Here is a 118,132-nt window from a genome sequence, read left to right on the forward strand (position 1 = left end):
AGAGAAATTAACTGACACCAGCACTTGAACTTTTCTAAGCAGAAGTCTTGGTTTGTAGGTTATCTAAGTGGATAACAGTGTGAGGCACTTCAAACCTAACACAAGTTCTGGCAACTGGAACATGTACAACTTCTTTAAACACCCCTCCACCCACCCACCCTTTTTTTTTTTTTTTTTGGCAACAAGAACATGTGCAACTTCTTTGTTTTCCCTATTTATGTTTTTCTTTCTGGCTTTACTATCTTAAAGGATGCAAACTATGGCTTGCTTACAATAACTTATTTCTTCTTTGGATGGAAGGATCTACTACTTTCACATGCCTAGGTTAAACGCCCTCCTTAAGGGTACTTAAAAGTGATTGATAATAGGTCCTCAGAAAACAAATACAAAATCAGAGGCAGTGGCAGAGAGAGGTCAAAGGCAAAGGGCCAGTGGAGTTGAGAGTGGTCAAGTAAAAGGGGGTGATAGGCAGAGGAGTCTGCATGAATGAATGTATGTGTGGGGAAAACTTTCTGTTGGATCATCTGTAAGTCTTTTCAGCAAATTCTGCTGCTGGACCAGAGCTTTTCCTGGACTTTTATAGTTAAATCCTAGCTAACACATGTGAAAGTACATTAAATGAATATTATACATTATCATGCCATGTTGCACATTGAACACTGTAGACACATGCAGAAATTCATATAGACTTTTTTTCTGTGCAACAAAACTTCTGCTTAAAGAAATAGTGAAATAAGTACATTAAGGTATTACTTGTTAAGATTCTTATAAGCATACTACTCTAATTGGGATTTATGATGTTGGGAAGCAAGGTAAGTGGGAAGCATGGGCTAGATGCATTGAAATGGGAGCATGAATGAAGTCAGACACTGTTGTTTAAATCCTAACTCAGCCGGTAGAAAATGAGCATTCTGTGAAAGAAGGTTTTTGTCAAGAGAGAGCAGGCCCTGAAGCCAAGATAGACAGCTTCAGGGAAATTACCTGGTGCACACTTCTGCTTTTCAGTATCAAGATGTGTAAATTGAACCATGGAGTTGGAATGTCGAGGCAGAAATATGGAATGAGCTAACATCTTTGATTAAAGAAGTTACCGACCTTCTGTGAAACCAATACCACCAATGGGTCTGGGTCTGCCTCTGCAGTAAATACGGTTTGTCTAACAAAGCCTTTCTTGGATAATTTGCATTAGCTTGTGCTGAAGTGTTTACTGCTAGTGACTCTTAGTGGCCCAAATACTGTAGAAATGCTCTTATTACATGGTAATAAGCTATATCTGAATGTCCAAATGAATATAGATGCTCATTGACTAGCATTGCATCTCATCCAAGAAAAAAAATCAGAAATGGCTCTTAAAAATGGAAGGGTTTTTATGGCAAAAATAAAGGCTGTCCGAGAACACAGCGCAGAGAGTGGGAGTGCAGTCTGCAATACTGGCGTCAAAGAATATGAGTGGAGTCAGTTGAAAAAGAATCTTAAAATACACAGAGCACTTGTGTGTGGTCCACAAGATTCAAAGGGATTTTTTCATGGCAATAGTCACTATTCTTTTTATTGCTTGATCAGTAAAATGGGAAACGCTGACACTGATAAGGAAAAGGGGAAAAAAATGTTGATACTATCCACAGTAAAAATGATTTTTTTAAAGGCTATTTTAACAGAAACAGACCATTCAAAGTACTTTTGACTACTTTGTACATGATGAAAAACACACTTGATAGACAAAAGATAGAAAACAATTGGCTGCATTAACAAGTAAATATTCTTTAAATTAAAATTCTTGTTTGGTGTGTTTGATAAACTCTGAGTACAAGAGGATTTATCTCTCTGCAATGTAAGCCAACCTGTATTTTGCAAGACTGCAGTTCTGATTGTGTAAAGACATATAGATAGGTAAATAGGTATTTAGATATATCTAACAGCAACTTTGGAAATTATTTTAAAAACTTTTCTCCTAACTGCAAGCTGGGACAAGTGACAGTTTTCCTCTGACACTAGGACAGGGCCCATAGTAGGCACGGGTGTATTACATACGTTGGAGATGACATCTTTCAGATGAGAAATACTTAGGTTGCAGCCTGTGTGGTTATTAAAGACGATGTCACATGCCTCACCCCTCCATTAAATCAATGAATTGCGTCTACCTATTTACTTCTTCTGTGAAATCTTTATTTTGTTGATGCTTTGGTTGACTTGTTCAGGATTTTTAACCTGTATGTGAGTAGCACTAAGTTCTTTAAGTGAGAGACCTTCTTTGCAGCTCAGATAGCCCTGGGAGCTGATGTGGTATCATTGTTATATGGAAAATGTTTCTCTCAGTCCAGCTGAGTTCAGTAGGATCAGAGGTGACAGGCAGGATATATGTTAGTGCTTACATTTTTATATTGTGAGATTAATATTACTGAAAATTTTCTTAAGCTACCCATGCAGGTTAAGGATTAAACCTTCAGAATTAAACTTCATGGATTGCTTAAGAAAAGAGTTTAATAATTTTTATATACCACTGAGTTGTTAGCAGCACATGCAAAATGCCTTTTGGAGCCTGGATTTTTTAGTATGGACATGTTCGTATTTATTTTCTTTTGAGAAATTGCTCAGGTTTTTTTTCCTTCACCTCACATGATATTTAAGACCGTAACCAGAACGGTATTTATAAAATCAGTCACATCCTCATTCTCCCCAAACTCACTGAAAGAAAAAATCCCAAACCCCTTACTTAAGAAAAAGTAGAAAAGCATCTAGAAGTCCTTCAAGAGAGCAGAATATGGGCCTTTATATAAACTAAACTGCAGTTTTTGTGCTTGCCACTGCACAGAAGTATACAAAGAATGTGTGTGTGGAGAGTGTGGTGGTCTGAGGTTTGACTTTTGAGGTCATGAGTTCAGTTGTCCTCATTTCTGTTCTATGATGCAGCAAAATCCTGCTGGTCCACAACTTGATGTAAATTGAGATAAAACTACCCCTGCCGCCTTAAGGTTTGAATTTTGCCCAATGGTCCACATTTTCTAGAATCCAGTGGTGACAGGAACAGAGCAAGAAGAGGTACAAGAAAAGGGCAAGGTCAGGAAGAGAAAGGAATGGGAATAAACACAAAGCTTCCACAACACTTCAGTTTTAAATTAAACTGAGCAATCCCTGCTTTCTTACCCTGAAGTCTTTCCATCTCACCACTCCCAAGGACCTGTGAGTTCATTTGAACCTAGTCCCGCACACAAAAAAAGACTGCCCTTATGTTAAAGAGGTGTCAAGTAACTACTTGCTTCTCCTAACTGCCTACTTTGGAAGGTTGCTGGGCCTCCTTCCCTCTGGAATAAAAAGTGATGGATGTGGGTACACAAACATATGCATGCAGGCCTTCTGCATCCTGCTTTGTCAGCACTTGGCTCGCTCATACATCTCCTGGTGACCTCGGCGTCCTTCAATCAAGACCACAAAAAGCTGTGAAATACAGAATGGAATGGGGTTTTTAACTTGTGCGTGCTGTAATGCAGGAGAAGTTACAGGTGCAACAACAGAGAGCAGATATGAACTTTCTTGTGTTGGTCCCTTACATCATTACGACTTTTTTATAAAAAAAGGAACTGTGGAAAATAGATAAAGAATATTTATCTCTTACCTGTGGTTGATTTTTGCGTGAAAGTGAGAGACTGCAAGAGCAATAGTTGACACGTAGAGAAGTATCTCTTTTGACTTAGAGATATCAAAATACATTGTGCTCAGTATCATTCTTTTCAGGGCCACTCCAAGCCTTAGAAGAATTGCCACTTTTGCAGTCAAATCCAAGTAACATCTGCTCTATGCAACCAGTCAATATTGTGGAAAAGTTCAAAGAATGAAGATCATTAGTAGTGTCAGCTTTACAACCAGAAGGTAATGGCGTTAAAGTGAGCAAGTATAATACCCAACAATACCAGGCTCATTAACCAGTGATTTATCATGATGAAAAGACCTGTTTAACCTTTAGTCTTCACATGCTTTCTGTTTTTAACAAAAAGACCTATTATTTCAAGTTGTCAAGTGATAATTTGTGGGTTGTTAAAGGGATGTATTAAATTATACTTTAAACGATTATACACAATTACACAGATATTGCATTTGCAATGGGATAAGTTGAAGCTGATATTATTTTTCCCCCCCTCTCCTTTTTTAATTTTGTTCATCCATTTGGAAAATAAAATGAAGGTATTATATATATTAAGGATACCAGTATGTGACTCTTATGCCAGTTAAACTGAGTTTGTTGTGTGCAGCAAGTGACAACGTTGGTTCACAGAAGCAGCAAAATCTACATGAAATATTTTGAGGGTTGTATATACCAGTGCAGAAAGCTTGTTCTTGCCTCTGAATAAACAAGCACACACGGCTGACTGTCCTGTAAAACTACCTTTTGTTTATCTGTATGCTGGGATGTTTTATTAATTTAATTCAGTTTTTCTTGGGAAGGAAGCACTGTTGATTCTGGACAGCTTTTGACAGTTGCCGTGTAACCTTGCTACAGCAGATCAGCCAACACAACTTATTCTGACCTACAATATCTGTGCCTTGCCAGTCATACGCTTCTGAAAATGTCTGTTCTGTCAAACTGTGCCAAACCTTTGTGATGTAGACAAACATCCATCAAGGACTGGAAAGACCACAGGACTCATTTCAGACCTAATTAGATCATTTGTGATCTAGTTCAGATTTGCATTACAGGTTGCTAGCTGCACCATGTCATCTCCTGTCTAGTTTCACATTTTTTCTATCTATCTATTTGGTTCTGTCTCTCCTTAGTATAATATGACTAAATTTATAACTGATTCAGTAATTCGCCAAGTATTTCTGTAGAAAAAAGGATTCTAGACACACAAACTAACCTGCACAAGCAGATAAAATAGAATGGGTGTGGACTTCACACCTTTTGCGCCTACCTTTGGAATGTCATACATTCAAATACATCAAATGTATGGATGTTTTGTATACAAATTGGAGAAAGGTTAGCATTTAAGAAGTTAGTTAGGAACAATACAGTATTGTTAAACATGGTAGTAGAGAGATCATATACAATATTCAAAATGAACAGTCCAGAAGGATTTCTAATCTATGAATAGATTTTGTGATTTTACAGTTGGAAGGCAGCTTGGTAATTTACAAGTAATGCAGTGTATGTGACAGAGCTCTGAAGCAGCTATGTAGCTGCAATACTTTTAAAATGAACAGAGATATAAGACATTTTCTTTCCCCTGAAGTTTTAATATAATTTTAATTTAGTGTTGAGAAAATGGCTAGGTACGCTTTTTAAATTACAGAAACTCTAGATTTGTCAATGTCTGTAGATCTCCTCTCTCTGCTTATCTACAATACTAGAATATTGATCTCTCTTTTCTGCTGTGAACGTTACACAAATTTTTGAGGAAAACACTGAGAATGTCTCATTCTTGGTGATGCTGATCCTCATCTCCTTGGTAATCACTTCTAGGTCTGGATAAACATTTGGGGGTGTATTACTGTCTACAAATTTGGCTGTAGAATAGGCTTGGTTGTCAAGAAAATATTTGAAAAGGCTGCTGCATTTGAGAAGTTTAGACTGAAAATTAAGCTATAGTGATTCCTTTTTATTCAATATTGTAGTAATAGCATATTTCTGGAGTGCTGGTTTCGGAGTTTCCTCAATCTGGAAAAAATCAAGTATTTGTCTTCCTTCTGCAGAGGAAGGAAGGTGCTTATGCCCTAAGCACCACAGCATAAAGCGATGGAGAGGGTGAGGTGAGCTGAGCTTCCCTTGTTTCTTGCAGGTGGTGCTTCACTATGTGTTAAATATTCAGTGAGATAGGAAATGTAAAATAAGACTTGAAGAACCTCATGATTAGGGCACTGATCTCAGAGAAAAGATACTTCTGACTCCGTGCACAATGGAACTGCAGCAATATGAGACACTGGCAATCATATAGCACCCATGTCGTCGTATATTCTGGTGTGTTTAGTGCGTTCTGTAGAAGCCCTTCAGGTTCTTCTGAAGAAAGGGAAGGACTAAAACCAAGTTTTCTGTGTAAATGACCTACTAGGCTCCTGAAGGGGCTGCAGATGTTTGTCAGTCAGGATTTCTCTGAACAGATTCATTCTCTTTCCTATTTTCTTCCTTCTTACATATGCTTCATTGCAAATCATTTAGCTGTTAATGTTTTTGATATTTTTATGCTTTATTTTTCAGCAGGAAGCTAGAAAACCCCATGAATCTGAACTGTATCTTTGTATCAGTTAAACTGAAAAGTCAATTACTTGTGTATTTGAGAGGATCAGGCTCCTAACAGTGAACGGTGCTTTTAGTAGGATTAATTCTCAGCACCTTTCCAACCATCTAGTACCAAATGTGGATCCTTCCATCTTTATGCAGCAGTCACTGATTTCTGTGTTTGCTGCGGGACTCGGCAGTTTGGGTGAAATTCAGCCCTCACAGAAATTTTGCCATTGACTGCTCCAGGAGCAGGGTCTCGGCTTCTGTCTTTCCTCTGCAGTCTGATGGGGAGGGGGAGGGCAGGAAGGCAGACAGTCTCTGAAGGAGAGAAAAACAACACCAATTCTTTTTTTTTTTTTTTTTTTGAGGGGTGTGGGGAGGTGGTGTGTCCAGTTATAAGATTTGAGTGATTGGCTGAAATATCTTTACAAAAGGGGCAGGATCTCTGTTTCTTGGTTTGAAATTTAGCCTGAAACAGAGCTTTCAATACATTTTTGCCTGTGGAAAAAAGCTTATGGTACAAGATGTGAATATGCATAACTTGTCATTTTTCTTTGAACATATGGAAAATACTCAAATCTTGTGTTTGCCTTTGAAAAATCTGTGATTGATCTAAAGTGTGTTACTTATCACAGCGAGTAGGAAAAGAAGGAAATCAGAATTTGGTAGGTTCGGTTTTTGTATGCAACTGTTTGTGGCACTCTGGTGGTGATACCAGTTAGTTTCACAGCTGTAACAAATATTTGCTCTTTCGGGGTTCTGTTTTGTGAGTTTCTGAATGTTCTATCTCTTATGGACTGAATTTCTTCAGGGTATGTTATCTCAGAGGTAACCCATGTGTACCAGGGTGTTCCTTCACCTGGGTTGAAATACGCACCGCTGTGAAGAAATAAATGGTACATGACATCAGAAGCAGCATGGTTCCTGTAGCGGGGTCGCTCAGAGACTGGGATGTGGTTGAAGCATCATCTGGACTTTTCTTTGGCGATGTCGACCCAATTAGATGGGTTTATAATAATTTTGCAACACTGAAAAATGGATATTTATTCTTACTGAGAAAAAGCATGTAAGAGTTGATGTTATTTGGTTGTTTTCAGTCTTACTCGCTCTAATAAACCAAAATTGTACTATAAACAGCAGGAAAGGAAAATGACTAGAAGACGTCAAGAAAATGGAAAAAGATGGATGTATTTGAAAGATAGGTTGCGCAACTGCTTTCAAAGAGAGCTTAAAAGCAGCACAGAAACAGAGAGTGAGTGAGCTCAGTGGCTTGGCACATCGCGTGGTGTATATCTACATACACATTAAAATGCACTTGGTCTCAGAACGGGCTTTCTCCACTCCCTCTACCCCGCTTCCCCCCCCCCCCCATTCTGTGCTGCCTAACAAAGGGTTTTCAACAAAAGAAATTCTTCCTGGTTTGTAAAACAGTTGTGTAAAACTTGGACTGTAAAGCCACAGTTGACTGCTTTAATGTGGAACAGTTGGGAGGGTGGGGAATCGCTGGCAGGTTGGGACAGGACACAGCAATGGTGCCCCTATTCTGTCGAGGGTCTACTTAGTCACACCACCTGCTCCCCCTATTCTTTCAAAGGCAAACCAGTCATGACAGTATGAACAGACGGATGTTTAGCCTCAATACCTTGGACACACAGCACCAGACGGAGCAAGGGGAGTTAAGAAAAGATAAATTAAGTGATCAATAAAGATAAGGGACCTGTTTAGCAGTAAATGGTGAGGACAGAGCAGACAGAACAAGGAGCGAACGTGTGTTAAATAATGCAAGTGTGTGTTCAGCTAAACTCAAACTTTCAAATCCATGTACTGTTCCCCAAAGAGCCTTTTTTCCCCAGCGTTCATTGATTGTGTTTTAGGTAGATATGAAGTGTCTGTAGACACATACAGGCTCCCCAGTATAAGGAACTTGAGAGTCAGCTGTGCTGGTTGGTACTTGGCGGGAGTGTGAGGAAGGGGAAGAGAAAGGGGTCTGTGTCTGGGGCTGAGTCGGTGACCCATTTGTACCTCCCGCCTTTGTGGTATAAGGCAAAGCACAGTAAGGAGCAATGAAGTTCTGATAGAGAATAAGTAGAAGCACTTTGACAGCTGACTGATAGTTAAGTGATCCAAAACTGTGGGCTTATTTTAGCTGGCTATCACACTTTTCATCTCAAGGGCGTTCTTTTTTGTGCTGTCCTTCTGCCTAGCTTAGCAGAAGTCTTGACTTCAGGCTTAGACTTCTAACCCTGCTATATTTCAATAAGAAGATTTAAAAATCAATCTACAGTCTTGCTTCACATTCAGTGTAAAAAAGCTCATGGCTGAGTTGCTGCAGAAAGATTGTGCAGGTTTATGTATCAGTAGGCTGCGCCACGAAGAAGGTTCTTCTACCTGTTGACGGCTGCAAAAGAAGCTACTGATGTAATTGATCAAGCCCAGACGAAATAAGAATTATTTTTTTTAATACCAGTATGTCTATTGCTCTCCTCTAATGCCCCAAAAAAGAGGTGCTTTTCTCTCTGGGAGATTTGAGGTTGAGGCAGGTAAAACCATTACTGCAATACCAGTGGTGATGTGTCTTACTGTGCTTCAACTGGTCTATGGTAGCAGCATACAAGTGAGAAGTTACGCGGTGTTTAGCAATAGGAAACCCCGGAGTAAACATAGGTATAGAGCAGGGGTCCTCAAACTACAGCCCATGGGCCGGATAGGGCCCCCCAGGGTCCTCAATCCGGCCCCCGGTATTTACAGAACCCCCCCGCGCCCCCCCCCCCCCGCCCACGAGGGGTTGAGGGGGAAACCAAGCAGCCGCAGATGACTGCCTGCCACTTCATCCACGTGCCGGCCCCCTGTTTAAAAAGTTTGAGGACCTCTGGTATAGAGGAAGGTGATACAATGCATTGTAAGTTTATAACTTTGCTAAGGCCCCTTGTTCTTGTGTTTAGGCCACCAGAATTGCCCACTCTTTTGGGAAATTTCACTTGAAGTATTACTAGTCTTAGAATAGTTCTGTTGGAAGGGACCTACAACAATCATGCAGTTTAACTGCTTAAGTGTCAGCAAGCCACATGTTCAGTGGGCTAGGACCTTGTGGCACTCTCAGCTCGCATTATGGTTCAAAAACCAAAGAATATGAATTGCCTGTTCCAGTCCATTAAGTTGATTAACCTTATTTTCTGCTAGTTGTTGTTGCAATATGATTAAAGACATTGTAATTCTGTTTAAATGGGTAATTGCCAGACCTCATCAAATAGGCTCTCCTGATTGCATTTAGTCTAGTAGATCACATAGGTCCTATGGCCTCAGCTCCCATCCTTTCCACTATTTCCTGTACTTGTTGCCTAATATTAAAACAATGGTGCTGTACAATAAACAGTAAAGTGCTCTGAGTTTTTAAGGCGTCACTAACCAAAATGTCCCAGGGTATGAGAAATAAATTGCAGTGGTGCAATGGGGCATAGAATCTACTTCTGTGTTATAAAGGTGTATAAAAGTCTATTCCTTTTCACTAGGCAAAAGGAAACGCAGACCCTTAGAAGTCACTGGTAGGTAGACTAAAGGGACAGGGAGAAACAGTCAACCCAAAGAATTCAATCAGCTTTGGTGACTTGATGGTGGTTTGTAAGTGCAGCTGAGCCTCAGCTGTTCTCTCTAGTGTCATCCTGGACTGACACTTTGATTTTCCTTTTAGAGCTCAAATGATTCTCACTGAGTGTCCTCCACAGCTGATCTCGTGCAGCTGTGGGGACTTGAGCAGTGGGAGCCCATTTCCTAAGGGGAGAGGGGCCAGCAACAGCTGCACGGAGACAGCTGTGCGGGTCGGGTGGTTCTCACCACTGTGAAGACAGAGGTGCCCTCCATACACCATTCCAGCAATTCAGGTTGCCACACGTGCCTCCAGCCACCTTGCCTGTTCCACAGCAAGCCATTCACAGGAAAACCTGCAGGGCTGTGGCAATGCTGGCTAGCTTAGACTGGGAGGTTTCCTGTGCTCCAGGCAGTGCTCTGCAGCCCTTCTCTGATGGCCACACCAAGGGGTACAGGCTCCAGGGGGAGCTTGCTGGGGGCCTGCGTGGTGCAGGATCCCTTTACTTTTGCTGTATGCCAGTTTTATTGATCATGAGAATTCCAGGATAAGAATGGAAAATGAGGGTAACCTGGAGAAAGAGCCTTCTGCCCACGTTTAGATGTCAGCCACAGGCCACCGTAGAGATACCTGGCTATATACATTAGTGATGGAAAGCCAGATAAATGCTTGGAATTACTCCAACAGTGTGGGAGTTAATGATTCTGGACCAATGTCCTTGATGTTAGTCCTTCATCTTTACGCAGCTTCCCCCCCCCCCCCTTACTGAGACAGTGGAGCTTTCTTCCAATGTGTGTTTCTTGGCTGCCCAGAATCCCTGGGCTCAGCAGTGCTTTGAAGACATGCCTAGGCTAGAGTTTTTCACAGTATTTCCCCACTTCTGTTTTTAATGGGGTATTTTTTGCGTGGAGGTAAAGGGAGAAGAAGGTATGAAGTGGACTGGGACTGAGGGGTATGAATGGCTTTTTGCAGTGTTGTTAAACCCCATGCCACAGTAGTGCTTGAAAATGGGATGGTGAGGCTGACTGGAATCAAAATAAATTGTCAAAGCTGGTAGAAATTAAAAATGTTAGCAAATAACTTAGTGCTAAATTTTTCCACTTTTAAAAGTGATTCCAGTCTTCATACGCAAAGGTTTGAAGTGAGGAAAAATGCAACCCACTGCCCTCATTCTGTACTTTATTCTGTCATTATTCACAGGGAACAAATTGGACAAATAGGTAACAACTCCACGTGAGTCAGGGTCTTCTCCCGATTTCAGAACCAGGCCTTGTTAAGTACAAGCATGCAATCAGGATTCTTTTTGGTTCTCTTTCAAATCATCATCGATGTTGAGATGTCTGCATGTATGCTAAGCAAAAATGACAGGAAAATGTTCTTTGCAGGCGGTACATTGATAGCGCTGTGATGAACGTGAGTTGGCTGAACACTCTTGTTTTATTAGGACCTGATCCTTGTGGGTACAGAGGAATTTCAGCAGCAGGCAGCTGCTGTCTGCTTTGTGCAAAAAGACGATAATCTAACCACATACACACAAACTCCATAAACCAGATCCTTGGTTTGTTAATTACCTTGATACATTCTGTGATTAATGATTTGCGTCTGTGGGATTATCATTCATGAGCCCAGCAATAAAGCTGTTTATTTTTATGAGACATTTTATAATTCCAACTCCAAGAATGGCACGGTACATTAGTGTTGGTACATCAGCTAAATGTGCATGCAGCATCATATGATGATTCAAACAAACAACTGGGAGCATTATTATGTGCTCTGGAATTTACCACAGTGCAGCCACAGCTTGATTTATTTGGCAGCCTTCTCCTGCAGCTTGTTGCAGTCATTTTAGAAGGCTGTGGGTCTTTTTCCATAGAAAATCAGCTTGATAGTAAGATGTATCCCACGAATAAAGTGCGTGATCCTAAATAGTAATAATACTAAGCTACTCCAAAGTCATTGTAAATTCTTAACAAAAAATGATGAAGAGGGGCTGAACTTCCTTCACTTTGGGACACAAAGAACACTTGTTTTCCCCAAAGTCATTTCATTAATTTACATAGTTTTCCTAACTCCATGAAGTCTGAGTTTTTATTTTCTGGAAAGGCACAGCCGTTGGGCTGTGTCTGATTTAAACGTTCCCCTCTGCATCCAATTAGAAATACGGTAGAGTTTTCTGGCTTTGTAAAATTCAGGTGAAAGGCAATAAATGATCACAGGTTCATTAAAATGTGTGTCACTATACTGACCATACATGGAGTCAGTAATACAGATTCAACTGCTGCTTAATTAATAGGGTCTGTGTCATTATAGTTTCATGCTGATAAAACTGTTCCAATGAGGAAATCCTGGAGTATCACAAAGGACAAATCACACATTATTCCTTAACGTTGCACTGCCGCTGTGCATTTGGTGGTTCTAAAACTTATTTAGTCATAAAGACTAGAATATTTTCAGTTTTCTCACATCTCTAACTAAACGAACTTCTAGTTTGTCTTATTTCATAACTAACTGCCATTGTTTAGGATAAAAACACATAATAAAAAGGTGATGTAAAACAAATTGAGATTTTACTACCAAAATTCAAGGAAGTGTGATTAATAGAATGATGGTGTTAAGCTTTGGAGACAAAACGATATTTAAAAAAAATCAGAAAAACATGGTACCTGTGGGTATCGCTTCTGTTGTTATTATTATGTTTTAATAGTCCCATCTCCTCTGTGCCCCACAGCTTCATGTATGTAGTAATTTTTCAAATGTTAAACTATCAAGAGCAGAAGAAAGTGTTCTCCAAGTTTTTGCTGAAATGATGCGACCATGTTAGAACATCTCAAATATTCCCCCCCAAAAACCATTGTGTCTCTAATTAATGTCTGTTGTGTATAATTGTGCCTTCATATCCCGCCAAGCCTGTCTTTGGCATCAGGCTTTCCTGGACTGTTCAGTGTGTTTTCTTCTGTGCTGCCATTGAAGGTGCAGTGTTGGTGCTATGGGAGAAACAATCTTGCAAATTTTTTTATTTTTTTTTTTTTTTTACATCATTGGTCACATAGAGTAATTACTCCAGCTGTACAAATAATGTAGGAAATGGATTTTTTTTTTTTTTTGCATTAGAACTATGCAAGCCCAGCAAATACTCTCAACAATTGCTCCTTAAGTCAGTGAAATTTCAAGCCATTCAGTTTTCTTGTAAGGAGCTCACGGCTTCTTTGATGATGAGGTTTGTTAAGCCCAAATGTGGAGAACTAATAAAATAATAAAAAGGCTCCAGAGGTGTTTATAGATTTCAATTATCTCTTGCTTTCTCTCCCAGGATTGGGCTAGGCAGGATTGTGCTGCCCTCAAGTAGTACTTGAGCCTAGGCTGCATTTTATGCTGGCTGTCTCCGAGGTTTCTTCTTTGTGGCTGAATCGCCTTAGCGTGGGTAGTGTACAGAGGTGCTAAGGGCTCGCCTAGACAAAGCAGCCATGCTTCACAAAGGCGAAGGAGCAAAAGGAAGCAAAATTGAATCTCTAGCACCCAGCTCCTGGGCAAACAGACAAAACTAATGGATCCACTCTTGCTCCTCCCATCCAATTACTGTGATCCAGTAGAGAGAATATGGCAACATCGGTTCACACAAACTCTAATACTCTTAATCCCTTCCATACATATAAACCTCACATTCACCACCGTTACTTCATTATCGAGCCACCCAGGCAGCCGGAGCATCGGAATGGACCCACCGGCTGCAAAAACCTGCCTCCTTCAGGTTTTAATCAGCTAATGAGGGATATGCAAATGACAAGCTTATGGGATTATGCCTTGTCTAACAGCAGCCCTCCTCACAGTGATACAGTACTAATACAGGTGTTAGTAAACTGGTTATTAGGCGCTGGCTAATTTAGGCCCATTCATGCTGGGATTGTGCTGGCAGCCCTGTCATTTGTACTGGTGTTTGTGGCCCAGTAGGAGATCTATTAGGGCTGTGGTGGGTCTGACAAACTCCTCGCTGCTAGATATGAAGTTAATAAATCCGGTTGGTTTGGTCTTTAGCCATACACAACAACTCATGACCGCAATGGGGATTTCCCCCTCTACCCCAGCTGCCTGGGAAATTGCCACAGGAGGGCAAAGGGGGAGTTTAATTAACAGCTAACATTTATATGAACTTTTCACATACTTTTGAATAAAATGTAAAGCATAGCAGTATGATTAACCTATATTTTCTCTTGGTCGCAACTAGCCAACACTCTCTTCCCTGAAAAAAAACATGCAGCCTGGAAATATACGGTGGGAACAAAACACACTGCTTCTGGGGATAAGAGATCTCTCCGGGGCTTTGGTTGTTGCAGTGGTTCAGAACAACTTTCTGCTTTTTAGTTTTTCTTATTTGGTGATATTACTTCAAAAAGTTCCTTCACCATGCAAGCAATTCTACATTGCTGTGTATTTACTCGCTGTGTCAGTGGAGAAAAGTGGTGTGACACCAGTAAGGTGTTCACAGACCACAGCATGTGATGTCAACAATTTGTTAGCTCATACTCCATATATGCGGTTGTCTAAAATTTGCTTAATTATACTCATTTTATAAACAGCAAATATTCCATATGCATAAATATGTGTTGCCAAGTCTACAGCAATTTTCAATATTCCCCCAAAGGGCTTTGGTGCCAGTTTATACAAGCCTACAGTAGAAATTAAGATAGGATTAGCAAATTAATTTAAAATCTCTGCTTTATGAGCAATGAGGTACAGAAGCATAGCTGCTTCCATGTACCAGGGACCCAGAATATAGCAGAAATCCACAAACACATCATCTGAGAAGTGCCAAAATTAAATAGAAGATGCCCAATGAAGGACAGCTTTTCTCCTGTCAGCAGATAAAGGAGGTATTTTAAAGTAAATCTCAGTGTAAGGCCCATTTGAAGATTTTGCCGAAAAAGATGGGATGTTGTGGGATTTTGGTTTTATTACAATAGTAATACCTCCAATGACTCTTTCCTTCATTTAAATATTACTTACAATTCAAGGACCTCACTAGAGTGTTGAGCTGTCCCAGGAGAAGCCAGAAATTCAGGGGCCCAGGTAGTCTTTAATGAGTTCAAAGGTTTGATTTCATCTTCAAAATGACTGAGTTGGAATTGTCATCACTTTATGTGGGGAGATTGAGACAAAGGTTTAAAGGGTAAAGTGTTCAAAAGTGGGTCCACAAATGTAAATACGTAAAGCCTCTTAGATTTACTGCATACATACCTATTGTTCATCTATTTGCTCTGACTGACCCTAACTAAATGTGTATCTTTAAAGGAAGGTTCTGCATCTGAACTTTTCTTGTGCCTTTCTACTTTAAGATGTTTGAAAATCAAACACAGGTCCAAAATTTGCAAAATTAGATCAGTGATCAATCTCTTTAACCTAAGGATTCTGTCTAAATGAGGCTGGCTCGTTTGCTTATATGGCACTTACATTAAAGTCGCCTTGCTCTCCTGGTCTGTAAACTGGAACCTGAGGTGGCCTGTGGACACTGTCTTGTTCAGGTTGTGCTTGGGATAACCTGTTGCTGTGTGTAATGAATTTGCAAATGGTGACCTGGATCTTCTATAAGCTAAAAGGCACCAATTGATGGATGGGGAAAAGCCAGGCGTAGTGGAATGGTTTAAATGGAGCATGTCTTTTTGAATTACTTATCATTCTTCCATCCTGCTCATCCTTCATCCTTTGAAATATCGTGGAGGAAATGATAAGGAGAATTTGAATCACATTGCTCACAGCCCAGTAGAGTCCTGCCCACAGAATGTTGTTGTGCCTCCTGTAGATAACAAAGGGACCACTCTCTGTTTATCCTTATGCTCTATATCTGCATGCAGTTGCTTCAAATATTGAGAAGGTGAGGAAAGTTTATCAGGTTTGGACCTATTCAAAATCCCAGGAGCCAGAATCCCTGAATGTTCACAAAGGACATAAATCTGCAGAAAGATTAAGGAACCCTTTAGAACAAGGGAAAAATATTTATCTTTTAATAGATATTTCAGTGAAACAACTGCATCTCTGGGTGCTGACGACTGTTCTACTTGAGAGCTAGAGGGTGAAGGATACCTAATTTATGAAATGCAATGTACTTAAGTGAGTGCGAAAGACATGGCAGAAAAAAAGCCTGTTTGTACTTGAACAGACCAGGTCAGAAATATTACTGAAACTTTAAAGAAAAATATCTAATTTGGTAATAGCATTCGTAATAGTTGCCACAAGTGGGAGCAAAAGAGGTGTTTCTAAGAGTGCAGTTAAACAATAAATTTTCCGTTTGTTTTTTTTTTTTTCTTTTTTTCTTTTTTTAAAAACCAGGATGATTACTTGACTACTTCTAGCACTTTGAGGAAATACACACTGCATCCAAGAAAAAGGTTATTCCTTGCTTTGGTCAAGAAAGTATACCAATATGGTGTTCAAAAATGAATGTGTGTGTGAAAATGTGTCTTGTAGAGAGGAACGCATGGACTAAGAATGTATACGTGTTGAGGGATGAAACAGTGGCAGTAAATATTAAATTAAAGTGTAATTAAATTAAATTAGGAAGAAATCCATGCTGATTTCCACTGGATGACAAAACCAGCTGCCAGGTGATGTGCAGCCAGCAGTGCACCGCTGGCAAAGACAAACAATTTGAGTCTGTGAGGTTCTGAGGCTGGTCCAAACAAAAGGACCATCAGGCTTGAAAGATGAATGCTGGCCCCTGTGGAAGTCTTTTGCAAAAAAATCGTTTTGACTTTGCTGGGATCAGAATTTCACTCAGAGTCATTAAGGGACAAAATAATTACTGCCATGCAATGTTTCTTGTTTGCTGAATATGTATAGGTCTATTCAAATAGGAGATAGAGACATTTTGTTATAGAAGGTATGACTCCAGCTTGCTGTTATATGTGTTCCACAGCAGGGTCTGTTTTCCACTGCAGTTAAGCCCTTGAGACTTTCCCCACGATGAGGCTCCTCGGATTATCTTTATGATTTGACACGTAGCAATCGCTTGCAGTAAAGAAGTTAGTAACCATACTTTGCAAACAAACCCAATATGGTACTGGGAACTTAGGCAGCTGCCAGTCTTGCCCACCAGAAGAGTAAGTCTTAGAGGCTGGAAGAGAAAGGAGTATATGCCTCAGCTTCTGTCCAGGCCCCGCCATCAGCCTAGCAGCAGTTTAATTTGCCAGGTAATGTTCATTTGTTTTATGGAAATGAACCCTTTAAATGCTAAGCATCCTTGACTGCCACATACGTTGTAACCAATGGACAGTGATACTGCAGCTTCAAGTATTTAATTTTATCCTGCTTTACTGCAAATGCTCTTTGAAATCTGCTGCTTTGGCTCTAAAACAGAAACGGCACAGTGATATTGCCAGGCTTTGTAGAAGTTTTCATTTAAAGAGCATCCTTTTCTAGATTTCAGTGAAGTAAGTTTTTCAGCCTGCCATTTTACTTATGCTTTAGATTATAGGTCTCTCCTTGGTCACCCCTGAAGTCATATTTGTTGCCCATAGAAGTTGGTGGTTAGATGAATCATCCATCTTTTTTCAGGAACTCACTGTATAACATTTATTTCCCATATATGCAGAGTAAATAATAGTAAAAACCAAAACACAAACCACCCTTATAAATAGGAGACTTAGCTTTGTATGAATTGGACTCCCTGAGAGTTTCAGTTTGAGTTTCAGATGCTGGGATCTGTCTACGGCTGCTGGCTTTTCTGCGAGTAATTTTAAAATTATTTCATGGAAACAGACATATTCATAGAAAAGATAATCCATTTTTGCCCTCCTTAACTTTGGAGGTTACTAACTCCACCATGCTAAGGGGAATATATTATTCCCAGGCTACCAGAATGTCTTTAAGAACATCTACTTTGTAGGACCATCAGAAGCGATTGTATGTTGCTTAAAGATATCTTATGGTCTGCTCACTAACACAGTAAAATAGTTCTGACAAAAGACAAAAAATGAAGAGATGAGATTAAGATAACGTTGGAGATCCTGACAAAGAGTCCTGCCTGAGCCAGCTGCGTTTTGTCCTGAACTGTCTCTTGATGCGGCCCGTAAGCAGGTGGCAGAGAGGGATCAGCAGAGCAGCTCACCTGCTCTGGGAACTTCCACGCTTCCAGCTGCCCCACTTGCTTTGGCCTCATTCCATGTTGTGGTTTCAACAGAGCAGTTGGAAATACAGTTCGTGAGAAGGTGAGACCAAAATATATTGCAGTGTTGATGGTATTTTCCAGTACCACCGGAGGAAAGTTGTAACTCTGCAGCCTACATGGTAACTTAGTTCATGTACGGTTCACAGCCCCTCTCAGCACTTTCACTTTTGCAGCCTAGATGCAAGATAACTGATAAGTCTGACTTTTCTTATTCAGAGAGCCTCAAGTGGTACGGTAGAATTATGATTGCTTTTTTTTTCAAGCACATTTCCTTGTCTGTCTACAGCAGCTATATTCTGTACTCTAGATGGCCATTTTCTGTTACATAAAAGTATTACTGCATCTGTCTGCATTATATAAGTTTCTTTTTAGTTCCCTGCATAAGGGAGGTCTATACCTAGCTTTTCACCTTTCCCAGTGAATGGTTTCTGGTCTCTTGGGAAAACTATTATCAGAAAGACCAGTTGCCAAAGAGAGCTTACGTCCCCCATGCCAGGGAAAGTAAATATGGCTTCTTTCTTAAGCCCTTCTGAATCCTAAACTGTTTGCAAGTTTTTTCTGGAAAGAATTCTCAGTTTCTCTCACTGCTAAAGGGGATCAGAAAATGGAAAAAAAAAATGTACCATGAAAAGTAAGTTTGTTTGGATTGTTGTTTAAGGAGTTATTTGCAAATGCAAAAAGATGTGAGAAAATTACCTCAAAAAGTTACCTTCAGAAAATCCTGAAGTCAAATAGCCTTAATGCTACTCCTTGTGTATCTTTACAATGAGAATTTTAAGCGGATTCCTCCTGCATGGCAGTACATAGGGTTAAAGGTTAACAACTGACCAATTCCTTGGACAAGGTGTTATTCAAAATCAGGTCCTTAAGACATTTGCTAGAGGACTTAGCCATTATAGCTGTTTGAAATCAGTGCATTTTCCAGCAGGGAAAGTATTTAGGGGAACAAAAAGAGTGTGGGAGATGGGGAATTCCAGAAAGCCTGTCTCCATATAAACTACAAACCACTATTAGAAGCTGAGTTTTCTTTACAAAAATCTGACAGTATCCAAATACGTTGTATGGAAATTGTGGTTGCTAGAAAAAGATGAGAGCATTCTCCACAAATACTTTAGCTTGGCTCTATTTAAGCTCTGTTGTCAATGTATACGCGACTTTTCTCTTCCCATGTTGCTTTCCTTTGATGTAGTTATGCCTCTCAAGATCTATCTGGCTTCTTTTTTAGAGCTTGTAAAGTAAGTGATAATTTTACAGTCAGATCTGAATCAAAGGAAGAGCTGTTGGAGGCTCCTGATCTTGCACTGTTTGAAGCCATATCTCATTGGGGACTGGAGTTTACTTGGGGGAATCCTGAAATAACAAAAACTCTCTAGGTTGCACTGTCCTATATTGAAGAAGAGTTTATAGTGTAGGTAGCCAGAAATATTTGTATTATTGAAGCAGTGAGTGCAGCTGTCAGATCTCCTTTCTGTTCTGGGTTGCAGGGTTTCTTTTCTAAATTTTTTGTGTGTGTTCCTGGATCTTCTGGCTTTTGGAGCGATTGACTGTTATGGACAATGCAGCTGTCCTCTTCATTGGATATGAAAGCATCCACAGTGGGTTTGAGTGAGATTTAAAGAAAAGGCAGGCACTCTTGCAGCCTTAAGGGACTCATACAGTTCTCAGGACTACAACTGTGTGTGTGTATAAAGGTGAACATACTGGATTCCAGTAATACATTTACAAAAATGTAAATATTGCATTCCACTACTGTCATGCGGGGTGGGGGGAGATGTACATTCCACCTTCTGCTAAATCCCTGGTTTGATTCAGGGAGATAAACAGCTGGTGTCCTACTGGTTGCATTTTGCCTTCTCTGTGGTGGATCTATGCCATAGCCTCCTGGTGTGTAAAATAGCTTTTAGCTCCAAGGCAATTATGAGGCTTAAATTAAAGGCATCATGTTTGTAAGGAAGAGGAGGAAGCGTTAGTTTAGATATGTTTGGACAGAAAGCAATACTTGATAGCAATGCAACACATACCTTTTGGAGAACTGAATTTAGAATTGGGTGGATTTTTTAATGTGCTTGCTTTAATGCACGCTTTTGTACTTGGAGGAATTTTGAAACCCCAGTCAAGACAGCTGTGTCTCTAAACAGAATATAAGAAGACGATTTGAGCTCACACATGATTCAAAGACTAACTAAACAATGGCAGCCTTGTGTAGCTTTTAAAACATTTTAATCTCTCTCTTTTTTTTTTTTTTTTTGTCTCAGACTCTTCTCATTGTGGAAATAAAATTCCCAATATGCGTTTCAATGAGATTCTTTTAACCTGCTTATCTCTTCTGACTGCAGATGTGAAAAAATTGATAGAACACCAGTCTTAGATATGACATTTAAGAGCTGGTATTGTCCCACTGGGCATTCCTCAGTAGCCTTTGGTTTCATCCAATTTTGAAATGCATGCTGTCCATTTTCAACAGATTAATTAAAAAAAAAAAGCTAGAGTGATTGTTTAAAAAACGTGTATTTGTAGGAGCACTACTAATGATATTTATCTTCATTTACTTAAAAATATTTTGCAGAGGAGGACATTGAAAGAAACAAAGGAATGGCAGAGGTGTTATTTACACAGTCATGTATATGTATCTATATATATATATACCTCAAATACACATATACTTTATATCTATCTATCTATCTATCTCAAATCAGTGCTGGGGCCAGGAGCAATAGCTAGATTTTACAATCAGTAACATACTCCTTGTCTAAACAGCTATTAATTGTGACAAATAAGATCAGTGCGCCCAGTCTAACCAAACACAGCAGAACAAGGAGGGGGAATGTGTTTGGAGAAAAGATAAAAAGGAACTTCATCTAACAAGCATTAATGCTTTTAACCTGTGAAACAGGACCCGGGTCTGGATATTCCAGCTCCCTAAACTTGGATGAAGATTTGGGGTCTATCATATAAAAGCTTTTTATGTCTTCTGTTATGATGACCTGTAATTTGGTTTAGGTTTTTCTTTCTTTCTTATGGCTGAAGAATGGCCATCTGGAGGATGAAGAATTAAACCCAGGGTTTTAAAACATCTTTTTACTATTTGAGTTATGAAGATGGTTTGGTGGGAATTGTGGCCTGTAGTAAAGCCTGACAAGTTAAGCAGAATTTCTTGCAAAACGTAGCTAAGATTGTAAAAGGTCTGGTTTTCATCTAATGCAGTGGATGGATGCTCCTGGGTTTTGCTCTTCGCTTCAAAGAGCTCATGTGCATGAAATAATTTTTACCCAAGTGTTATCATGCCAGCCTGAGGTTTTAGATAAAACATGTGAATTACAACAATTGTGCATCCTCCTAGAGGAGAAGAGATCGCTCCAAGAGAAATCAGGATTGGACCGCTCTTATTTGTCTTGCAATGTATTTTCTTTTCCTATAAGACAGCCAGTTGTGGAACTGGAGAAGTGTGGTCAGAGGAAGGTCCAGTGGAACCGTGGATTTGCAAAGAGGGTGACGCCTCCTGTTGCCAGCTGCAGGGAAGAGGGAGGTAACACAGAGATCTGTATCATCTAAACACCTATTCCACTGCTGAAATAGATGCCTTCCCAGATGAACTGCTCCGTTCATAAAGTAATGCTATTGCTGTTGTACATTTACAGTGACAAGACAAAAACAATTTTGCATGTGTAGAAGACAAACTAACAAAAAGTAAGAATTATGTCCCTGTTCTCATCTGAGTGAGATTTATGTATCATTTGCTTCAATAGAAATCTCCTGGGCTTTAATTTGTGTGAATATCATTCAAGATTCAGCATTTAGCTCTCCTGATTGCCCACGGCAGTCATATATTTATGTTTCAAAAGTGAACAAAAGGAAAAGGGCTGCAGTATAGCAGTTCTGTCAGGAGCAGTTTTGTCCTCACGTCATGAAGAAATTTGTCATTATAAGGCACAGAATGTGGCCTTTCTCTTACTCTGTCACTTTAATCTAAACAACACACAAGAAGCCCCACAGCCACTTGCAGGGATGATCTTGGCATCATTGGAGCCTACAGCTGTGGGGTTGACACATCCAGCCCAAACTTCAAACCCACACAATGGGCAACCCTGCTCGACATGCAGGTGCTTCTGTGATTGCTTCTATGCTCCCACTGATGTTTTAAAGTGCTTAAACACCTTAAAAACTTGAATAGGAGACCAGATCCTCCTGGTCCTAATCTTGTGGTCTATGACATTGGTTTCAGTGTGTGAAGAAATGGGAGACATTGTGGAGCTAGGGCCAAATCCTGACACGGTTGGGCCAGACACCTCGCAACTCGTGCCAAGTTCTGTCTCTGAAGTCTAGTGGTGGCCTCCTCGATCACACTGAACTTCCCCAAGTCCTGTCCAGCCCTGAGCATACTGTATTTGTCCAGAAAATGAAGTATTTCCAATTGTGCTTGTTACGACAGTGTAATAAAACATTTCTTTAAGGCTACCGTTGTAAGAAAGTGCCTTCATTTTGTACTAAAAGCAGTGAAATAAATAAAGCAAGTCAGTTTTCACCAGCTGGGTCTTGCAGGTATTTTGCTTGCTTTCTCTGTTGTTCTTCCACATTATGAGAGGTATTAAATCAAGTTGGGGATTTTTTTTCCTCCTTTGGCTCCCCTGCTCCCTGGCAGAGCTACTAAAATTATGTATTCTTTACTGCTTTCTAAGAAGATTACTAAGCCAGCTGACCCAAACAGCAGTGGTACCAATTAGACATCATTCAAAATTAATAACCACTATGATAATAACAAATCAAAAGATTGATTCTTCTGATGGGAGAATAATTTTAATTAATTTAATCCTTGTTGGAAGATCAGCTGTGCACAGTCCTGCTCACCAGTGGGGCCCATTTGTCCCTGTCTGTCCCCGTCACCTAAAGCCAGTGAATATGATCAGTAGCCAGCACTTACGGAACAATAAGAAACAGATTGTACTGTCAGGCTTCATTAAAGATCATCATTAGTATTCCAATTTGGAAACAGTCAATCTATCCTAACCTTTTACCAATTCTTTTCGGCTGCTTTTGTGAAGTTTGGTTCAGCTGCTAAATGTGAAAACGCTGCGCAGGCTTTTTTAAAAAAGCAAGCTGGATCTCGCTGATGCCTGTCAGGCTGCAGCTTAGGGACAAAGCTCGGGGGAAATACGTGTTATGCAACTGGGCTCTAAATGATATCATGTGCAGCTGCTTATGATCTGAGTATTTATGGGCAATGAAACTTTCTTAAACTTGAAGCTTAACAATGATGAATGGAAATGAAATTGATATGGCACTTTCTTTCATCCCTCTGTTGAGACTTTGTTTTGGTCCCAAGGGTGTTTTTGCAGAGCTGGCTCGCTGGCTGGGCTCTCCCGCTCCTCTCGGCACAGGCTGCAGTGGGCATTTTGAGCATGTTGATGAGGGAGATGGAATTTGAGATTTGTTTGCAGTTCACTTTATCTTTTCTACCAAGGACAGACTGCTTTGTTTGTTCTTGATTCTGGTGGCTGGAAATAGTTATGGAGAAATGGATTTTCGGATTTTGGAGTATATTTCTGGATGGTCATCCCTTTATCCCAGTCATATTCTATGGCTGCGCAAGAGACATATCTTGAATCTTAGTTTTCAAAACAGTTTGTCTGCCAGGCAATGATCTCATGATTTTAATATGCTTGACATTTATTATTTGCTAACCTTCACAGTTGTCCAACCAGCTTCCTGAAGATGGTGGGAGGGCATGGATGTTTCAGGAATGCTTTGCCTGAAACACCAAAAGAAAAATCCCATCCTGTCATTTTGAATAATCTCTTAGAAGAGTACTTTAATAAAACAGGCTCTATGAATTTGAGTTTTTCTGATGTGTTCCTACATGTCAGGAAGGGTTTCACAGAGACTGCAAATGAAAGCAGAATTAGGCCAGTGTAATAGGGAAGGAGTGAAAAATTAGTTTTCACATTTCTTTTTACAAAAAAAGAACAACTCTCCAAATCTGATTAACAATTTAAAATGTTGTTAATTCTGTAACAGAATGACAGAAACCAATAAAAAAGTATGAATGTAGTCTCACTGTAAAAGCTCAAATAATTTTCTATCCTTTAGTACTACTGAATGTACTGAATGTTTTATACAGTTCAGGAACTTTCTTGGGGAAAACTATTTGCAGTGATTCGTTGCCCATTGCATCCCCCTGAAGATTTCTGCTCTTTAATTGCACAAATAAGTGCATTTGTCTATTAAAAAAATTTTTCACAGTAAAAGTAGATGTTACATAAAGGTGATTTAACCCAAAACCTAGTCCTGCCACCCTGGCGTCTTTACAGTTTTCCAAAACCAACCCAGTAATACTGAACACACTAATTTTTCATAGTTAGCTGCATTAATACAGAAGAAAAGAAAATAGTTTAGTAGATAATTGCAACTGAAGTAAATGTTGATGAAGATTCTATGTGAACTCGATCAAATTTCCTCTACTTTTATGCTTGCTATTTGGGGGGGGGGGGGGGGGGGGGGGGAGCCCAGAGGCATCATTATTCTTTTCTCTGAGAAAAAACAAAAACTTAATTTGCTGGAAAAATACAGTCCTGAGGTAACCACATTTCAAATGGTTTGCTGTACGCTTTTTGCTGTAAGTCCTTGTATCGTTTTTCTCTTTGGCAAGATGCTTTTAGTCAAAATTCAAAAGGAATCACAGATTTCATAGGTTAGTACTTATTAATTGCAATGGTATTGGTTATGTAAATAGCTATATAGGTTACATTAATTAGCAGCATATATTGCAGTCGTAACACATATATTGATAGGAAAGCAGATTAAAAATGCTTTATTTTTAAAAAAATTTAAATTTATATTTAAATAATTAAATATTTTAAAATAATATTTTAAACTGCAGGATGTCAATGTTTCAAACTACTAATATTTTGTGGCTCCTTCCTTTTCAAAATTAATTTACAATTTTCCAGTGACTGCTTTGATTATTTTGTTAGATTCTGTGTGACAAGCCTGTTAGAAAAGGAAAGGCAGAGGGAGCTGCTTCATATTTTTCTACCAGTGCAACTGAGTTTCAAAGTATTGGCTCCATGACTGCTTTTCGGTTGTTCCTTGAAGTTTTTCTTTTTGAAGTGGATCTTCTCAATTTTAGTCGTCTTTTTTTTTTTTTTTTTTTTTTAGGTTCTTGATTTTGCTGTGATTTTTCTTTTACCACTTCACTTTTAGCCATTTCTTCCCTTTTTTATGTCACATATACCTTCACTGGCAAAATATGCCATCAGAATAAGGTATATACACTGTGTTATTACTTTGATATTTTCAAATTGGGGTGGGTCTTTTTGATGGATGTAGTATTGTCTTGAAAGACTTTATAGGACAGCAGCCCCAGTGAAAGGCCCTCAGAATGCTGCAACTCACTTGAATTCAGTGGAAGTTGGTCTCAGGTTTACACCAGTCCAAATCTAAGATGTTGCTTGTAAGAGCAGTTCCCCCCTCCCTCCCTGCCCTTACCAGCACCCCCCTACCTCTGCTCCTTTTACCAAGATGTTTTTAGCCACATGTTGAGACAGTGCAAATAACAACCTGGCTGATGCATTTTTTGCAGGTTTACTTTTCAGATGAATTAGGTTTTCATTCATTTAAGAATGTGTTAGGGTGTGGTCCGAACAGGAAATGAGAAACAGAAGCAGGGTACCTCCTCTTTTGTCAGAAACTTGAATTATATTATTATTAATATTATTATTAATAATAATATTAATATTATTATTATTTTAACTTATGAGGTGTTTGTAAAGGTGGTTATTCTACAAGTATGTCTTCTATTTCATTTTTTAACTGATGAATGAACTACTTGAAACTACTTGATTTATTTTTTTGTCTGCCTTTAAGGAATCATAACATTATTTCATGCTGGAGATGAACCAAGGAGCCAAAATGAATCATGCTACATGATCATGTGATTTCTTGACAACACTTCAGTCTTAATACATAGTAAGCTGAAACTTGAAATACAGAAAAAGTAAATGCAGACATACATGTTAAGATAGAATGCAGCTCACTTAAATGTTAGCTAGAAATACTCATAAAACAGCAGTATAAAATGATGGCCACAGATACCATCAATGATTTCTACAATTTCTGTACATCTCCCTATGAGTATATATATTCCTAAGGAACAAAATCACCCATGAAAAGGATCAAACAGAAAAAGACTAGGGAGTGCCACAAATGGATGAGCCACCAAATGTAATGTTTTCCTAATGAATAATATTTTAGCAGAGGATCTTCTCTGCTGATGTGGCTACAACAGATTCTGTGAGACCTTGTGTAATGCCCCATACTCTGTGCATGCTAAACGGGACTGTTGGTAAAATATCACCCATCTTGTGTAGCCGTATGCTCTACGTGTTTCTTGGCAGTGTGGTTCGTGATGGGATCCAGACCCTTAGCAGTGCTGGGGAGGTTTCAAGAACACCCTGCTCCGCAGGTTCTGCACAAGGCAGGAGCCTGGTTAAAATCACTGTCCTGCTAACAGTAGACTTTTGTTCATGCTAAATAGCTGACTTCGCCTCAGCGTGCAGGGGGGAAAATGTGCTTAAGAAACCCATAATTATTGCACCAAACAGGGAAATCTTTATTGCCCCAAGCTACTTATTTACTTCAGTGACTATTTTGTTTGGGTGGTATTAGTCATTTACCTTGCAAAATGCCTTTTCAGTAGGGTATCTGGTTGGAAGGACAAGGAGGCTGGCCCCTCAGAAGGGATCTGAACAAATCTCCTGAAAGGGTTACCAGGAAAAAGTATCACCAATTCTTTTTCTAAGTGGTTACTTCTTTGACCTATTTCACACATTTTAAAACTATGCAGCTACTGTTTCTACCTCAAGTAAAATGTCTAAGACATATTTAGAGGTGTACATGAGTTGGCATCCTGACGACTTTTTTGTGATGCCTTTGAGTCCAGCAGCTTGTTCACGTGCGGTACAAAGAAGGGCAATGCACCAAACGAGCATGCTCACACTTGCAGAGCAAGACGGATTCACAAAGCTTGAGGAGAGCATTACAGGGGGAAACCAAAAGTCTGCACTGATGGGAGAAACAAAATGTGTGAAACCAGCTTTTGCCTGTGGAAATTTGCCCTCTTTTTCAGTTTAGTTTACAAGTTGCCGTTTTGGTTTTTTATTCATAACAGGATTTTTCAATTCCCTGTTGAAGACGATGTTAAATTGTGGGTGGAACTTTTAGTCTTTGTTTTCATTAAGCTATTAATTCCATTAGCAATGAGGTTTTGGTCCCCCCCCCAAAAAAAATCAGTACATTTGCTTCCTCTAGCACTGCCTTTTTACTACAAACTTAGTCTCTCGAAAGGCTCTGCCTAGCATTGCTTATACAGTCGTTCTTAAGATTTTGGAAAAGACTGAGACATGTAAGAAAGCAACTCAGTTTATTTTATTTTAATCTCAAACCCAGGTTGGGCTACTTTTGCTACAGGTGAAAGGCTACCGCGCTAACCCCCTGCCTAGTTGAAGTTGGTATTCAGCCCATTTATTACACATTAATACTGACTGCAGTCCGGAAGAAGTGTGAAGAGCTTTCAGAGCCACTACTTGGTGCCGTGTGGAAAGACCAATTTAGACACGCTTGGTCTGCTTTGGAGTTCAACCCAGGGAAGCCTGAGCACTTACAAATGGCACAGGTCTCCAGAGCAATTATGGGAAATCAGCACCTTCCAGAACTTAGTCCCCAGTAGCACGGGTAGATCCACTTCCTTACAGTTAGGGAATATTTGCTGCATTCCCCCTTTCTCGCCCCCTTTCTTCCTTCCCCGCCCCTCCCCCGCCCCCCCCACCCCACCCCCCCCCCCCCCCCCCCCCCCGCCTTTCTTTGGCTGTACAGATGTTTGCTGCATATGCAGTGGTTAAGGAAGATATATTTATAAAAGTGCAACTACAAGTGGGTTGCCAAGTGTAGAAAGAGTAGAAACTATCCCTTAACTGGAATGGAGGCTTTGCTTGGACTTGGGCTGCGGCTTATTAGATGTTTGGACCCAAATCAGAACTGCACTGCCCTCCTGTGTCCACAGCAGAAAAATCGCGTGTGGAAAGGAAAAGGTTTTGGGAAACACATCCCCATTACAGAGGAAGCGTCTAGTTTTGTACCATGAACGTTAAACAAAAAGAAAAAAAATACTATTCTGTGCCTGGCTACTTAGAAAAGCATATAATCAAATTAATTTTGCCTGCTCAGGGCAGATTATGCTCTCAGTTTTACCCAAAACATACAGAGAAAGTCCAAAAAGTTTGGAGTGTTTTTTCCAACAATGCATTCATAGCCTGAACATTTTGGAAGTTTTGCAAGATGCTCTGCTTTTACAGGCAGCCAGCACAGGTGCCAGTGTGTGAAGATGTTAAGGGTTCTGACCATTTTATAGCTGTTCACCTTCCAAAGCCATCGCTGACAATACATCCAGTGGTAGAAAGCTCCTAGCAAAAGAGGTTGCCCAGTTATTTCTTTTCACCACCCCAAATGCTAGGTTCAGCAATTCAGAAATTTCTAGAAAGCAGAAAGGAGGGGCTCAGGCTGAAACCTCTGAAAACCAGGATGTACAACACCAAGACACCCAAGCAGCCTTCGTATCACCTGTCCAGAGCTGGCACCACCAGCTTGCAGGGTTTAGCCGACGCATGGCAATGGCATTGGCTGTGTCAGCTATGGCTACATGAAACAGCCTGGAGGCTAATTCGAAGGGCTTGGCCAAGCTGGCCAGGGACATGAAATGCTGGGTAGCCAAGTGTGTCCCGGGTCACGGCTGGGTGGGCTGGTGTGCCGGTGGGTGTGCCAGCAGCCCCTTCCCCTCGTCCTGCTCGCAGCGGAGCGGGCTTGCGGGCTCCCACGGCAGCACTATCTGGGAAGTGTCCTGTCCTCTGCCTCTGTACCCGCACGGCAGCTCCAGCCACCTGCTAGTTTAGAAATAAAATGGTTCCTGAGCATCAGAAAAACGAGGTTGAGGCCAATATTTTCATGAAAGACTAGGACTAAGAAGAGCAACTCACTTTAAAATGAGGGTTGGTGCACTTAAAAGGGAACACAGTGACCTGCAAGAGCAAGTAGTACGGGGAAATCTATGCGACTATATAGAAAGTTGTTGCTTGTTATGGAGTGCCCTCTGGTGCTGTACACAAATCAGGGGTTCACTGGAGGGTCAGTCACTTTCTCATTTAAGTTGTTCAAGACACGCATTGAGTAGGGTTTCCCTCCTTCTACTATGCCACTGTATTTTGGTAATGTCTCTTCAAAATGAGTTGGTTCCTAGAAGGCAGGAACAGAGACCTGCACCAAACAGCACAGAAACAAAGCGTGCAGGCAATGAAAGTGGGAAACAGGAGACTGAGTACAAAACTTTGTCCTGTGTTCCTAAGGGATAAACCGGACAGCTGCTGGGCAGGGCAGATTTTGGATAAAATAGGACAATATTAGGTCAACAGAGTTGTACCAGGTTTACTGAAATGGTAACGGCAACAGAAATGTGTTAATTATAATTTTCTGAAGTATTTTGAAGACATAATCTTTCATGTTTTTGCAATCACAGGTTTCTTCTAGGGGATGAAAGTGAAAGTAATAGTAATAGAATTATTTCTTGTCAGATATTCCTCAGCATGGAAGCTGAAAGTCAAAATAAGCTACTATCTTTAAAGCCACTGAGACTCAATTTTAATTTTATTGAATTACTGTATATCCAGATGAATCTGCTTGGGAATTACATTCTCTGTTGGCTCAAATTCTACCTTGGATCTGGGTCTAGATTTGGTCTCAAGTTTCTCTGAGTGTCATGTTATTCAGTTCTGGGGTTTTAAAGCTCAGAAGACAAAACTTCAGCAACCAGATGACATGGCCATTACAGAAACCAAGTCATATCTGCCTGAACCCATGGTCAAGAAGCAAAAATGCCTGATCACTTAAACCCAAAACTGCCTAACTGCTATTTTCTGTGTGCTCTGTGTGATGCCAAAGAAATGAACCAGTGGTTTGGGGAACTTGAGCAAAGCATTAAACCCCCTTCTTGCTCGTGTAACTTGGGCAACAGCTGCTGAGAATCTGCCTCAACTTTCAGCTGTATGATTTGGCTACCAGTCAAAGAGTTCCAGTAAACAAGTTGGGTGACCTGAATTTTGTACCAGTGTGTGTGAGCACCAATGAACACTAATGCTCAGTTTGCAGAGACAGCTGACCCCTAGTACCAAATGAAATGTTAGAGGAAATACTCTAAATTGTGACAATTTGTAATGATTCACAGGGATTATTCCTCTGGGGAATAACTCTGGAATAATAGTGTGCTCAGCCTGACAACAAAAAATGTGTGTTTGCATCAGTCAGTGATTTTTTAGGAGCAGATCAATAAACAGAAGCAAGAGATGCAGAAGCTCTTACCACATCAAGTTTGGCCTTTCAATACTTACAAGGGAGCTTATAAGAAAGATGTGGACAGACATTTTAATAGGACCTGTAGCGCCAGGACAAGGGCTAATGGTTTTGAACTAAAAAGAGGGTAGATTCAAACTAGATATAATGAAGACATTTTTTTACAATGAGGGTGATGAAACACTGGCCCAGGTTGCCCAGAGAAGCTGCAGATGCCCCATCCCTGCAAATGTTCAAGATCAGGGTGGACGGGGCTCTGAGCAACCCGATCTAGTTGAAGATGGCCCTGCTCATTGCAGGGGGGTTGGACTGGATGATCTTTTGTGATCCCTTCCGACCCAATCCATTCGATGATTCTGAGTTGAAGAAGTTTATGCAGCAGATCAGATGTAGTCTGGTCCCTTGGATTCACTACCTGCACCACACTTGTGGAGCTGTCTGAACAAGCAGTCATCGGTTCAGACCCTCTGTTCTGCCGTGGAGTATATTTGGTGTGCACCCAGCAGGCAGACTCTGGTTTAGTGTCTTCTGAAAAGAATCTAGTGTGTGTCCACCAAAAGTCATCTGCAGATCCAAATGACAAATCAGAAATGGGAATCGCTTCAAAACCATAATGCTGCTCCAACACAAAACAAAACTCTTTGGTAGATGCAGCCACTGCAGTCTTGACATACAGTTGAGGCTGCAACCTGGCATTAAAATAGGCTGGACAAAAACAGTACTTGCAAATTTGTATCTTCTGCTTTCTGGAATAAATGAATTAAGTTTTTTTTCCTGTAGATAACATTGCGTTAAAAGCAAACAATTTAAGGACTTTTAAGACAAGTATTCTGAGCAAGAACTGAAAAGCTATCTGTCCTTGGTGTTTTAGGGTAGATTAAAGAGTGTAGAGTTTTGTGCAGCTCTGGACAGACTCCTTTTCAATACCCGAGCTGGCTTGTAGAGACTGCTGCAGTCTGGACATACCCAGACCTCACAGTGCAGCAAGAACGCCTTCTCATTTTCAGTCTTTAGCACCTCTTTATGATGATGGTGCATTTCTTACTGTGCTGGCAAAGAAAATCTTCCAGGTTTGATTCCCTGTGTGGTCTTAGATATTCTAATTTTCCTTACAGAATGACTAGGTGAAGATTAAGATATCAATGGCATTTTTTTCTTTGTTATTACACAAAAATGATTGTATGAAAAACCAGCAAACTCTTTGTCTGTTTCAAGCAGTGCATGCTATTGCACAATGCAACAGCTGATTTAATTATGATTCTTTAAAAAAGAACCACACTATTGTTGCTGTGCAGAATAGACAGCTTTGAAACCTTGTAAGAAATTGGACATAAAATATGTATTGCTTTATCCTAGAATTCAAGTGTAGTAGAGAGTGTTCAAATCTTAAATCAGCAATCGTTTTCTAAAGTTTACCATCATTGGCCTTAGAAATGTAGCTATGGAGAGGAATTGTGATCTACGCTAAGTACTTACTAGAGCTAGCGAGTATTAATTTTACTGTTGTTTCTTGTTAATTCTTACTGTTAAGAATACAAAACTGAAAACCACTTTTCAACATTTTAGGCCCTAGTTTTGCCCCTGATAAATGCAACAGAGTCATGCACAGTAGCCAAAGAAAGGGTAACAAAAGGTTGCTGTTTTATTTGATTTGGCAGAAACTTGCATGTTTCATTTAAAATGTCTGAGACTTAAAAGGTCAAGCTTTTTTTAAAATTCTGAGTAGGTGTATTTTTTGTCAGTATGTTCCAGTGTTTTGATGAATATTTTTGATAGGATAAATATTTCTTCTAATGCAAAAACCTGTTGTAAGAAGAGTTTGAAATAAGCCCATAAAAGATCTGAGCTTATATGAAAGGGCCATTTAAAACAGATGCTGAACAGTCACATTTGGAGTTATTTTAACACTGTGCTCCAAGCAGATACGTTCACACTAATTGTGCCAACTTTTGGGAATTACTGATTTGAAATGTTGCCTCTGAAACTTTTTCTGTTTCTGAACTGGTACTCTATTGTCAAGGCTGATGACTTAGGAAACCTATGTTTTGTTTCAATAGACATCTCAGAGGATTTTATCAGCTGAAATAACTTTTCCTCTTCTACTTAACATACAATTTAGGTATGTTAATCCATGCAAAGAAAACATAAAATGTGTGTTTAGTTTCATTTTGGGTTTTAGTTAACACCTTCAGTGTCAACAAGAACTTTTACTAGAGTTGTCTTGTACTGAAGAGTCAAGGCCACCCATGTCAAGATTTGTTTCAGGCAGGGTATCTTCAACATTGCTGAGGCATCAGCTTGCCAACAACTCTTCTTCCCATATTGTTGCAGAGGGAGCACATCTTACAGGAACAACAATTTGGCGGGGACGTGCAGAGAATAAACCCAGAGTTGCAAAGCTGGCACACCAGGCCTCGAAAGGCAGCATCTTGTTTCTGGGAGCTTCATACACTCTGCGTGTGCCTATCGATACTGCCTGTCTGCCTTGACCTGGTGATTTATACTACATCACATAAGTGAATTATCACTATATTTCCAGCTAACATGATCACATCTCCAGGGCAAAGGCAGGCAGACAAGTAGGCATAAGAGAGGATGGATAAATCCAAGAGGAAGCACGTTTGTAATGCTCTTCTCCTTGTGCCTCACAGGAGATCTCTCCATGACCCAATGTGCAAACAAAGGGATCATCAGAGTGTACCAGGCTTGCCCAAATCTGTGTCTGTGACTTGGACATGAATGGTACATCGTTCAATAGTGCAACAGCTAGCTTTGTTAGCATTTTATATATTGCAAATCAAAGAAGCTTACTTTTCTCCCTCACTCTGTAGTGCCCCAGCCTACAGACTAAGAAAGAATTTACCATATGGCTGTGAAAAAAAAAAAGGGAAGGCTCAGAAGCTTTCTTATTCTTAAGTTTCAAACTGATGGATTGAAAGTGGAGGAGCTAGTAAATCTGCTGAGGGTGTGGTGGCATAGGTTTGATCATGTTTAAACGGCAAAACTTTGACATTTTTAAGTGTCCAGTTAAAGGCAACATTAAAGACAACAGAGCTCTTTCACTTTTGTGGCTTTGCTTACCAGCTACAATGTCCCATATCGGAGCAGGAGGGTTGGGAGGAGAGGAGAAAATCCATCTGAAATTTAGCAGCTTAAAAAAAAAAAAAAAAAAACACCAAACGTTTATAATCAGCTTGAGAGCTCAGTGGATTTGTGAAATCGTTTGGGATTAACAGGCTATTGATTGCTAATAAAACAATATTTAGCTTTGTCTGATGAACAGCAATGGAAAAAGGTGTGGGCACCTTGTCAAACAAGACCCATTGAGGACGGATGATGGGTTAAGTGTGGGGGTCTGAGTGGCAGCGTGGGTGCCCGGTCTTCAAGGAGAACTTGTCAGTTGTTAGTAAGGCTGGTGAAAGGAAGGACGCCAGTGCCTGATGGCTGGGGTAGTATTGATGCAAGTTAGCTGACTAATCAGATTGAAAAAGTCCCATGGTATTTATGTCACTTTAATTTTCATCAAACAATTGGAGACGACAGCACTCTATTAAGAAGAGGTTGATCCAGAACTAAAGCTAAATAAATTAGGGTCTCAGTTTAATCAAATTATCCCTCTACTGGCCTTGGATTAACTGAGGGAGACAGCGTCGGTCTAGGCACTTTTGATTGGCTGATTTATTTATTTTTTTTTTTTAAAGAAGCTGGTACAAAGAATGGGAGATTTAACACACATAGCTACTACTCATAATACCTCAAACAAGCACCTTTTAAAGAAGTGGGGATTAATATTTATCAGGACAATTTGCAGTTTTAGTGAAGGATATTTCCATTTTTACGTTAGTTTTGTTCAGTGAAATGAATTGACAATGAGGCAAAAATCTGTCAACTAAAAAGCTAAACCGAGAGAACTTGTTACAAGCTGGCACAAAAATCGAAACACTCGCCTAATGCTGCTTAGTGACTTCTTGTTTGATTCACAATAGATGGTTTTACCTGCTTTAAAAATCTTTTGATTGCACATTTATGCTTTGCTGTGGTTTACTTGGATTATTTGTGCAGGGTAAGTCATTATTTTGCCTTCTTCCTACATTCTTCAGACCTCTTGGAGAAGACTTTGGGTTAGCTAGATCACCTCTGACAAAAAAATTTTCCCAAGTAGTCTGGTATCTTCTCCTGCAAAGTGCTTTCGTTAGAAGTTTACAGCAAGAGATGGTAACTATCTTTGCAATGCTCATAATATGTAGAAATCCTCTGTTTATAGATCCTCTACAGATTTAACTGAATTGCTGCAATGAATCTTTTAAAACATTGGACTCCTGAAATATTCCCAGTATGTACATTGTCAAAATCATTGTGTAAGTGTCTCCAGATTGCTAAATAAACAAAAGTAAAATAGTACATCCTTTGCTGCAAGCAACTAACTGAATTCTTTACTATGAAATTTATTTTTAGAAAATTAAATGTGATGGATACTCCCTTCCATCTTTGTTGGAAAAAGTAAAAATAATTTTGCAAGAAAACCACTGTCGATGGATGTGGTCCTAAGCCTGATTCTACTTTCTGATTTTTATCTCTGACTTCTAACTTAGGTCTGTTCGTGGTCATCAGTATGGTTCCTCATTTAGCTGGGGACGTCCTAACTTAGAGAGAGTGGAGCCGAACAAAGAAAGACTTGTATTTTTGTTACATCCATCAAAATGGAGACACTGGTCTGGGCTGTGATCTAATGCATGCTAGAGGTAAACCATTTACACTGCACATGTAACAGACTTGAGAAGTATGACTGTCTTCTGTTGGTCCATATTATTCTGTAATCTAAAAAATTTCATATTCTTCCTCTGCTTGCATTTCAGTTCTGTTCTTAAAGACACGCTCATCAAGCTCTTGGAAATCTAGGCACTATGCACCAGATTCCTTAAATAGCTATAAAAACATCTGCTAATGCTCTTTTCATTTATGATTTCTAGATTTTGCTTCAGCTATGATACAACTATTTCGAGCTCAATTTGACCCTTGCTTTTTCTGGCACACTTCGTTTCCACTGTCTTCAGACTGTTACTACTGGTGAACACAGATCAGAGCTGGTTCCGGTGGACTGAAATGTTCTCAGATGCTCAGCCCCCCAACAAGACGGGCTTTGGTTTCAAAGTAACTCATCCAGGTATTTACACCGGGTTTGCTAAATGCTTGACACCCACTGGTGTGACACTAAATATCTTGTACACCTTTAAAAAACAGTATGTGCCAAACAGTTGCTTTTGAGGGTTTGTTTTTAATGCACAGCCCTCCTGTACCACTAGTTTGACCTGTTAGCTGATCTGTATGCTGCCTGTCCTTCCTTGTTTTCTTACTGTGAATGACTAGAGATCATATATTTTCATGGTAAAGACATAGTCTAAGTCAAACATTTCATTTTACTTCACATGGGGATAGGATTGCTTTTGTAGTTTATCTTTACAATTTTTATCATTTACTTCAAGTCCAGATATTTTTTCCCTGTAGAAACACAGATATTAACAGATAGAGAACGCTCTGAATGAATTACAGATGATTTCTCTGTGAACACTGGTTTACCCTTAAGATGCTTATGAATTCTTTTATTTGCATTTACCTTTTGGGCATCAACAGTGCAAGTAACTCTGAAGATCAGTGATTTTCTAAGCTCTTAGTATTTTATTATTTTTTTTAACGTTATGTGATTGGAATTTTCTCAGTTGGGATCCTAGGGCTCTGTAGCTCCTGACATTGTCCCGTGTTCTTCAAGCTGCTGCACAATGCACATTTTAGGGAGGCACTTCTGTAGGTGCATAAATATCTTCTATCTCAAGGTGCTATCACTCCTTTTTCTGCACTGTAGATTGACCCTAATTGCAGAGATCGCTTTTGCTCAATCCTTCATTGAAAATGGTCACTCACAGCATTTGCACCAGCAGTGCCACATTTCTGGCTGGACATTCCTACTATTTGCTGTTCCTCAAAGCTGCTGAGTGAGCAGTGCTGAAGCGCGCTAGTTTAACTGGGCTGTCTGATAGGGATGAAACATCAGCAGAAAGAAAACAGCCCACCTAATCAGTTTGCTATTCAGATGCAAGAAAGTGGGGGAGTACATGGTGTTTGTATTTCCTTTGCCTTTCTGACAGGTTGAGAAATGCTGTTTTAATGTTAAAGCAGAGAAAACAGAGAAAGAATGGAGGGGACTAAAAATTATCTGTGTAACATAGAGTCCCATACTTCAGAATGTAACCCTAACCCTAGTTTGAGGGTGAGCTTTTGTTAAAAACAAAAAAACAAAAGAAAACAAAACCAAACCAAAAAACAAAAATAAAAACCAACAAATCCCCAAACTGAACCAAACAACAAAAAGGAAAAACCAAAACCCCCAAATAACCAAAAATCGCAACCAACCACAACCCGCCCCTGCCCACGTGAAAAAGTTGTTTTGCAGCCCATGCTTTCCTTTGACAGCCCCTGCCAGCCTCACACCAGCTATCAGCTGCAGATCTAGGCTTGCTTTCTCTCTCAGGCTTAAACCTAAATCTCCCTTCAGGGTGAGCCCTACACAGGGTCTCCTGGGCTTTGCCGTGACAAAAAATACCTCAGTCAGTTCAGAATTACACTACAGGGAAAATGGCCATCATTGTATGAAACTTTTAAGCTGACTGAGCGTGATGACTAAGCCTGTAAATTCTGCTTTTAATGACTTATTTTTCCTGGTGATAGGAATAGAAAATGTTTTTTGACTATATCTTGTTCCCTCTGTACACTAACTGGCACTCAAATTTTCTGATTTATGTTTCATTTATATCTTTCCAAGCCCTTAATTATTTTAATGGAGTCCAAATTCACCCTTCAGCTGAGAAGGTCATAAAGGAGATCGATCACTGGCATTAACAATGTTTTACTTGCAGTGATGCCCCTCTGCAAAATGTGTGGCTTGTGTACCATCTCTGTTGCACCCGTCACTTGCAGCTATGCTTTTCATTGCTGCGTGATGTTAGGCAGTGACAGCTTTGAGAGAACCTCCTCATCGCTGCACATCTGAAAGACTTAACGAAAAAGCCACTATCTGCTTTCAGATTGCTACAAAGAGTTTGCATCATTAATTTAATAAAAAATGCAGCAAGCTGGGCTGGGAGGACTGCGCGTAACAGGGTATTTGCGATCTTACTCTGTGCTTTTGGGAGTGTCATTCTCGGCACTCACATGTAGCAGGCTGGGATTAGTATCCAAGGAGTGTAGTGTAAAATTTCAGATGGTTTGGACTTTTAGATAGAAAACGCTTTTGAAAAAGTGTCTTCAGTCTTGTGTTTCACGGTTCTGTACAGTTTTCTGTTCTATTGGTGACCTTGAGTGGTTAGAAGTGAAAAAAAAGAAAAAAGTAACTCCAACTACATGACTGATTAAGAAGTTATTTGGTTTCTTAATATTAATTTTTAAAGTTTTTTTTTCTCTGTTCTCTAATATATTTTACATGGGGTAAAGTCACAGCCATTTAATAATAGTTTGCTAAAAAAATGTTTCATTTGCTTCCTACACAACTGCTATTAACGTACTCTCTTTGATTTTGAATAATGACAAGCACTGTGGTCACAAAAGAGTGACGCAGGTAGAGAGTAAAGTTGGCTTGGAAAGCCAGATGAAACAAAGCCCACAAACGATATGTTGATACCATATTGAACAGCCTCCCCAGTGTTGTGTTTGCAGATCTGGAAAAAAAGTTTGAAAATGCAGTACAAAATGGTAAATATTTGAAGTTTCTTCCCCTTGGCCCGGATTATGAAATAGTAATCCATTACATTGTAAATCTTCCTGTACCATGCAAATCCCTTTACAAGGATTAGGAGATGGTAACAAAGATGATCATATTTCAAGAGCTACCAGTTATACACTTCTGCTGCAGGATTTCATACAGTCTTCACCCAACATGTTACGTACACTGACCCAAATGAACAGGTGCTTTACATTTAGTGAGAATCTTAGTTCACACAATAATAAAAAAGAAGATTTGGTTCCAAGTCTGTGCGGCACATTCAGTCTGTTGCTCTCTGCGTGGACTCAACAATAGCCAAGGGTGTGCAATGGAGCAAAGACTATGCAATCAGTGACCCCTTGCCCCTTCAGTGGGGGAGAATTTCAGTAAAACACAAAGAAGCTGCTGTTTCTGCTTTTGCTCCTATCAGCCCAGGCACTACTCACAGAGCTGTGGCTGTTAAATCTATTTCTGCGAATAGTCACTTGAACAACGGTAGAGGAAAAGCGTATTTCATCCTTCTGCATTGCTTCTGTTTCTTCCACAGGACCAGACCCTGCTTTAGGAGAATAAGTCAGAAGCATCTGACTTGCCTGGATTTCTTCTGTACACTAAGGGTGTGCAGCATTTTGCCAGCATTCTGCACTAATACAATGAATAGCACTGAGTCACTATGTAAGGGGAAAAAATTCATGCAGCGCATTGGTTTATACCACAAGTAGCATTTGCAGAATCAGTGTTATATTGTTCTACCTGTAGAAGTAATTCTGAATGGATATGGAATTTAAAAGCAAACCACGAATAAGAATTTGTGAAGGTATCTGATTTAGTAGCTCTTAGATCCTTTTTCAAATCTGTCATTCTGGTCTTCTCTAACACCAGCTTCTGTATTTAGAGTTTTCATGTCCCTTTGGATTTGCTGATAACTAGGCAAGACTAATCTGTTTAATTAGTACCATACTTAAAAGCCATCTTTGTTAGCTTTGAGAGATAGGAGGGTAAATGAACGGGAAAATTAAGCTACACGGGACAGGTTTACAAGTACAGATTAGAAATCAGAGATTGTAATCCAGACAAGCAAACTCAGACTTTCAGGGCTCCTTCTTGCATTCTGCAACCCCCTCCTTTTTTTTTTTCTTACCAGTCAATTCTAATATCTGTATTTTTATATTCAGCAAAGACCACTGAATTTGCACTCTAAAAATGAGACTAGAATCTGACTCTTTGTTCCACCCCTCTAGAAATGATCAAAAACTGCGATGATGATGATAATGCTGGTGGTCCCTCTGCAATTATCTGTCTTGTACTAACCAGCACTTGCTATATCCATTTATGCTGAGTGCTACAACCAAGACTGAGTGCTGTTCCAGATTAAGCCTTTGTAAAATGAATCTAATGTAGAACAGCTTCTTATGAAAAACAAGACTGGAGATGAAAATGGAGGAGACTAGTGCCATGTCTGCTCTGGCATGTAGTGTGGTCTAGCAAGTGTAGCAAAATATTTGGTGCTGAAAACCCAGTACCTGGGTGCTTCAAGATTTTAACTTTGGGCCAGCAGCTGCAGTTTTGCCCTGTGGCCTGCAGTCCTGGAGCAGCCTGGTAGTTTCTTTTGAAAAAGGGACTCACTCGATGCATTCTGAGACCATGGTGTGATGTGAAGCAAAGCATGGGGATTGGGGAGTTTTGTTTATCGGCTTCTAAAGGACACTTTGGATCTCCTGAAGTGCCAAGTCAGAGGCACCCTCACTTTGCTAACTGAATGGGTGAAGAAAAAAGGATTATTTTTAACTTACTCACAAATACCTGATTTGATCTAAAAGTACAAGATGCTATTTAAAAATGACTGTAACTCTTTGCAAGGCTGGATCATTTGTTTTGTTAATTTGACATACATTAATTCATGTATGACGCCTAAGCAGATGCAGTTATCTAACAGCAGTGAGGATAAATAGATTTCTTATGTATGTCATATTAGGAAATAAACTGTATTTGTTTGGTTATAAGACACTGCACGAATACGGTATTTAGCCATCTGATTCAGGCCAGCGCTTGCAGGATGGACAGCAGGCCTCTGTTCTCACAGTTACGTAAGGTAGTCAGGTTCAAGGCAAAACAGCTGTTTCAGTAGTTTCGGAAATATTTGTAGTAGCACAAATGTGAATGTATCTGTACTTTGAGGGTACAAATTGGAAAAATTCTGGCTCTGACATTTTTTCCATCTCATCCCACTTAGGATCACCTTGCGAATCTGTGGAAAGGCACTGTTTGGTTCTGCAGAGATGGGGCCTTCTGTCAGGCACAAAATGAAGAGAACGAGGGAGATTTGATAACCCATCTAGAATGGCAACCAATACCTTTTTCAGATGATGACCCTCAAGCTTAGTTTTTCTACATATTTTTTGTTTAAAACCATTTCTTAACCTCTGCATCCAAATGAGGCCCTCCGTTACAAAAGGCCGTGGCTAAACTTTGTTTAAAAGCTGATATGCATGTGTCGTTTCTTTTAACTCCCCCACTGCAACCACGCTATTTGGAAGGAAGAGACACCCGGCTGTCTGGCCAGCCACCTGTCGAGCACTCAAATTATGATTTTGAGCTCCGAGGAGAAATAATCTCTTGTATTTTCGGCTGGCGGAGGGTGTGACCCTTTTAACCATTCCCCTGGTTTTCGCTTCTGTGAGGCTAGCAGGGCACCGAATGAACAGCGGAGGCCGCCTCGGCGAGGGGCCGGCGGGTGGCAGCGGGGCCGGCGGGGACGCTGCGAGCTCGCCGTGCCCCTCAGCGCAGCCCCCACAAGATGGCGCCGCCTCAGCCCCTCACAGCGGTGTGAACGATTACGTGCCGCCGCTGGCGGGAACCGCCAGGGCGCGCGCTAACGCCCTCGGGCCCGCCCCTGCGCGTTGATGTAGTGGGCGGGGCGGGCACCCGGAAGCGGCGCATGTGGGGCGGCGGCGGGGCCATGGGCTCTCGGGCGGCCGGCGCGGCTTCTGCAGGTGGGTACCGGGGCGGCTGCCGCCTCCTCCTCTTTCTCCCTTCCCCTGTCTTTCTTCCCCCACCCACCCAGCTGCGCTGGTCAGTAACGGTCCCCTGCTGTGGCCTCCACAGGGCCCAGCGGGCCGCCCGCCGAGGAGGAGATGCCCGAGCTGTCCGATGGCGAGGGGGCCTGGGAGGAGGAGGAGGAGGAAGGTGCTGCCGAGGGCCTGCAGACCCGCTGCCTCTTCTGTGACAGGTAGGGCGGCGGGGGCAGCCCCCCTGCCGCGGCGTGCTGGCCCTGGCCCTGCGCTCCCCGCCCGATGCGGGGCCCTCCCGGGGCACGGTCCCACCCGCGCAGCCCCGCGGGGAAGGGGGGCGGGGCCCGGGCCGGGCCTGCGGGCGGGGCCGCCGCGGGGAGGCAGTAACGCGTGGTGTGCAACAGCGCTCTCCAGCCTGGTCTGGTGCAGGGCCTCTAGAGCCAAAGAGGTCTGTTACATCCAGACTAAAGGAGGGAGTAAAGCAGAAAGCAGATAATCCTCCTCTCCTCGCCCTGAAGCTCCTCTCGAGTTCTCTGTCATCTTCTCCCATCGTTAGTAACTTGCTGTGAATTTTTATTTTCATGCAGCAGGTGTAGCTGGCCAGCTCCCCTCCTATATGTGTGGCCTGTAGATTTCAGGTTTAATGCTGTCGTTGCTTTCAAAGAGTTCATGAAAGTTAACCTCGTTTGTAGTTTTTTCCATCAAAATTTCTGTTTGTTACCTGTTGCTACAAAACAGTTTGCAAACAAGGTAGCAGCTTCTGTGTGAGGCATGAGAGTAAACAGGTGCCCGTTGGCGCTTTCTTAAAGGTAAAAATGATGTGTTCTGAATGTGTTGCTTAGTGGGCTGGAAAAGAGCATGTAAAATGCTTAAGAGTGTTATGGCTTCTAAACACGTTAATGCTGTGTATTTAATTGTTACTTACAGGCTCTTTAGTTCTGCCGAATGCGTGTTCTCTCACTGCAAAACAGAGCATCAGTTCAGTATTTGTGATGTGGTCAAGAAACATGGTAAGTTTTTTTCACAACTTGCCACTTCCATTTGCGTATCGGCATTTTGTTTAAAAAAAATTGTGAAGATCAGCTTGTTTCTGATTTCCTGGTTGTAGTTGAAGATTCCAAGATTAAAAAAGATAAGCTATTGTAGAAAAACACTTATGTGTTATCTTTACATGGACCGTTTCCCATGTGCTTTATGTACTGGTAAAGCGCTTGACTAGTAGCAAAAGTAAGATTGATCTCTGCTGGCTTGTGCTGAGTCCCCACTGCCTATTTGATCAACCTGAGCCAGCCTACTGCAGGCTGGAGTAAGAGCTACTTACCTGATCAGTTGGGAACTCCTGTCTGACTAGTTGTAGTGTTGCGTCAGTAGCTTAGCAGAGACCAAGAGGTCAAGTAACTGGGCTATACGGCTGGTGTCCTTTAAATGGCTGTTGGTAGTCTGGCTTTTTTACCCTCAGGTGATCATAGGAAGACATACCCTACAGTGTCTGTTTCCTTCTTTCCAAGTGGAGCTTAAGGTTGGCTTTCACTTGAAGCTGTCGTATATTTAGGTCAAGGTGGTGACTGAAGAAAGGTACATATAGGAGGATGTATGTGAAGTGGGAGGGGGCTTTGAAAGACTAAGGTAAGTACTGAACTGCTGAGCCTGAAATCCATATCTTATAGCACATAGAAGAAAACTGGAAAGCAGGTGAATGGAAACAGTGTTGGAGAACTGCTATTTTAAGAGTGCGCGCTAAAAAGGAGAGAGAGAGAAGAGGATGGGAATTATGTGAGGCATTTAGCAAATCTTACAATTTTACATACAGATTTTTCTGGTTTCTGTCTAAAATCCAATGGAAGACATTTTGAGTCACCGTTCTTGAGGAGGCTACATAATTATATTTAAACTACTGTTACTGCTGAGCAAGGTGGCAGTTCTAGACCCATATTGGTGTGTATTCTTGATGAGTGGGGTAAGTTTAAAATTTAGTAAGTAGAAAGCTAAAAATATGAATAAAGGAGCACAGCAGCCTAAAACATCAGCAAGTCCTGGTGTAGTTACTTGCCAGATGAATTAAATCCTTGTTCATAACCACGTTGGCATGTGTTCCATTCTTAATCTGTGGCAAATGTGTTTGTCCTGAGGATGAGAATTTCCTAGTTGAATCCTAAGAAGAGAAATGTGCATGGCAAACTCAAGATAGGAAGACTGCACTAGATAATGATGTACACTCCAAGGAGAAGCTTCCCAGCTGAACAAGTAATTAGTATTCAAGTAATTTTAAAATGTGTGTGGTTTGCTGTAACGCAGGCACTCTCTCTTTCTTTTCAGGACTTGATTTTTATGGATACATTAAACTAATAAACTTTATTAGATTAAAGGTAGGTGTGCCACGTTGCTTTTACGATCAGTGTTTGGAGAATGAGAAATCAAGATGCTGTGCTTCCAATTTGCCCGTTTTTAGTAACTATATGAAATCTTGATTTCTTATTTCTAGAAATAAAATACATGGGAATTGAAATAGCTGTTGATTGGTTTATTTAAATGTGAAGTTGTTTTCATTTTAAATGTATTTAATTAACATGAGTTATATTGTTGCCAGAAGAGGATGTTTAGACTTGCAAAAAGCCTATGCTATGTAGTATCATGTTGTTCTGTTAATTCATGTCTGCCTTTGACTCTGCTGTCTTACTCCAGCAATGGGTTCACTTCTTGATAACTGAAGTTTCTCAGTCCATGCCAGCGTGTTGGTATAAAAGACTCTTTACTGGGGATGTGAGCTGGCCAGACCCCTACTGCGCTGTTAGTAAGGTCTACACCTGCTCCCTTAGGTCACAGAACCTAAAATTAATCTCGGCTAAAATGACACCAGATTGTAGAAAGCTGATGGGAACCTACAGTTGTTAGACCTAGACATATTTTTTATATTACGTGACTTTGAAATAATGTTCTTTGGTTGTTCAGGTTTAGTCTTAATATCATCTTACCTAATTAATAATTTTTTACTTAAATTTTCAAATCCTGAATCCTCAAATAGATAGGGCATCACTAGCTATGCAAAGTAAATGCAGAAATAGAAAAACTGAAGTCCACAACATGACCTCTCCTTTCCTGACAAAGTATTTACTGGCTGGATGCAAACTGGAAAGAATATAGCATTCTTGACATTTGCCTCTACAGCGCTGTTTGTGTAAAAATACTTAGCATGATTCGTGTCTTGGTTTTGTTGATTAGCCCTGTTGTAAGCTATGAGTCTGATAGTTAAGCATCTGGCTAAACTTAGTTCCTAATAGCAGTGTAATCCTAAAAGTGTTTTTCAATGTCTGTCTTATCTGCTGTGCTTTGCTGCTTGTACTGAATTCCTTGATCCTGTAGCTCCCTGGGCTTTGGGACCCAGACGAGCTCACAGGCGTAGTTTGATGCTGTTCTCTGGTCACCGTGGTTGCAGCGTCAGTACGCTAAGAAGGGTACTTGCTGTCAGAGCCAGGACGGAAGCCAGAAGCTCATTTCTTCACTGTTCTTGCTAGTTAAGAAAAGTAGTAGGCTTTTACACCCTTTGCTACAAAACTTCTTTGATGCTACCCTGTTTATTTCAGTAGGTGGAAGAACAGATCTTTGCCTTATTTTCTTGAATGAAAACGAAAGGCTGGTGTTCTTAAAGAAGCGTAGCTTACACGCTCTTCCCATTCTGTCTAGAAACCAACAGGAGCATATTTGAGTTCTCTCAGCAGCCCGCTGCCTTGGGAAGGAGAGGAATATTTGAAACCGGAGTTAGAAGATGATCTCCTGCTTCAGTTTGGTAAATAAATAAATACATTTCAGTATGACTGTGCAGAATTCTGGGTTGAATGTCATATTGACAGAGTTTGTCATATGAAGCATCATCACTATTATTCAGTTGGCTTACATACATGAGAAGGTCCACATGCTAGCTGAAATAATGACACAAAGTCATGCTCTGAAATTTTTACTCTGGGTTGGTTTTTCATGACTGAAATTTCCATAGCCCTGTCTTGTTATCTGCATTAACTTGTAGATACGGTGTTCACAGCAGAGATGCTGTATGTAGTAATGAAGCAGGTTGAAGAGGCACTCCACCTAAGCCTCATTAGAAGATTTATGCAGCTTTTAAATGTAGGTATTTAAAATCAGATGCATTCATTTAAAAATGTATACTATAATGTCCTGGTTTTAGCTGGGACAGAGTTGGCTTTCTTCTTGGTAGCTGGTGCAGTGCCGTGTTTTGGATTTGGTGTGAGGATGATTTTGGTAACATACTGATGGAACTAGCCAAAGGGATATTCCATACCAGAAAATGTCATGCTGAGTTTATAAACAGGGGGGAGTTGGCTGGGGCCTGACGATTGCTGCTCAGGGACTGGCTGGGCATCAGTCACCAGGGGGTGAGCAATTGTATTGTGCGTAACTTAATTTTATTTTATTTTTTCGCTTCTCTTTGGATTTTATTCCTCTCCTTCCCTCTCCTTTTCATTATTATTATTTTATTTTTTCATATTATTTATTTTATTAAATTGTTCTTATCTCAGCACTTGAGTTTTACCTATTTTTCCTGATTATTCTCCCTGTCCCGAGCAGCTGTGTAGTACTTGCTTGCCGGCAGGGGTTAAACCACGATGTATAAGTAAGGAGCAAGTTATCTGCCATGTTGAAAATAATCTTGGTCTTTTATACAGGTTCTATTTTGGACCAACCTGGTGTAACATGCTGCATGTGCATAGAATTCTGCTTCTACAGTGGTTCTAAGTGAGCCCTGCTGCATGATAGCAGAAATAAAATGGTAGAGGACATTGGTTGGTTAGTTGAGGAATTTCACTGTATCAGCTCCTGCCTAATGTGTGCTTTTTGCCCAAGCTATAGGCTTTTGAGATGCTTTGAGGCACCATCACAGTTGCTGAAGTGTTATGGGGGTGATCTGAACCTCTGAAATCTTAAGTATCTGTGCTTTGTTTCAGTACCATGGGCCAAATAGTCTTCCACGATTAGAAGGAGTAGATATATGTTTTTTAAATGAAGTCTTTTACCCAGTAAGCTGTCAGTAACTTCTTATTATAGCCAAAACCACAGTAGCACCCTTTTTTTTTAATCTGCTGACATATATTGAAATCACCAGTTGGATTGAGCAAGAGGTGAATGGGAAATAGTGCTGAGTCTGAGATTTGGTAGTTAAAAAGCAATGTTTCATCTAGATTTACTCTACTCATGCTCTTGTGACTTTTGTGTGTTCAAAAGCTTTATAAAACCCTGAAGAATTAGTTTAAAAATTAAGAGTTAGTCTAATTATTTTAAAAAATGTTAAATTTCTATACTGTCTTGCTTTCTACCATCAGCATTATTTTTGGCCTCAGAATAACATAACTGGAAAAGTAGAGTATAGGACTGTAATTAACTTAATGACAGTCTAAACATAATGTTTTATTGATAATCAAACACTGGTATTTAAAGAAGCCTGATTGCTTTGCTTTGTTAATTTATAGCTTGCTTCTAGCATACTTGCTTTTACTGAGTGGTGTTGGATTCTGCAGTTAGTCATCAAATTCAGTGATGCTACTTGTGAAACAGACTTGTACAAATCATCCAAACACAGAAGTGGCAACACTGAAGCCACCATATGTTTATGAGCTGCTTTGAAGCAGTATGTGACTGGTAGGTTTGTGGGTTTTTTTTCCTCCCCATTTCATCAGATATAGAAGACCTTTGTGAACCTGCAAACATTTTGCCTTGTAATGGTATAAATGATAGCACAATGCTCCTTGAACAATTAAAACGTGCAGAACACAGAGCAAGACTTGCAGAAGCAGCCTTGGCTAGAGCACACGATGATCTTCAAAAAATGAAGTAAGTGTTTAAACTGAAGTTTTGGGGTTTTTTATTTGATGTGTTCTAGGTGAGGTGAGATGTTGATGTTTAAAGACCAATACGAATTCAAAGGAGAGGTAGAACATAACTATGGAAGGAAACTCATGACTTGTGTTGGGACTGCAGGTTTGACTTTTATCTTGTAGATGATTAGTAAATGTCTTGTAGCTGATTAATAGAAACTGCACAAATTGAAAGAGCAAAGTATGCTTAAGGAATACTAAATAAGCACATGGCCTGGAAACATGTATTCTGCTTCAGACCACTCTTTGTTTTTCAGACACTTTTTTCTACTAGTCCTTTTAGATATGAATTTAAACATTGAAGACGTACACAATGGAGAAGAGAGAGGTGTTGACATTAAATACAGGACTTTAAATGTGTTCAGAGATGCCTGCAAACAGTGGTTGTTAGTGGCAGATCAACTTACAGTTTGCAGAAACCCTCAATGAAATTAATAAAACAACTTCTCAGTCTCAAGTGCGGGTTCTGTTAGTTAGGTTATTCAGTGCATCACAATCAGGAATCAGGACATCCCCATAGCTGTACATGCTACTTATAAATCTTGAAGTCTTCAAAATAGGGATTGATGATGCTGGATAAAATGGGAACATAAACTTCTCATCTGGGCCACACAGGATGAAATCTTGTACAAACGTGTCATGTCAAGATCACACTGATCGGGCATCAAGTAACTGAAACTGTGTTTAAGTGAATTGCAAAAAATTGCGTTCTTTTGTGGAAATGTAAAGCAGCAAAAACCTTGTTTTGTGCAACAGATTTGAGGGCTCATTCTATGTTTTGAGAGTACATACTTTATGTTAGTAGTAACTAAGTGTACCAAAATAAATTCATGCATTCCAGTCCTATTGGCTGTGAACAACTACACATGTCAAAACCAAACAGTTTTGTCTTCAGTTGGATTTAGCTTACTGCAAATTGTACTTTATAGTGGACAGCACTTTTCTGATATGTGTACATTATGCATTAGTTCATCATAGATAATAAGAAAGAAAGAGTTTTGTGACCCTACTTGGAAAACTTGGATTTTTTTTCCTGTGTGTTGTCTTGTCTTATTCTTATGCTTATTTTCATTTAAAAGAAAGATCTTTTCAGGTCATCAGTAGTAATTTCTTTTCAGCTCTCTAAACTTTAATCAGGCTTGTATAGATTTCTTTTTGAGGTTAGTATATCAAATTGTCTGCTGTTGTAAAAGGGAGCCTTTAATTTTTCTTCATCAGTGCAGGCTTTTCAATTCAGCAGGGATTGGCTGGCAGCAAAAATAGCCAGATACAGACCTGATGAAGTAGCACAGTTTTAAATTATGGACAGATGAACCAGTCGCATTGTAGTAGTCTACATGCTGTATGTAATCATAGCGATACTGATCTGTGCTGGAGGTTACTCCACTGAAAGAGACCATCTATAGATGTTTTATTTCAGGTAAACCTCTGTGAAATAAAGATAGCTTGGAAGTCTGATGTGGGGCAAGAATGTTGTACAGGACCTTAATCTGTGGTAACCTGTTTTGTTTTCTGTCATGGAAATAGGTTTGTACTGGTATTTATCAGCTGACTTCAGCTTCTGGAGTCAAAAAGCTAGATCCAGGAGGTTTCTCATGCTATACCCATCTGCAGAGCCTTCTTGGGAGACTAAGGAACTGTAACTTACTTGAGTTACAACGTGGTTGCATTATGCAGGTCCTGATCTCTAAGATGTGGAAAAAATATTTTAGGTTTTTTAATGACTACCTGTTCAGGATCAGTCATGCAGCACCCTAGAGGTTGTTGCCTCCTGAGCCTGGGAATAATAGTGTGAGGATACTCACTAGCTGAATATGAAATAATTTTTGCAGAAACATTTTTCCAAGTTTGCTAGACTGAGTAGACTTGTAGAATTATGAGAATTGGAAGGGGTACAAAGCAAAGGCAGGTAGTTGGAGGCCTAGATTTAAGAGCATGGCTTGTACATCCTGAATTTTTTAATCCCCCTGGTTAGAGGTTATGGCTTTGGGTTTTACTTAACATCTCTAGAGTTTGTTTGGTACTTGTGCTGCACTCATAGACTGGGGGAACTACTGCTTGAATCCTTTTTAACTGATTTTACATTTAAAATTGGGTTTAAATGTTACAGAAGGCTCATTATACTTAATTGTATCTATTTCATGTAAGTTTTAATATAATTTTGATACTTATCTAAAGGTAAGGAAAATGCAAACTGCTGTGGTCAAAAGCAATATTAAAAATAAGATCCAGACTTATTGACTAACTTACAATATGAATTGACAGACTAATGTTGACAAACTTCTAATACGAATTCCTTTACCGCCTTCTCCTCCCCATCCAAACTAGTTAAGCAGAGGTGTGTTTGAGGTGTCAGAACTGAAATAGTATTTTTGGTTTTGTTGTTCTATAAGGATAGTATTGGTGATGAGATGTTACTGACGGCTTCTATAATTAGGTTCCTATTTAAGAAAGTATGGCGGCCCCTGAAGGTCAGCTTTGGCTGTCTTGGAGCTATCTAGGATGCAAGTGGTGTTGACGTTGCACTGTAGACCATGGAGAAATACTGTCTGGTTGAAGCATGTATGCTTTTTCATTTCATTATGGCTATAGTATGAGCTGTTTGCTTGCCAACTTTTAATTGCGTTTTCATGATAAACCCCTTGATTTGTGTAGTTTGTCATCAAAACGGCTTTGAAAAACGAGAAGTGAACATGCGTACTAGGAATGCAAGGCCGTGGAGGTGGAAAAATAAGCACCATGAAATTCAAGGAATTGAAATTTAGCTCTGGTTTGTTTCCACCCAAACGCCTCCGCTGCAAAGCGCTGTCTTGTACCTTCCGCTAGTCACGCAGAATGGTGTGGTTTGTTAGTCTTAGGCTGTTTGTTGTGCTCGGTGCATCACGCAGCCTAAACCACGTGTTGTTTTGACCGCTGCGGTACTAGCTTTTGTACGAGCAAGTGCAACATTAGTAACTCCTCTTTGAAACGAGAAACCCAGTCCAAATGTTGCACTGCCGGTATTTGCTGGCTGAAGGCAGACAGTAGGTATTGCAGGAGGGTGAGGGAAGGAGAACGGCAGTGCAGCAGCCGGGAGGAGCCGGCAGAGGGAAGATGTGCACGCTTAAATCCAGCCCCATTGTTGTCCGAGCCCCCGTGCAGGCTGGATTCCTCACCCCTTCAAGCCCCTTCTCCCCCCCTCCCCCCGCCTCTTTTTCACGGTCCCATAAACATGTCTCAAGGGCATAATTTAAATTGATTACAGACAATTTGCACAGGATTTTGTGATGAACGCAGATGTCAGGAGCAGCTCGTCATCCAGCGCCATTGCAGACCTTCAGGAGGATGAGGATGGTGTTTACTTCGGCTCCTATGGGCATTATGGGATACACGAAGAGATGCTAAAGGTTAGAAAGTCAACTGCATCTTAGTAGGACTAAAGAGGAGAGATGGAATGAAATGGGCTGTGTGCCCATAAATATACTGCAGAGCAGCTGCATTTTTAACCCTTTCTGTACACGATAGTTTTTTCTTAGGTGTTGGTTTGAGAGATCTTTTTTTCAGTTGTGTTTCCTTTGTATAAATTCTGTTTACAGGAAGCATTAGGAACATAAAATCATTTAATCTACAGATATGCTTGAAGATATATTACAGTATCTGTACCCCAACCTTACTTTGCCAAAAGCAGCTTTTCCCTGGGTGCTTAAGAGAAAGGATAAAACATGGTCCAGACAGTGAATATTTTTCTTGAGTTTATATTTTCCATAGGCAAACACATTTCTCAAATATTGTGGTTTCCTATTGCACTAGGTAAACAGAAGTTATTGATATTTGTGTACAGTGCAGCGTGTTGATAACGTGACATTGAACAGCTGGAAAAATTGTATGCTCCTTTTATATCATGAGATAAAAAATAAATGCTTAAAACTCTTCAAAGGCAAACCTGTGTGTGCCCTTTTAACTTAAAAAAAAGCCAACAAAACAAAAAAAAACCCCACCACAAAACCTTACAGCTTATAATTGACATGTAAATCAAAATTGCTTAATGCTTCCTTTTGGAGAAAGTGTCATAGTTGTGACAATCAGAAAAGAGAGTTTTATCATTTTAAGGCATAAATAAATAAAATTCCTGCCTAATATGGAGATAGAATATGGAGTTCTGAAGTGACTTTATCCATAGAGGTAGAATTTATGCTTTGTAAATAATCTAGTCGCCCCAATGTAGAAATATGCATGAATCTGTTGTAAGAGTAGTTATAAGCATGAGGTCAGTTTGAAGAGGAAGGATTTTAAAGAAGCACAGAGATGTCTGCAGCAGTACGTTTTCCAAAATGTGTAATCTAGAGAAATATAATTTAAGTCCTGAAGATAAATAAAAATTATAAAAGTTTGGTTTTGCGGTTGTATAAAGGTGTCATTTGAGATGCTATAGGATGAAAAAACCTTTCAGTTTCCTAGTAAAGCTTATAATAATTCTGCATCTCTGAACAAGGAGATTGGTAGAGAAGAATATTTTATTGTTTTCAGGGGTTGTTTGTCAGAATGCTTTTAAGAAGCCTTTTAATGTTCCAAACATACGAAAACAATTGCTTTTTATCATGTGTGCATTGAGTTTTTTCCTATATGCTAGGTATTCACTTTTTTTAATTACATTGGAATTTTTAAGGAAGCAGTCTTGCTGTCTGATTTTTAAGTCTGTTTCTGACAGTTTTGAAACCTTTTTTTCTTTATGCCTGGTAGTGGTACAGTAAAGTTTCAATTTGATTTTCTTTTGCTGCAAACACTTGAGAGGGTGAACGGTATTGTTACTTTACACTGGCCGAATGGCTCGTGTTTCCCTTGCTCTATTTTTATTGTTCAAGAATTTCTTGACTATCAACCTCATAAGTTTCCTTACCATTTTATTTAAAAACAAAACAAAAAAAGCATTACGTTGAAATGGCTAGTGAGAGAATGGCTAGAGATGCCTGAAGTGAGCAACGGTGCCTTACTCGAGCAGCAGTGCATATAGTAGTGACAGCAGCTAGAATTGTATTGATTAAGTTGGGGCAGTGCTGAGGCAGTATGAGTGGGCAGGATGAAAGCTTTGCAGCTGACTGCTTTCTCGATTGATGCTGAATATTCCAAATCTTTTATTTTTTAAAAAACTTTTTTTGGTTGTTTCAGCAAATCCTGTTACATACTGCAATAGAGGTGAAGTACTAAAAATAGTTGTTCTGAATATAGCATCATAGTAAGCCAGTATGTTTTTAAAGGATCCTCAATTTTTTAATTCATTTAAGTTATGTGTACTTTTAAAGCACAGTTATCAGAAGTTATCCCTAAATATTTCTTTGGAGTCACTGTGTGTGATAATTCTACTAAACTTGAAACTGAATTTCAGAATTTTCCAGCCTCAAAATAATTTGTCCCCAGAATTTTTATGAACATATCCTTTGTTCTCAGTCTCTGGGTTTGGTCGTCTTTTTTATAATAACAAAGACTTTGTTATTTCTCACTAGAGAAAATTTCTTTAGTGTCTGTATTGTTTCTAAAAATTTTTACCTGCCATAGTAGAAAATCAGTAACTAAATATAAGCAGTTGGATTTTATACTATACAGTATTATTTATAGACTTGTCTCTACTAGATAAAAATGGCTTAAAATTTTTATTTTACTTTGCTTTAACACTTGAATTGCATTTGGTTGTATTTGGAATTGCTGTTGCAATTCCAAAACATATACTTGACTCTCAATTTGTGTACCTCCTGATGCATATTAAAATAATAGATGCTTTAATAGATTACCTTGCTGGTAGATTGAGCTATATTGCTTGCTTTCATATACTAAGATGCTATAAATGTTTAGTTAAACACCTGAAAACATTCCAGCTTCTCAGGTTGTGTTGTATTACAGTTAAGTTTGTTTATTATAGCAGACTTTCATAGAATAGGCTGTACAGCTTCAATTACTAGCTTGTTATCAGGTTTGCAAATTTGCAGTTGGTTTAGAAATAGGAAAAGTTAATTTGATCCATAACTTTTTTTGAAGGAATCTGTGTGTCACAGGAGTGTCAGAGAATGAGATGATACAAAACATTCTGAGCTCGTGACTCGAATTTTTACCATGGTATAGAAGGTTGCTATGTAGAGCTGATGCCCTGTTGCCGCTCTATTACTGCTGTTCCTGGAAAGTGGTGATAGAGGTATTAAGAACTTTGAAACATCCAAAATCAAGTGCAGCAGATCAGGGAACTGTAAGCTGCTTTCTTATTTTTGCTTCAGAGGTTTTAACTGGCTTCACTTGCAAAGACAATAAATTCTGAAAGAATATTGTACAGGAAGTGTTGTGATTGCAGAGCCCTTCTAAGTGCAGTAGCCACAAAAATACCTTTAGGCCAAGTTAAAAAGCAATTTTTTGAGCATTTTTTGAACAGTATGCTTTACCTAAGTAGAAAAAGTGAATGCTTTTTTTTTATTCTTTAAATAATAGGATAAAGTGCGTACCGAAAGCTATCGTGACTTCATCTATCAAAACCCACATATCTTCAAGGACAAGGTAGGTAAAACAGCTCAGAAAATACAATAATTTCTGTGCTTTATTTTTTTTCTCAGGTGGTAGAAATCCTTCAGGTTGGCTGCTTTGTAGCTTTGGTAACAGAGTATCACATTGACAAGATTTGATTTAAGGTACTCCGGCTTTATTAGGTGCTAGAGTGCTATTCAACTGCTGGAGGGTGTGAAGTGCTGATAACAGCAGTGCTGATGGCTATTGTCATTGTTCTGTGTGCCATGTCGGGATGCTCATTAATTATGTTGGTGGGGATGAGCCTTGCTTGTCCAGTATATGAAGTGGAATCTATCTTAGAGGGCCTTATTACCAGAATTTAAGTGGATTTTAATTTGTGCCCGATACAGTAAAAACATCCTAGAAACACTGTGTGATTGGAACTGGGGAAGAATTCATATGCAACTGATCTTTACTGAATTAATGTTTCGTCTCTCCAGACGAGGCGGTTATTATTATTAAGGGACTTCGAACCAGGAATGAGTGTTTCACTTGTGGCGAGGGGAGATGGCACTGACGTTTCTTTATGATCTTACTATGGTTATGACCCCTGCACAGTTATGATGCTCTACTTGTCTTCTGTATTTCTGCTGGCTATTTCTGATGAGTTTGTTGTTTTGAGTTATGCTGTGCAGCCTTCTGTGCTGGGTTAGCTTTCCTCTGCTTAGTGTTTACTGTTCTTAAGCTGTGTATGGAGATTTTTTAAGGTGAAATCAGGATGGAAGGCAATCGATGTTGATTTTTTTAATTTGGTTTTGATTGAGACTTTGCTAGTAAGAGGTAGTAGAAGGCTTCAGAATGGTTGTGGAAGTAATTAAAGTGCACCCATCTGCTAACTCTTCAGCTGGAAATTTTGCTAGATATGGTGCATGGTCCTTGCATGTCTTGTCTTGGTTTTCTGTTGGTGACTACAGCAGAAAAGATACTAAGAAAAGAGCTTTCTTCTTTTTTTTGCTTTAATCCATGTCATAAGCCTGTTTCTACTGAACACTTATAAGCTCTTGAATTATGAGAGAACAAGCAAGTGTTGTAGAAACATAATGCTGCCAGGTACTTAAAAGATGAAGGTGACTGCATAGGTGGGTGGCACATCCAACAAAGCAGAAAGATCAATAAAGGAAAAAACTTCTGTAGGAGAAATTTATAGTCTCACAGCTGCCCCTAAAATTGATAACTGCTGGTTTTTGCAGGGCAGGGCCGTTCTCAAGTTACGTAGAATGACTGTCCTAGTGGAACAGTAACTTTTTTCAGCATTTTTTGTACTTCCCCTCTGCTGTATGGGTATACTGGTAATATTCAAAACAAAACATGGATGAACTGTTACAGACAGTGTTGCTTCAGCCCCAACTGTAGATGCATTTGCTGAGGAAACAGGAGATGTGTGTGCTTACTCTCTATTATTTCACATGAAAGCATTCCACTTCTAAAGAAAAGCTTGTCTATTATTGCAACATCTACAAAGTGGTTTCTGAACTTGGTGTTATTACAGCAGTGTCTTGATCAAGATTACCTCAAATTCATAGTGTATTCAAGCCTGTCATAGTGTGTTGAAGTTCAGTGGAAGGGAAGATTCTCAATTGCTTTGACATCCCATCTCACCTGCTTCCATCCAGGTTACTAACTTCTTAACTTAACCACCACTTAACTTCCTGTGTCTGACGAAATGTTGATGTAGCTTTCACTTGGCACGCTGTTATGGAGGATATATGGGGTTTCTTTCAGAGATATAGCTTTGAAGTGACGTGTTAGACTTCTGCTGAAGGAACTATTAAGATGTTTTGCTTAATTTATATATTATATAATGGTCTCAGAACCATATTGATGAGTGAAACTTCCAAATTGAGGAAATTAGCTGTTTTCCCTTAATGTCTGATTACACTTTAAAAAAAAACACCAACAAGCATGACTCTGATACCATATTTACTAGAACTCCCATATGGTATTCCTCCCTAGAAAATACATAGTGATGCTCTTTTTTTCCTGAAAGGACATTTGTGATGTGGGCTGGGAGGAGCTTGTTCAGATAGCTTAATTGGTTGTACTATCTTTTGATGCATATCTGCAGTATCCAAAAGAGTATGATTGCATGGTAAGAGATGGTGACAGAATATGTAGGTTTATTGTACATACTTTATTTAGAACCAGTAGATCTGTTTGTTCTCTCTCAGCTTTGAAAAGAAATTCTTAAAACTTGAATAAGTTCTGATGGCTGCCTTCATTTTCAGCCTGTCAGATATACTTGAGTTGGGAACAGGACAATTCAGATTACCTGGCAGGAGTAGTTAAGGTGGCCTTAATCAGTAAAAGGAAATACGATCAGTTTTACAGCAAGAGCAGTGTTTTGGTGGAAAAATAATTGGTTACTAAAGCGCTATTGCCATGCTTAGCTTTTGTTGTAGAATAGACGTCTGAGGCAGGCATCACTGTCATGTTGAGGGGGGGAAATGAGTTTTTAAACATTGTTCCTCCTAGAAATTCATTGATGGACTTAATGAGCTAAATTACCTGACCTCCTGTTTTTTTGAATTTGAAGTAATTTTTTTCTGTTAATAAAAGTTAGAATATCAGTTTTGATTAGACTGCAGAGAAAGATGTGATACTGCAGTGTATTATGGTATAGTCAAATCGCCAGTCCAGCTGCTCCAGATCTCTGGTGAGAGGCCATATGCGATCACCGCAAGAGTCCGTTAGCTGTAGACCCTTGTCCTTAGGCTAATTGGCGATCATTCTGCTTGTCTTTTTGTTCCTCAGATGTGTTCCAGCTTGTACATTTTCTCTCCCTTGCCTTTTTCTCCACCCCATCCCCTGCCGAAGGCTAGATGTGTTCCATCTGGGTTTTTAAGTGACCAGGGCAGTTGTCCAAAGTGGTGTCTGTTTTGATTTTTTTCCAATTTCTGGTGATTGCTCTCTTTCATACAACTGCACATCAAGATCATTCTTTCACAGCTTTTTTTTTTTTGGCTCGAACTTTCAGTTTTCATGGCTCAGCAATTTTGTTAACTACCACGGGTAAAGTGTTAGAATAGATGATGTTGGGGGGGGTGAGATTTCAGCAGCTGTAAGAACATTGATTTTTTTTTTTTTAATTTTTTTTTTCCTGGATCTAGAAGACTTCACTCTAGGGATTTCTGTAGCCATTGCGTACTCATATATAACTCGTGAATGAGTTGTAGAATTGACTGCTATTGGAACGTAGCTGCAAAGAGTTGCAAGCAGAACTAGTAACTGTCTGCAACTTCCACAGCCAGCCTCTAAGCAAGATGCTGTAAAAATATTCATCACACTAATGTGGGGGTTTCTCAGTCTGATTCCAGATTGGAAATTGCTCTGTGAAGACAGGTGGCAGTCAACTCCTCAGTCACTGCTTCCCAGTACACCAGAGCAGAAACTCACACTAAGGATAAATAGCTTTTTTTGTTCATGCTGGCTCCAGAATCACTGTTCTGTATCCATCATTGGAACATAGAGAATTGTGTGCCAGGGAAGGCAAGCAGACTTAATGTGCAGAGCATTCAAGTATTTACTTTCGTGCTGTTTGTCAGGTGAAATTTAAAAGTCCGCATGCAATTTTTTGTTGTGCCAAAGCAAGAATGCTCTACAGCTGATGCGCTAGAAGGTTTGTTAGTAGGGTTCATTATTGCCTTGAAACATTTTCTAAGATGGGGTTATAATTCTCAAGTATGGGGTTGATTACTGAGTGATGCTGCCTGTGGAAAAAAAAATTCATGACATGAAAGCTGTGAGGACAGGTTTTAGCACAGCATCCAGCGTTGTAAGGAGAGACGGTGAAATAAGTTTTCCTTTCTAATAATTGATTTTTATGATTAGTACTTCTGACTCAATGTTCTTGTTATCTTACAAGTGTTCTAGTAAATTGTGCTTACTCTGTTGTTTAGGTTTGTGGTGTGAGAAAGGAAGTCTGTCTTTCCAGTTCTGATTCTGTTAATGCTTGAATGCTATGCAGGATATGAGTGAATGTACTTAATGCTTAGGGATTTTATTTTGATTTTTCTGGTTTCAGAACATTTTTGGGTTTAGTGCTTAGAATATTTTAATGCCATTAGTAAAGCTTAATTATATGAAGTGGAAGTCTTAACAGTAAGATGATCTGGCCAGTGCAACAAAATGCATCCTCAGCAGATGTGCAGGTGATGCAAAACTGGGAAGAGTGCACAACCACCATGTGGTTGTGCTGCCATTCAGCAGGACCTCCACAGGCTGGAGAAATGGGCCAACGGGGCTGCTGTGCGGAGGGCTTGGGGCAGTCAAAGGGCAATGCAGAACCCTGCAGAGGGGAGGGAAGAACAACCCCGCGCACCCACAGAGGCTGAGGGCCTGCTGCCTGGCAAGCAGCTTTGCAGAGAAGAATTTGGGGGTCTGGTCAACACCAGGCGTTGACCACGAGCCAGCAGCATGCACTGCTGTGGCAAAGGCAGCCAACCAGCTTCCTGGGCTGGGTTGGGAAGAAGGCTTGTCATCAGCAAGTCAAGAGAGATGCACCCTCTCTTGTCCCCCAGGGAGATGACTTCTAGGGTGCTGTGCCCAATCCTGGGTACCCCAGTACGAGTCCAGTGAAAGACCACAAAGGTGATGAAGGGACTGGAGCATTTGTGATACAGGGAGAGGCTGAAAGAGATGGGGTGGTTTTGTCTGGGGAAGAGAAGGCTCAGGGGACATCATCTCGGGGTGTGTACCTGCCTGGTGGTGGTGGGGAGGACAGGAGGTGGAGCCAGACTGTTCTCAGTGGCTCGCAGGGACTGGACAAGAAGTGACAGGCACAGGATGAACTCCAGGCAGTTGCCTTTGAAGATGAGTAAACGCTGTTTTTTTTACTGTGAGGGCAGTGGCGCAGTGGCATAGGTTGCCCGGAGAGTCTGTAGCCCTGGACGTACTCAGAAGCCATTTGGACGTGGTCCTGAGCAACTGGCTTCAGTGGACCCTGCTTTGAGCAGGGGGTTGGACTAAGTGGTCTCCAGAGGTCCTGTTCAACCTCAACAATTCTGTGTTTATGTGAAAACATACAATATGAAACTCATAGCCTGAAAATCTACTGTAACACGTTCAAGATTAAAAGTGTCTGGTTTTAAGCTGTTGAGAAGTTTCCAGCAGTTAGAAGAAATATTAATGATATTGAGGCCTGAACAAGGCTACTTTGTAAAATCTCTGCTTTATGAACACTGCTGGCAGCTCAACTCCACTTGTTAATATATTTGGTACTATTTCTTAAGCGCTGTGCATTTTTAAACTTTCCTGTCTTCCTACAGTAGCTAATATGTTAATATGTGAGATGTCATAACCAAGCATTCGCATGAGTCTTGTTGCTATGTTGGGTGTACTTTTTTCAAGCATAGTGATGAAGTTCAGTCTTTTTTCATGGAAACTTGGGGATCCCATCTTCTTGGATTTTTTTTTTTTTCTTCGTCCTATTTTGATTATAAATGGTGTTGGGCAGAAGATATTTCCAGATGTTAAAACTGTGCCAGTTACCATTTTGGAATTCAGTCATTTTGAGCCATAGCCATTTGGAGGGACTGTGGCCATTTCCAGCGGAGGATTCCTGGATAAGTTTCAGAATAGACTGTTAATGAGAAACTGCAGTTAGAGTATGTTTTTTCAGTGCTAAATTCAGTTATTAGTGATTCAGTAAGTTAAATTGCTAAGGTTACAATTTCCTGTTTCTCCTATTCATGTAACTTCTTAGTTGTTGCCCAAATAATTGCTTGTAATATTCACTGAATTAATCTGCAGCTGGAGCTAGTCTGTTTTGTTGTCTACCTGTGAAAAGTAGTCGAGGGTGTGGAGTTAGAACTGCGGTTTGACTTGAATATCTTTGAATATGCAACCATTTGTTGTATATGGTATCTCACTGTAGCAGCAGAACAAGTAGAAAAATCCTAGCAAGGGGAATAAGGTGTTTATTTTTACCTCTGTGTATTTGTTTCAGGTGGTTTTGGATGTTGGCTGTGGAACGGGAATACTCTCCATGTTTGCTGCCAAAGCAGGTGCAAAGAAAGTGATTGGAGTAGACCAATCCGAAATTGTCTATCAGGCCATGGACATCATTAGGTAAGAAAAGTTTCCAGGGAAGTATGGTAAATGTTGCTGTAAAAAGTTATTAAAATGCTGTTAGTAGTTAACGATCCCCTATCACATAGTATGTGTTTCATTGAAGTCCTTCTTTGTCCTAAGAATTAACACAAGTTTTGATGTGCACTAAAGCTGTTTGCTCCTCTGGTAGGGGTAATTAAAACAGGGCTGTAGTTAAGGCAGGATGTTTCTCAGACCTTCCTCCTAATGTTAGCACAGGGCCACTGCTGCCTGGCTGCAGAGGTTCTAACTGACTGCTGCCAGTCTGGTTTCCATTCTTGCACTTTAAAGTCAGTACTGATAAAATTGTAAGTTTTCAGACAACAAACAGGAGAGTTGAGACGTGTTCCAAAAGGATGTAAGAAGCTTTTCCTGGCAGCACTATTTTGAATTAAAGAAACATTCCAATTTAGATAAACCTGATAAAAGTTGTTTAATTGTGTGTATATATAGTTGTTTAATTTTCTATTTCTGTATAGGAATTTTAAATAACAATACAATTTCTAGAATTTAATATTCTATGTTAACTTAAAATTAATTTTATAGTAAGTATTTTGCAGAAGTATAGAAATTAGGACTATAGAAAGAGACATTTTATTTTTAGAGAAAAATGTTCTGTTTAACTTCTACTCAATTCATCTAAAAGCAGATACATTTTAGATCTTGTTGGAACTGTTTTAAACAAAGGTTTGTCATGCTTCAGTTTTTACCAATTTTAGCACATAAAAAGGAGACATGTAATGCAGCTTTCTTTGGCAATCAGACCCTGTAACTATGTGGTATTTTAGTTTCAACTTGTGGAAAACTGTTCTTTAGTAAGGTTCTCTGTACATTGGTATGTTTAAGGAATAGTAAATGTATATTACCCCGCGTTTTGTTCCTTTAGAAATCTACTGACTTCTGGTTTTCATGCTAGTTGGAAAGTGATTACCATTGCACTGCAGTATTTTTCCTGCAGGTAGGGGTGGTGGGAAGCAAACCAACCAAAAGAAAAACTACCAAACCACAAACCCAAGAAGAGCACGCGTACAGATACGTGCACAGTCTGCAGAGTCACTGAGAACAGTTGTTTCCAGGAGAACTGCAAAGATGTGTCATGCCATGTAAACCATCATGGAGTAGTACAGGATCCTGGGGGAGTGTGGGGAGTGTCTGGTCTAGTGCTCCTTATCAGAGCAGAATCAGCTGCAATGAGTGGCCTAGGGCTTGACTAGTCAAGTTCTGAACACTGCACTTCTGTCTGAATTTCTCTGGAAAATGTCCTGCTAGACTAGCCTCACTCTTATTTTTGAAATATCGAATTGTAGCGTCCATTGTTTCAGTTTCTCTGTTGTCTGTCATCCAGTCCCTGTGATACAAGGTAAGAGCTTGGCTCAGTCATCTCTTCACCCCTCTGCTAGACAGAGGTAGGCGTCAGAAACCCATCCCTTCTTGAAGCTGAACAAACCCAGTTCTCTCAGCTTCTCGCCGTATGTCATCTGCCCCAGTCCCCCATCATCTCGGCGGCCCCTTCACCAGACTTGCTCTGGTGGTATGTCAGTCTCTCTTCTTCTTGTATCTTGTCAACTGACAACTCTCTTGTCAGCTGGGGAGCCCACAACTGGATGCCATACTCACAGTTTTGCGAGTGTCACATGGAGAGGGAAAATGACTTCCCTTGACCTGCTGCTACCCTCCTGCATATGTGACGCAGTAGGCAGTTGGCCACTTTTGCTACAAGGGCCTGCTGCTGACTTCTGTCAACTTGTTCACCAACCCCTGGGTCAGGGCAGGTTGGGGAACAGCAAGCGGAGCTGATGGCTGACCAGCAGGAACCACTGGCTTCCTGGGGTTATTCCATCTGACACACAGGTCTTCACTTTTATCTTTGCTGGATCTCTGAGTTTCCATCAGCTCATATCTGCAGTCTGAGGTCCCTCTACACAACAGCCCTACCCTCTGGCATATCAACTGGACCCCCCTAGTTCAGCATAATCCACAGGCTTGTTGAGGGTGCATTCTGTCCCATCAGGTCACAAATAAAGGTGTTAATTAGTATCAGAGCTATATTGAACCCTGAAGGATGCTGCTGGTACCCGGCTACCAGTTACACTCTGTACTCGTCCTCTCACCTCTTCAACCTCATGGTCTAGACAGCTCTCTACCTGTCAAATAAATTTATCCACTCCACATTTCACTAATTTACCTATAGGGGTATTAAGGAAGACTGTGAGTATATGTAAAAATGAAACAACGGCATCTGAAAAGGTAAAAAGGATTTCTTAGCATGAGGTAGGAGAAATGCAGGTATAAATGTGTACTGTTGATTGCACCGTTTTGTAGGAGCAACGGTGGAAAAGAAAGTCCAGGTAGATACTGAGGAACTTGGGAGCGACAGTTTATATGCAGACTTAAGTTGCACAGAAATAAGGTTGTCTAGGCAGAATTTTTAGGTTAGATACCACTTTGCCCGTTGGAGACGCAACACTGCACACTTGGATGCTGTAAAATTATTCTGTTAAACAAATGCCTGTTTCAGGAAAGTACAGTGTTAAACAGTAGATGCAACTGAAACTAAAATGCTGTTATGGCACAAGAAATCATTCTCTAAAGAACCTTTCCTGAGAGACCTTGACATCTTCAGAGTGGTTACAAATGTGAAATAGTGTTTTATTTCGGATGTACTAGGATGACAAACATAGTTCATATCTTTCAACAAGTGCACAAAGTCCTTTATGTGTTATTTATACTTGGAGGAGGATAGAAGTATCAGCCAACATGTATTACCTTTGATGAGGAGAAGGGCAGGCCTTTAAGAAAAACAACAAATCAAAACTGTTAAACTCTTAAGAGTGACGAATTGCCACTTGAAGTACACTGAACCGTCAGTAAGGCTACACGTTTATAGGTACCTTCTGCTATAACGCGTTCAATTCACACTGAAGTCTTCGGTTCACCTCAAAGCAATATATATTTGTCTTGTTAAACCTACTTTTCCTGAAGGAATAAAGCTGACAAACTTGTAATGGAGTAACAGATATTTATTGGAATACTAAGCAGCATTGTGTAGCCTAACAATGACTGCTGCAGTGTGCTTCCACCTGTGACTCAAGCATGCGCTCAAGAGCTTTTGTCCCTCCCAGAGTTCAGGTTCATTTCTAGCATGCTAATTACTGGAAACAGTGGAATCCATGTGTGTAAGTAAATTGGAATAAGTGGCCTGAATGACATATTTCTTTCCCAAGGTTACATAGTAAACTCATTTTTAATTAAACACTTGCTTTCTCATTTTCTTACTGTGAATAGCTGCTCATAAAATTTCTAGTGCAGTAACTAGCTTGATTTTTGTTATTCATTACTGTTATGCTAGAACAGAAATTTGAAGAATACTTCCTAAATAGTATCTCAGCAGTTTTTCCTGCAATCAGTAAACTAGATTGGTTGGTTTGTGTTTTTTATACCTTTCCAACAGCCAACATGTTCAAGTAACCTTTTGACCTTTCCCTCTCTTCATTCTGATTGTTCTCCCATTGTCTTTTAGATAGATTTTTTTTTTTTTAATGTGATTACTTGTGTGCATTGAAAGCCAGACAGAATGTAAGAGTAAGATATCAGGATAGGAAGGGAGGGGACAGAGATAAGAACTGCAGTGGAAAGATAAATTTCTTTGGTGGGAATGCTTTTCTGCCCTCTATAAGAATAGTTATCCTAATAATGGTATGTGCAAGAAAAACTGAAAACTGCTATGTTTCAAGCATTTACCTATTCAGGAATTTCACTGTTGTGCAGTTTTTCTTTCAAAAACTAGTCACGTCACAGTACTTTCCTCCTTACACAGGATGGTTATACTGTTACTTGCGTATGGGGTAATACCTGGTTACTGCAGTTATTAACCATTGCAGATGATTTTGGCCAAAATCACAGTAATAATCACATTCCCCCTGATCTAGGGGGAATGTTTGTTCTCAGTGACTTTGCAGCTAGTGTTGTTAAATAAAAAAACAAGTCGTGCAAAACAGCTTTGTAAGGAAGTTTATTTCCATTGCTCTCCTAGTGTGATGAGTAGGCTCTAATCACTATAGACTTGTGCTTCAGGGGTCAAAGAAGGAGAACTGAGAGCAAGCAACTCTGAGTAAAGAGGAGCGTCATTTTAAATTGTCCTCGTCTCTGTTTTCCTGGTTTCTGAAGCTTTACATATGTGCATGCACAGCGCGTTGGAGGTACACAGATCTATTCTCCTCCGTCTTTGCCTGGCACTTGATCTGCTCCAATTTTTGGCTACTCAGAAGCATTCCCTTTGAAGTATAACTGAGAAGAGGAATATTACATTGTAGTGCTTTCTTGATAAGTTAAAAAAGTTATTGGGGGTAAGAATGCAAAATAAAGACATCAGTATATTTCTCTTGACAGCATAAATCAGAAATATAAACTAATTTATTTATGTTGTGACTTGCAGATTAAATAAACTTGAAAATATCATTACATTGGTCAAAGGAAGAATTGAAGAAGTAGATCTGCCTTTGGAAAAAGTGGATGTAATTATATCTGAATGGATGGTAAGGTGCACGAATGTTCTTTTCAAGACAGTTATATTCAGGAAAAAAATGTGTTGTTTCATTAGAAAAATTATTCTTTAAACAATGCTATTTTTTTAACCAAAAAGCTATCGTGCTTGCAACAGTGTCTTTGACAATGTGGGAGATGGGATGACAGTCCTGATTTATGTGGTACCGGGGTACAATTCCTGAGCCGCCTTGTTCATGCTCTTTCAAGTCAAGGTACTCTAAGTGCAGTTGAGCTGTTTTGGGTACAGCAGTAAGTTTCTGTTACGTAGTTATTATGCAAATCCACAGATGTACTCTATTACTCAGTAAAGCTTTTGTAGCTGCTCAGGTGAAAGTAATGGAGAAATACTGTCTTAGTCATCTAGCTAGATGATTCTGATAAGTAGAATACCCATAGTCTGCAAAGGCAGCTAAAGACTATCCTGACTGTGCAGAAAAGACGATAAGGAGGTGAAGAGCACACCAGGAAATCAGCAAAAATGTGTAGAGCTTGAAAACAGTGTTACTGTTCATTGCAGCTTTTTAGTGTAAGAATAAAATAGCTGATATGAAAAGTATGTAATAAAGATGATACCCAGCAGGAAATGCAGTGTGTAAATGAGCCATTTTCTGGAATCCATTGGATTTCAGCTGTTGGCCTGTTACCTTTCTTTCATGTGCTGGCTGATGACTGTCACACAGTTGTGCTTGCTACCTGCCGCTGATCCTAATAAAGAAATCCGTGTGACAGACCCAGTGCCAGGCTGAACTTCGTAAGAACTGAGGAAGTCTGTTCCTTGTCAAAAATGTGGTAGGAAACACCCCTTGTGACTTCTTTGTGGACTTCTGTTCAGTCTCCTCGTATCTCAGACCTTCAAAAAACATTTCGAAGTACAGGTTTTCTTCATGTTAGTTCCCGCTGTTTGCACTTAAAGAAAAATTCTTTTGCCCTTCAAATTTCAGATCAATAATGAAAACTTTGAATTTAAGTTACTTGTTCTGGGTTTTTTGGTGGTGGTTGGTTTTTTGGTTGTGGTGTATTTTTTACAAACTGTGGCTATTCTGCTATATCCAAGGGCCTTTGGGAGAGAGGTCACATGGTCACAATGGATCCGTATGTATCTAACTGGTTTCCAGGTAAAGGTGGAAATAAATTGTTTGGGTTTCTGTGTGGGTTTTTTTGTATTACATACTTCAGTGAGCTGGAAATCTGCAAAAGGTTTTCCTCCACTGCTGTAATGAACGCTGTTTGAAGCATGAGCTTAATTTAGAGTTGACGTCACTAGTTTCAAGGAAGGTTTAAGCCATTGGCTTAAACTAGCAGTTTAAAACCAGTGCGTTATGGTTGGTGATTTGTGAGAGTGTCATGACTTCACTAGAGAAGTAATTATAGTTCTTTCAGGGAATCTTCTGATCAGTTGCCTAATATGTGCGCCACGAATAATGTTCCCAAAATCACTTGTCTCATTTTGGAGTCTGGGATTTGGTTTTAAAAGCAACTTGGGCACTTGAGAGCTTAAGTCATGTTGTAAATCAGTGCCTCTAAGGTGAAGTAAAAGATTTTGAAAAGCAGCTCTTTTAAGAAACAAAGTATTGAACTTTCCGTGTTTCCCATTTGTGTGCTAAAAAAGGTAAATACCTTTTAATGTCATAATTATATAGCCATGTGCATTCCACTTAATTAGGTATTCTAAATATTTAGGAATGTTAGCATTTTTATAGGTTGCTGCAATACAGAGATAAAGAGGACAATGCTGTGGAAGATTGATAGCCGAACAGTGTACGCACTGTTCAACACTGTCCAAAAAGGAACATTATGTTGCCTCGATGCAAATGAAGATTCTTCTTTGTCTGGCTGGCTTGTGTGAATTTGCTTTTTATTTTCCTTCACTACGTGATACTGACCAGTGTGAAATCTTTTGTTAATATGTGAATGTAAGTGCTTGAAAACGTTGCAAATGCGAAGCATGAGAGCAAAAAGATATTAAATATATGCCAGTTTTCAGCTCTTCATTTAGAGAATCTGTATGGACTAGCAGGAAAACTATCATGGGAACTGTTTTTTCCAGTAACAAAAATATGAGAAGTTGCTGTTCTGTTCAGAAAACAAGCTGCTTTTAGACTAGTAAACATTAAACCCTTTTGTGGAGCCATAGCGTTGTTTTGCTTGGTACAAAACAGTGCTTAAGACCAGTATGCTGTAAGCTTTTTTTTTTTTTGAGCTGTGACTGGAGCATTAGAAAATTTAAAAACAAGCCTGAGGCAGCAGAGGAAAAATACTGCACCCCCAGGAACATTTCTAGAACAGTCTTTCGTGAGAAAGATGTTACATAAAACAGGGTATTGTAGAAGGTGGTGTTGCGTTATAAGCATCTCCACCATAATGGTTTCTGATGATCATTCTCTTCATTGTGTAAGTGACCTATGACTTCCACAAACTGCTTGCTGTTCCTTCTTCTTTCATTTCTAAATTTGTTCCCTTAAAATATGCAAAAATGGGAGAAGCATCCTAAATATTACATGGTGAGTAGGGGTGTGTGAGTGTGTGTGTATATATCTCAAACAATATTTCAAATGTGTATTTGCCATCTACTTAAATTCATCTGGATCTGGTTTTGCCAAATTGTAGGTTTAGAGGCTGAGTGATGAGCAACTTCAGTGGCTTTATTTAAGCCTATGAAAGAAATAAACAGTGATCTTGCTTTTAATAAAGAGACTAAATGCATTGTTTGTGACATCTGAAGTATGCGTGTTTGACATAGTTAAAATCAGACCATAAGCCAGTGTCCAAAAGGCAGAGTGCTGAAGACTGAGGGTCTGTCAGGCTACTGAAGACCCAGAAAAAAACATCTGTGCAGACCTTTTCAGTCTGAAGCCAGCTATGCATTCCTTTAAGCAAAACTGGTCAAGTATGCAGCCTGGCACAAGAAGCTCGTGTGCTGTGAACCAGGAGCACAAGGGAGAACAGGCGGACTGAGGAGCCGCTTCCCCAATAAACCACATTGTCTTAAGAAATAACGCAAGAATAGCCAAGTAATAACTGTTCTGCTAACCAAACTGATTCTGTAAGTAGGAAGTCTTGCAGTCCTTGGACAATCATAGAATGGTTTGGGTTGGAAGGGACCTTTAAAGATCAGCACGTTCCAGCTCCCTGCCAGGGGCAGGGACACCCCCCACCAGCCCAGGCTGCTCCCAGCCCCGTCCAGCCTGGCCTTGAGCACTGCCAGGGATGGGGCACCCACAGCTGCTCTGGGCAGCCTCTGCCAGTGTCCCACCACCCTCACAGGGAAGAAGTTCTGCCAAATATCTCATTTAAACCTACAAGGCTATTTAAATGTAAGAATGGGTGAATTGCATCAAGATCTCAGTGCTGGTCTTGGTTTTGCAGAGGTTTCCCTGCCCAGGATCAGGTGATACTCTGTAGCGGGGCTGTAAGCTTCTGGTGACCCAGCCTACTTGGTGGCCTGGAGCTCTGATGTGTGGAACTTCCCAAAGCCTTAATTTGTGAAACTACAAACTATTAGTGGTTATGGGTACCAACCTCTAGCTTTTTTTTTTTTCTTTTTTTTTTACTTCTCTGCTTGTACCACAGGGCACTTAAAAGCAGATCTCTTAGCTTCTTATTTGAACCGTAGACTTAGATGAATTATGTTTCTAAGCAAAGGTACATTTAGTTGAGTATTTGTATACACTGCCTAGTGGCAATCTGATGCAAATCATTTCTGAACACACATCAGTGATTTGCTTTCACCTTGGTGTAATGACTGAAGACACTTGTCAGTTGGTGGCTTGACCTGAAAATGGTTTGCAAATTCTCAAATTTCATTGCAAGCTCAGAATTTTGACTTGAATGTGCTGCTGTTTGTACAGGTGGTGGGAAACTTTTTGAGTTGTATACACCATAGACTTGCTGTCAGTCAGGATCACATTTGTGTGTTCTCCCTAGCAATACTGAATTTTAAGAAAGGATGATGTTTTACTGTAAACACAGTAATTTTATATACAGTATATTTGTTTGAAATAAGCTGCTATGTGAAGTGCTAGTTTTTCGTTAAATTGGATGTTGGGCAGGAAAAGATTTACTGTGAACATACAAAGGTGGTTGTATGATTGCACATGGATTTTTAGTAGTGTAATTGTAAACGCCACAGGTTACTTATTGAAAGGGTGAATGCAGAAAGAAACAAAATGCATCTAACGTTTTTCCGGAATGTTCTTATGCAGCTGTGTCTGTGTGCAGATCTTTTTTCTCTCTGTACATTTTTACTTATAGCTAAGACTATAAAGCTAGATGTTAAGGATTATATTCACTTGAAAAATATCCGCATTTCTTGTTTATAAGTGGTTTTACTGCGGGAGGTGATTGTCTGAGATGGCTGTCTCAAATACAGTGTTAGAGTACAGTGTGTTCTCATAAATTGTGGTTTATGCAGTGCTTTATGATACTGAATATGCAATAGAGCTTTTCACAAGGAAAAACTGGTCAAGAGATGGACTCTCAAATTAAAATAAACCAAGGACAGAATCCAGTGCTCCTGTCTAACTGTATCGTTGCTCAGGTAGCCAGTATTTTTCCTCCCTCCCCTTGTCTTTTTTTTTTTTTTTTTTTTTTGTTAGATGATCTTGAAGTGATACCAGGGTAGGCTATGAATGGAGATGTTCAGGATTTAGGGAAAAGAAATAGGAAGTGAGCATGTCAGAAACCCTGGAAACCATCTTTTCTCTCCTTCCTCCTTCCCCTATTCCTTCGACGGCTCTACAGTGATGGTGCTGCTTTAACACTTGCTAGTCTCTCTGTAATCTTAATATTCTCTATTGTTCCTATTAGGAAGAGGAGATACAGTAATACAAGTTTCTATACCTATAATAGAGTAATTATTTATACTTCTACATAAGAATCGAGCTTTTTTTTTTTGTGTGGTTAATGTTGTGTAAAGAACATACTATATAGCTGAATGCTTTAACTTCTTCACAGAAAAATGGTTTTTATAAAGGAATATTATTTCCTTGCATGACTTTTTAATTTTTTTGCCAACACTAATAATGAGTATTTGCTTTCTGCTGTTCAGATCTTCCCATTTTGTGTTCTCAGTCACCTTATACTTGTTTAAGGACACAACAGGGTGTGCATAATAACAAAATCAAGCTGTGTTTTTGAAATGTGTGGGCTTGCTCTGTCAGTAATGAATTATTTCCTTTTTCTTTAAAATTGAATCATACATGAGAGATCTGCACGGAGACTGACTTTAGCGTGAGGGAAATGGTGCTGCAGCAGAGCATGCAGAGGACTTTATATGTAGCTGCTGCTTCTCACTTAAAGGCACCACAGGTTTTGGGGGGATTTTCTCAAGTAAAAGTAATTTTTCACAAAATAGGGGCTACATCAGTTTTGTGCATCTGCTTGTGCATCAAGATTACATTTTATTGTTTTTTAAATTAGAATACGCTGTCCAGTCTTTTACATAAGTTCTTACAAGTCAGGCTTCTTTTACTCTGTAGTCCAGTAGAAACCTTGTAGTTAGAAACTTCAGTTTAAGAAAATAATGTACCAAAAAAAGTCCACTCTTTGGGCCACTGACTTCATAGCTGCCTTTGATTGATCAAATATTCAGTGTTGGGCCTTAGGAATCTGGAGTACCAGACCAGGTTCAGTTATGTTACAGAAAATAATAAAATATCTATTTAATAGAAGGCTTAATCTCTTTTTCTCCATGAAAAATATCATGATGAATACTGAAGCACTAATGTTCAAAGAGCTTCCTATATTTACATTTTGATCAATTGGTAAAATATTTTTATGTAGATTTGAATTAAAATGAAAATAAATATTGGAGTACTGTTGTATTTGAGTACCAGAGGAAAACGAAACAATGCAGGATATTAAGCTGTCAGACTTCTGTGAGCCTTTTACAATTCTGTTACAAACACAAAATAAAAATATAAGGGATATATAAGAATTGTAGTGATATTCACATTCTTCTGGATTCAGATTTGTCAGTGTGCTCATGCATTTTTGATAGCTGAATTCTTGCCAGACATGACGTAGGACAGACGTATGCTTGAACAGAGTTAACTCAATAGGGCTGTGTGTTTCTGCTGTGTATTTCTGTTCCTGCCCAAATCTGTTTTATATGTCTTTTTGTCATTAGCTGGAGAGCAACCAATTTGTTTCAGCTTTGAAAATACAAAAATAAGAAACTTGACGTTCATTTTGAGAAAGAAATGTCCAGCTTCTTAGTTGAAAACGCATAATATGACACTGTAACATTTAAGATGCGGGTTGGATTCAGTTTGTCTCTAACAGAGAATGTGTCACCTTTAATGTGTCATAGTTTAGCCACTAGCAAGATTGAATTATTAATATGCGGCTCACAGATTTGTATCCTAGAGATCTCTTCACAGTAATTAATTCTGAGGATGCTAATGCGTGCTTAAGAAAAAACAACCCTGAACGTTATTGGGGTGGAAGCAGGAGTGCCCCACAGCATCATGGGGAAAAGAAGTCAGGTATAATTCTCTTTCCAGATGGCACCCCTACAGGTGAGGCAGCAGCCTGTGAAATTACATTCTAAATTACACTACAGATGAGCAGAGCACACTGAGCAAAACGCTTTGGTATAAGTAATAAATGACTTGATTCAGTACCATTGACGGTTTATGTAACTTACAGGAATGCTGTAATGAATTAGGGGGGAAGATAGAACTTGGAGTGTGGGGGGGAACCAACAGTGCCAGAGTGGAAAGGTTGAGGAAAGGACGGTGAGAATTTCACTGTATTTCTCATGAGAAGGTGCATCTTCCAGCTGTATTTCTTCCACTTGTTTGGTAGATGTTGTAGGTGATGGGCATTTTGGGCAGGAAGAAATAAGAGGTGATCGCTTTATAATTTACTGACTCTTGCTGGTAACTAGTCTTAAGATAGTCCTAGAAGTTATATTTTAAAACACTGTGAAAACAACTCACTTGGAGATAAAAGCGTAGCAAAATTATTTGTATGAACTAACCATTTTCTTTTTTAAAAATGGCAAGAATAAGAATAAAAAAAAAGAACACTCTGGTTTCATTCTGTGCTTTTGTCTTGCGGTAGGCATAAAATCATCTCTGCCTGGTGCGACTGGAGCTCCTGGCTTGTCCAACCATTTTGCAAAGCTTACTAAAAATCATATTGCTCACAGACCAGTAGCCTTCATTCTGGGACTTGCTCTAAGGACTTCACAAAAGTTAAAACAGTGAGGTGGGAGAACAGGCAGTGTTTGGAAGAAAAGTGTCCAGCAGAGCACTGTCCTGTTAGCCAAAGAAAAGGCTGAAAAAAGGGCATTTTCATTACTGCCAGACCATGTTCTTATTGAAAACAAATACATTGTGCTTCAAGTTTCCGGTTTCTAGCTTTGTTTTCCGTTCTGAAGGCTGCAGTGTGGACAGTGACACTTATAAGCAATTCTGAACTTGAGGCACTTTTTGTTCCAAGAGCCTTAGGCAAAATAAACATCCAAGACTGCGTAAACTTGAAGTAAACTCGGTGGTCTTAGGAGTGCAGTTCCCATGCAATGCTGTCTTATCTTCAGTAGTGTGGTGTGAAGACATAAAAATAAAAAAAAATTTAAAGAAATCCCTACGACTGCGCAAATGTGGAAGTGTAGGAAAGATGAAGGAAAAAATCTTCATAGTTTTGCCGTGTTTGGTTACTGCTGACTGGACCTGTAGGACTGCAGGTCCAAACTCTGGACTGCCAGTTGTCTTTTTTGTCCTTCCCTAGTGGCAATCAGTGTGTAAGTCAAGGCAGGTGGATAAATTGCATTTTAGGCAAAATAAGAATTAGAACGCTAAGTGGAAAACCAAAATGTACGCTGGTATGATTTGTCTGAACTGAATTGATTTGTTGTCGTAAGAATGTATATGTGGGTGAAATGTGATGCAAAATTCAGTAAGAATACAGGTTGTACTCAAACTGGGAAGATACAAAGGGGTGTAAAATCAGTAAATCCTAAACCAAAGAACTTGTGTATCTCTTAGAAATCTGCATATGACTTAAAAGTAGTTGTGAAACCAGAGGTTTTATATAAAATGCTTATTGTATGTAATACTACTGTATGTTTTTTATATCTCAGAAATGTTTAAGGAAATTTTTCCATTTCAGAAAATGGCTGACTCGGTTGAGGTTGCAAGAAGTTGTTCTAAGCATCTATAGCAGTATGAATAACCTGCTATAAAATTAATCTCAGCACCAGAAAAACTACATAAATCTAGTTCGAACTATTTTTATCCTGAGAAGTTATGTTCAGGTGCTGCTAAATGACAGAACATCCAGAGAACCAGCGTCTTAGGTGTATGATTAATTTCCACTTGTCTTAGCATTGCCCAAGCTGGGACTGGGCACCACGAGGTCGCAAATGTGAAGTAGCAGAGATGTATTCCATTTGGTGTTCCTCTAACAATGATTTTCATGGTCAGAACTTGCAGTTCTAAGTGGGAAGGGATTTTCTTGGGGATTTTTTGTTCTTTGGGTTTTTTTCTGCATAGTCCGTCAGAGTTATTAGTAAAAAATCAGTACATATAGGTTTTCACTTTGAGTTGAATTTGATTTCTTTGGATGTAGTAGGACTCTATCAGTTAATTGCTGATATCTGTTGGATGTTTGTTGCCTATAATTTATTAAATTAATATGTGCTAGATAATTGCAATTTGGGACGTTAAAGATGATGCTTTATGTAACTAAAGTTTTGAAGTGACAATGCTATTGTAGAGAAATTCACTGGGTGCTGGCTCTTACAGAGGTGTATGGCCACATAAAGTTCTTAAACTGTGTTGATGAAGTCTATCAGTAGATTCATTAAATAGGCTACACAAGAAGCATAACTATTTCTAAATTCTTTCCCTTTTCTATAAACAGGGTTATTTCCTCCTCTTTGAGTCAATGCTGGATTCTGTCATCTATGCAAAGGACAAATACCTGGCAGAGGGAGGCTCAGGTTGGTGTCCATAATTCTCTTAATAAATTTAGCTCTGGGGGGAAACTAAATGATCTTAGAGATATAGAATAAGCTATGCATGGATGAGAAAGTTGCCAGTCTAAATGAAAAATGTTTCCATTAGTTGGAGCTTGAAGGCATTAATTTACTGTATGGGTAATAGAAGAACATTTGATGGGGTATCAAGGTCTCAAGTTAATGGTGTTTTTAAGAATAAAGGGGGTTATTTATGCTTAAATACAGTCTAAATTTTTCCTCCCTACTTCTTCCCATACATGTGGGTATTTGTTTTCCCTTCTCAAAATCCCAGTTTCTGCCTAGCTACAAACAAAGGAAAATCAGTTCTATTTTGTAAGATGTGATACTGTTTGAGTAAGCTACTGTGAATTAAAAGGAGAAGTGGAGAGGATGTTTTCCTGGAGGAGGGAAGTTTTCTGGGGAGGACATAGTTTAAAACACAACAAACCACATGAAGTAATTAATGCAATTGCATTGTTTCAGTTAAGCATGTTTATTCTGTCCCAGTGGGACTTATTTGTGGTTGGAGGGCAGAGAAGTGACAGGACAAAAAGGTTTTATTTTGAAGTAGAATTGTTTTATCCTTTTAAGTAGCTTGGATAGTGTCATCTTAAGTAGTCTTTAAATGCCTGTAAATATTATTCCTCATGTGGTGTGGTTTCCTGTATGAGTTCTGCATATGCTTTATTCCTTGTCCTTAATTCCTTTGTCAGTATTGTATTTCATATTGACCTTTTCAATCATAGTCATCAGTCTGGGGTTTTTTTCCTCTTTTGTGCTAACTGTGCACATAGTTAGTTTCACTACGCTGACTTAATGATTGGATTAATGGCTGTGTAACACTGCTCGCTGCAGTGCTTCCCTTTGATTGCAGTGAGCTCTGTATGCCACAGAGCACAGCAGAAAAAAAGGGGGTTTGTGCAATTGTTCAACATTTGGTCACAAAGCCAAATATACAGGCAAAAGACTGCAGTTCATATTCAGAATCCACTTGAACAATGTGACAGATTTAAGAGCTTTTTTTTTTTTGTTTTCAGTAATGTAGAATAGTCTGGTCAGATCTGGAACGCAGTTGTGGTGTACTTTATATAGATAGATGCTGATAACTTTGTGTTGCAATATAATTAGATCTGGGGACATCCCGTAAAATAGTAAGGAATCATTTCATATTCAGCTACGATTTCCAAAGCCACCTGAAAAGGGCCGGAAATTTTGGACTGCTGTTGAAACTGCAGTAGTATCTTGTTCTCTATTTGTAGGTTGGTACGTTTGCTAGGGCCCCTTGCCTCCCAACATTTGCTCTGACAGTGTGTGCTGGTTCTGCAGTACACTTATCCTTGGAGGTTTGAGTATTGCACGGCTGCCCATTGGTATGGCCAGATTTTAAATGGAACGCTGCTTCCTTAAGGCGCTTACAATTACTGCTCTGCTGCCAGCTTGTATAGCCTGTACGTGGTTGTGCCGAAGACTGGTGACAACTTGCTCAGCAATCAGCTTAGCCAGGCAGACACTTCTGCAGTGTGGGTGAAAAGCAGCAGAACTGTGGTCGCATTCAAATTTGGGTGAGCCAAAACAGCTTGTTCTGAGGCACAGTCTTACCAGAGAAACTCCTGGATCTGCCACTAAGTTTGATTTTTATCTCAAGCCACTCCATACTATTGAGCTCAAGATCATTATTACAAGGACTGTGTGAAAGCTGAAAAAAGCAATAGAAGCGGCTGCCATTTGGCCAAATCTTCCAGTGTCTGAGCCGGGAATAGAATCCAAATTTCTAGATACGCGTTCAGTCAGTCATTTCATCATTATTTAAATTTAGCCTATTGGCATGCTGAAGTGGATTATATCAAAACTGTCTAGGGGAATGTGTACAGTATATAATAGCTTTATTTGGGAACATAAAATTCTTGCTGTCCAGGACCCATCTGTTTGTTCTTTACAGCTATTAGTTGCTAGAGTATAGATTTTTGCATGCACTTGAGCGCCGTGCACATTGAAGAGGAGCAACATAGGTGAGGAAGGCATCGTTCAAGGCATAATACTTTTTGCTTGTTCATGTCAAAATGAGGATGGTATTCACTTGGAATTATTTCCGTGTATCTGGAGGATTGCTGCCTTACCCTTCAGTGTCCTGAAGTTTGTGAGGCATTGCTAAGAGATAGATAAAGGATTTCCCATCGTATTCTGTCCACCACGTGAGCTGTTACTAGTGACAGATGACTTGTGGGCACTGAGTCGAGAAGGACACAGATGGTCAAAACAATGAATCTGTGAGAGCATGGAGGAGTATGTGCTTTTGTCCAATCAGCATTTTGTTCATTTCACCTGTGAGAAGGAATAATTATTAAATTATAGGCTTAATGAGAAAAAGACGACAAGTCTGTCAGAATCACACAGGGAAGTGTTATGGGATGCTCCAGAAGGAGCAGAGGATTTCCAGGGGAATCGAGGATAACGGGTGAAATGGCAAATGCAGTTTTAAGCAGATGCTTTTAAACACTTAAACACTACAGAGTTTAGATGATTTAGGTTGATATTTAGATAAGATGCTTACTTTGCCAGTCAAACTTAGGCATAGCATATGCTTCTGGCCACGGGTGGGTCTGTAAATTTGGAATTTAATGTATTGCGGTAGCCTTTCGCCTGCACCCTGTTGGTGGACCACAAATTTCTTTGTGAAGTCTGAACAAGGCATTGTCTACTTTTTTACTGCTATTGATAGGCTAAACTAAAAATGCAGATTAGATTAGAGCATTAATGTTTACATTTTTGCATGTTCTTAATGTTTTGTATAATTGATTGTGAGCTTTGCTGCTGATTTAAGGATTTGCTGTGAGGACGAAAAGACTAAAGAAAGACTGATTTTGATCCTGCTCAAATATTTCACACTCGATAGACATGGTAAATTTTTTCCTGTTAAGACGGTTGCAGAAACGCACGCTAGTCTGGGGAAGGAAGGATATGAACTAGTTGATTACTTTCTCCTTTGAATTTTTTTGATTGCAGCATTGCTAGCTCGCTTCTCTAAGTGTATTTTGTAACTGGGGTCTTTCAGTCTTTTTTTTTTTTTTTTATCCCTTTTCTCACCATACTCCTTGCATCCTATGAAGAGCCTTACCTGAAAAATATTGCCTCAGAGGCTGTAGTTGCTTGCTTTTGTTGTCTGTTTCACACTGTCCATTAATTTTTGGAGCATCAGTGGTGGCTCTTGAAGGTTTGAAATGCTGGGAGGTAAAGCCAAATACAGTGCAGTTGTCACACTAGTTAGTAAACAGCAATATGAAATCTTCAAAAAATGGAAATCTCTTATTGGTGGCTCCGGAAACTACTTGCAAATACTCCTACCACCAGATGTTGGGGTTTTGTTTGGATTTTGGTTTGGGGGGGGGGGGGGCGTTGCTGCGTGTGTGACAGCTTTCAGGTGTACTTGGAACCAAATGATTTGTTTCAGACAAGACAGTTTGACGCCTGTCTGTTTGGATACTCATCAAACTGCCTTTTTTACTGCTGAGTTATTTGTAGGCTGTTCCTGGAGAAACCTTCTGGTTTGAGTTCCTCATCTGCAAAGCAGGAATGATAATTTACCCATGGGATTCCAGTTTAAGCTTGCTGATATTTATTTTTTTCTGGTTTAAACAGTCAAAGGAGAAAAATGACAATGTGTTCATATTTTGTATGAACTACTCCTTCTAAAAGTAGAGGTGGCTGCTTAATGCCTTCATATGGGGGGAAAAAAAAAAAACAGTGCTGCTTTAGGAGAGACTCTTCTTTATCATTAATATGTATAAGATGATTTCCTTTAGGATGAAGGACTCTCTATATAAAAGGTCTAATTTCAATTTCTTGTTTCTATCTTTGGTATTTTACAAGGCAAAAAATTCAGCTGTTCTGACTTACCATGCTATACCAATGATTTCTTCATACTCATTTTGATAAGCTACAATTTCAAGCAGAGCTGAAGACAATATGAATTTTACAGTTCACCAGATTTTGGAGAAGAAAAGAGAAACTTAGCTTCAGTTTTATAGATGCTGGCACCTTCATGTATCGCTAAAAAATAAAATAAGGTGTTTATTAGTCGGTGTTTTGCTCTGAAGCCAAATCAAGGATTCAATGTATGTGGCTTGAAACTCTTAAAAACAAAATATGGGAATTTTTATGTGGAAAGAAGTCTAGCTAAATAGAAACTGAGTTTCTCTTACTATTTGATATTGCTGTAGACAGCCATGTTCATAGCAGCTGTTCTTTATGTCTTTTCCAACTCATAGTGGATAGAGATAGCCAAGAGATTGTCTGGCTTGGCTGTAGGCAGCTGTTAAAAAGGCAAATGCCAGTTTTCCACTACAATTTGGAAAACCTGTAAATAGGTACTTGCTCTGAAGATATTCTTGGGAGAGGGGAAAGCACGAGTGTGAAGACAGTATGCAAATGATAGCTGTCTTCCTGAAACTGTGGAAGCAATCAATGAGGAAGTTCTCTTCTGTCTGTTGGGTGACTTCCATACTTTTAAGATGCAGATAGAAGAGTGGTTATTCTCGCCAGTACTCAATAATATTTTTGTAGGTTTTAAGGCAAGTACCAGTCAGAGCTGTTAAGAAACAGGAGTACAACTCTTGAGTAAGAATATTTGCCGCTATCTGGAAATAACCTCTTTTCACAGAGGTTTTTTCTTACTGCAAAACCCTCACCTGAATTTTCCTTTGGATGGGTGTCTACAGTTATTTAATACATTTTAAGTCAGTTTTTGACAGAAGCCAGAATAAGCTGTTCCAAATAATTTTCTTCAGGCACCAAGTTTCCAGTCATTTCCTGGCAGTGGGATTCAACTGCAAAGATACTTTGTCAAGAACATAAACATGCTACCAGGGTAGTGTGGAAAAATTAAGTTCCAATGTCTAGTCTCTTCTGTGGACAAATGAGACACCAGAAAATAAAGCGGCAGAAGAAGTATCTTGTCCTAGATAGATACTTCTGAGTTTAGAGCTGAAGAAAGTTATTTCTTCTTCTAAGATGTTAATCTTAAAGAGGGGGCAAAAAAAAGTCCTCTTTATGCATGTCTAAAATAAGATTTCACTACTCTGTTTCTCTTGTTACAGTTTATCCTGACATTTGCACCATTAGTCTAGTAGCTGTTGGGGATATGAATAAACATGTGGACAAGCTGCTTTTCTGGGAAAATGTATATGGCTTTGACATGTCTTGCATGAAGAAGGCTGTAATTCCAGAAGCTGTTGTGGAGGTGCTGGACCCAAACACACTGATATCTACAGCCAGTGTCATTAAGGTACGGTGGTACTTACATACTTTAACAGTCGGATTAGAAGTTTCATTATTTTATGGAGGATGGGGAAAAAAATACACACAAGCATGCATACACAAACTTAGACATCTTCAAAATTATATGACTGCAGTAAGGTTCTTGGCGTTAAGACTGTAAGACTTGTATTGATTGTATTTATTGCCTTTTTTTATCAAGTTTGAGCTCTTAAAGTAATTGGTCCGTATTTAGATTGTTCTGTTGTACATTTGTTTGTATCCAAACCCAAATTTACTTGTATTCCAGTAAGTTAAAAGTTCCGTAAATGAAATTTAAACTGTACCAAAAAAACCCAAACCCTTGGAGTCTTTTCTTCTACTTTGCTTCCCTCTTCACCGCAGTCAGCCTACTGAGTCACGGGGGGACTTCTTACTTCTTTCTGTGCCAAGATAGCTGGCTTTAAAGATTAAAATTGACTGGAGGGTCACTCACTATCACCCATAGCTTCATCCAACAGAATGACCATGTCTGAAAAGGCAACAGTAGTTTCTCCAGTACTCATTGAATTAATTTTATGCGTGCTTTTCTGTGTTGTCTTGGTTGTTTATTGCAGCTTCGTGATGGGGAATAGCAGCAAAGATGATGGAGTCATTACAGATGTCTTAGGTTTTTATTTTGAGCTTGTTGAGTAGACTTCTAGAGTCAGTGAAATAAAACCACTAAGGACACCTATAATAATTTGTGTGCCTTGAGGCCTAGAAATCTCTGTTTTCCTGGGGTGTAAGGAGAGGGTAGTGAATCGACTCAGTTGCTGAAATATACCTTGTACACTTGTCATTGTAGGGGAGGGTGAATTCCACCCCTAGTGAATGAATGTGCACAAACCAGAGGTACTGAGGTCAGGAACTGGAGGCCGTAGTTGTTAGCAGTCTGACAGGTCTGATCGCACAGTGAGCGGAGGCGTGGGTGCTCTTCCCACCTCCATTCTCTAATAACATTTTGCATGTTCCGATTCAAGTGGAAATGCAGCTGAATACTTCTTGCAAATAGGTCAAGTTTGTTATACAGAAAACAAATAACAGATAATGTGATCTAAATTAACAGCTGCATGGATAAGTTGAGCTCTGTCAGTTTGTTAGGCAAACAAATTTAAACAGCATCTTAACCTGGAAAGTGATATCAATAACTACAGTAAAAGGTGCCCAATGCAGTCTGTAAGCTGCTGCAGTTTTAGAAGGAAAATGCTTTGCTGGTCTTTACAGTGTACAGTACTGTATGTGCCCCTTGAATATATGTCATGAGCGATCTCTGTCCAGCTGAGCTGTACATGCCTAGCCAGTTTTGTCATCACACAGCATTTTCCATTATGGTTGTGGTTAATGGTTTTATACTTATTTGTTCTCAGTAGCAGTCGTGGTTTTTAAAAATAACCTAAAGTCAGTGCCTGAGCTCGTTTGCTAAAGTTACAGTTCAAAGTGCTAAAATTAATGAGTTTGGTAACAGTAGCATTATAGGTAAATTGTTTCCATCGATAGCCACTCCACGGAACAAATGGATTATGTTTTTGAGGGAAAGTTTAAAAATCTTCCTATTTATCATATGGTTATTATAGAAGATATTTTAGCATGTCGGCTCAAATGAGCTGCTGCTTGTTTTGTATAGTTTATATTATAACTTTTCATGAAGGAAAACATTGCCTAAAGAAGGAGGAGACAGCATCAAGAAATATTGATGAATGATGTATAGGACGTTAAACTTCAGCGGTATATGACATTCTTCAATAAAGCATTTTAACTGAATACATAAACTAAAGAATTTCATAGAGTGAAAAAATGTGGTGGAATTTTTAAGACCAACTGAAAACTGAAGCTTACTGCTCTTAAAAACTCTCATTTTATATATATAGAAATAATAAATCAGAATATTGAAATGCAAGCTGCAATTTAAGTTGACAATGTTACCACTGTTATCCTGGATGCTGTTATTTTACGTTCATTTCAAAATAGCAAAATTGCCTTTAAAGATGAGTAAACGCTGTTTTTTTACTGTGAGGGCAATGGAGCAGTGGCACAGGTTGCCCGGAGAGTCTGTAGCCCTGGAGATACTCAGAAGCCATTTGGACGTGGTCCTGAGCAACTGGCTTCAGTGGACCCTGCTTTGAGCAGGGGTTGGACTAAATGGTCTCCAGAGGTCCCATTCAACCATTAATTATTCTATGATCAATATAAAAATAACCTGCCAAATCAAAAAGGCCCAGTTGTAACCTATATCAGTTTCATACTGTCGTTTAGCATGAACTAAATGAACAAGAGGTAAAACAGGTGATGATGCCTGTGAAAGCTACTTCAATTTCAACAACAGGCAGCTATCATCAAGAGCAACTTTTCTGACCAGCATTAGCTACTACGTCTGGTTCCTTACCTCTGCGAGTCAAGGTGTCTGTTTATTTTGGCATTTGGGGAAGAGAGGGCTTAAGTGTGTTTTCAGTGTGCAGATAGGATTAATTGGGTTTTAAGTCTCTTCACATCTTTGGAGAACTGAATGAATATTGCCCTAGAAAGGCAGTCTTATTACGAGAGCAACTGAACAACCTTCATCCAAAGGAAGATCTTGATTTAAATTCAGCTCTGTTACTGATGGAATTGTATTATTCTTTTTCATAGCGTATCGACTGTAATACCGCATCCACTCCAGAGTTAGAATTCTCTTCGGATTTCACCCTGACCATTACAATGAGCACAAAGTGTACGGTAAGACAATTTTAGTCTCTTCATATATGGTCAATATCGCATTGGACTAATCGACAATGCATTAATTATGCTTCATTTATCATCAGTCCTTACCTTGAAACATTCATTTCTGCAGTACAGAGGTGTCAAATGAACCCTCTTTGCAAAGAGAGATGGATGTGAAACCCCGCTAATGGTGTTAGTGTAATACAGGTAGATGAGGCAAGGGAGAGAGAAGGAGCCTGAGCACTGGGCTCATTCTGTTGTGTTCACTAGCCCGTTTGCTGAAATGAGTTTTCTGTTCAGATGAGTTGTGACCACTGTGCTCAAGAATAATGCAGCAGTCAGTGTTCTCGGAAGAGCTCTTCTGAGTTCAGTAAAAAAAGTGAAAAACAAGACAGATGTGGGAAAGGTAGGCTATAGCTCGTGCAATAAACATATGGTGGCTCGTATGGCAAACAGGTTCTCATGTAGGGAAGTTCTTGAACTTTCCATGTGAAGGCTGAGGGGGAACAAATACAACATTCGAATCTGAATAACTGGGGGCTTACTGCATCAGTTATATTTATTGCATGCAAGATAATATTTTTACTTTCTGTAAGTTCATGTGATTTTTATTCAAAAGAACACTAATTCTAGAAAGGCTGTGGAATATGATTGGAGGGGAGTTATAATTACAGCAAATGGAAGCTTATTCATCTTAGTATTACAGACTATGCTGCATCAAATTGAGTGAAGACTCTCCAGCAAATCTGAGTTGGCGATCTCACTCAATTGAGTATTATTTGTCTATCAAACACTCTTTAATATGAAAAAAAAAAAAAAGAAAAAAGAAGGAAAAAAGAAGTTTTCAGTCAAAGCTTTAGAGTTAAATGAAAACTCAGTACTAGGGCATCTTTCAAACGCTTCTTTGAAGTTGTGCCTATGTTGCTCAGTATGAATTTACATAAATACACATTCATTTTGTGGCTCTTTTTTGGTGATCATTATGGTATCTGGTAGTTATAAGAAAACAGAAACACTGATTTTTGGATTAATGGAAAGTATCCCCTATTTATTTTTTTCTGCAAAGGCCCATGCAATTTGTGTTTTGTGTTGTGTTTTGGAAGTATAAGTCAAGGAAGATAACTGAATATTTTTATTTAACATACTTCATGTAAGGATGTGAGTGACTTCTGAAATAAAGATGTTACAAATGTGTTTAAAGCTAAAACAAATCAGGTATTCCAACATAAATATTTAGAGTGTTTAGATTGGTACCTATGTAAGGATACCTTTCCGATTTGACTGAGTTGTGGTGTGCTGCTTGCTTGCTTTGTTGGAATACGGAAGAAAAGAATTGAATACAAGAGTGTTTGAAATGTTAGCACTAGGCAGGGCAGTGGGGTAAAAATGAGGTACAGATGAGGAAGTCTGATGGTGGTGTAGACTGAAGTAATGCACTGAGTTTTTAAACACTAAATGATAAGCAAAGGCAGGATGACCTTAATTGTTACGGATTTTACGATTGCAGTGCTATGCTTTCACATTCAACATCAATTACAAATGCTTTCCACCAATTTATTTAAATACCCTCATCAAATTTGACAAAAGTTTGTTAGGCTCTGAGATCTGTCGTAAAACCTGAAGTCTTTGTAGCCTAGCGTATTGTGATACTTCTGCTGGGAATTTCATGCTTAGCTTTAATTCACAACACATCACAGAATCAAGTCCAAAGTAGCTGATTTTTAATAGCTTGTGATAAGTCTGCTACAAGTGGTTTATTTGGCTTTTGCATGTCTACATGTGAGACAAAGGCTTCCTTTGATACAGGCACGGAGAATATGTGGCTGTGTAATGTAAACACTTGAGCTGGTAACAATCTTGGATACCTGGTTTTGGATGGACCTGTGTGTCAGTCCAGGATGCTGCATTTGCCACCACTTCTGCTGCATTTTGGATGCAAAAGAACTTGTTGGTGTTATAAAGTGCAGTTTTCCCATTGTCATTAATGTGAGTTAGTAGCTGTGTACAAATACTTTGTCATTATTTATCAGTTATCACCAAATTAAGTAAAGACGCAGTAACCTCTTGGTTTTTATTAAATGGAAATCTATGTGGCTTATTGTGCATTCACAAAAAACCCAAACCTCTTGGCCAAACCTCTTGGCTTTAGTTGTCATAGAATCATAGAAGAATTCTACTTGCCTCAGGGCAGGGTCACCTTTGATTTCAGACGAAGCTCCAGTGCAGCCCTGGGTTAATTTTCTAAATGTGGCCACTTTTGAATAACTGATTAGTTAAACAGAAATGTTTACAAAATCTTGGCTATCTTTTTGATATTTGGGTAAAATAGCTTATTTTGTAATTGTTGTTTTCCCTAGCACTAGAGCTTTAAGAAAACCTCATTTCCATTCTATGATTCTTTGGTATCATTGACTTACAAACCAAGATGTACACCTTCATTTTATGACTTGCAAGGAGAAGGGGAAGGAAATGGGGGAAGAGCGGTGTTTCTGAAACTTTGCAGTGAATGCAGGTTTTAAAAAATGATCAGAACTCTGTAAACTATTTTGCACTTCATCATTTAGGTTTATTGACACTTTGAGTGAAATTTCCACTCTTTCCATGATGGATTGTAGAAGTTTAGTTGGGGGTTGACAGTTCATCCATCATATCAGGCTGCCTAACCTTGCAGTAAATGAACAATAAAAGTCCATTATTTATATTGAGAATTTTTGCGGAGATGCTTTAAGATTGCAATTTGGCCTCTGAAAATAACATTTGATGTTTTTCTTGTTTGCATCCGTGCTTTCTTGTTCTACTGGTTTTTCATTTTCTCGCCCAAAGAGAAAGGTGCTTACCCAAAATTCTAGCTTTTTGTACTTGTTTGTTCTGATGTTTGTCTTTTTAAAATACAAACATTTTAAAATACTTCTGGTTTAATTACAAAAAAAAAATCACAGAAGTAACAGCTTGGAAATCCATCCTTTTATGTCTGTATGTATCGGGGGTGTTTAGCTCACAACCTAAAGTTCATTTCAGAGCAGCTTTTTCCTGAGCCCTTTCTGTGCCATAAAACTGGGAAAACAGATTTAGTTGTTCTATTCCTCGTGTTGCTATCAACAGCAAAGGTAAGTTCAGACCAGTGTTACCATGAGAACTAGGACTCGCTCTCTTACGTGGTCTGTCTTCAAAAACCAAACTGAGGTGCTGGGCGGTATGTGAGTTGCTTTGTGGATCTTACTGCAGATCAGCTACCAGTTTGCACAGTGTCATTGCATTGTGGGGAGTGGGTTTCCATGCAGCTTCTCTCCAAGGCACCGCATGAGTGCAGAGGAGTATATGGTAGGTGTTCTTAGAGGAAAATAGCAGCATCACAGAATGTGTGGTTGCTGAACTTGTTTTCACAGAAGCTTGAAACTGGTGGGAAGTAGTTTAGCAAGTACTTGGAGAAGGAGTTGTGGCCTCGGCTGTTTGTAGGATGCAGCATAGCGTTAATTGTTGAAGAGCTCAAAGCTGAGGTCTTCTGAGCTGAGGACTCTGGAGGCATTATACGTTGGGGTCGGTTGTTTCCTCTGATCAACCTGTTTGGATGCCTTGGGCAGTAGAGGCTGCGCTTGTTTCTGTGGCAAGATGTTACATACCTCTAAAATCTGACCTTGCTTTTTCCGCAGTCTCTCTTCCTCCCCCTTTCTTTGTAGATACTGTTTGAAATTCTGTGTTTATTTTCAGTCTCAACAAAGAAGCTGACCGCTTCATGATTTCCCCAGGCTTTATTTCTTTCTTGTAAATTGTTCTGGTAAATGTTTCTGGGAGGATGTCATAAACGCTGCAGGAAAGCTTCACCTAGGAGAGAGTTAGGAACAGAGCTTTTTTTCCCTGTTCTCTGGCTGGTGGGAGCACAGAAAGATTAGTCTCTTAAGCCTAATGTTAACCTTTGGGACTTGCCACCCACCTCTTTATCATCCTTTGATTTTTTGTAACTCCACTCCATTTTGCTTTGTTGCTTTTTAGTACAAATCTTTTGCTTCCTGAAACTGATAATGCGAGTGCTGAAATATCTCTTTCTCATCTTCCTAAATATTCTCACTGTTCTTGCTCTTGGAAGGCCTTCTTGCTGACCTCTTGGCTAATTATCTGGTTGTATGATAGGGCCACTTAATTGTACTAGAGGTTGTTTGAAAACCATAGCAGTTCAGCAGGCAATAGGCTGACTGTTTTCTGGTTTTTAGATAAATGGACTAAGGACGTAAACGCCCAGACTTAGTGATGAGCTTGTGCTTGTGCAAAACAGAAAACCAATGCAGTTCCTATAACCTAAGAGCATAGTATTAATTGACATGTACCTGATTTGTCTGTTCTTCCACCTGTAAATTACTTTAAATTACTCTCATATTTTTGTATGACCAGAAAAAAAACCTTAGCAGAGTATTAACTCATGCTGGTAACATCAGATCAGCCTGATGTGACTCTGTAAATGCATCCTGACTGTATTGCAGGTGATCCTGTAATGCCTTTATTGAGCCATATCCTTAAAAAAAATGCTTAATGCTCTAAATAGGTTTCCTTCCAGGTATTCAAGCAATTAAATAACTCTTCAAGGAAAAAAATCCTAATAAAACTGAGAAATATGGAAAGAGTGAGCAAAAATAATAATTCTAAATGTGACCTTGTATGTAGTGTTTAGTCTTTCAGAAGTTATTGGGGAGGGGAACGTGTGTCAAGGCTTTTTTCAAAGCATGTATTCTTTCTGTGATTTTTTTTTAATTTTATTTCTCCTGTTGTTTACCACAAAGTAGTGTGTTTTAGCACTAAGTTTATCATTATTTTAGCTTTCAAAGATCAAAGATTTTCAAAGCATGAAATGGTTGCATGGAATCATTATATGAAATTGTTTCAAAGCACTTTTAGTGCAAGTTGCCTTGATTTCAGTCTTACAAAGATAATGGTCAAAAATAAATTTAATTAGCCTGCAAAAGTGCATTTTCCTAATAAAGAGCTACAGTTTGTCACTGCTGATTTTAATTAGACATCTGGCTAATAACAGTTAGTAGATGCTGCTAGGAAAATATACCATTAATTGTATTCTAAGTTGATCACTGTGTGAGCTTTAGAGATAAAATATAATGGTGATTACCCTCAGTGTAGAAATCAATTGACAAACTTTCTCTTTTGTTTGCAAGCGTTTCCCCTGTGAGTCCATCAAGGTTGATCTGTTCTAGCTGAATAATAATATCCCCTGGGAGGAAAATGGCAGTATCTCTTCATTGCTCCCAGGAGATCTTGTCAAAGAGCAGGGGATGTATATAAAAAGTGGGAGGGAGGGAGGGAGGGAGGAAGGGGGTGAAAGAGGGATAATGAACCAGAGGACGTGACTGATGTATTAAAACCTTAAGGAGGAAAAAGGAAGTTGAGTTGACTGGAGAAAATTATTTTCACTAAGGAAAAATCTGTGCTTGTTAAAATCTTCCTAAATGGTCAACAGTTTCATTTCCTAATGTCCAATCTTCCACTTGGGAGCCAGCAATAAGTATTAACATATAAGCCTTTAATTCCAACCTTAGGTGAGAAACTAGATTATTATTTTTTTTTTAAGGTAAAGTTGGAAATCTGGCTTTGGGTACCATGATTAAACACACCTTGAATACCCCATTTCTGTTCAAAGGAAAGACTACTCTGTCATGTTACGAAACAGGATTTCTCCTTCAGATCTACTTGGTTATTGGTAGCCTCCTATACACTGGTCTCCAGATTCGTAGTCCTTTTAAAATACAAAACTACTGGGTTTTAATAGCAAGGGGTTTCGTTTCCCTGTGACAAAAACGTAGCAACTCTGCTGCATGGATGACAAACATTCCATCTCCATGCTTGGATAAACTCCATCAAAAGCACATTATCTCCCACTTCTGTGGCCAGCTGTCTAATTGTATTTGTTGTAGCCACTCACTGTTGGAACATGATACTAGTGAAGAGCAAGAATGATAAATTGCTCACTGTAGGTGATAGCGATGATGATAATTTTTAATTTCCTTCTTCCTAAGTGAATTGGTAAGGTTGCCTTTATGAGTTCTCATAAGGAGTCGAGCGGTCTCATTTGTTTTATCCTGTTAAAATGCTGCATGTACGAGCAGCCATTTTCTTTAGAAAACAGCCTCAATATTCAGATAGATTTGAATTAAAATTTAAACTCCTCTTGCCATTTCAGCTAAGGGCTCTAAGTGGAAAAGAACAGATAATATGTACTAATGTTGATCTACTACATATATTACAGCTTTTTGTGATCTTTATGTATTTGGTACATGTTACATGAATGAACAGGGGAAAAATAGACTCAAATAATTTATCTGGTAGGGAAGAAAAATGTTGAAGACCAGTGAACCTTACTGGGAGGACGTGTTTCATTTACAGGTTTTTTTGTGTGTTTGTATGAACACCTTAGAAACCCTTGGTGATGAATGAAAACTTTAAGCTACTTTACACGAACTCTTAATCAAAACCTGTGTTTGACAAAACCAGGTAGAAGTTAGCAGCTGCTGTTTTAATTTCAGGAATATTTTACTCTTAGTTGAGTGAACTCTTTAACCTTTGTAAGATGATGCTTTGCATTCCCATTAAGGTACATATATTCCTAAATGTTTCCTTAGTTCTTTATTTAAGCTTCTTAGTTCCCTCAGTAAACATGAAGGCTTTGTTCTGGGGTTGGAGTTTTAGTCTTCATAGCTCTGCTTTTCTCCTGGCAGTTTATTTGAGAGCAGGAAGAATAATATTTCTGTAGTGTTTCCCAATATTTAACATCCTTTGAGGCTAGAGGATGTGTCAGGCTGCAGTTGCAGTTATTTATTACCGGTTTAGAAGTCATTATTTTTGTTTTCCTTTTTCATGCTAGTCAAGAGACTGGCACTTGAAAGATTCTTCCAGAGAAGTCTTAAGTTCTTGCAGATTAGTTGCTGGTGAAGTTGTAAATGAGCTGTCAAAGGTGGAGCAAAAAGATGAGGAAAACTGCAGTAGAAGTAACTGTTATTGTTATGCTTTAAAAAAAAAACAACAACCAACCAAAAAAGCAAAACAAATCACCCAAGGCAGCAGTTGTAAAACATCATCTAGAATTTATGGGGGCATTATTTGCTTGTTCTTTTTCTGTAGTTTGACTTGTCATGAAGAAGATGCCACCTTTAATAAAAATCTGGCCAGCGCTATATTCCATTTTAATAGGCTTGTGCCTGTGATTGCTTTTTGTATGCCACTTGTAAGTGATTGTTTGTTTTTCTTTATGTTTTGCTCCTTAGCTGCATGTGTTAAACTTTACAACAAGAGGGGAAGACTTAATATTTCTCCCAGCTGTAAACATTGGAAGTGTCTGTCTTTATAGTATTGCATTTTAATAGAAGTTTGTGATCGACTGTCACAGCTACTGCAATTTGTGGTAGTGTTCAAAAGTGAAATGAAAGGAAAAACATTTTGAACATCACTTCTACAGAATTATTCCACTGCAGTGTGCCTGAATATAAAAGATAAGTATTGTGCATTTCAGTATAAAACCAGTACCAAGTAATGAATTAAAAAAAATTTGATTTAAGGGAAGATATAAATTCCTAAAAAGAAGCTAGTAACCAAACCCACAATTTTATAGCTAGATTTGTAAACTCTATTTAATTAAATTCTTTGACATGGCAAAGAAAACTTTCTTTGTGTATTAAAATCAGTGAATGACACTACCTTTATCTTTTTTTAAAAATTATTGTTTTGCTACTCCTAGAATAGCTGATTTTTTTGAATGTGAAAAGATCTACGAAATTGAGTTTTAACACAAAAAGCTACACTCTGGATTTAAAATGTCAAGGTAGGAATTAATTGTTAACATGTGTACTTGTTCTGTGCTAGATGAATAAAACCAGACCGTCATAGTAAGGCTGTAATGGTCTATTCTTCAAATTACTCGATTGTTTAAAGCCAAGTTTGAGTGGTTGTAAGAAGCTGTCAACTTGTTTTCTGATATGAAGAAAGTGTTTAGTTGGATGTAAAGAGTAAGATTCCTCTTTGACATAGACCTGCCCACTCTTTAGGCTAAGGTTTACTAGATTCACTGCAAATTTGAGGCTTCGTTTTCTCTTGGGTTCCTTCCTTGCCTGGCTTCTACAAAAGGTCTGAGCGCGATGCTGAGGTCCCATCCCTGTGTGCCCTCCCTGTATTTTAGCACAGAGAAAACCCAGCCTGTTTCTTGTGATGATACTTCTGAGTGATCAGTTCCATGCACAGATGGGAATGGATGGGAAGGAATGTTGAAAGAAATAAAGAATGGTATCGGTAGCGAACTTCTTAACAATTGAATATGAGCCTGGGACCACCTCAGCCTTGAAACTCATTACGCCTGTCCTTACTGACTGCTTTTCTTGTTCTACAAAATCGCCTGGTGGGTTTTTAGGAAGGCTGGGTGTGCTCATTATTAATTAGTCTGTAGGTATCTGTGTAGCTGGCTCGAGATCCCTTAGGCCTGGGGCAGATCAAATGACAAACAAGCTCAAAAGCAGAAAGATCTCAAAAAGCCAACAGTCTATTAAACAAATTTTGCAGCTGGTCTGTAGCTCCTGGGTTTGGTATTACTCGTCTTGTTTTCCCAAAGATGAGAAATAGGAGGGGAGAGGTTTCTTTCTGGAGATTAAACACAGTGTTGGTAAGTGGTGGCAGGTTGTCTAAAAATGTTTATTAAAAACAAATTACATAGTTGTAACCAATTTAACAAAGAAAAATTGTTAAACCAAGTGTGTGTGTTTGAGGGCGGAGGGGGTTAGTTGGCTTAAAAATGGTTTGGAAATGTATTAATGAAAGACACTTAATAGATTTCTAAATTGCACTCTGTGCTCTTACAGGTAATTTTCAAAACATCATTCAAACTCTGTGCTGTGTGTATTTAGGCATACAACCTCTATTTAGCTACGCAGGGCTGGAGTTGCCTGCGGACATAGCTGACTAGAGAGTGTTTTGGTTTTGGGGTGCTCCTGCTGTCCCAGTTCTGACCAAATTTTTGGGAACACCTGAAGCTGTTCACAGGAGCCTATCCTTAGGGATGTGAGGAATTTATCTTGTTAGAATATTTCTTGATATTTTTTTATCCTTCTGGATCAACAGTTATTTCAGTATCAATATTAAAGGACATAAATCCATTTTAGAATGTAACAAAAGGAGTGTATTGTATTGATGTAGAACTTGTTGTTCTCTGTAGTCGCTGGAGCTCTGCATAAGGTGGTCTTCGTGATGTGTAATAATTACTGTTACTATTTCTTGATTTAGATATTCGAAGTCAGTGTTTCGGGTTGTTTCAGTTAGGGAAATGATTGATGCTGTAAGGCATGAGGTGGGTATTTATCCTAGCTGTTTACAGAAGATGTGTACAAATCGTGTTTCTCTGAGCACAGGAGGCAGCAGACAGCGAGGGACAGTTTCTTGCTTGTAACTGCAGTTTCTTTTCAGCCTGAACTTGATCCAGTCCCCCAAAAAATGCAGCTCTGGGGATTGTCTTCTCAGGGTAGCGCGTAGAGTGTTTCTGTTATATAGATAACTGCATCCACCTTAGCTATGGTACATCTGCATAGAGCTTTTAGCTTTCTAGTCCAAAATACAGCTTGATAGTCCCGTATTCTCTGTAAGCCAATTTTTTCCCCCTCGTTACTTAATGTATTTTTGTTGTTGCAGCCTTTCTCCTTTCTCCTATGATTGTATCCTAGGTCTGTCTTGTAAGTATATCAACAGTATTGACCTGATGATTGACCATATGTTTATGACATAGTAGATCTCTGACTAATGTCCAGAAGAGGTTGTGCGTCAACAAAAGTAGTCTGATGGGTCAATAAAACTTTGTCAAAAGCTTCTCAATCTTTACTCCAAAAGGCATATTAGAGACAAGGCTGTAATTTACTTAAGAACGACATTCTCAGCATTGAGTGATAGGACTTAAGGGATGGAAGAGTCACAGTTTACAAGATCTGGTGTTCATTTGTCACGAAGGTCCCCCGTGTGTCCTTGGATCATTTTTTTTAAGAATATCTGCGCACATCAGAATTTGGAACTTGCCAGGCTTCTCTGGAGCGCCCTTATCTGAAAAAGTTACGTTTGATGAAAAGCGTGATCTACGCTTACTTGTTTTAACACATTGTATTCTCTACCACGTTGCTGAAATCTGTTCTGGATGTAGGCTAGAGAGGAAAAAGACCAGAATAGTTCAGCTATCATTCAGATTATGTATTTCATCATGATTAAGCCCTATGCCGTTCATTTTGTTACCTTAATTTTATAAGCGTGTTTGACTTTATTTTTTTCCTTCACTCTTACCTCTTGAGTCAGTACGAAGGGCGTGCTGCAGAACTTGTCCTTGGTAACTATTCAGAGCCACCAGTTTCCTAAACTTAGAGAAAAACACGCTCTGTGAGAGGAGGTTTATAATCAGATGCTGGCGATGAGTTTTCATGCAACGGGCCTGCCATCTTTGAATTGGTACTTCTCTTGTTCGAATGTGCTATAGCTGACGTGGGGAGAATCTCTTCCTGCTGTCACAGGGATAGAGCCCTCAGCTGCTGTAGTTGAAGTTACTCAACAGCTCCATTCTGGGTCATTTCTTCAGGCTGACATGTAATAGAAAAGCATGACTGCCTTGGGCCTGTGGTCTGGTTTCCTCAGCCTATTTGTAGGAGACAGTAGGAAGCAAATAAACGTGATCACGGACAGGATTTCAGAGGTGAAACTGTGGAGTGGATGGTCTTTTATTAGCATCTTCCAGTTCTTGAATTCTTTACCTTTCCGGGACTCTCACAAGGCTTTTTTTGTCAGAAAAGCAGGCTGGTATTAAAAGACTGTGTAACTAGTAGTGTCAGTATGCTGTTCTGTCTGCGAACGTTTTGTATTTCTTCTTCTCTTCAAGCTGAACGAGGAGTACCACTAGTGAATTACTGAACTTGGAAGAGAGAGGCTGTCTTTGAGGTTAGGAGTGAGATGGCAGGAGAGGCAGAAGTGCTGGCAAGGAATCTCATGGAGAGTTACTATTGGAAACTATTAACTGCTGGAAAGGTCAGCATGAAGCATTTGGGAATCATTTTCCTTATCTGTGTGTGTAGTAGAGGGAGAAATATATTCCCTGCCTGGTTATGCTCTGCCTCTGTTCAGAGGGAGCTTTTGTGGCCAACGGTGTTCATCCCCACCAAGAGTGAACACGTCACGCAGCATCCCTTGTGTTGCGTGCGTACTCAGGGAGGGTGGGGGAGCCATAGAAGACAAGGATGGAATTTTATGTTTGTGGGTTTCACAGCCAAAAGTTTGTTTGCTTGTATTTAATTCTAGTTGCAGATAGGGGGTGTGGGTTATTTTGGAAAGTCAGACTAATATTTGTTATGTAATAAAATGCAGTTAGTGTGCTGAGTATTCTTGAGTAGGTCAAAGGTGTGATGGCAGCTTATTTTTTGACTTAGGATCTCTAGCATGCTAGAAATCCTAAGTCTCTAAGCGTGTTGCTCTTGGTAAAAGCTTGAAAGAGAGAAGAAATCCCAAAAAATGTATATATTAGTGATACTTTTTCTTTACTGTCACTCTTATTCCTTTATCTTATTTGCATTTTCCTCTGTTTTTTATAGGCAGTTGCTGGTTATTTTGATATATTTTTTGAGAAAAACTGTCACAACAAGGTGAGTATTTGGGGTTTATGCACTTTAAAAACTTCTTTGAGAAATGAGGGTGGTTTTGTGTTTTATTCTGCCTCAAGGTGTTTGGCAGTGAGTCTGTTTCGCTGTAGCAAACACTTCATGTGCATGTGTGTTCAGTAATTGATTGATGTGGTGTGATATCAAAAATGTTGTTCTTAATCAAACTCTTGAACTCTTCCATTGCAGGTCTTGTTTTCAACTGGTCCCCAGTGTACCAGAACACACTGGAAACAGACAGTTTTTCTCCTGGAGAAACCAATTCCTGTAGAAGCAGGTATGTTTAAATTCAGTTGTGATGCAACAGTGGTTGTGTTACACTGCTGTTGTCCTAAAATTTAAATCTAAAATACCTTAGAAATGATGTGTGAAAATGAACTAGCAAGTAAATCTTTCAGCTGCTGTTAAATTTTTTGTCTTGGCAAAGCACTGGGATATATCTGTCTATACAAGGTTCATGTTAAAAAATACTTACAAATATCTGCATAGGTACACGTTGTAAGTGGGCATATGTCTTATACTTGCGTAGCTCCATACTGTAATTTTGACGAGAATTTTTGTATCAAAGCATTTCTGAGGCAGAAAAATGTAAGATCAGAACTCTACTATACTCTGTAACATTACGAATGTTCTCAAGTATTGCATTTTTCAAGTGATTGTATACGATTTTTTTTTTGTAGTGCACCTGAACTACGCTGTCTTTGTTAAATGAGTCATGAATATATGCATGGGTGTTGTACCTGGCACTGTGGGATTACTATGTAAATTGAAAACGGTTTTGAAAAAGTATGGAAGAAGTTAATTTGATGCGCTGTAAATTTTTATAAGTTGCACCTCGAATGTGATGCAAGTAAAAAAGGCTTTTGTTGTCATTAGGGATAACCCAAAATGCAGGTGCTAAATTGTTCAAGTAAGGCTTTGAAGACTCAGGTGATGCTTGTTAGTGGGTTTGATTAGTTCTGTTTGGTAGGTCTTGAAAATATGTTTCTATGCAATAGTCAAATATTCCGTGCTTTATAGACATAGAAATAGGTCCATGACTGTTGCAGGACAGTCATGCAAGAGGATGGGCATACAACAGGTCAAGAATTCTAAGTCGTGCCCTCTTATTCCTGTAGAACTGCACTTTTTCTTTCAAACTCTTCTGCTCCTTTTGTAATCAAAGGAGATGAAGTAAATTTTTTATGCTGTTCTATTATTTTTTATTTTTGTCCAGTTAAGCACTAGATATTTATTCAGTCCTGTTGAGCTCTTACCCAGTGGTGAAATAGTTGTCATTGAGGGCCATTTTTCTTCACATGCTAGCAGGACCACGGGCGGAACCCCAGAATGGGGCTCATTTCTGCTCATTACTTAGTAAATTCATGGTAATACATGACCCTGACCTGAACAGTTTGTAAATAGATTGCACAGATGGGGGGAAAGCATACAAAAACTTAGGGGGATGCTGCAATAAAACCTGACATCAAGAGGCTTAGAGATGCTATAGAGATGTATTGATGTAGATGGAATATTGTCTCTTTCAACAGACCTAATTATGAATGTACAGTGGTGAAAGCAGTGTATGCGCTTAATTAAATTGCTTCTACTGTTGCCTTTTCCAGCTAAGCGCCATGACAACTTTTTCCCAGAAGCTTCTTTCCTAACAGCACTATGGTCTATGTTACCTGATTAAGTCAAAGCAGCGAAATTATTTATATTCCTAAATATTTTTTTATTTACATACTCTTAGTATCTGTTAATTCTTGGGATGCACATACGCATTGCTGCATTTGTACTTGGCTTGTGTTCTGTTCTGCTTCTCTTTCTAGACAAGGCTGGCTAAGGTCTCCTTGCTGCAACTCATTAAATTTCAGTGTCATAGAGTGTGAAGTGAAATTTTTTTAAGTGCAGTGACATTTGTTAGAATATGCACATTATTTAATATTACATAGATCATTTGACACTTAGCAAATGTGTGAAATTACTGGGAGGTGTGCCTGGCTTAAGAATTCTAGTCTTAAGTGCAGTGACTTTCTGAAGACAACTGCAGAAACAGTGTCTTTGCGGCAGTGAACGCAACTTAGTTGACCTTGAAGATCATTTTTGCTGTAACTCCTTTCTCTTTATCAGCTCACATTACTTAAAGTTATTTCTGTAACAAACCTTGTTACAGCTATGTTTTTCTTCTCTTTATACCTGTCTCCTTTTTGTAGTTAATTTAAGTTCCCCTTTCCCATCCTTTTACCCATTCTGTCTGGTTTTATCTTACATATAATTATCACTTTAATCTGGGATTCTCTACCTGTTATTTCTCGTGTTAGAGAAGGTTCTGAGAGAAACTCTTCATGTAATTTCCTTTTCCTTTGTAATCCCAGTTTTAATTTCTGTGGGATCTCAGTTATTCATGGATGACACAAGCCTATCAGGGCAGAATGTGTTTCCTGGTACCTACATAGGAATGTTTCTGAACGTATGGGATTTAAAAAAAAAAAAAAAAAAAGAAAAAAACAAAACAACATATTATTTCTGATCCTTCTCCTTTGTTGTTCCCCAGATCTTTTTTCCTCAAGAAAAGATTAAACACTTATACATTGTTTGAAGGCTTCAGCCTTTATATCCTATGTTACGCAATATTCATCAACCTGGTGTATGAATACTTAAAATAAGAAATGTATATATGGCACTGGGAGATAAAACGAAGAAAAACCACTTGTGACTAAATGTATTCATAGAATCATTTAGGTTGGAAAAGAGCTTTAAGATCTTTGAGTGCTACTGTAAACCTAACACTAAGTCCATCACTAAACCATGCCTCTAAGCATCTCATCTACATGGTTTTTTTGAACACTTCCAGGGATGGTGACCCCCCTGGGCAGCCTGTCCCAGTGCCTGGCCACCCTCCCAGTGAAGACATTTTCCCTGAACCTCCCCTGGTGCCACCTGAGGCCGTTCCCTCTTGTCCTGTCGCTGTTCCCTGGGAGCAGAGACCGACCCCCCCTGCCCACAGCCCCCGCCAGGCAGCTGTCGGGAGCCATCAGGTTCCCCCCTGACCCCCAGCCCCTTCCCCAGCTTTGTTCTCCCTCTCTGGACACGCTCCAGCCCCTCCATGACCCCTGGCATGAGGGGCCCAGAGCTGAGCCCAGGGCTCGAGGGGCGGCCGCCCCAGTGCCCAGCGCAGGGGGACGGGCACTGGCCCTGCTGGCCACACGCTTTTCATGGTAAGTATTGGAAAATAAATAGAAAATAGTATGATTTGAGTCTTGCAGTAATCTGACCAGTGTACCCGTGGTGGCATTTGCTTTCAGTATTTTAATAGGCTGTGAAAGAAAGATTTGGTCGTGTAACGTGCATTGAAAATGTTTTCTTGTTTTGAAAGCATCTTTCATACAGGGCAGTGGGGTTTTTCCCTTCATAAAGGAAAATGATTCCCTTAGATTTCTAGTTCGAGTAAAACAGTGAGGCTGACAGAAAATCTCTTATGAGATGCTTTATGGCTTTTGGGGATATGCCTGAAGTCATTATAAAGCGCTGATTGTATTTGGATTTGCTCTGTGAAAGAGGTTGAGCTTACAGATATCTGAACCTGTTGGGTGTTTAACAGGAAAAGGCTCCTTTAGCCATGGCAAAATAGTTTACTCCAGCAGCGTGAACTAGCTGATTTTCTCAGCTCTTTGATGCCAGGTTATTTGTTGTAAAAATAGATCTAGTTTCTCAGCCATAAAAAAGATTTAATGTTTTGACCTCTATTCTAATGATAACAGAATCAAGCCGTCACGGGCCAAAAGATGTGGCTGGCAACTAATCCTTCCTCCTTTGCCATTCCCTCTGCAGCCTGTGCTACATGTGCAATGTTTACAAATTCTCTGGGATGAAATGGGAGAGGTTTAATCTAGGTCCAGAGATCTGGAAAGTGAGGCAATAGAAATTACACCTAATTAATACTTCGGAGTTACCACTGAATTTCATCTTGATACCTAACTATGATAGACAGCTTGGTCTATAGGTGTGATGGATGATTTGGTTTCAATTTAATGTGTGAGTGGGGGATAGACTCTTACTCCTCTTATATTCTGAAAAGCTGGTTTTCCTCCTCCCAGCCTCTGACAAAGAGACTTGAAGCGGATGTACGATGAAGGAAAACAAAACGGCGTCAGTGTGTTGCATGTGCTTTAACTGCTTAGCAAGCAGTGAAATTAAAGAAACTGGAGAAAGAAGCCAGATGATAATTTTATTGCCAGAACAACTGGGGTTTCTCAGACAAAAGGGTATTGTGTTGTAGACTCCCTACAGAGTACAAGGCTTCAGTTAGCAGCCCTTTTAATAGTTTGAAAATGTCTTTATTTTGAAAACTGAAATTGAGATGCAAAGCAGTACCTTGTTCTTGTTAACAGTCCAAATGTAAGTCTTTCACTTAGGTTGTTTGTTGAAATATTCCTGCTAAGTTTCATAAACAAAAAATTACATACAGAATATCATTCTCATTTGGTTGTCTCAAGCATTTACTAAATATTTATATAATATAAATCTATATGATATATATAATATATATAATATATATTATATAAATAAATTTTTTATAAAAAGTATTTTAAAGGGGCTACAGAATATTTTCAGTAACAGTGCATTAAGTTAAAACCCAGATCTGTATGCAAGCAAATTCCATTAGCAATAAACCAGCATATTGCCAGTGTTCTGTGTTCTTGATATTGCCTTGCAGTGGAAATAAAACCTTGATTTGTTTTTCTGTGGTGCTAAAAGGGACTAGCACAGCAAAACTGAAGTAGAATTCACATGACTAAGCCCCTGTAAAATCCTTGATTATCTTTAGCTCCCCAGCCTCCATAATTGGGTAGCTGTTGGTAAATTTACAAACTGAAAAATTTTAATTTGTTTACCTAGAGAGCTTTCTTAAAAGTAGGAAAACAACACAGGCACAGTTAATCTGTCTGAATGTTGTGATCTTACACTGAAATACTTCAACATTGTGCGTCCCAATAGGATAATTTGGTTCCTAATTGAGATTTTAGTGTATGTTCTGTGTGTCTACAGCTGCAACATGGTGTCTATAGAATGCTGTCACTTGTTTACTTAGAAGTGGTACATCCAAAAATGGTGCTTGCTTTTAAAATGTAGGAATGGTTAAAACTTGAACTTTGAGGTCACACTAAATCATTCATGTCTTATGCTGTATCATTGGAAATAGGTGATTTAAAATTATCCTGCTGACTTTTTGGAAGCGTTTCTAAGTTTGTATTTCAGGTACTAAATTGAGAGAATCTCTTCCCATGGCTGTTTTATATCATTGGAATATAATAGAAGTTCTATACCTAGGCAGGAAAACTTGCATTTTTTGTGGCGTTCTGTGCCCCGCCCCCCCCCCCCCCCCCCAAGTCTTGCGACTGCAAGGGGATGTGGCTCATACAGCAACAAAACCCCAGCTTTCTCAGAATTTTGTCACAACTGCTGAGAAAGATTGGGACAAGGCTATACGGTTTAGCATCTCTACTACAGACAGTAGTAAATTAAGACTAATTCTAGGTGAGAGAGTTTGGCTGCTGCAGCTAAACGTTTTGGAGGACCACATGTCTGACCTTCACCGTTCCCTGTAGCGCAACTGTTTCTGGTACTTGAGCTATCTTGGGAATTTTGGTCACTTGCTGTGTGTGCACGTTACCTCAGGCAGCCATACGGTGCTCTTGCCTCGCTCGTTGGCTGTGTAGACTTCTTTGCGGTAGCTGGTTCATAGTTTGTCTCGGGGAGTTGAAACATGCTAATTGGGTACAAAAACTCTTCATAGAATATACTTGGAGCACGAAAGGAAAAGACAGAACCTTACCATAGTTTCAGAGGAGGGTGAACAGTGGTCTAACGGCAGCTGTTTGCCATTCCTTTCTTAATTAATAAAAGTAGCCAGCTGGTGGAAGAAGGGTGTCACAGATCAGATGGGCAATGCAGACAGGCAGTGATTACTGCTGGGTACAGAAACTGCTCATTGGACCTCGTTGGGCTGGGGATTCAGTAAGAGAAGTGGCCAAATGGGAAGGTGGCAGTCCATGTACAGCTGCAGGTGCCTGCAGTTTAAGATGATGAATGGGAGGATTAAGGATAAATTACTAAGTTTCAGGGAAATGCTCTTGGTCCCACCACGAATTATTTGTCTTTGATTTTTCCTTTTCATTTTCAGAAGGTAGATGGGGTATGGAAACTACTCACTAACCAACTCTTCTGGAGTAATGCTTTAGAAAAGACTCGCTGGGTTTAGTTGCACGCTAGCCCTCAGTGGTGCGTAAGGGAGTGGGTCCAGCTCATCTAAAGCAGAGTGGAAAACGAGATAATGTTTCAGTTGTCAGCCACAAACGAGGACAACCTTATAGTGAAGAGTGGTGTCAAAGCTTACTGTTGTGTAACTGAACGCATGCATGACTACCACCTAGAAGTTTGTGGCTCTCAGTCTAGGGGATTTTTAAAGGTATTTCTCACCAGCAGTTCAGTGGTTAAGGTGCCTTTAGCCCAAATCCACTGCGGTTTTCTAGCAGCTCCCTTTGAAACAACTCTTGTGAGATCATTTATAAGGTTTTAACATTTTTATGGGGTTCTGGATACAGAATGCTTTGAGTACCATGTTCTTGCTTGTCTCACTGTTAACTTCGTAAGTGGAAGAAAAGAAGGAAACGTGGAAGACCTTGATTGCTGGCTACCTTCATTAACTCTTTCAGTCTCCTCTGTAATCAAAGAGGGAGGGGACACAGAGTTGTACTGAAAGGCAGCGTAGTTCTTCACATCACAAACTCATTGCCACGCATCATTTTGAGCTTTAAGTAGATGCTATGAGTATGTATGCAGGAGACTGCGTGGAATCTTTGGGTTCAGTCAAATCCTTTTAGGTGAATCAGGTTATAGACTGAGAATATTGGATTTGTTGGGCCTCAGCATTTGTAGCAATAGAGCTTTTGCACTGAGAGGCACCTTAGCTCACAGATGGCAGGCTGGAGGTATGGGTGATTGTACTGCACAAACGTAAGTGAAAAACTGCTTATAGTTCCACTGATGGTAAAAGTTAGAATGAAAATTAACTACAAACCACCTATACAGCGTGTACTGTAGAGCAGGTAATCAGACATGTATTATTTGGCAGTGGGTCAGTATGGACATAGGGATGCATTTTTTCCAGTGGCTAGCAAGCTTGTGCAGCACTTCTGCTGAATTAGTTTGTTTTTTCTTGGGGGCACAAATTCCAGGACTCCCTAAGGGGTAATAAAAATGCAGGAAGGGGTTTGTAATGGATTCGGTTTTGTCCTAATCAAACTGCAATGGCACTGTGCAGTTTACTCGGATTCAGCTGAGCGTGATAAGAGCAAGGTGATGCAGCTGAGTCCCAGAAGTGGCTTCCTCCAGACAGCTCACAGGACAGCAGAATGGTGAAAAAACATCAGTCTTCTTCCATCTACATGACATTGATTAATTGTTCAGAACTGCCTTTCTGTTACTTGGTTGCACTGCTGTTGTTTGCTTTGGCCCTCAGAAAAGACTGTTTAGAAAGGCAAATTTAATGTGGTTACTGCACAAGAAATTGCTGAGCAAAATGGAATGTTTTGTTTCATTAACTGCCTTTGCAAACAGAATCTGAGGGTTCCGTTGTATGAAGTCAGCTGTAATTTATGAAATTAGATTTTTTTTTTTTACTTCATTTATTGGTTTGTATTTAATCTTCTAAATGGTAAGATTGAAGTATGGATTAAGTGAGATTGTGGAATTTTAGTTCTCAGAGGCTCTTTAGGCTTATTGAATGTTTTAAAAATTGTTGTCGTAGGATGTTAAAATAGATCAAATAATTCATTTTGTAGCAGTTCTGAAAATCTGAATGTACAAACTAGACTATATTTCCTAGTAGGAGAGAAGCTATAGCACCCTTTCATCTTCACTTTGGCCTTCTACCTGGCAAACCCGTCTCTGGGTTCACAGATTATTTAATTTTTGCATTTCTTTGCAAAACATGTTGTTTTATGTGAGTCATTTGTGACCTAATAATAAAGCTGCATCAGAATTGAAGTGGAATCTCCAATGAACTGTTAAATAATGAAAAAAAAATACAAAATTAGCAAAGAATACATATATTTTTTGATGTTTTGTACAGTATTGGTACCACAGTCATTCTTTTTGAAAAGTTTTCTTTAATGTTTATACTGCAGCCTTTGACAAAATGTCCTGCATTTATTATTTAGAATGTGGGTCTTCTATCAATTTACTGTTTGTGGATGCCACTGAGATTTGTCTCAAATGCAGAATTGTAAAATTCTTACTGAATTTGAAACCAGCTTAGTTTGAAGATTACTAATTGTTTTCATTCTTGCAATATTGAAAACTTCAGCTTAAATTACAGGTCTTACTAAGGACTGGAGATAGAGATGAGTGTTTTCTAGTAACCACAAGCAGCAGTCTTCACAAAAGCGTAGTGAAATAAAGACACATCTGCCCAATAAGCTCATTAAAACCGAGACTAATAAGTCTGTATAGGTAATATTTCCTTGCAATATGAGGCAACATCGGTATTTGTGGATTATTTTTTCTTCAGATATTAGAATATTCACTGAGCGTGTAGTTTCGTAAAGATAAAAAGAATGTAGTGTGTATGTTGATCATCAAGCCAGAGCCAGGCTATGGGAACAGAATTTGTCATTCCAGAGTTTTTGCAATGACATAGAAGTTGCATAAGAATTTGTGCTGTAACTGACCTTTTGAGTATTAGACTGAAGGCCACCAAAGACGATAGCCTGATTCTTGTGTGGTCCCCCAACTGGTCATAGAAGACAAAGATCCTCCAACTTCAAAATCAGCCTTTTGCTGGGGAACGTCATTTCAGACACCTCACTTGAAAATGTTAATGCTATTAGCCTAAAGGTGGGATTTTTTTCTAATATAAATTTGGTATTATTTAAAAACCTCACACATTGTCAGATGTAAAAAGTAAAAATCTGTTCTGCCTGTCTGTGGTCCAGGCTGTTGAAATTCACTTGTCTGTAAAGAAACAAAATATAAAATACTAACCTGAAAGTATTTGGGTTCAGCTTCTAGTTGTATCCCGAGCTCTTTATGTGACAAGTCTGAAATGATGCCTGTGCTAATCTGAGTTTGATGCAATCTCTGCTGCATGGTGTACTAGAAGTATTTCAGGTAGTTCAAAACGCGTACAAATTTAGCCATTTCTATTTAAAGGGTTGTTGCTACATTCTGACTTCAGGCTTTTAGTCTAGAAGCCAAAACTGTGAAGCCATTCTTCATACGGACTTACTGAAATAGCCGTGTATATATTTCAAACACTGAGGTATTGAAAAAGTAATCTTTTCGTACATAATTGACACTGCTACATGGTCATGTATGTCTGTATGAACAAAGAAATTTCAGTTTGCATATGTCTGCAGTTTGCTTCCACGTCTTTTATCTCTGTTATCCTCTTTCCATGAAACTGAAGGTACGAAGCCAAAACTTTCAAGTACTAGATTCATAGCCACACTAATGTTTTTGAAATTTATTAACTTCTTTCCAGTTTTTAGGGGGGGGCAGTGTAGCCCAAGTGATTAAGGGAAATCTATGAAACTCTGTCCCGTATCTTTGCTCTGTAGAGACTTGAGGCTTTTTTTTTTTGTTACCCCCCTGCTTTCCCAGCCAGGCACGCAAGTCGGGAAGAACCTTGTGGCACAACCCAGGAAATAAGCAATGTGTTGGCTTTTTGTTGGGATGGGGGTGGGGAGAAGCAGGTAAAAGCTAAAAAGAAAACTAAATCCTCTTTAATGTCCTCCTCTAACACCTTCTCAGTGAATTTGGGCTTAATATTCAAAACTGGGAATATTTTTAATGAAAGTAGCTCCTTAAGCATCTAGAAATCAAGAACCTTGTTGAAAGCTTAGTCTCTCAAATGTGCTTTTTAAATAAAGCTTTCAAATAAGCGAGTAGTAAACCCTGTGACTGGTTGAAATTGGCTGTGGATTTCAGTTTGTGTGACTGTTATGTGATGGACAGAGACTTGTAACTCTTGTCTTAAGTTTATATAGCATGAGTCAGTTCCTGGAGCTCCCAATATCTGTAAATCTAGCTTTCTGCTGTCGTCCTGTAAGGATCTTAGATGTGGGGAAAAAAGAAGTGAGGTACAGCTGTGCCCATAGAGAACATCATCGTCCCATCATTTAGTCCTGTATAAAGATTCAGAAAGTCGCATAGCTGTAAAGGCTTTTCACGTAGTATCCATTGAGTATGTTTGCGTGATGATAAAATGGACTGTTAGATCATGACATTGGACTGACAGGTCCACAAATAATGTTTAGTCTTTGTGTGAAATTAAAACGTCTCTTCTTAGCGAACATATACAAGTTCTGAAGCTGGCACAGCAAGTTTACTTTTTCTCCTCATTTATTTCTAGAATCTGAAAGTGCTTCTAAAAGCTAGAACAGATGTTTGAATTACATAAAGAATAAATGTGGAAGAACTTGATGTACTGTGGAACTGTAGCTGCTGTTGGGACGGAACCAGGCTTGATCAGTGCAGGCAAAGACAAAATGTTAAAAACAGACTTTGAGGCCTGGAATTCCTCTAGGACAAAAGCTTTTACTTAAACTTAGGAACACCAAAAGCGAGAGTTGTGCCTCTCTAGATGTCTCTCAGCACTTTCCTTCTGTGTCGAAAAGTGTTCTCTCTGGTTTTGGCTGAAGCACACGTATATATCAAGTGTTATGGTCAAGAAAGCCTGGTAGTTTGTAAAGGATGTACAAACTTGAAATGCCATGGAGGTTTCTGTGTTAATGTTTCCTGCCAGATAAAAACATCACCTAAAAAATTGCAGCTTAAATGAAATGCTTAAATGAAAATTAAATGACGTGGCATATGCAGTAGGAAGTGGAATAGGTTTTTGTGGTTATTTGGTTTTACTCAAAGTCGTAGCAGTGATGCATTTAAGTGAGGGAGCTTGGCAAAGGAATAATGCAATACTAAATTTTTTGGACTAGCAGTTTTCCTTTTTCCATACTCTTTTATTTCTGGTAATAATTTGCTTCAAGGATGGAAATCTATGTTCAAGAACTGAAATATACTGTATATAATTTGATTAGAAAATAGCTTATATTTTCTAAGCTTGGGAGTGAGGGCGAAATAGTACAATGGCACTTAGTCCCTCTCCAGCGAAGACGTCTGTGTGCCTGGAGATGCTAGGTACGGATGTGGAGAGCCAACTCAACCTGATAGATAAGAGGGCAACGTGTCCAAGGAGTACAGTGTTTTTCCCCAATCACAATGAAAATAACTGGCATGTTAGCTGTTTGAGTGGGTCACCTGAGAAGTAAGATGTCACACAACTCGGCACCTTACCAGCTTTAATTGCAATTAGTTTGACATTTATTTGTTGTCAAGACTGCTGGAAACAGCTTCTCATGCAACACAGCGGTATGTAATACACCTTTGCTGTTACTGTGCATAATTCAATATTGCCAGCTTAGTAATTTCCTTTTTACTTTTGCAGGAGAGGCCCTGAGAGGAAAGATAACAGTCCGCAAAAACAGGAAGGATCCACGGTCACTTTTTATAACCCTTTCAGTGAAGGACGCACAGCAGACGTACAGCCTTCAGTGAAAATTCTGTGCATATAACTTGTGGAAATGTTAAATTTAAATGTTAGATTGAACTGTTCCTAAATATCTAGAAGTGGTGAACTCCTGGATTTGTGTATGTATACACACACAGAAGAATATGTTAAGTTTGCCTAGATTTGAGATAGTACTGTTTGGATGTTTTTGCTGCACTGGGATATGGAGACTCACGACAAAATTGGATTCTGTTGTTTCGTGTGATTTGGGGAAGGCAATAAAGATGGTTTGGGATTATGTGAGACTACTAGGTGATAATAATCAAAATCTTGCTGGGAGGAATAATAGATATGATTTTTCAGTATTGTTTTATTCTCCAACTGGCAAAATCTTTGTACAGGGTTTTTTGGGGTTTTTTTTAGGAAAGAAGATGCTAAATCATGTGCCAGTGTACCTCAACAGTAGCTGGAAGACCCCAGTGGGAATAAGTTTGGAATCCCAACTGCAGGATTGCAGCAGCAAAGACTTTATTTTTATTACACACTTCTATAATAAAAAAGTTGTATCACACTTCAGTTAGATTTATCTAAATAAAAGGAGTGCGATATATAACACAGCTGACTGTTTCCTTGTTTCCTGTGTAATTGGAAATGCTTCTATCTGTCTGCTGAGGGCTCATTTATTTGTGGCTACAGTTTTTTCTGTATGCGGCTGTTGGAGCGTAGGTGGATGGAAGTGTGTATTTTAGCAGCTTTAGGGAAAATACTATGAGCAAGTAGTAGCAGTTGCTGAAGGGGCGGATTTGGTTTGCTGCTTACAGAGACAGACTATGAGCAATCAGGGATTGATGTGTGATTTGTGATGTTTAAACACTTTAAACTGCAGTAGAGTAGGAACTGAGCGTAACACCGTGCAGTTTTTTCTTGCATTGTACACACGTATTTGTGTTGAAAGTGGTTTCAAAAAAGGTTTCAAGAAGCAAAGATGGCAGTGTGTGTTAGCGATTTGGGACCTGCTGTTAAAATGGTGTTAGGACCTTTTTTAAGGAGGAAGATGAGAAGGAAATTCTTTAACTTGGGATGGACTCAACAAAATTTAGGTACTTGTATATTGTATAATGGGGTGAAGTACTTTCTCTTTTGCCTGTAGCTAAGAAGTGTATTACCCATGGTCACATCAGCTGGGCAGAAGCTTGTATTCCAGTAGCTGAAATTGTCCTGCAACACAGCACTTGATTTTACAGTTAGGCTTTACTATTAAAACTTAATAGCAAATGAGACAATTGTACGCAATAAAACCCCAAAGGTGCAAGACTGATTTCACAGTAGTATATGACCAGTATGAACGCTCTACAGTGATATCGGTGATGTGTAAGTCTTGGTGATCTGCTACCATTTCTCTAGCTTGGTGATGTATATTACTTTCGAGAATAAACCTATAGTCTTTGATCATTAAAATGCTTAAGCCTGATTATCTGAAACTCAGACTGTTCAACTGTATAAAAATTGACATTGCAGATGAAATGTCAGCAGTTGGCATTGGACTGATTAATGGAGTTCGTGACAGTTATCGGTATTAGACGGTAAATAAGCAGGCTGGGGGATGGACTGCTAATTTTGTCCTTTGCCAAAAGGAATTGTAGAAATATAGCATATTGACAGACTAAGCAAAATTCTCGTGTAATGTTCTCGGTACTATGGAAACCAGAAGTTGGAAGAATATGAATCAATTCTTGAGTCATATTCACAGTATTTTGATTGTCTGATATGTAGTTAACTGTGGGAGCTTCATATGTTTCTAGAGTGACTGGTACTTTCAGATATTAATATTGGACTGGATGATTTTTTTGAGGCCCTTTCCAACTTTATATTTTTCAATACTTGCACACATTTTGTTAGTATAAACATTGACGTGCAAGGCAAGAAAGGAAGAAAAAGAATGCTAAGGGCGAGCAGTGCAGAGGCCTATACAGAGTTTACATAGCCTTCAGTAACAGCTGAAAATGAAAAAAAAAGTTGAAAATGTTTAAAAGAAAACAGTAAATACTAGCTATTATTTTTTAAAAAAAGCAGCAAAAACCCAAAAAAACCAACAACAACTGCAACAAGAAGAGAGAGTTTGGTATCATTCAACCAGAAGGAAAATGTCTTGAAGAGACTTGAATAAATAGAAATCCTGAGGAGAGTCATTTGATAAAGGTGTTGGAGTTTCAAAGAACTTTACAGGAGTGGGAGTTGATCTGGTAGCCAGTGGCACACAGCATGCTATGGCAATAGCCCCTCGATGGTAAGTGGCTTTTTCCGACCTAGCAGGTGGATAACACAGGATTAATCGTGACAGCACAATCAGTTACTTAAGTTTCCTAATTGTAATTCTGAGAATTAAATATTGCAGGAAACATGACCAATAAATATACTTTAAAAGGTATTCTAACAATTGAATCAGGGGCAGAAGAGTGAAAAGTATGTACAGATGCAGTTCTTCATACAGTTGGCAAGCCCAGCTGGTGGCTGCCTGCTGTCCTGCTTACACCACTCATTCTCCCCCTGGTATTTCTTGCCGGACACAATGCGCAGAGCAGTCTGTTGTTGGCTCCTTGTCAGAGCACGTGTTTGAACTTCTTGTGTGCCCTGACAGGATTCCCTTGTTTCTGACAACCGGAGCTCCCTGCTAGCTAAAGGCTCATCTGTCCCCAGTCCTAGACTGCTCGTCTTCTCCCTGCTCCTTTCTTTCTAAATGTTGAATGTGTAGATTATCCTTGAGAAATGCAAAAAAACTACGTACAAGTTAAAGCTTCACTGCAGCAGTCGTGGTGCCCAGGTGCTTGATGTGCAGGCATGGTGGAAACGGGGTGCAGGTGCAATGTGCCCGCTATAGACAGAGTTGTTATGGGCCTTAAAATGTATTAATTAATTGTTGTTGTTAATAGAGAGCTGCTAAAGCATGCTAAAAATATCTGATTTGGTCTATGATGCATATCTAGGAGGATATCAAGAAAACAATAGCTGAGATTGGTAATTTCAGGTCAATGGTCAGATGCACGAAGTAATATGAAATTATATTATGGTACATTGCTTAATGTGGGTGATTTCACATCCTTAAAGAAAAAAGGCTTTTCTTGGGCACCAGCAATATTTAGGACCCTTAATTGCCTTTATAAATTCCTTTTGTAAAACTTGCAAACAGTAAAGGGGAAACAAATACATGGTGGTTACAGCATCCCTGTTTCTAAGAGAATAAAAGTTTGTCTACCCCAAGTTATAGGTGGTAACTATACATTTAATGGGAGAGATTCTTTGCAAAACCAAGGACCCTGCATGGTGGATACTAGCAGTGTTATGAAAGTGTGTACACATGTATGTCTCCAGTATTTATACTCAGAGGTGCACCCATATGTGTTCATATACACACCTATACTGGAGGCACACTGAAATTTTCCAGCTTGCACCATGCATTTCCAAAATGCCATATAGTCATGATACCATTTAGAAAAGCATATTGTATTCACTGAATGTATTGTAGTTCAACTCAGTTTTTCTATAAAAATACACTTGTAGATTAATGACTGGGATTGTGATCCTATTATCTTTAATATCCCATAATTACTTCTACACTATTGAATGGGAAATCACTTAAAGGACTGCTTTGGCTATAAATCATTTTTTTTTCTGGGTAAATATGTTTTTTGTTATGAGCTTAAGAATGAGCTCCTGGAGTTCTGAACCAGCATTGAATGTATGGTAGTTTTTAATATTTAATCAGATAGTTATCCTTTCTTGCAAGGAATACTCTCAACTACCAATTATCAATCTTTATTCATGCTTAAGTAATTTATATTATATTTAGCCTAAGGTCAGAGGTGTTAAGATTGACGAGTGATTCATAAAAGGTTTTTTTAATATTCAGAAAAAACTGAAGGCTGGCCTGCGTGCTCCTGCCTGCAGATCTGTGCCTGAAGCCTGTGTACGTGAGGATAAATAAACCCACCTGAACAGCGCAGTTGCTCACAGCTCCGCTTCTTATTTAGATGCTAAACTACGGGGGGTTTCCCCTTTCTATGATCTGTTGCTTAGTTAATCTTCTTTGTCTTCTGCAGTGCTTTTAAGCATTTCGCTAGCTAAGCTGTGAAACGATCTTTCTGGTTCTACCCATCAGAGAGCAGCTGAGCAAGACAGACAACCTCGGAAGCCCCCAGTCCTTCGTTACTGAATATCTCTGCAGTGTGCATCATGCTGGGGGCTTTAATGGGATTTTTCTGTGTGCACCTTAGGACAGAATTTATAAGGTCAAACTATGGGCCGTGCTGTAACGAGAAAGATCCACTTCTGTGATCCAGATGAAAGCAAAGCATCAACTTCAAACAGATAAAGCTCTACAGAGGATTTGGAAAGCTGCTTTGGGAGATAGAGCTGCTAACTGAAAACGGTGGGCTGCTAGGAAGTTTTTAAGACTGTTTTTTCTTTTTTCCAAGGATCTCTGCTATCGGTGCCTGAGGTTACCTGTAGTAATGACCAAACATTTTCTGTCCCTGGTTTAAATTATTTGAAGAAAAAAAAATGCAGAACCTGTTTAGCAAGGTTAGTAGAACGTCACAACCTATCTGTGACAGGCTTTCTGGAAGAAGTGCCCGCACCCTTCCTGGAAGGTGAGTTGGAAGATGGAGAGTTGAAACTAAAAGTTGGTATAAAGACTAAAGTGATGATGGTTTTGTTTTTAGAAACCGGGTTTGGGGGTACGGTTTTCTGCTGCTTTTACAACACTGACTGACTGCATAGCAGCAGCAATTAAGAGTTTCCAAAGGCAACCAAAAATAAAAACATGGACATACCTCTTAATATACAGACTTTGAAAGAAATTCCAAAGGGCTATATTCTGTTTATACAGGCTTTGGCAGACGTTAATGCTGCCTGCGAATCTGTGACATCCAGTTAAAAGGCAAATAGCCTATTAAATAAGAAACAAGGGAAAACACAGAAAAAAGCTAGCAGTTCGTGCTAGGACCACTGCAGGTAAGTTTGTAGAAGGGTTTACTGATGAAGTAGGTTTAACAAGCAGTCAGTTGGATTTCACCTTCAGGTAGTTGGACTGGAACCTGAAGATGTTCAGTTATTCAGGTTTAGTAAAAGAAGTTTAAAACTACAGTTTGCTGAATTTTTGACCTTGTATAAAATGCATAGGTAGATAACTAACTTCACAGTTAAAAGCGGTATTAGTCATGGTATTGTTGAGTGGCAAAGACAAGAAGAGGCAGGGAGAAACCTTACTGCTAGTGAGGTACCGTGCACGCAGAAATTGTTTTGTTAATAGGGTCTTCCAAAAGCTTGTGCTTTCTCAGTACGTGGATCTGTAAGTAACAGTCTGTGCCGGATGTCTGCCAACTGGTTCTGAATATTTACCTGCTTTGCTGATTCTCATATATCAAAAGAGAAACAAACATCATTTATATCCCTTGGTGAATGGTAAGAGTGTTACTGGGTTTCTTCACTTTACTAATGCCTCCAGGTTCCAGCACTCTGACTCCTCTGTTACAAATGAAAGAGACTCGCCCCATGAAAAAACTGTACTGTGGAACAATCAACTTAAAGATTTATAACGTTTCTATTCCTGTTCCTGTAACAATTAGCCAAAGTAAAATAAAAGACACTTAATGATAGCAATAACAAATTAAAGAGGAATAAAGCTTACTCAACATGTTAATTCTATTTTCCACTTGGGTACTACTCAAAACATCAGTGGAAACAGAGTGAGAGCAAATATGTCCCATGGAAAACTAACCAAAGTTAGCCTTTCACAAGTGAGAGCTACAACCCAAATAGAATTGTTCTCCTTGGATTCGATTGGCAGATGCTAAAATAATCCTGCTTTACATGGTGGTTGAGAAGCTTTTCAATTTTATTTTTTTCCCTTTCGAAGAGAGCTAGGCAAAGCTGTGGTTGCCCATTTTCTCATGTGGGTTTTTTTTTTCTTGCCACCTAGCTAGCATAATAGTGACATGCAGTGAGTTATGAGGATGTGGGCGATTCACGAACTTGCACGATAGCCACGTTTGGGAAACTTCTGCTGGTCTCTTGGACATAATGCCATGTTACCAGAATAGAACCCGTGCTATGTGTGCCTCTCTTGAGATCACCACACCTGGCTTAAAAGGTTTTCCACTTGAGCAGGTGATATTCACAGTATATATTTAATGACCTGGATCTTAAAAAAAAAAAAAAAAAAAAAAAAAAAAAAAGGTTAAATGGACTCAGTTCATCCAGTATTATCCAAATAAATTAATACACGTTGCTTAGCTCTTTAGTACCATTGCTCTCCAGTACCGCTGTTTGCGGTAGTTTTTGTTAAAAAGTCTTGCTAAGGATTGCCACCTTTTACTGCCTTCTATCTCCCTGAGGTTGCAGTCTGCCTGGAAGAAAGAAGGAGCTCTAGGGTGGCAGGAGAGAGAGTGAGCTGATGGGAGACATGCTGGAGAGCTGCAGGTCCTGGGTGACACGTACCACAGAGAGAGCTCCCTGGAAGGAGTGTTGATCCAGTTTGGGTAATGATGGTTTAGATAATTAAGCCTGAAATACAAGTAGGATTCAGTAAGTAGAATTGAACTTTGATTAAACCTTCTGATGGGTTACGCAAAGAGAAGAGCACTGAGGAGAGGGAATTTCTTAATAATATTGACTTCTGTCACAGTGCTGGACGTTCTTGAACCAAAAGTCTACTCAACTGGAAAATTGGATGTGAAGAGGACTTCTCTGCAACTCGGACGTAGCTGCGCGATGCTGCTTGCTCATGAATTAATACACTGAGAAGATAAAGCCGTAGGAAATTTGGATCTTTTGCCTGGTGATAATATGTGCATTGCTGTTCATTTGGGAAGTGTTGTGTGTTTAGAGCAGTCGCAGCTGTCATATCTAAGTAGACCCCAAAACAGATTTAGCTTGGAGAATAACAGATACTGTGTAGTGTCCCTAGAGGTAGAAATCGTTCTCTTGCAGTTGGTGTGTGTGTCATTTGACCACAGTTAAGGTACCGGATGATAATGAGCGCAGACTGTGCAACCTAGCTGGAGGTGTGTGGCCCCAATCTTTTTTTACTTGTCACCTCGAACAGAGCAACGTCTCTTGCAAATGACAGCAAAGAGCAGCAGGGAATGCGCTGCCATCTGAGGGAAACTGAGGCAGGGTGGTTTTGTGGAAATAGGCGCGTGCCAAGGGAGGTTCATCGGGAAGAGATGATTTGGAGGTAAAACTCTTCAACTATCAAACAATTCAGCTCTGATCAAAATTTTCTGAAGTGATTAGTGATTTTAATTTTTTTTTCTATTGCTCTGCTGAAACTGATTTTTTTGTACAAGTTTGCCTTTCTGAAAACCCTAAATGAAGATACCTTTGTAATGTCTTAAGTGACAGTTTAAGATTGTTTTCTCTAAAACAGGCTTAGTGAATATTATTTCTTCATAATAACTTGATAAATGTTTTGATATCTAAAAGATGTCACTTTTTCTCTTGTTTCTATACTTAAAAAAAAAAAACTCACACAGGCGGATACCATGTGCTGGAAGGGCGGTAGTAAAGTCTCGATTTTTCATGGCTTTCAGATTTCCTTTTAATCCATTATTTTGGTCAACTTCTAAATTAAAACCTAGGTGCAGCATCTGGCTAAGGAATATACCATGGAGTTAGGGTTGTGGTTCTGCCCATCCCTTAATGGAATTTTACGTTTTTCACACACAGCTGTTTTTTTGAATCACATGTTTCATGCCTGACTTAGTCATCCATGTGACAGTTAATTACTTTTGGAGTAATTGAGACATTATTGAAGGAAAGTGGGTTAGAGCTGTCAGCAGGAAAACCTTAGCAGTCGACACCATAAGATCATTTTGCAGTCTGCTTTTGTAGCTGCCATGTGAAATTCTCGCTTCAGTCCTGGAATAAGCAAGCAATGGCTGAGCTTCTCTTTCTCTGTGCACCTGGATTTATTCCTAGTAGAAATTGTCACTGGGAAAAGGCATTCAGTAAACTTACAGGAGAGTTTAATGGGTTTTTTATTAAAATACTACTCTTTCATATGCCTGCCAGAACACGGGTGTTTTTCCTGAGTTCTGCCACTGCTCCTCTGGGACCACTCTGTGCATGAACGTTTTTGATAGCCTCGTGTTTGTACATCTCATAATAGCATGGCGAGCGAAATGGAAGCCATTCCCATTAGTCATCGTGCCTGGCTAGTGTATTACCAGCACGGTACACCTTGGTTTTGGTAGGTCGTTGCTAGTCTATCTGCTTTTCAGCAAACTCTGTTGTTGCCAGCTATATTTTTAAAATATTGAAGCATACTTACTCTTTGGAAAAGGGCATGTACATCTCTTCAGATCGCTTTCCCCATTTGACATGTGCAACTTCCATTAATTGGGGGAGGAGGGGAAGCGGTCCAGAGTCAAACTCTCAGATTTGTTTGTTTGACATTTGCTATGCATTAAGCAGTACTTCAGCAGTCTGTTTGGAAAGGTGGTGGTGGAGAACCAAAAAAAATGGGGGGCTGGGTAGACCTATCAGGTTTTTTTGGCACAAAATATTTTAAGGACACTGCGTCTTTCCAGGGTGCATCCCCTCTGCTTGCTCTTCCCCACCTTTCATAAAGAATAAAGTCTTAGTTGGAGTTAGCCAAGTGTAATTTACCTTTTGTCTAGAACTGAAGTGGAATTAAGTGGGATGCGTAAGCCTAGCTCATAACAAGGGCACAGATGGTAGGGAAAGTTAACAACAGGCAAGAAAACACGCACCTGGCACTTGGTGCAGTAATTACCTCAACTGAGAACTCTGTATGGTTGAAGAAGACATTCTCAGATCCTATAATGTTTTCGTGTACTTCACAGGAGCCTCTGCAAGTCTTGGTTTTTTTCCATCTTCACTCCCTGCCAGCCTGTTGCAGCTTACACTGCGAAGCTATTTTTCATGCTCAGTAGCACGGAAACAGAAGGGAGAGTGTGAGCCATCACCTGGGGGGCTTTTACAGGGGGTTACGCGTGGATCTGGTGGAAGGCCAGCTGTAGATCATGCAGATGACACTTAATCTTTTCATAGTACATCCTCTGGACTGTGGTTTGCACTAGCTCGCTTCTTTCCGATCGTGTGGGATTTGAAAGGGATATAAAAAGCTGGCATAGGTGTTAATAGTATCGCGACTCTGCACATGGGTTTCTAGGCTTGATATGTCGGGTGGCAGTCACGCCAGAAGTACTGAGTATCCCTTTCCCTCTCGCCTGGGACTGCCCGAGGGGCAGCTGTGTGGCAGGTCCTCCTGCCAGTTGTAACTAAATCTGAGTCTTGCAGCAGTGCTTAACAATCTTGCTAGGCTAAAGAAAATAAATTTAAAAATACAAATTACGAGACACTGGGTCAGCTGTTTGAACACTACTGACTCTTAGCTGAGGTCGTGAGCTGCTGGTCGTTCCCAGGTCATCTCTGCAGAAGAAACTGTTCCGTCTTACAGACCTTTTTGCTACTCCTGCTTGGACTTTACGTTCATTTCCAGTCTTTTTGGTTTGACGGGTGGTTTTTCCCCACTGTATCTGACACATGCTCCCAAATTATATTTGTCTCTTTCAAAATTGCATTGATGTATGTGTTTGCATGCTCCTTCACTTTCTTTGGGGTGCCTTTGCCTTTGCTTGTGATCAGTGCTGTGTGATACCTGGGATTTGCCTCTCTGTCTGCTAGAGACCAAGCAGCTGTGGTTTCATCATGTCTGAAGTGAAACTGCTAATAATTGTCAATCCCAGCAGGAAGCTGGAGAAAGGAACATCTGGCCAAATTCTGTTATATTCTCCAGGCTGAAGTCTCCAAATGTCAAAATCAGTTTCATTTGTCTATCTAAATGTTATTACTCAAAGTTGAGTAATGATGTGTTTCTTGAAGATGAGCAAATTGGGTAGGAAGAGGCAGGAGCCATCCTCTACATCAAAGATGTCTCTGTCCTCTGTTTTGTAGCAATTCCTGTAAAGTAACAACTGCTGTTCTGAAAAATGTCCTTTGACATAGGAGAGATGAGAATGCCGATGCTGAAGTAATTGGTTTGTCTGGGTGGATATATTGCGTACACCTGTGCAGGCAGGAACCCTCTCCAGTGTTTGACCGTAGAGCTCACAGTACCATGTGTCATGGGTTTGCGTGGCAGGGGTTTGGTAGCAGGGGGGTTGCAGGGGTGGCTTCTGTGAGAAGGTGCCAGAGGCTGCCCCCATGTCTGAAAAAGCTGATGCCAGCCGGCTCAGAGACGGAACTAGCACTGGCCAAGGCCGAGCCTATCAGCGAAGGTGGTAGCACCTATGGGATAACATGTTTAAATAGGGGAAAAACAAATCTAAAAGATCTGTGCCAGTGAGAGAGAGCAGGGGACCGTGTGAGAGCAACTCCCCCGCCGCCCCCTAGGCCGGTGCAGCAGGAGCAGGAGGGCTCCAGGCGCCGCAGCAGAGGTTCCCGGCAGCCCATGGGAAGCCCCCGGCGGGGCAGGCTGTGCCCCCAGCCCACGGAGGGTATCGGGGGGGGCAGAGCCCCACGCCGGGGCAGGGGGTGCCCGACGGGGCTGTGACCCCCTGGGCAGCCCAGGCTGGGGCAGGGTCGCCGGCAGGACGCGTGACCCGGGGGGGCCCACGCCGGAGCAGGCTGGGCCTGAAGGACGGCACCCACCGGGGGGGACCCACGCCGGGGCAGGGGGTGAGGGGCTGCGGCCGGGGGAAGGGCTCACGCCGGAGGAGTGTGTAGAGGATTGTCTCCCGTGGGAGGGACCCCAGGCTGGAGCAGGGGCAGGGCGTGAGGAGGAAGGAGCGACCATACCAATCAAACAAGACAATTATGCTTTAAATGTGTGAGATTTGAGTTATATTTTTCTATGTTTAAATAATAAGCAAGCTGGCAGCTGCAATGCTAACTGATTTGCTTATAGATCTGCTAAGTTCAAACTGAAAATATACACCTTAGTTTTCTGCATTATTGCACATATTTTAAAAGGGCAAATACCTACCAGAATTAAATTAGAGGGGGACCTTGTTAATATGATTGAGATAGTTACATTCTAGAGCTTTGACATAAGATGGATTTTTAAAATTTCTAAGGAAGACAGGCATCTAACTTAACTGAAAACCACTGAGCACCGTTTAAATACTAACCACATTTGAAAATCTTCAAATGCTTTAGAAGTTGTATTTTATTTTATGTTTGTAGGTAGAGATGTGTAAGTGTCTTGGGATGTGATATTTCAGGCAGAGATGGAACAATTGCAGTGAGTGTGGATCAACAAATGTGAGCAGAGACCCAGAAAAGCTGAATGGAAGCAGTAAATAGACTGAGGCTATTTATCTCAAGGTAGCAAAGAGTAAGGGAGATGGAGCTTTTAAATATGCCTTGGAAAAAGAAACAACCCACATACATGGCCCGAAGGGGAAAGGAACCATTTGCCTTCCACACCTGTGATGTGTAGAGCAAATTAAAGCATATTATTAAGGGCTGAATTGGCTGCTGGAATATATTTTGGGTTTTTTTCTACAACTCTGAGTATTCTGATTTTGTTGATTCAGATTGCTTCCTAATAATATCCAGCTGGTTTTGGACGTCGAATTAATCTCTGGTGTCAGTGTGGCATGCTACAGTGAAGGGACAATGCCAATAAAACCACATCAGCTGATGTTCTGTGCAAAGGACAAGCAATGAATGAATTGCTGGATTGTGAAGTAGACACTTAATGCCAAATTGCTAAAAATGCTGAAGTTTTGAGGAAAGTTTTCTAGCAGTACAATGCAATTTGGAAAGCATAGTTTAGGTTAACCATGGCACAGTGGCGTCAAGGCAAAGATTTATTGTAGTGTCATATTTACAGAGATATGAAAATACATAATCATCAGGAATGGTTCATGGATGGGGTTTTGTACCAATTTTTCTTTCTCTTAAGGCTTGACAGAAAGTGTTTTTTGGAGGAGTGGAGAGGGTTTAATGCGTCAAACCTGCGAAACCTCATCCTGGCTGGCAGCATAACAGTCCTTCATACTCCTGCATTTGCCTAAAATTAAGATGGCTAATACTTTTAAAGGTACTTACATAAATGCATACCCCTGCACAAGGGGCTATGAAACTGCTTGAAGTCCTTGCAGTCAGACCTGAGAAAAGCATATTGCTGAACAGGAGGAGAGAGAATGGAGGTTACTGCCCATGTTCATCCAAACTCTCAGTTGAAGTGATGTGCCTGAGGGCACTTGGGAGGCTGGTGGCAGAGCTGAGCTCCAGGCTCACCTCATCCTTGGTAGGTTCCTCCCTTCTCTACTTGCTTCCACTGCCTGTCTGTGCTGGGCCTGTTTGCTTCTGGAGCTGCAGGACAGAAATGATGGTATTTAGCTGCATTTTGTTAAGTTCTTTGCTATGTGATGAGAAAACATCCTCTGAGTGTCCTAGATAAACGTGGCTTTATTGGGAAAGGGTGAAGACAGATTAAATGAGAAAGGTACTCTGGAGAAACTGGCTATTGAAATACCTCTGGTGATCTTCTTTGGCATCTCTTACTGACTCACCGACAAGTGTAGGAGTGAGCTGGGAAGCTTGATAACAAAATGGTCTTTCTTGATACTGAGGCCTGGCTTCAGTTTGCCACCACCTTAGACAGTGGATCAACATTGGATTTTCATATGACCAAGACATTAAATGTATTTGAAGCTTGGTGTTGAAGCTACCCAGAATTTCAGACAGTGAACCACAGAGGTGAAAGTGGTCATTTAAACAATTAAGCTTGTACCTTAGGAGAGCAGTGTCATCTTAATTACTTGGAGAGGTATGCTCCATTTATGCCGATTTCAATATGTAAACTGGTAGAAGCTTACTTGCTTTCTCTTAACTGTTTTTAAGCAATTTAAGGCCTCGGTTTTAAACCCAGTGCCCCAAATGGAATGCACAGATTCTCTTGGGGAGTGAATAGTACTTGTAACTTTTTTTTTTTATTGTAGATGTTGTTGGAGTTGTCTCTTCAGAATTAAAGTTGAAGGTATCCTACAACGCAAGTCTAGTTCAGCACGACCAGAAAAACTCACCGCAGGATTATAGGGCAGAGGTCTGTGCTTAGTGAAGTGCAGGCGTTACGGGATTATGTAGCTTTGACTAACAGCTGAGGAGGCTTTGAATAACGGCCACATGTGTACAAGCTGTAAGCCAGATTCTCTGCTGTGATGCCAGCCCCTTTGAGCCATCTGAGGGTGTAATGGAGCTGAAAAGTGGCTGTGTAATAGATCCCTATCTTCTGTTCCCCAGCCACGGGGTAGTTCCCAGCTGCTGCAGTGTTGGCATACCCAGCTCTCTTGTACCCAAGGCTTAGACCCCAGAATAGGGACTCTTGCTGGACTTACACTGGGAGTCTGCTAGGAAGGATGATAGTAGGTGACACGTTTCCACCAGTACATTTCCCACAGAGCTGTTGAAGTACACTGGGGTAAGTTTGGTTCAGGAAGGGGGGTCGTTACTAATGTCCTCCCAATGGGCGTCCCAGTGAAAGAAGCTGTAGCTGAAAATTTGCCTCTAGCGTTTATTCTACAGGCAAAATGAAGTTAGATTTAACCCGTGACCTTACAAGTTCACTGCCTCTGTGAATGTCCTACAAACCACTCACCGATTTAGACTTACATCCCAACAGTGGGTTGATTTATCAACCCTGAGCAGATGGGTTTCCTCATCTGGCACTCTGCAGGATGAAGTGCGAGATTTTGTCCTGCTGACAGAGGGATCACAGTTTTGTTATCTCTGTATGGCAATCACCATACCCTATTCACTGTTTATTGGGGGATTTTCCCTTTCACAG

At 39.7% G+C, this 118,132-nt stretch overlaps 1 protein-coding gene across 3 annotated transcripts; it reads left to right on the forward strand.

Moving 5' to 3' along the window:
- Positions 1–40,999: 40,999 nt before the first annotated feature.
- Positions 41,000–104,930, forward strand: PRMT3 (protein arginine methyltransferase 3). 3 transcript variants are annotated; one of them, XR_008734146.1, is made up of 16 exons: positions 41,000–41,088; positions 41,201–41,324; positions 42,034–42,116; positions 43,423–43,472; positions 44,788–44,890; positions 46,794–46,947; positions 50,236–50,377; positions 53,442–53,507; positions 59,461–59,582; positions 64,039–64,138; positions 73,017–73,095; positions 78,207–78,394; positions 81,031–81,117; positions 91,991–92,136; positions 92,697–92,747; positions 92,952–93,036. XR_008734146.1 is itself a non-coding variant. In XM_055722219.1 (16 exons), exons 1-16 carry the CDS (start codon positions 41,034–41,036, stop codon positions 104,358–104,360), a joined length of 1,602 nt encoding a protein of 533 aa, XP_055578194.1. In that variant the 5' UTR covers positions 41,000–41,033; the 3' UTR covers positions 104,361–104,930. The 3 variants fall into 3 exon arrangements, 2 of the variants coding, with proteins under 2 accessions (XP_055578194.1, XP_055578195.1); XM_055722219.1 differs by lacking the exon at positions 91,991–92,136 and adding an exon at positions 104,251–104,930 and having other exon boundaries at positions 92,952–93,039; XM_055722220.1 differs by lacking the exons at positions 91,991–92,136; positions 92,697–92,747; positions 92,952–93,036 and adding an exon at positions 88,365–88,776.
- The last annotated feature ends 13,202 nt before the right edge of the window (positions 104,931–118,132 follow it).

Source organism: Falco cherrug, chromosome 10 (genome assembly GCF_023634085.1).
Source record: "Falco cherrug isolate bFalChe1 chromosome 10, bFalChe1.pri, whole genome shotgun sequence".
In the NCBI taxonomy this organism is placed as follows: Eukaryota; Metazoa; Chordata; class Aves; order Falconiformes; family Falconidae; genus Falco; species Falco cherrug.

Bases quoted from the DNA above. Each gene is read 5' to 3' on its own strand.
- PRMT3 (XM_055722219.1), top strand. From the start codon at position 41,034: ATGTGGGGCGGCGGCGGGGCCATGGGCTCTCGGGCGGCCGGCGCGGCT. The intron at 41,089-41,200 runs GTGGGTACCGGG...TGGCCTCCACAG, and splicing joins GGCCGGCGCGGCTTCTGCAG to GGCCCAGCGGGCCGCCCGCC. The intron at 53,508-59,460 runs GTAGGTAAAACA...TATTTGTTTCAG, and splicing joins CACATATCTTCAAGGACAAG to GTGGTTTTGGATGTTGGCTG.